Raw genomic sequence first — 144,179 nt, forward strand, 5'->3', positions numbered from 1 at the left:
TGTCTTTCCAAAGTAAATGAGATCTGTTCTGTGGCTTCCAGACCCATCTTCTGATACAACTGCCACTAGAAGTATTTAATTTTGCTTTCAGAAGCCCAGTTTCACAAGTAAAAGGCAATTTTAATTAAAATCAGACCCCCGCAATATCAGACAATATTTGTTTCTCCCTTTTCAGCATTTTTAACCTTCAAGTTATTAATGGGTAAGATGTCAATACTCTTAAAATTGCAAGATGGTAAAATTTCAGTTTGGTGCATGATTAGATTCTGTGGGCTCCAATCATGAAATAATGAGGCCAAATGTAATGGAGCAATAATGTATCTAATGCACGGGATTCCATGTTACAACCCTCAACACCAGTCAATCATTAATTCCTTTCCTTTGATTATTTTTTTGTTTAGCATCATTCATATTAAGTATTACTTTTCCAAAGGAAAAAATTTAAACAGTATCAACCCAAATATATTTTAACAGCCCTGACACAGCAATATTAAATCCACAACCTTTAAGAAGATGTATGACCTTCAAGAACAAGCCTCCCCAGTCCAGTCAGTAAAAATATTCCCCACAAACCTGTGTTAATGGCCATATAACAGTTTCTTGATCAGGCAGTAGAGTCCCACGCCAGCTTATCTTGATTAAGAAAGACATTGCAAGCTGTTGTAGCTGTAATTCCCTACATTGTTTCAATAACAATTTCTGTATAGTAGGAATCCCAAAAGAAACTCACTGGATAAATATACTAATAGCTATAAACCCAAATAATAGGTCCTCCTCCATCAGTATGATACTGGAGTAAGTGAACTTTAAAATCATAGATTAATTTTGGTTGGAAAAGGCTTCTAAGATCATCAGGTCCAACAAGTTACTGAAATGTCTGAAAACCAGTATTTTCATCAATTACATATTGTTGCTGCTAAGCTAAACATAAACATTTTAAAATCAAGTGATGTGGTAGGTGTAAAGATGACAAAATATTTCAGTCTTGAATTTGGCAGTCCAGAAGTATAATGAGAATATTATTAAATTGTGTCTGAGTAGAAATAAAGTAAGAGCAGTACAATCAGAATTTTATCTTGTTTTTAACATGGACAGTACTAGCAGTTTTGTTAGCAGAGCCACATGAAATAAATGGGGCCATCTGCAGGAATGAAAAAGTCCAAAATTTACAGGTGAACACGAACCCTTCTGATTTAAACACTGATAAAAGCATAAACAGAATAATTTCACAGGGTTCCATTCTGTCCTGCTACTGAGTTTTCATCATTTGTTTCATCTAAGCACCATTCTGAGATTTATCATTAAGATGTTAAAGGAAGCTGCTACAGAAATAAAGGACACTGAGTTACAGATTAAAAGCAGAAACACACAGGCAAATACTGAGTCAAAGAAGATGCATCTTCAGAATGTAAGCTGAGTTTGCCTTCTTTCAGTACTGAGTTTCTGACTTTAAGAGAAAAGAGCATAAAGGGCAGGTATGCATCTTTGAACTGCTTGTCCCTGAAAGACATTACAAATGTCTGAAAAATTAAGAAGGCAAATTAGCTGTATAACATTTTTATTTTACTATATTGACATTTTATCCACAAATACTTTATCTGAGTAAAAATAGAAAATAATTGTTTCATGGAAAATTACAAAAAAAGAAAAGCAAAACACAAAAGAAATTTGTAATAATTAGCAGAGTATAAGTGTCTTTATTTAAAGAGTAAAAAGTATGCAAAACCCTTTCTGTTTTACAAAAATTGGGAATATTCTATGTTTTCCTTCTGGCAGCAACAGAAAATCCTTTGACAATATATTCTACATCTTTTGTTTTACTGAAGACATCAAGTTAGTCACAGATTTCTCCCTCAACTACAGACAGTGTGATAATAATTTTATACCACTTGAAAGGTTCTTTCTTTACGAATTGGAACATGGTGGAAAAGCAGATGGAGCCACAACAAAGAACCCCAGGGACCATTACTCCTACTGAAAGGCTGCAGAGCAACAACAGGATGTAATCACAAAGGATGGGAGCAGAAGTTTCCCCCACTGGACTTACCATGTAACAAGAAGAGGCAGGGGGATGAAGTATTGACACTACTTTTCAATTTTGCTGTGTGTTTACCCACAGTCCAGTTTGATACAGAAAGCTGGTATTTTAAGCTTCTTTCCTTTTTATCCTGTATTTTAACTAAAAAGGCTTCTCAAGAACTCTGCTAACTAGAACTAGTGACTTGTACTGGACTTGTGTTTAGTCACGGAATGTTGTTACAAGCAGAGCTGCTGCCCTCAAACATCAGCTTCACATAATTCTTGGTAAAGCAAACCTGCATCTCCTGCACAAGACACCTCCAACACTTGACATCAACTCTAACAGCAAGAAAAGGGGTGATGTTGACCTTTCATGACAGATACATTTACATTTTTTGCTCAGGGCTTACAATTTTTTTAAAAAGCAAAATGATATCAGCATGCTCAGCAGATGGAGTGCTGTAAGAACTCAAGGATGAAAACAAAAGTAAGAGCTACCGAAAGAATCCAGCAAAAAACCTTTGATTTTACAATCATGTCGATGAAAAAAACACAAGTTAGAACTATATGCAAACCTTCTAGTCAAGCAAAAACTATCTGCAGATGAGCATCCACCTACAAAAAACCCTTGTCTTCAACACATCTTTAGGATACAAACAAGTTTTTGTATTCTCTGCCTTCTGCCTGCAAGTGTAACCATTTCTGCTTGGCTCAAGAGCAGCAAGCCAGTGCTCTCACTGCTCAGCACAAACACACTTTGTTCAGAATCTCATTGTTCAAGGACTTCAGATTTAAGGTTTAAGAATAGCTCGATCCCTAACAGAGTTAAAGGTCTTCCATTGTAATTATTAAGTGTAACCAGAGGGGGTTTAATTTATAAAAAGTTGGTGAACATCAATGCTGACATAGTAATTATGCTGTTTATTAGCAGGAAGAGGCAAAAGCAACCCCCAATTCATACCGTTCTCAGACATCAAAAGAAGCAGTCTAACAGCTGTCAGTGTGGAAACTCAAAAGCTGAAGCCAACTTTTTACTGCATGTGTAAGTTTGCAAGAAGCACCAAGTAGCTCAGAATTCAGGATATGTCCCAACTATTTCTGACTCATCATCCAGACTTCAAATTGCACCCAGCTCTGGAGCATGCATTTGGCTTAAGTAGCTTTAAAAATATCACTTGAAGTTCAAAGAGAATTTAATTTTAAATAAAAAGTACCTCTTTGTAGTTAATATACGTTAGACTGTACAATGATTGGGAAATTAAACCACAGTTCTCTGTAAAACTATTTTCAATTTGCTTTCTGTTCCTAACCAGGGACTACTGACTGTGATTAACTTAAGTCTTTGGATACTAAGGTTGACTACCATGCAGGTATAAGCACCTTGCAGAACACAGCATTAATACTCCCCACCAAAACAATCTACTCTTTGGGTGAGGGCTGTTTTTTCAAGTTTTTGAATTACCTGATGGGGAATGGCATGAGGGGAAGAAGTTCACCTTTGCTTTCTGAGAAATGGCCAATATCAAGTATGTATTCCAAAACAGGTATTTGCCCTCATATATTATGTGCATGCTACAATGAAATACTCATAATTGGCTTTTCACCTAAGCCATATCTAAACCTGGATCTTCTTTTTCAGCACTGATCTCCAGTTAAGTCTCAACTTAAGTTTCCTTTGCTTTTAAACACAGAAACTATTTTAAGAACTTGATGCTTTGTAACATTTAACATGTCTTTCAGCTCCACTTGATTAACAGAATAACGAATATATTGTAAACTTTGAAAGCATCAAATGCCATTTGGTAGTTCAGCAGAGAACAAAAGACTGGAAAAGGCTGCATTCACAGAACTGATCAGCCTGGGGACTACAGGGACTTAATTTTTGTTAAAAGTGTTGCAGAAATTACTTTGCACAGCTGTGGTCACGGGCTCCACCTCTCACTAGCTGCAGAAGTTGGGGTGATCCCTTAACTTACATTAAAATATATGCTGTTAAAAGATCCAAATTTATGCACGTCTGAGTTCTTTATAGAAATTCATGCTCTATATTGTACAATCAAGAAACAAAAGACGTTTCCAATTCTGATCAAGGTAAGAGCTTGATCCAACTGCTCTGGTTATAGAGGAAAGGCCTCAGGTTCCCACTTACAGGTCCCAGTGCTCAATTATCTTTCTCTGCTTGCAGGGATGCTGTAGCCAGTGCCACTGCTGTAACTGGCTGTGCAATGCCATGGAGCTGCATCTTGGCCAGCTTCTTCTGCTCGCACTCTGTGACCAAGCGGTTCAGCTCTGCCGCGCTGTACCCAATCAGAGTCTTCAGGTCACACACAAATTTGTACACAAACCTCTTGCCTTGCACCTTGCAGATCATGTCTCCATCATAGTAATACCTGCAAAATAGAAATCAGCAAGAGACTTTTAGCATCTGTAATTTTCATACGCATCCATTACTTACTTAGGGTCACCAGAGGCTAAAATATTACTCTTTTTCTCATGGAGATTCTCATAATTTCATATTCCAAGATACTGCTTATATGAGAAAAGGGAAGTGTTGAAAACTGTCTCTGCACCTTGGTATATTAAGGAGAAATAAAACACAGTAATTATTTTACAGGCTACTGGAAGCACCAGTTCAGAAATAAGTCCTAGAGCAGTTTAAGAACAGCTTGGCAGGGAAGATGTCTTATATATAGTGCTTTGCCTTAATAACAAAATACTGTCTTTCTCCTGATTATGGTCCTTTGCTTTTCTTTTCTGAAGAAAAAAATTAATGCCAGAAACAGGTTGAAAATTACCAAGCAGTTTGTATTGTATGAAAGCAGCTATTCTCTCCATACTGTCTTCAAAGATGGAAATAAAACTATAAAGGCATGGGTGGGATTTGTTGGTTTAGTTTTTTTTTTTGTTGTTTTCTTTGTTTTTTGTTGGGTTGGGGTTATTTTGTTATACAAGGCATACGCTGTCAAAACAACAGCAAATGAAAACACTTTGATGAATGTGAATTCTGTAATTCTGTGACTAAAATATAAATGTGAAACCTTTCTAATAGTAATTTATGCAAACTGGTGTTTAATATCCCACTGATAAGAACATTATTCCAAAGTTCTTCAGCTGCCTTTGGGATCTTCTGTGGAGCTTGTTGACGAAACCCAAAAACATCAGCATGGTTTACATAATTCTTATGTATCAGAAGGTTTTCACATATGTCTTCAGTACTCAGACTCACAGGTACACAGGTTGGAAACATGGGAATGGCATTGGAACAATACAGGCTGGGGAAGAGCTGTACTGGAAAGGTCCTGCTTTGGGCAGATTAGACCAGCAACTTCCTCCAGCCCTCCAACCCAAGAGAGTCTGTGATTCTATGAAAACAATTAACATTCTCATTAATATACAAATAATGCAAGACCAGACTAAAGATCCATCTAGAACAGGAATAGACTCCGAGACTGAAACAAGACTCCAAGAGACCTAAGGAAAAGCATGAGAGTAAGCATCTACCAATGCTCCTCCTCGCTTTTAGTGACCTGAGGCTCAAGAACTCTCGTAAGTTGCATCCTTCAAAACCTAATATTGTTCAAAATATTTGCTTTTCATTATTTTTTCCTCTAGTCTGTCAAACACAAAATAATTCTGGCACCCACAGTACTGTGCCTAAAGAAGTTCTAAGACAAACAAAAGGGTATAGTTTAGCTGTGTATCTCACGTCTGTCAAATGCGAATTAAACACTCCCTATAAAGGGTAAAGAAAGCCAGGATATGATACTTTACCATCATTTCTTACAGAGGTATTTTCAAATAGAAGTTGATATTTTTATGTAATGCTAGAGGAGTTTACTTCAAAAAAAAAAAAACCAATCAAGCAAACAACAAATATCCAAAAGTGAAAATGCTACTAAGTAAAACACAGACCTCAGTCAAAATGCAACTTCACTCATGCCAAAAGAATTTCTAAACCTGCCTGAATAATTTGCAGGATTAGGCAAAAAACATCTTTCTTGAAAACAAATCAAGAGAAATACATCTAACAATATCAGAATAAGAAATCAGAAGTTCACTCTCAATGACTTCAAAGAACGTGGATGAAATTTTCAAATTATTCCAGAGACTAAAATAATCAGGGAAAAGTAGTTTAAAATTCAGGTACTTGCACTTTTTCCCTTCCTCAAGTACCTCACCCAAAGTGAATCAATAATAAAAGTCCCTTTTATCAACGTCAAACTAAAAATCTCAATGAAATGAAGATACTGAAACACTTTCATTTCTTCAGATCACTGTGATGTTGGAATTGCAACTGTTGGAACACGGCTGTCAACTGTATTTTTCAATTTAAGATCCACACAATAAGAACAATGACATGAAACAATGAATATTTGAAATTAGAAAAGGTTTTTACATACAGAAAATTACTAACAATTAGAGAGAAGTATCTGCTTTGATCCATAACAAGAGCAAGGAGAACACGGACAGTAGAACATAAAAATAAGTTAATAGTTCACATATTTTCCTATCTTTCATCAATAATCAAAATTGTTTGGCATGCTATTAAAAGCATAAATATTGACGATAAATAAAAACCAGGTATATTTCTGGAAGCGAGTAACCCAAATTAATGATCTTGAAAAAAGAAAATCTATTTTCAAGAAGTTATTTTACTAGCTTCTTTAAAAATGAAAAAAAACCCAACAAAACAAATGCAAAAGCCCAAGGACCAGCTTCACAAGATTTGCCTTTACTAAAAAAGGCAAGTTTTGCATTATGTTAATTAGAAATGAGGTAGCCAAATGCAAGCCATTCATACCCCATGAGTTCCTTCATTTTCTTACCTCAAAGCCCGACTAAGCTTCTCGTAGTTCATTGTGGGCTTGTTCTTGCGCTGTCCCCATTTCTGTGCAACCAGCTCAGGTTGATTCAATTTAAACTCTCCTTCATCACCAACCCAAGAAATACAGTCCCGAGCATCTTTGTCTGTGAGAAGTTCTAACAAAAACTGCCACAGCTGGATCTGGCCGTTGTTCCCTGTTCAAACAGGAATAACAAATTTCACTTCAACTTGTCCTTTTCATGTTCCGCTCATGGCTAAAAACTTGCAACCAACATAATAAAGCAGACCAGCATAGACTATATGATGGAAGGCAAACTTTCACTTAATTAATCCCTTCTAATGATCCTTTCGCAAGTATTTTCCTGCAAAGTCATCAGTACCCATTTTTATTAAAAAAATTATCAATACAGGAAAAAGTTAATCAAGATTTCACATAAATCTTCCCCTAGTACTTTAAAAAACACAACTCCCCCAACATAATCATTTAGAAGCATATCTGTCTTTAAAACAGAACAGATTTATCAAGAGCTGCTAATTCCTCTTCACAGATACACACATATATGTGTAATAGCTGTTTTTTTTTAAAAAAAATTGGTCTCAAATTTTCAACATGAAATACAAGAAACACAAAAGAAACCCTCAAATTTCAGTTTATATCAATGTTGCATCTTTCACATCCAATCATTAAGATTTTTTTTCTAACTCAAGTACCCACAGTAGAATTCCTAAATTCTCAACGAGATAAAGAGAACAGACCTGATGACTACAGAGAGAAACACACAGTATTCCTCACTAAACAAAGATGCTGGCAAGAAAAAATAAAGAAATTAATAATCAAAGAGTATGTACAAATAACAGTAATTCCACAATTAAACTACAAATTTAGTGTGCAGTTTTCCAGGCATGCATTCATTCAACTTAAAAAGAAATATAAAACTTTATAAATTTTGAAGTCACCAGACTGGGGATAAACAGAGGAGGAGCACAATAGATTGTTCAAGTAGCAGCTAGGCCAGATTTTATGACCTAGAGTTTATTTTCTTCCCTTTTTAAGAACAGAAAGAAGTTAAAAGCTCAAATAAATGCTTTGCAGTGGTTTGAGAGGACAAATTACTAAGTGATGGGGAAATATATCCATTTTATTTGCTTCAGAATGGAAAAACTGCAGCATCATGTTGACATGGTGCCTGTGTGAGCTGACCAACCTGCCAGGGCTGCCTGTGCTTACACAGATTTTTGTACCTTTTTGGTCCTTTCACACCCCTTCCTTCACACAGACCCCTACAAACCTCAAATTTGGAGCTACAAAGACACATCTCACCCAACAGCAGTTCAAATGAATGGGTCAGTGTTCAGTGCATTAGCATGTAAAAATAGTGGAGGCAATACCTGTTCTGTTCCCAGGAGAACTCCTATCTTCCCCGGAGATCCTTGGAGCTCTCTGTACTTTAGCTGCTTTTGCACTGCTGTTTATCACTTTGATGGTGGTTGGGGTAGCAGGCTGTACAGATGCTGGTATAATCTGCACAGCTGTAGAGCAGAGAATGTTGCAGAACATCAACTATAAATTGCTCGCACAGAAATAGGCGTATTTTATTATTACCTGTATTATCATAACATCTAGAAGCTAGTTTTATCCTTTGCTAAAAAGGCAAATTGCATTAAGTCATAATGCTAAGTATAATTTAAAGACCTTTTTACCTCTTATATGAAAATTGCAGTTTTAGACTCATTGCAGAAGTGTCACATTACAGATAAAACACCAGTTTTAGTTTATCATCATGTGTATTACATGCTTCCACAAAAAGAACACAAACTCTCTCAAGCCCTTGTTTTATCTTCATGCTGTTCCCACATGATCTGCCCTAATGTCCTTTTCTCTAGTCACCTGAAAGCCTCCATACCTGACATTCAAACAGCAAATACCCTCTATTGCAATGGTGTAGGAGGATGCAGATGCCCCACATAAGCTGGCTTTAACTAGACACAACCACAGGATGTAATAAACAGTACGTCTATTTAACATATAAGATACTTATAAATCATCTGAAAATTGATTCATTTTAATAATTGATGACACTGCTTAGCTGAAAGAATGAGTTTCAAATAACTGGAAAGTTAGTTTAATGTATTATTTCTAATATTGGTTTCTAAGCAAGTCATCTCTTCCACAGAACCTTTCCGTTTTTGGAAGCACTTTTTATTTTAAATTAATATTTAAATAGATCCATTCATTAATGCAATATATAACCTTAAGCCCTGAAACAACTAAAAACCTCAAATATGTATCCTAGACAGCTTATTTCAAGGAAGCAAAAAATCTACCATCCACAATGTAAGTTATAAACTTCCATAACTCACGTCAAACACTACCTTTCAGCTAGTAAGAAAATATAGAGAAACTCAATGTCATGTTTTGAAGTTTAAAATATGTCCTCCTCCCTTTCCCTAGGGAAAATACTCTCTCAAGTGATTTTCTAAATGTTGTACTATCATAGTTCTGAACCACAGTACAGTGCTAAACCTGCACACAGTGAATTGTGTGAATTAATGCTGACAGAAGTACTTACGCTGATCAATTGTAACAGTTGCTATTTCTCCAGAGTGTTCTTGGCTAGCCAACACATCTACAAATTGGAAAAAAAAACCCAACAGGTTTATATTTAACCCACACATAATAAGTCACCTGAAGATCAAAAACTTTCTTATTTCATAGAGGAAAAATAAAAATTTGGCATCCATTTGCAAGAGATATGTACAGTTCATGGTCTTATAAGTGGAGACATTTAACATCTGCCACTCATTTTTAGAATGGTGTTCATGGCAAATTTCCACTAGCTCCATCCCCAAAAACCTTCTGCTATATTATGTAAATGAAGACACAATTAGTTATTAGTCTGGCAAGTTACCTCCAAGCATGGTATGTCTGAAATGCACATATATTTATTATGTTACTGTATTAGGCACATACAATGCATCACTTAGCAGCTGTGCTGTGTACCATCTAAGGATTTCACTTCCTGTGCTTAAAAATCTCCACTTCAATATGACACAGAAATGTATATTTAATAACTCAAAATCAGTATTTAATTATAGAACTAACAAATTCAGTGCATGCACAAACTTTGAAGCTTTATAAAAAACAAAGTTGGAATAATCATTCACTACCTTCTAACAGTTGTGAGGTTTGATAAAAGACAGGCAGTGTTTAGTATGCAGGCAATGTTTCATGGCAGCAGACATTCTCTTATCTTGTACTGATACCCTCCTTTTTACCATCAACATCAAGTAAAGGAAAAATGACTGCTCATAATTGGTTTCATAGTTCAAGAAAAAAGTCTAAATAAAAAACCAAACTGCCATACACTTTCGAAGAAGTTCCAGGTGGCTCCAGAGGATTTCTCCCCGTGGGACACGCTGGAAGAAATCTTCTTGGCTGAGGTTGCAGAGGTCCCGCCCAGGAATGCTGAGTGCATTGAGGTCGATGTCAGTCATGCTGAACTCCTTCATCACCCACACCACCCAGTGGAGCACCTGGTCTGTCGACCACTGAACTGGGTCTGGAAAAGATGGATGAAACTGCAAATCACCTCATCATACACTGCAAGGTTATTAAATAATAACTTCCATAAGAGTAAAAGCACAACATCAAGAAGCAGAGTTACTGAGACCAAATCTACCTGGAAAGTTGGTGACTGCACTTAAAATGGTGATGGAATGGTGTGGGTTGGTGGGGTGATGGAAAGGGTGAAAGAACAATTTTCTTTAGAGAAAGTTTTTACATCAGATCAATGCCTGACATATCTCAAACACACAAAAAAAGAATTTTCTTCTTCCAGTGGTCTTCAGCTTCAAGAAAAGAGTACCCCCTCTCACAGAACGACACTCTCCTTCAAAGATGTTGATCAGTTTGTGATTATGACAAAATACTACATTCTAAACTCATTCACATAATCTCAGTTTCTGCTGACAAAAACCACCACTGGGTATGTCTGGGATGGATTAAATTTCTTCCCAGAAGCCCCTATTGTTTTGTACTTTAGGCTGGTGACAAAACCACTATTAATAACACTGAGATGTTTTGTCCACTGCTGAGCAGCACTTGCAGAGGCCATGAAGGTGTGGCTTAGCCCAACACAGAGAATTAAACCACAAAACTAGCAAGAGAATTTTGAAGAGAACAATGGGCTTGAGTTGGCTGTAACCCATGTTCTCCTTCCTGGCCATTAGGAACACTTAACCTTGTGATGGTGAATATATTATAGACACCTGTACCAGGAATCCTGTTGGGATAGGGATTGGGATTGTGCAGTGTTCTGAAACTGCTGTATTCATTCAAGTATATCTTACCTCTGTGCTGGGTTTTAATGTACCTTGTATCACTCTGCTAAACCAGAATTCCCACGTAATATCAATGACTCTCAAGTTAATCTGATATTCAATATTACACCCTCCACACATGGAATATCTAGAAGAACAGACTATCTTGTCAGGCTCTTGGACTCCAATGCAAGGACTTCTCTGTTTCTCATTCAGCCACCCCAGTGAGTAGACAGGAAACTGAGGAGGGACAGCTGACCTCAACTGACAAAGGCATATTCCACACTACAGTGAATACTGGGCAATAAAACTGAGGACCAGTTTTTTTTCAAGTATCCCTTGTAGTGTGTTTGCAGGGTTCCCAGACGAAGGAAGGAAATGATGAATCTGACTCCATGTCCTTAGAAGGCTAATTTATTATTTTATGATCTATGTTATATTAAAGAATACTAAACTAAACTATACTAAAGAATACAGAAAGGATACAGACAGAAGGCTAAAAGATACTAATGAAACTCGTGACTCTCCCTCCAGAATCCAACACAGCTTGACCTTGACTGGCCATTAAGTCAAAACAATTCACATGAATCCGTTGAAACAATCACCTGTTGGATAAACAATTTCCCACCACATTCCGAAGCAGCAAAACACAGGAGAAGCAAATGAGATAATATTGTTTTCTTTTTTCTCTGATGCTTCTCATCTTCCCAGGAGATAAATCCTGGGTGAAGGGATTTTTCCAGAAAATATGACTACCACACCCTTGCATGGAGCCTATCTGAGCATTGGCCTACTGAAGGTGAGTGATTGCTTCTGCATGACCTTTTTAGCCAGACCATCAAGTTTTGGGATGTTAACATTGTATACAGACTATTAAAATATGCTAACATGTAAGAACAAGAAACTAAAGTAGGGACATCTACTTTTCACTGGAGCAGAGTGATTACGTATTTTTAAATTCTGATATCCCAAGCAGATGTCACCTTGACAATTTTTTATTTTAAGATTTAAAACAAATAAAATTAAGCATTTAGAAAAATTAATAAAATTAAGATTTAGAGAAAGCAAAGTATCCTAAGTCTATCAACACTTATCTAGGAGCTACAATTTAATTCTGGTTAACAAGGAACAGCCACATGGTATAATTTTTCACTAATGCTACCTAAAACAGAGTAATGTAATCCTGTGGCAAAAGACACGCAAGAAGGCTGATCTACCAATCAGCAGCAGCGAGCTTCCATCAAAAAGCTGCTAATTTGCTCTCATTGAGAGAACACAATCTGCATGGAAACAAAAATCATTACTTTCTCTAACCACTTCTGTGGTTTCCAAGCTTTCTGCTGCTCTGCTTTCGGCATTTATTTCTCAAAACAATTAATATTTTCCTTCCTTCTTACGTACCAAATATTTGGATTCTAATAGCAGAAATACTGGTAACAGAAAAATATTTATACTCTAATAAAATCTACCCAAAACATAACATAAAACAACATTTTAAAGACTTGCTAAATGCTAGTTTTCTATTTGCAGCAAACCAAAGAAGCCTGTAAGAGTGAAAACAATGAACCCTACCTTTCTGGATGATTGTTTATTGACTAGCCTTGACTCTTACCATCAACACATCCTGTCTTCTGAAAAGATTCAATAAATAATTTTGGATTATAATGTAGAACTTAGGGGTACCTTATTTCAGCCCAAGTCCTTATAACGTCTACTCACAAAACATTTAAAATGTTATTCTTTTTAGAAGTCTAATTTATCCCATTTTTTTGATATCAAGAGAACACTATTTTTTATAATCTATGGATCTCTGTCATAATGAACTAATATGAATTTCCTGAAAAATCTGCACTTCTATGGCCCAAAAATCATTGAACTTTTGAAGCCACAGTTGTGGTTATAGGGTTTTCTTAAAGCATCAACATTATTAAAGTTTATTAAAAATATTATTCAACATAACAACTTTGGTTTAAGTAATTTTATTCTAATATTAATGTGACAGCATGATGAAAAGTATTAGTCTGTTTCTGATAATCCCTCACTTTTTTTTCAAACATTACACATCAAATCCCTGATTATCAACAGACATGAGGAAAACTATTTCTGAAGTGCTTGCCAATGAGAAAACTAAAAAAGCCATGAAAAAGCCTTTTCTTTAGTTATTTATCAAAAATATGCTCAAAATATTGGCAAGCTGCATGTCCTGCAAAGACAAAGACTTGACTGGAATTCTTAAATCCTTCCAAACTTCCCCCTAGCCAAATATATTCCAGTTTTACAGGTCTGCTCATGTAGAACAGCTTCCTGATATGTCTTGACAGTACATTTCTGCCAGTCATAAGAAGCAATTCAGCTGGATCATCTCCCAAACATGATATAGGTCTACATCCCACAGCTTCAGTTCAATCTTAAACAGACATTCAGAGACGTTCTTTAAGCTAACATTAAAAGAGCAACCTGCTAAGTAACATTAACTCAAAAAAAATTATGATAACCTAGAAGAATATTTATTTTCAGTTCTGAATCATCTTCCTCCAGTATGAAGAAGTCCAGCACAGCTTCTCATACAAAATCTAATTTAACAGAATATTCAGCATCCTCCAAACCATGAACAATTTGTTTCAGCAAATATACAGGCAATGCCCCAATACTGAGTCTGTTCAATTCCACATGCACTTGAAGAACTTTATCACTAACACATGCATTTTTAAGGAGAGCAGGAAGACAACTGCTTTCTAAAAACTGCATTGACAAGGTAAGTTTGGCACAAAAGCACTCATTTAATGAAACTATTATGAGCATTCATTTTACTTTTCCTTGGTTTTTAGATTAGGTATTAGGAAAAAAATCTTCCCTGTGAGAGGGGTGAGGCCCTGGCACAGTGCCTAGAGAAGCTGTGGCTGCCCCATTCCTGGATGTGGTCAAGGCTAAGCTAGACGGTGCCTGGAGCAACCTCATCTAGTGGAAGCTGGTCCTTGCCAATGGCAGGGGATTGGAACCAGATGGTCTTTAAGGTCCCTTCCAAGCCAAACCATTCCATGATTCTAGAAGTCCCTTGTGCAGATTATTTGCACTGTACTAACCCATACCACAGGTTTCCTCCCCTGAGGTCCTTGAGCCCAGCCCCCAGCTGAGTGCACCCATAGCTGTGCACTATTACCGTAAGGTATCCCAAGGCGCTCCTGCTCCTTCCGGTAGCCTTCCAGTGCTGCAGCCCATCGCGTCACCTGCTCAGACGTTTCATCTGAAATTGTTGCAATATGTTTTGTTCCATCCAAGGTTATCACTTGAGCCTCCTCAACAAGGTGAGCTTCAGCCTCTGCATGATGAGCATCCGGATCAATCACAACCTCCACGGTCTCTACAGGCTTCACGATTTCCAGGATGTTCAACTTGGGCTCCATCCCTAAGCATGGAAACACAACAAAACTTAAAAGATAGTAATGCAAATATGACAAAAACATTGTTTTAAAGCTTTCTGATTAGTAGGGTTACCAAACTCAGGAAAGAAGGAGGACACAGGAGTGTCATCAAATTTCTGTGTGTCCTAAATTAAAATTACATACTCTATTATAGAGCATGTACTTTGGTAAGGTGAATAACAAAGCTGTTCCTCCTTCTTCCCCCAGCTTCCTGTCTTATTTAAGTGATCTATTTCACAGATCTTGAACAGAATGGTCAGCATGTGAGCATAAAGTATTTTGGTCTGTAAGAAATACACCATATAAAAAACCTCAAAACAAATAGAAAAAGCAACCTCCAAAAGGACCCAGAACAAGTATCCACAGCTGAGTATATGAGCCATGTCAAATCATGGGGTATTGTTTTAAAGATGAGCTGTTCAAAGGCAAAAGTTCTTATTATCTATCTCTAAAGTCATCCTCTTCTCTGGGAACAGAGGTCTTCTCCTGGGGGTATAGGACCATTCTTCTCTCCTCTGTTCAAACTTCTCATAGGATCACAGCTACTTTAACATCTGCTTACTTCAGCATGGAAGCCTTTGCTCGATATCAAATTGCACCCTTCATCTCCCCATGATTTTCATGTGTTACAGGGAAACAGAGTCTTTTCTCCACAGCTTTACAAAAGTATTTCATCTCCAAGACCAAGGCATCTCCTCATCCTCCCATCTGGGACTTGACTTCTTCTTTGCTGACCTTGGTGTCTTCATGTCGCTCCTTTACATGCTTGCATCTTGTTCCTTTGTCTCACTCAAGGGAGGATTGGAAGCACTGAAAGAGTTAACAGGGCCTGCAGATGGTCATTCAGTGCCAGAGGTGGGAACTGAGGCTGGGCTGTGTCAGGATCGGCTGCATGGCTGGTCTTTGGTTTTCTCTGATTCAATTCCAGCTGCAGGGCCACTCTGCCCAAGCTGCAGGGCTGCCCCTGGTCTCAGCCACTTGATCTCATGCGGTGGCCGCGCTGTGGGGAGAGGACCTGGTGGCAAGATGTTAACAGCCATGGCCCTGCTTCAGCCAGGGCTCTGCAGCCTTCCCTGCCTTCCTGCCTGGCAGCTGCAGGGGCCCAGCCCGGGCAGGAAGGGGCTCAGTGAGCCCCCCGGAGAGGGGCCTGGCCCACGGCACAGTCTGCCTGGCCCGGCCTACGGCACTCCCTGCCCTGCCTCTTTGCAGACCAGAAGAGAAAGAGGAAGTTCCTGAACTTCTTTCCTCTTCAACATGTGTTTTTCACAGAGGCACGTCCAGCTTTCCAGTGGCTGGAAGCTTTGTATCACTTCTCTAAATATCTCCCATGCAAAACCATGACAAACATGAAGATGATAGTAAAGATATTCATCATTCACAGCCTTCTGAAAATGGAACTCTGAGCACTGAATACCAGAAGTTACTGGGCATGAATTAAAGAGCAGTTATTCCAGTTCTCTGAAGGCTATTTCCATTCTATTTTATAAGTAGAAAGGTAGTATACTTCCCATTACCTATGGGGAACTAAGGACTCAGCCTAGCACTAGTCACCTGACACTCAGCATTAAATGCAAATTGTGTCTTACTGAATTATTAATACAAATATAAAGAAGTTATTAATACAAATATTATTAATACAAAGGAGAAAAGTTATCTTCTGTTTCATCTACAATGAAGCCAAAAGTAAACAAAAAGTGCACCCCAATGTTGCTCATTAGCTTTGCTGATGTAACTCAAAACAGATAACTAATCTACTCCTGTATGAACTTGTCTCTGTTTAAAAATACAGAAATAAACACCTGTAGCTGCTCCCACAGCCCAGTATGTACATTGTCTATAAAGAGTAGTGGCTGTCTGGCTGTCCTTCCATTCAAGACATATGGAGGGGGCAAAGCAGAAAGCTAGGTTAAAAAGTAAAAAAATGAAGCTGCTAGTTCCTGAGTATTTGACAAGGGGAAATCCTGTCACATCAGATAATACAAATAAAAACTACACTTTAACGAATCCGTATCCAACTGGTTAATGCTCCTCTTACACAATGGCTTATTCTGACTTCTCATCCAAAGAAAACAGACAATAGACAGTGATCATGGACCTTGATAAGGATTTTCAGTTAGCTACATTTACTTTCAAAACGTAATTGTTCCTAAAGCACACAAGCTTGCTCACCTCACAGGGATGAAACTGACACCTACCTACACAAAAATCTTTTTCCTGCATCGATATTTGGTCTGATATGAATAACTACTCAACCTTGAGGAAAACCTCATACTGTAACCTGATACTACTTGACTGAAAGTTGTTTGGGTTCTGGATTTGTTTTTAATTTTGTTACTTACAAAAATGATATGAAATTCCTTTTAAAAACATTTCAAATACCATTAGTGCATGACATTTATTTTAATTTTACTTCTTAGAACTACAGTACACAACGAAAAAGACATTCTGAAACTCTGTGACCATTCATTGATTTTCTCAATTTTACAGCTAGGAATAGGAGATTAGGTTTGCTCACAAGTATTTGTGTAGACAAATGTAACTGCTTACCTTGCCTAGATATTACTTGTACACTGAGTTGCACTGTTCCATCTGTTTTCACTCCTTGATCAAAAAGGCTTCGATCTGGGTCCAGCTTGATGAAAGCATTAAAAATTAAAAAAATTAAAATATTAGTCTCATAGATACAAGAAACTAACTTTCCTTTAAATTTTAGAAACATTGGGTGCCTGCAGCAAATCTTCTGAATAAGCATGCAAATATTTTTAGTACTGTCTAGACATAGTACATAACAGAAAAAAATTGATTGTATTTGAAACTTGCCACTCTGTTCTGTTTAAGATATTTTTGCCTACAGGAACATTTTTTGACCTAAAAGAAGTAATGCAATAGGAGGAGGTACCTTCACTACCTGAAAATTATCTACAGTTCCTTCTCTGAGTTTTTAGCACCATCATCAAAATTCTTATCTTTATAACAATATTTGCCTGTTATTTCTGGAAAAGCCACAGATATCTGACTGTAACTTCAAATAAAACACAAACCAGTTACACTGTCCAACATGTGCCAATGCCTGTAAAAATGGGAGAGAATTTCTTGAGTAATGCTTTGCTACCTCTATACCTCAATAACACAGAAACCTTCTCATTTAGATCAAAAACAAGATTAGAATTAAGGAAGTTCTGGCAGCAACAAATGATGTGGGCTACCTCAAGAGAAAGTAGTATGGTCATTGCCCTCATTCTTCTTGCACTTGCAAGGTGGTTTCTTAACCTCACACCAGGAACTCCAAGAATATTTTTATTGTATTCACACGGAATTAGTGTGCATATATTAAAAGGTCTGATGATAATGAACCTGACATGAAATTAAACTCTTAACTGTAGTTAATATTCCACATGAAGCATGAATTCCACAGGCAATGGAAAAAAGGGAAAAAGTATGTAAAACACTTCTCTATTACAAAGTTAAATCTTTCATAACCTTTCAATTTACCTGGATATCTTGCAGACAAATCTCGTGTGCATCCAAGGAACACTGCAGTCTGGGTTCCAGCAACTTCTTAAGGTTTCCAATGGGTTCACTGATGTCAATAGCCTGACTAACAAATTCTGCGGTGGTGTAGCTTTGCTCGACAATGCTTAAATACCAAATTAATACAATAAATCATTACTTGCATGTTAATAGAGTAATATAGGAAACCTTAATAAAATTTGGAAGTAAACTAGATAAAAAGTAATACTGACTCTCAAATGTTAATATACTTAATAATACTTAATAGTACTTGCATATAGAGTAAACTAATTTTATTTGGTTTGCCTGGACTGTATTTAAAATATATTCAAGTTAAAAGCAAGCACAGAAACACAGACAGGGAAAGCAGAAGGAAAAAAATGCTCATACATAGCAACTTTCCATGTCTTTTCACCCGTCAGTACAAGAATAATAAGCTTAGCACATAAAAGGGACAGCCAGAAGGAAGTACAGCAGCATGGAACCTTGAAGGAACTATGAGCCACATGACATGGTTGTCCTGCACAACAGTGACAGTATTGGCACAAGCATTTGGAAATGTCATTGTTATGGGACACGTTACAACAATGACCTTCCACACTCTCTTCATATACACAGAAGAAAACCAGAATCTACATAGACAGTCTGTAAAGTCTGTTTAAGTGGTAAAAATACACAAGGAACTTAGAACAGTAAGAAACTAGTAAGTGGCTTTGAATCAGTTCTCCAGAATAGGTTCTTAAAGTGTAGTCAACCTAACCAGCCGCAGTTCTTTCTGCCTGTTGGAGACTGAAATGCTATGGTACATGCCTTAAACATCTTTATGAAGGAGTTTTGCCTATTATAGCAAAAATGGCTAACAAGAACTGCACCCTGAATGGGCCTCCTCACTTGAGGCCCTCAACTGCAAGTTAAGAGAGATAAGCTAAAGTGACCTAGGTCTGGGCTGGCGAAAAGAATACATTCACAAGAGTGCGGTAAATTATACTCACTTTTAAAAATTTTAAAAGGTTTATTAAAACCTTGTAAAAAATACAACAGAAGACTGAATAGAGAAAATAGTGCAGCGCCAGGAGCAAAGGATTCTTCCTACCACATGCTCATCTACACAATGGATGTTTCACCTTTTAACCCTTTAGCCCGTCCCAAAGGTTTGTCCATTGATTCCTTTTTCACTTTCCAGTGGTGGAGTTCACTTGTCTACATCTTGATTGGAAGTCAGGTGCTGCCATAATAACAAGCTGGCCCTCCCAAATGTCCTGACTACTCAGGTCACCCCGTGATAACAATGCAAGGGGGAGGTAAAACGTAACTATAAAACTTCTCTTAACGTACACTTAACATCTGCCTTTTAATTGTGAGAGTCAACCATCTAATTACTTATTTATCACAAGAGGATTAAGCCCAGCACCTTTGGGGCAGAAGCCACAGCCCCAGGTTTTTCTGCTGCCAGGCTCCCACAGATCCCTACACCAAAGCAGGGAAGGAGGAGAGGGTTTGGGCACAGCCTCTGGCTGGATGCAGTGAACACCCATCCTCCACCAGGCAGACTGGCCCAGCTCTGGGATCTTCCACCCCTGGAAGGCCACATCTGTGTGAGGGACAACCATGTCAGGGACAGCTGAGGGGGTGTCATGGCTCAACAAAGGCCCCCCAAAGGGGTCCCCACACCCTGCACTGCACGTGGTGCAACAGATCTGCAATCTTGCAAGGGACAGTGCCAAACCCGCCGGGAGGTACCCGTGTGTTCCCACCTGCCAAAATGTTTATTAATCCATTGGATTATACGCTTTTCAGCAGGGACCCTCACTGGTAAGAAGACCAGAGGGAGGGAAGCACTGAGACGTCACTGGGGACCTTGGAAGGGCTGATATGCTTCTACTTAATCTGTCGCTCTCCGTGACCCTGACTATTTTTCTTTTTTTTTCTTTCTCTTTACCTCTTTTAGTATTAAATAAAATATATCATATTTTTTTTGTATCAACATCTAACCTAATTTGGTTTTAATCAAGTTTTGGGTTATATATCATACCTTTCTGTGTTTGATCTGTTTTAGTCACAGAGAATTAGTTTTCTTTACTCTTCTGTGCTTAGACTGGATTGCAGCACTATCCTACACATTAACTGATGCTCTGAGCTTCCAAACACAGTAGTGAAAATTAGAAGGGAAGCATTTGAAACTAAAAATCCAAGTTGAAGTAATTAAAACAGAGAGTATCCTATTTCAGTATGTATGGTTTCAATGGCCCTAACAAGAGTATAGTTGATAGCAAGCATTGTTTCTGCTCTGTTTAAAACAAATCATCCTGTACAAATCCTGTATAACAGTAAAGCAAAGGACTGGAGATATAGAAAGTCCATCTCAATTACAAAAGGATCCACTGAAGCTGAAAGGTTTGCAGCACACACACAGACATACACTACTATAGACATGAAAATAGGAAAAGTAAAGTACTTATAGCATAGCAAGAGATAACCAAAACAGTTTGGGATTTGGATAATTAAAGTTGAGGAACATGACAGCACTACAGTGATTTCCTATAGTGGCTACATCTCAACTTCTGGAAAACTGCCATTTAATTAGACAGGAAACAAACAAAAACAAATTAGTCAATTAATTGCTGCCTAAGGATCCCAGAAAGCAAAGACAGTACATTACATACCTTTCTTCAGTGCATTCCTGTTTCTCAGTTCCATCAATCTCAATTTCTATCAGCTCCTCTGCCTCTCTCTTAGTCATGGCTGCAATGTCTTAAGACCAGAGCTATGAACAGAAAATAATTTTTTGTGTAAGTCACAGACCAACAAGACTAGACAATATTTTGTGTCCTATCACACATTTTTTAAAATCAAATACCAGAATAGCCTTTTAAAGCCAAAAAACAAATCCAAAAGTGAATACATGTTTCACAAAATATATTACTATACCTGTTCTCAAATAAATGTTCTAGAAGCAAACATGGCACTATTAAGACATCTGCACAGAGCACAAAGCCTGATTCTGTTGGAGGCACCCAAATTTATAGATTTTTTTTGTTGTTGCTACAGGCCACCTACAGCAAAGCACATCTGAAAATCCAAACTACCTTCCTAGCATGGCTGAAAGATGCTTATAAATTTAAGCAGCATTTTACATGAAATGCTGCAGGAGGCAGTTAGGGAGAAGATGCATGATTTCTTCATAGGCAAATAAAGTCAACCACAAAGTGTTTGTTGACTATCTCATCTTTCCACCCATGCCTCCCACAGGTGAACAGTTGATGAAATGAGCACAACGAATGTATCTTGTGAAGTCCCAAACTAAAGCAGGATCTTAGTAATGAAATGAAGAGCTATTCTGTGATGACATTCTCACTGACACTGCAGATTTTCATGCCCTGTAGAACACTGGAATCTGTTGGGAATATAAGTGGGAAACAAAGAATTACAGCACTTGGTCTGTAAAAACATAGTTAGTCTGGTATTGCTGTTTTTCACTAACCAGCACATATACCATAACTATGAAATATATATGACAAAAACAGGCCAAATTATATTAACAGTTTACAATAAATAACATAATGAATTCATAGCAAAAGAAGTAGGAATTAGAAGTACAGAGGAAGAAAAAAAAAACACTGGAGAAAAAGTAAAACATTACTACTATTTAAATATTCAAAACTGAAGAGGTCACCAAGATTTCCATCCTGGAACCATCCTTTCCCAGGTACTAGTTTATCACAAACCCAACTGTTAGCAAGAGTATCTTCTAAAGACAAGATAATGAGGATATGCATTAATCTTTAAAACTTCTCAGAAGCCATAGTACCAACTATGTTTTACAGCTGCTACGTAAACTGTCTAAAGAAATTCAAACTACTCATCATCTCCTTCAAAAACTATTTTGAAAGATCAGCTGTCAAGAAATGAATGGTTCCATGTGGTTCATTCTGTAAGAAACTACCAAGGTTAGGAAGTAAAAAACCACCTTACCAACATCTCACCACTAGAAGCAAACCCAGAACCTCTTTGCTGGCTGGGTGAAAATCTCCAAAGGGCCAATGTAGTGTCCACTGAACAGGGCCCCAGGAATCCAATTCCTGTATCACTTCATCTTGTGTATTATTTTCAGGATAAATGGGACAGACTGGAATACAGCTTCTGAAGAATGCAGACAGGCTTAAGTATCACCCCCTTGATAGACTTCTGGCACAAATTATTCAATACAGTTAAATGCAGAGTGATGGAGAGTAAGAAAATATTACTGCCCACAGCAGCAGTACAGAATTAGTTAAGGCATTTAGAAGTCCCTGTGGATTGGACTCCAAAATAGTAACTGTTCCCTCCCTCTTCAAAGGCAGTTCATGGCTGAATCTCTCAGGCTTTGCTATATTTCCAGATCCCTGGAGGGGCAGGAAAGAGGAACCCAGGCACAAAAAGCAGGTGCACAAAGAGCAGGTACACAAAGAGGAAGAAAGATGGTTCCGCTGAGCACAGATACAAAGAAGGGAGATGGGTATAAAGAATAACAGCATAATGTAAACACATAAACTCATTAAAGTTCATAGAAGCCTAAAGGGGAAAATTACTCAGTCTTCCCTATACCAGCATAAAGAAATTTCCTACAATATAAACATTTCACATGAGGTCAAGCAGTTTGTTCCTGCAGGATGATGCAGTTTGAAAGTGAATACAGGTTCAGATGGGACTGAACTGCCTGCCCCTTCCCTGAAGGCTACTGAGAGACAAGACGGCTCAAGGAGCCTGGCTTGCCTGGAGGGTTCATGTGGCAGGAAAACTTCAACAGCAGCATTTGTCCAAAGGAACATAAAACCTGTGGTTGATTCCTGGAAAATTCAGCCCACCGATTTCTGCTTGTTTGTACTTTTTCCTTCAACCTAACAAGCCCTTAGACATACCTATCAGCCAAGAAGAAAGCCGACCTCCACTAACATACAAGAAGGCATCTGCCAACAGAGCCTTTTTCCCATGTGACAGCCCAGTGCTATTCCAGTATCTTTTACAGTAAGGAGAGTAGTCCCCCTGCTCTAAGATCTACCTTTTCTCTAGAACACAAGGAGTTAAGCAAAGAATGAGCCCACTGTGAAATGGGCACAAACTCTATGAGTAGAATTGTTTGCTATTCCACCAGGTAATCGTGAGATGGGGTCCCCAGTTCTGAAGCTCCTACACATAATCAGCTGACACTGAAGCCCAGTCACTGGCGTTATCTGTGCCCCAGAGAAGCTCTGGTGTGGGCAGCACATGGTTCCTACCTATCCATATTATAGATACCAACACAAAGCAGGTCACAAAGCAGACAGCCTGTCCTTTACAGATCAGCTTTTACAACTCATGAGCCAGTTCAGTTTTATGATGGAGACAGAGGAGCACTGAATAGGGCAGGGGAAAATCACACCAGATTTGATGTGTTTAACTTTCCTATCAACAGCCTGAAGTGAAAAAATAAAGCCCAACTGGGAGCTGTGGCTGTGCACCACGTACCTGGCCAAACATTAGGAAGCAAACTATACAAGATCATGGGATCAATTAGCTTGGAAAGGACCTTCAAAATCATCATTACTGAACACCATGTCAACTAGACCATGCCACTAAGTGCCCCATCCAGTCTTTTAACACCTCCAGGGATGGTGATTCCAACGCCTCCCTGGGCTGCCTGTTCCAATGTCTAATCACCCCTTCAGTGAAGAAATTCCTCTTACTGTCCAACCTAAGCCTCCCCTGGCACAGCTTAAGACTCTTTATTTATTACTGGTGTGCTGAGGAGCAGAGCCCGACCCCCACCTGGCTGCAGTCTCCTCTCTGGGAATTGTGCAAAGACAGAGGATCCTTCCCGGGCCTCCTTTTCCCCGAGGTGAGTCCCCCCAGCTCCTCCTCCCCAGCCCTGCCCTCCAGACCCTCTCCCAACTCCGTGCCTTTCTCTCGACCCCCCCCGCTGCCCCTCTAATGTCCTTCTCGGCGCAGAACTGCACACACCACTCGAGGGGCCCCTCACCGCTGCAAGGGGAGAGCCCCGAGACGCCACACATCCAGTCACGCTTCCAGCCAAGGTTTTTACGAGCGGGGATGAGTTTCCCCGCGCCGGGGAGGCCTCCCGAGCCCCGCGGCGGGAGCACTCCCATTCCCGACCCCACGAGCCCTGCCCCGCCGCCGCCGCCTGCCCGCGGGCCCCGCTTCCCGCGGCGCCTCCATGGCGTTGTTTGAACCCGAAACGGAAATGGGGCCGCGGAGCCGCCGGGAGAGAAACGGAAACAAAACACGGGCCGGGCCGGGCCGCGCTCACCCGCCGCCGCCGCCACCGTCCGTCCGTCCGCTCGCCCGCCGCGCCGACACGTTCCGCCGTCCGTCCGCGCCCGGGGTCTCGCCCAGCTCCGGGTCAGGACCGGCTGCGGGAGCGGGTCCGGGAGCGGGCTGCGCCGGAGTCGGGGCGGCGCGCAGGCCCAGCGCGGGGAAGCGCGCGACGCCGCCGCGCCCCCGCAGGAACTACAACTCCCGGCGGCCGCCGCGGCCCCGGAAGGCCCTGAGGCTCCTTCCCTCGCTCGGGAGCGGCTCGGTGCGGCCACGGTGCGTGCTGGGCTCTTCCCGGGGCTCTTCCCGGGGCTCTTCCCGGGGCTCTTCCCGGGGCTCTTCCCGCGCTGCCGCCGGTCCCGGGGCCGGGCTGTGTGTGCGGGAGCCCCGGCGGGGCGGGGGGCGGTGGTTCCCGGCCGTTCCCGGTGTTTCCCGGCGCGCACCGCGAGGGCGGCGGGGCCGGGCGGAGGCAGTGGCTCGGCCAAGGTGACTCTGGGGTGGAAGCTGTCACCTTTTCTCCTGCTCAGACAGCGCGGGGAGCGGAACTCACGGTTTGTCTGGGTTCAGTCGCGGTTCCGCAGCGAGCGGGCCGCGGAGCTGCTGCCGCGGGATCGCGGTGCCCTCGGGCTCGGTGAATTTGCTGGAATTTCCCCTCCCCGCCATGCTGTTTTAAATAACCTTTGACTACCTCTCTGCTTTAAAGTTCAGCTCCAAAGCACATTTTTCTTTCTTCTTACGCATTTATCTTAAATATCATAATATCTTAAATCGCTTTGAAATACTTTTCTGGTTTCAGCCCCAAGCCATTTTTTTCCTGCTTTTTAAATGCGTTTATTATATCGCTGTGACTAATCCTTTATTCCTTCTTTCGTGTTTTGTTAATGGTTAAAGTAGCGGTGCCATCATGATCCTGCGACAGATCTTGCGGCTTTCCTCCCTCTTCCACTCCGCTGTGTCCATTCAGCTGCGCAGGAACATCGGGCTCTCTGCCATTGTCTTCAACAAGGCAAAAGAACTCGACCCCGTCCAGAAGCTCTTCTTGGACAAGATCAGAGAGTACAACACCAAGAGCAAGTAAGTAAAGGAGATTGTCTTAAGAAGGGGGCTAATGGCAAAAGGGGAAAATCTGTTGATTTTGGCATAAAAACCATCAGACCTGAAGTATTTGACTTTTCACAGCTTGATACTTCTGTAGGATGGTCTGTGAATATTTGTGGTGTGTTTTCCTGCAACACTTATGGTTTCACTAGTGGGAAAGGTTGTTCTTGCATAGCTAATATAAAATACCATTTTTTTTTCCCTTAAAAAGAAAAAATCCGATGCCATTTTTCTTGGGCAGTTAAGCCACACAGTTAAGGTCTGCATGAATGTACTGCTATGTTAATTTTTACCCGTCTACACACTCTGTAAATAGGGGGAAGAAAGCTAAACAAACCCTTTCTTTTTTTTTTTTTCTTTTTTTTTTTTTTTGGCTGGGAAAGACAGTTTTTCTGTAGTCTTGTTTCCAGAAGCTGAATGGAAATAGCCTCCAAAACCAATTGAGAATTAATGGAATTGTCAGGATTGTCCATTTAACATCTTAAGTTAATAAGCAGTTCCTTCAAGTGGAATTTAGATTATTGTAATGTTTGAATGAACTGCTGACCAGGAAATGAAAACCACAGTAATCCTGTGTAATTTATTCTTGGGAAGTATTCCTGGAAAGGAATTAAGATGCTTTTTAGCTCTACTGGTAGAAGATGTGTCTGTCCCTACCTACAAACCCATCTGTGTAGGGAGGCAGATATTTGGTGGTTTTACCAGTTCTAAGCATGGATCCTGTGCTGGTACAACTGAGTGCTGGCAATCTAAAGAATTTAGTTATTTTAGTTTATCTGATGCTTGAATCCCAAGAAGCTCCTGTTGTGGAGGGGATTTTTGCTTCTTTAGCATTCAAAATGCATTCTCTTGGCGAGAAAGGTTAAGCTTTACTAACTGAGAGACAGAAGAGGTGCAAATCCAGTTTTGTTAGGAATTCACACCTGGAACAAACCAAACTAAAATCCTGAGAGCCTCCATACTCATCAGTGGTTTTGCCTCATAAAACCACCTTTTGTCTCAAAAGGCTTGGATTTTGATCCCTGCTAGTTGGATTTTCATCACTGACAGCAGAAAACCTTTACCCTGAGAATCTTGTTTGTGTGTAAGGTAAGGAGGCCCTAAGATGTCATATCTTGAGTTTTGGAAATATTTTAAATTATTTCCTTTGGCTGGCTGTTAGAAAGGTTTTAATTTATAAATGGCCTTGAAAATGTAGAATTTTCCATGTGAAATATTAGAACTGAGTTGTTAATCACAACTTTTAATATTTATTAGGCAAGCTGGAGGGCCTGTTGATGCAGGACCTGAGTTTCAAAAAGATATGACTGAATCCCTTGCAAGACTCCAGCGGGCGTATGGTGAGGGAGATCTCACCAAGTTTCCAGAATTTAAATTTGAGGGTGAGTTAACAATCTTACTGAATTCTAATTGCAAGTAGAGACACGTTCACTCACAGGTTTCTTAAATTCCCCTTTAGTTTATATTTGTACCATTAATTTTCTGTAAAATGCCTTCTGGGAATCTTACGCTTTTGCACAGTTCACATCTGTTTCCATGTGACTCCTGCTTTGATTATTTGCCTTTTCTAGCAGAGGTGTGGTCTTCATTATACTAATGATTAACAAAACTTGCAGTCAGATCAGGCTGTCTTAATTGTCCTTCAGACACCCTAAAGAAAGAGCTCAAATAGAAATAGCCTAGGTTCTCATCTTGCCACAAAGATCAGCAGACTATAATGTGAATATCAGTTAGTCTTAGCATCATCCAAACTGTGACTTTTTTGATTTTGTAAGCTCCTCTGGAAAGCCACTGATTTCAGAAAATGAACATAGGACTTAATTTCCTTACTAATATTTTGTGGCTAAATTATATTAATCCTTTTTCTTCAGCTATTTGGATATGACTTCTGTTTAACTGCTCTAAGTTTGTTTTAGCGTAGAAGGGAAAGGGCAGACAGCATGAGCCTTGGTGGGTATCTGGCAGCCAGCCAAGGCCAAGCAACCATAGTCAGCAGATTGTAGTTCTGATCAGACTGTCTGGGAATTCTAATTTAGACTTGGAACACACCTGAAAATGTTTTGGGTTTTGGTGGTATTTCAGTCAGGTAAAGTTTGTGTCAGGTTCAGATAAAACAGAGTACCTGTAAAGTAGGATCTATGGCTTTTCTGTTTTACTTTTCCACAATTTTAGGGATGTAGTTTCTCTACATCAGTTTTATTTCAGTTTTATTCAGTTTTATTTCTGTGTCATATGTGAAACTATGCATATTAAAATTTTACTTGCTTTTGTAAGGAAAATGAATTTGTGTGACCATAGGAACAGAGACAAACACAGACACAACATGACTCTTCTTTTGCCACTGTTGCCTATCCTCAATTATCTAATCTCAATTAGGTTTCAGATTGTAGTTGTATGAGTAGGAACATCAATTTTTTTACCTTAGGAATGCTTACTATAGACTTGCCTCTAAGACTTCGTATTAACGACAGCAGGCATTGGCAGCCCAAGTGCCCAAAGCCCTGACCTTTGTGAGCCTGTACCTTTGACATCAGGAACTCCTGGGTCAGTGTTTGCATGTGGAAAGTATCTTGCTGAGTTGAGTTGAAGTTGTGTGCTCCTCTCTGTTAGTATACACTGATGATAACTAATGAAAGGGAGAGAAAAGAGATTACTTGTTCTTAGAGCTATGTTGGAAATACTCGTCCAGTAACGTTCTGGTTGACTTCTTCAGTTTCTCTGCTGTCTTCTCCCCTATCCCAGGTGTCACTAAAAGCTGTTTAGGCAGAATATTACTGAGGCTTAGCCTTTATACACAACTCCCACAAGGTGAAAAAGACCTGTCTCCAGCCTTGTTCTGTTTACTGCTGCCCTCATTCAATCAGTCAGTGGGGGTGTAGACTGCAATGTACTGCTTTAGCTTGCCAATGTAATGGTTAGTTTTCTTTGAATTACATATTAATTGTGGTGTTTGAAGATGGAATAAAAAGAGACTAATAAGAATTTTCTCTCTCCCATTCCTCCTGTAGAGCCCAAGTTTGAGGAGGCTCCAAAGTGATCTCGGCAGCTTGTGCACCAAACAGGAATGTACAGCCATGGAGTTGCTGAACATGGCACCAGTTGTAATTTAATAAATGTAATGCTTCAGTTTGATTTCAGTGGTGTGAAGAAGCTCTTAACTGCATGGTGGGTGTAGCTGGCTGTCATCATCAACTCTTACATGACAGAGGCAACTGAGTAGTGCTGCTCAGTGTTAACTGCAAAATACCTTTGTGTGCTGTGTTTTGATGCTTAGGTATTGTAACACTTGTAATGGTATACCAGGAAGGAACTATTTGTTCTGTTGAGTTTATCCAAAAAGCTTCTGCAGAAAAAAAATCTCCATGAACCTTAAGTCCCTTGCAAAACCCTACACTAGTGATGGAGGTGCACAGTCAAAAGCATAGGCACAAATGCCCTAATTCTACACTGCATCAATGAACACAAAGGTGATGAAGTTAATCTTCCAGAAGAAAATGAAATCTGCTAAAGAGATTGTAAGATGTGAATTTCTGTGATTGAACTATTGACACAAACACTTCAGCTTCTGAGGAGCTATTTATTTATAATTACTATATCTGAGAAACTACATAAACACTTTGACAGAGTTTTCATACTACAGTTTGAATTGTATTGACATGATTTTTCTTCAGAATGAAACTACATACGCAGTCTACAGAGAAACTTCCACATTGAACACTGAAACACTGCTTGAGCTTTTATTACAGGAAGATTTATTTTGTCAGCATAGTGAGGTTATGTCTACACACTTTGAAATTGTATCAGATTTGCCAAAATAATCTCTAAGTCCTAGTAAATCAGAATTGCAGGAGAAATTGAGCCCTGACAATGGCTGACACACAAGTAGTGAGGTCATCTATGAAAGTTATTTGAATAGATTGTTCCAAGCTGCAAGAGTGAATCTTGTATTGCTGCATGTACATAGGAACAAAATGAGAAGCTTTCACACAGAACTAAATAGAATATACGAGTTAATTTGTCTTTAAGTTTATTTGGGGGTTGTTTTTTTTTGAAATGCCATCACAGCTAGGTTGACTATTGGCAGTTTCTATTGTCAGCATGTAAGACATGGAAACAATATTTACAGAGCAGAGGTCAAAAGATCCCTTGATGTTGTGGTTTAACCCCAGCTAAGCATCCCATAGCTTCTGGCTCACTCCCCATCCCCTCCCCCTACTGTAGGGAAGGGAATTGGAAACAAAATTACTGGGTTGAGATAAAGCACTTAAATAATTGAACCAAAGTAAAAATACGAGAAAAAGAGAGAGAAAGAAAACCTGAGAAGCACAAGTGATGCAGAGCACAAGTGCTCATCACCACTCACTGACTGATGCCCAGCCTGTTCCCCAGCAGCAAAGGCCCCTCCCAGCCAACTTCCCCCCAGTTTAAATACTGGGCATCATGTTTTATCCCTTTGCCCAGTTCAGGTCAGGGTCCTGGCCCTGTTCCCTCATGGCTTGAGCATCTTCTCACTGGCAGAGCATCAGACACTGAAAAGTCTTGGATTTGGGATAAGTACTGCTGAGCAACAACTGAAACATTACTGTGTTGTTGACATTACTGTAATAGTAATTAAAAAAATCCAGCTCTGTACCAGCTACTAGGAAGAAAATTAACTCCCAGCTGAAACCAGAAAAGTATCAGCTGCTTACTCCATACCATTTCTGTCATGCAGGATCCCACACTTCCCAATATACCAGCACCTTCCCATCTTTTTATAGATGCACACACAGATACCATTTCCTTAATCTACAGACAGTCCCCGTAGAAATCTTTTGGATTCATTCAGTCCATGACTTTTGGCTTATGACAGTCGCAGGAAAGAGGGTGTCTGGTGTTGGATTGTTGCACATTGAAGCCAGTTCTGATTGCGTCACTGCTCTGCTTGTCCAGAACAGCAAAGTTCATTCTTAATATGGCAGTTAAGGGGAGCTGGGTTCAGCCCCCAAAGCTGGAGGGGTGGAAACAGGCACCATGAGGTGCCCAGTGCAATCGTCGGCATGCAGCTGTTTTAATGCTAAGTACTAATACACACCATTACACAGCAATTAACATCACACAATGCACTGGCTATTCAATGAAATCCACTCAATGCACAAACCAGACTTGCCCATCCTCCTGTCTTAACAAGTGTGCCCAAGTCCTTCAGCAAAAACTATCCCACAGAAAAGTTTGTCCAAGGTAGGAACAACTCAGACTGTCTTCTGCAGGACAGTTTTCACATGCACTACAGGAACTTTATTCTCTTCTACAGTAAAAGTTTTGATTGGGCAGAGCCAGCCCACTTGGCAGACCTTCTAGTGCTGACTCACCAAGGTGGCCTTTGCTGATGTGCATCCCAATGTTTGAAGGTTCCCCCTGGCCGTTGCTCTCAGTGTAGTCTCACAGTCCATTGGATCCATGTGGTTTTCTCAGCTGGTTCATGATACAATATACCCACTAAATGCCACGTTCTTGGCCCAAGTGTCTGTGAGTGTTTTCCAAGTATTTCTAGTTTATTCTGGTCAAAAGCTTGGTGTTGTTCAGGGCCCCATGTGAAATCATTCTTCTGAATCACTTGATAAAGAGGGCTTACAATCAGACTAGTTTGGAATATGCATTTTCAAAAATCCCACATCTAAACCTGCATTCTTACTTTTTGAAGAAATGGATTAGAATTTCTTTCCATAGGCTCAGGAGTAAATTCAGCCCTTCCACTCTGCCTGGGAAACCATCCACTGGAGATGGGAGTAGCAGCTTTCCTGGAAGAACCCCCATTTGGGATTGTTTTCCTTACAATTCATGTCTCTAGGGTCAAGGTAGGTCTCCCATCACAATTCATGCCTTCTCTGTGGTCTCTCAGCTAAACTCACAGAGTATCCCATGGTGTGTACCTTCCATATCCTCCCTCTTGAGCCAACACTTACTGTCATTAGCATGGGTCTGTAGAGATGAGGAACAGAACATAACCTCTTGAACTGCTGAAACTCCTGGGACAGTTTATCTGATAGTTTCTCCACAGATGAGAGGAAAAGAGGTTGTCTTCAAATTCCCAGAGATGGCAAGCCACTGTATCCACAGATGGTGGAGTGATGTCTTTTCAGATTAACATCAGTGGGTTGGTGTGTACTCTTGGTAGACTCTACAAACTTCCACCACATGAGTCATGTGCAGAGGAATTGGTCTGGATCTGTGGGGACCTTGTATTGTCCAGGTCAAAATAAATCTCTAGCATGGCCAATTCCCTCAAGTATTGGATATCTTTCCACTTGCATGGTGACATGTAGTATCCTTCTTGTAAGGATACCTTTCCTTCAGGCTTGACAGGACTCATTCCAGAGGCTGGGGACTTGTGTCTCTCTTGCAATCACCTTGTCAATGCTTGTTTTCTTACAAAGTGATTCCTACCTTCTAATTCCAGTCCATTAGTCCCATTATCCCAGCATTGGAACAGCTAGGTGGTAGTATGCTCATCAGGACAACAGCTGAAATATTTGTGTATATCCTTCAGCTCACTCAGGAATAAGGATCGAATGGTTGCCTCTTGTTGGCTTATTACTGAAGTTTGTGTAGGTACAGTACATGTTGGTGGGGTTTCGGTTGCCACAGATCTTTTCTTAACCCTAAAGAAGGCCTGAACCATATGCAACAACATACTGATTGTTACCAAAAGGACCAGGTTGGTTTCAAGGGTAGTCACAGGATATGCGAAGTCTTTAAAATTCTCAAATGCTATTGTAATCATCCTGGAGGGGAAGGAAGGTGTTTTTGCCATGGGTTGGCTCTCTGAGGGTAAAAGGCAGTAGATGTAACTGTGGATAGTTTCCACCAGATGGCTCCCAAAGGACAGTGGGGACACACACCAGGCAGGCTCATGACCAGCCAATCTATCATTTCACAAGCCAGTACAACACAGAACACCACAGTGATAACCTTAGCCCAGGCCTAGAGCAAATGAATCAATATGGTGGCCAGCAAACTATTAAACCAATACAATGAAGGCTTGTAACAAACTTCTTCTAACATGCTCTAGTCAGATCTGCTTTTATCTCAACCTTTCAAGTCACATCTTTCCACGTCTTCCAGTTACACAAAAAGAACTGCCAGCAGCTCAGCCCCATGTGGCTGCTTGCTCACTGTCCCCACCCCAGCCCAGTGGGTGAACTGGGGAAAAAAAAGGTAAAACTGGTGGGTTGAGAGGACAACAGTTTAATAATTGAAACAAAGTAAAATAAAATACTAATAATACTAATGACAATAGTAACAACAATAATATGAATTGTAGTGAAAAGGAGAGAGAGGAGTAAAGCCCAAGAAAGGCAAGTGATGCACAACAGTTTCTCACCACTCACTGCCTGATGACCAGCCTGTCCCCAGCAGCAGTTGGCTCCTCCTGGCCAACTTCCCCAGTTCAAATACTGGTGTGATGTTCTGGCACGGAGGCAGTCAGCAAGCACCAAGCCTGTTTGAGTTCCAGAAGTGTTTGGACAATGTGACAGGCACATGACGTGATTCTTGGGGTGTCCTGTGCAGGGCCAGGAGTTGGACTTCATGATCCTGATGGGCCCTTCCAACTCAGCTTATTTTGATGATTCTGTGATTCTATGCATATCCCTTTGGACAACTCAGATCAGCTGTCCCAGCTGTGCTCTGTCCCTGCTTCTTTTGCACCTCCTCACTGGAAGACCATGGGAATCTGAGGACTCCTTGACTTGGAGTAAGCACTACTCAGCAGCAACTAAAACATCAGTGTGTTATCAACTTTATTCTCATATTAAATCCAAAACACAGCTACTATGAAGAAAATTATCCCAGCTGAAACCAGGACATTGATACTTTTGTATAACAAGTAGTAATTTGATGTCCCTCACAGAGGCTGAAATCTTCTAAATGACAAAGGACTTGGTATGCTTGAAATCCTAAATGAAGGAAACAAGGTTACAATAAATAATAGTTCAAAGATTTTAAGCAGGTTAATATTTAGTGTACATTTCAGAAGAAACTAAGGCACTGAGCTTGACAAGAAATGTGTCTCATGTACTGTTAGTAAATGTTCTTTTCTGAGACAGGAGGTCTACAAAATGCACTCTACACAGAAGTAGCAACCTGTATTCATATTTATTCATAAATACAGGTATCAAACAGCTCTGTTCAGAGCATCTGATTTTTAAGTGTATTAACAATGATAAACAGATACCATAGCTTTTCAAAGCTCTATCTTTCTCACTTAGAGCAAACAGATATCTGGTTTCAGGAAATTTCTTATATACATACTCGGTCAAGGATTAAGCTTATGCAATTTAGTATGTTTTGTTTTGATTAAGAAAATGGGTGGTGTTCAGGGATCTTTTAAAGTTACATCAGTATTGCTCATGCTACTTTAACTCCTCTTGTCCTTAAACTGTAGATAGTGATATTAAGTCACTCCTAGTTGAAGTTTTATTCCTTTTGCACCAATGTGAAAAGCTGAAATGATGTGTTGCACTTAAGACCATGCAATAGGAAGCTGTAAATGAAGACAGATAAAGTGTCGCCAGGTACGGGCACAGCAGGAGTGAGGAGTTTGTGTATATATGGAAAGACATTACAGATCTAAGGAACTTTGAAGATATTTAAAGCTTTTAAAACACACTAGTGAACACAAAAGCCTTGCCTTTTCACTTGTAGATTGATAGTTCGTCTTCTTTCTGTTAACAGAGCAGGAAAGGAATATCAGTTAAATAGCGACTTTTCTGGTGCTGGGTTTACCCCTTTGGGAGCCTGATATATGAATACATTTTTCCAGATTTCCAGCAATCCTCAGGGATTTTTTTCCCCTCCTCTTAGAAAAAAACTTAAAATAACAAATCCATTGAATGCTTTTAGATATCAGTCATTATCTCATAAACCACTGCCAAACACCTTCTCTAGCTCGTCTTTCCACGTCTTCCAGTTACACTTTTTGTCTAGCTCATGGCCAGAACTAAAATAGCTTGAGGGATTCTGACTAACTATTACGAAATTTGAGTGAAATAAATCCATATCAAAGTAATAGACCAGGCACTGTCAGAAAGTTTCTACCAGTTATATTTTTACAGAACACTTTCTGAAATGACTTGTAGATATGGATATGAGAGCTGTTCAGTTTGGTTCTGATTGTCTTTTGTCCAGTTTGAAGAGGAGACACATGAACAGCTGAGTTAGAAGTGTAAGCTGTAACTGTGTAAAAAGACACATCTCTGTGTATTTACCACAGTAATGTAATGATTCACTTTCTGACCAGCACACTGGTTTCTATTAAGGAAACCAGATAGTGTGTAGAATCAGGTTTATCTCAGTGTCAAGAAAGCTATTGCACAAAAATCATGTTAGAAAGGCTGTAAAAATCATTATAGTTACTAAATCATCTGAAATGTAAATGAGGTTTGCAGTGATTTATGTACTACTTGCATACTTACTGGGAAGAACTTTCCTCTGAAAAAGAAAGAAAAAAAAAGAATTAGCACAAGAACAGTTTCCTTAGCTGTTTTAAAGCTCTTTAAAATAGTTATTCCTAGAATATTCAGCTCTTCAGTTTCTAGAAGGAGTTTCTGAACCAAATGTCTCTTTTTGGTGTAGTGAGTGTAGTGAGTGAAGAAAGATTAGGTTTCAAGTGTAAATGAAACTCCAAGTGAACTCTAACAAGCAGCTCTGTAGCCTCCAGTAATTTCAGGCAGCTGACCTTTCAGACCCCAATGTTTGGCAACTGTTTTTGCTGTGTTTAAGCCTATAGGTAACCAATGTAAACGCTACAGAGAGGGTTGCTGGATGTCAAGCTCTGTGCAACAATCCCTAAAAGCAAACTTTTTCCATGACCCAGAGGAAGAAGACAGTTAATCTAGTTTCCCTTTCATCTGAACTTAGTTGGTCAGGCACTGTTGACTAAAACAGGTATTTTGCCTTTCTTAGGGATTCTTTATCAAAACCAGGGTGGAGAGGTTCCAAGAACCAGAGTCAAGCTCATTGCTTTCCCTAGGTTGTTGTTTGGCAGCCTTAAGCAACTGCGCAAACATCTCCACGTCATTTTAAAAGTACCTTTTGCAGTTGATGTTGGCACAATAAAAATGTCTGCACAAAATGTTGCTGTTTTAATGCTCTCCAGCTTTAGTACAAGGAGTTAGAACCTTCATGGAAAGGAGGACATCATCAGAATCATAAAATCATGGAACAGTTTGGGTAGGAAGGGACCTTAAAGATCATCTGGTTCCAACTCCCTGCCATAAGCAGGGACACCTTCCACTAGATCCAATTGCTCAGGACTCCCTCCAACCTGTCCTTGAACACTTCTAGGGATGGGGCATCCACAGCTTCTCTGGGCAAGAGAGAGTGTCATGGAAACACTGCTAAATAAAGACATTTTTTGACTTGAGGAAGGAATGATTTTATTCTACTTACTTGCAAAGTAGCCCTTTTTTTGGGCATAGAATACTCCAAGGCCACACAGCACCATCACCAGAGCCACAATTACTACAGCCACAATGATACCGCTTACATTGAGGTCATCTGTAATTATAAAGCAGAAGTCCTATGTTCTAAATTGTAAAAATTTCCACTGGCTGGATTTTTCCCTAATTACCACAGGCATTTTTGTATCTATAGTTGGGCTTTGGCCCAAGATGCATAAGTTACTTAGTGACAATTAGATGTATTTAAGTAGTAAAAAAGCACTTGTGTGCCACAGCTACTTTAACAGAAGTGCTTGGTACACATCAACTGCTTAGTTTGAGTCAAAAGTAAGGAAAGAATAAGAAGGACCAAGGGATACATATTCATTATCATATCTACCCCAGATAAGTATTACCCAAGTCATATGTCTCTGAGGAAAAATATCTTGAAATCTTTCTAAGTGTTAAAGCAAGTTTTTTCATATAGTTAATTTGCTTAACACAACTGAAACAGCTGATGGCAATTGAGTTCCATTTCTAAAGAACTCTTCAAATGAGATTTTTGAAATGCAGTGATTTAAAAAATTTTAAATGGCAAGGCTTTTAAAATACAACACAATAAAGTTGAGATGCCTGAAATTAAACTCTACACCACGCTGCTAAAACATCTGGCCATTTTTATTTTGAAGGTGATGGTTTGACTTCAACCATGACAAAGACCACACCCATAACCTGATATACTCACTAAGAGCTTCAGACTATCATTCATTTTAGGGAAACCAAAATTATCAAGAAGCAGAAACATTTTCATAGTTTTTTTTAATGTTTCCAATTATTTGGTTCCCAACTTTAAGCATATTTTAATATATGGTAGAGATTTTTACCCCAAAACCTAACACATTTTTGTACAACTTAGGCTGACAGCAATTTAGGACTTAGTGCATGTTTTCACAAAGTGATTCTATCTCAGTAGCTTGAGGAACATGTGCTCATAATCCACCAAGAATGCATTAAAACCCATGACACAGTGATTTTCAGCTAAGTTCCATGAAAGCACTATATGGAACTTTGCAGTTCCATGTGCTGCTTTATGGAACACTTGGACAGGATCTTCCTTGCAGTATTTATTAGGATTTGTTACCATTTGCTTTCCTATGATATCTGCAAGAACCAGTTGTATATTTTGCAAAAAAAACCTTCACACATTTTGGGTTATTACAGACTGTTAAGATTTCCCATGAATGAATCCCAAAAGGGAGGCTTTATGTAAAGAAAACACCCCAGTGGACTGGCACACTCTTCTGTAAGCCTTCCACAACAGCATTTGGAAATATTAAAGTTCTCTTATGGCTGATGCTTTTCTGTAAAGTTCAGGGTTTAGCAATTGAAAAGCTAATTACTGCGATAAGGAACTTATTTCTCATTCCCCCAAATGCCATAATCGAATAAAAAGATTTCATTCAATCTGGTCTTAGATTCTTAGTTATACCAGCAATTACATAAATCCTGCTGCAAGACTGTTTTCCACCATACTTTTCTTTAACACATACCAACTTGCATTCGCTTCACTGAGCATTTCTGAGATAATCCAATCCCATTGGAGGCTTCACAGAAATACTCTCCAGTGTCATTCTTTGTAACTGTATTAAAGAGCTGTTAAGAAAGAGTCCAAAACCATTATCAGAATGAGGGGAAAAAATCCTGTAGGATAGAAATTTTGACATGTCAATTTGTTTTAAACAAAGGAAACCCAAAAAACCCTGATGGCAAGTAAGAAATTCTGGTCCATTACAACCCTGTAACAGCTCCCTAGTCACATTCCCTGGTCCTTCAACTTCTGCTTGTTGCCTAAGAGGTTCCTTTAGATGGACATTTAACTCAGTGGAGCATATCTACAAGGAAATCAATTTTCAGTGGACCAGAACTTTCCAATAATATCCACTTTTTTAGATATGCTCTAATTTCAGAATACCTGAAATCAGTTTCTTCATTTTGTGAAAGCAACAACCCCATTAACAGATCCTTCAAAAAACTTGACACATATTACTTCCGATGCATTATCAACTAAAATTTTTCAGAAGTAAAGAGTTGTTTGGGTGGTTCTCAACCCTCCAAAAATGCACTCTGTCTTCTTCCAACAGAGAAATGCTAAGCCATACTATTTATCAAATACTACTACTGTAAAAATGAAAATGAAATGAAAATGAGAGGGTAGCAGGACATCTCCCCCCAACACAGAAGAGCTTATCTGTTGCTTCTTGGTGCAATAACTAAGAGCATCTTGCCCTCACATGAGCCTTGGTGAAGTAACTCAATCAGGACAGTTTATCTTGTAGTGAATTATTTCATTGCCATGGGATTGATGTTTTCAGCTGACAGTAAACATCTTGCTGTGGAAGCAGATATGGAAAGAGATATTGGAATTTCTGACTGGAATTTCTGACTGACATACACTTCACTTTACAAATTATAAAAGCTACACCATATTTTCACAAAGCAGAAATCTGCATATTCCCTGGAAATGTGTGGGGTATCCCCCTCAAAGTCAGGGCCCCACTTTGTGGTTACTCTCCTGGGGGCTGAGTGTAAGGACTCTGTGTATGCTATCAGCAATTTCGTGGTAAGTTATATTGACTCCTAACCTATACTATTCCCTTGCTAGCTGTAATATAAGGTACCTTAATTTCATGCACTGTTTTATGTAATCTACTAGTAGTTCTTATATTTTACACTGTGTAATCAGTAACTGTTTAAGGCCTCTTGTCTGTTACTTTCTGCCAATTCAATAAGTAACTCATTTTATAACAGACCTAACTGTCCACTCTTAAGAACTTGTGAGCCAGAGCGATTTAGGTGCAGGTCACCTAAGTAGAGCTGCTGCAAAAAAATCTAAGCCTAAGGCAGGGCTTTTCTAAAGCTCTCACTTGATCTGTAACAAAGAGATGGATAGAAACTGACCTCATGACAATTCCAGTATTTTTATTTTCTTAATTATTAGACTTGTTAACGGTTTATTTTTAATGTATGCCATACTTCGATATTTTCAGAAGTGACCTGATTTCTATGATGAGCATTCAGAACATCTGAATGCTTAGTCATACTTCAGTTTCCATGTTTAGTTTTGCACAAGAGTAGTGCTCTTAGAACAACTCTTTACTTCTGAAAAATCTCAGCTCCCTAAGTAGCATCAAGTTCTTTTGAAGGATCAGCTAATGGGGGAAGAATGAGAGAGACAGCCAGCTCTGAAGGAAAATAAAACCCAACACCACAACCCACAAAACAAACTACAACTAAAATGAAGAACTAAGCTTACTTACAGTCCCAACTCATCCCCTCTGACTTCACAGGTCCTGGATGGGAACTTGTGAATTGCACTGGATTTCAGAGATCCTGTACTGCCCTGAGTGCTGCACTCCCCTTGAAGTGTATGAAGCTACTATTCCAAATTTTAAGGTTCTGTCAAATAGATCTCTGCTGCCATACTGAAACCTCATTCTCACCTGGCACTAGTTTACCAACTGACAAGGTAAAATTTGTCATATATTTCTAGATTCTCAGTTATCGCTACTGCAGCCTTGTACCTCACCCAGTTGGTGTATCATTCAATGTCTATGGATTGTCACTGGTTTGAGACAGAAACCACCTTCTACATTTCTCAGCACATTGCAGCATGACACTGACCTCCAACAAAGACCCTGTGAATTTTTGGATTTAGACCCCCATGCATCACTTCACTGAACAGTAAATTTGGTCTCCTTGATAGTTATCTATGACAGAGTTGGTTATTAGACTTACCAGAGTGCCAGACTTTCTATTCATGGTGTAAGTTATGTTTGCTGCTCTAGCACTGCCTGTTCCTGTCTTCTCCAGCAAGGCAACACCATTCTTGTACCACTGGTACTCAGATGGAGGGGAGCCCTCAGTTTCCTTACAACTCATCTGCACGACCGTTCCTGTCATTGCGGAGCTGGGTACCTCACACACTGGAGTAGTCGGAGCAACTGGACAGTGAAATTGAACTTGTTACACATGTACTTATATTGTCCACATGTGTCAGAGTCTGAAATAGTTCATGCCTCAAACATTGATCTAAAATTTTGCCCATTATAACAAAAACTGTATAAAGAAGCTACAACCAAAGAAGACTCCCTGAAGATACCTGACTTGGACTTTGGACTGGAAGTCAAAGTGTTGAGATTAAATAAAGTGAAAACTCATTCTTCAATACCCTGAAACAAGCAAATAAACAAGGAAAAGAATGTGAGCCAAACCCAGCAGCCGTGCTAAGAATGATCTCCGGCTTGCTTTGGGATGAGGAAGGCCGTAGCCTGTCACTGAAGGGGGAGACAGGAATGCAACATACACACACTGAGGTTCATGCAGCAACAGCCAGAGTTTATTGATGTGTGCCCTCTTTGTGCAGGCTTTGAATTTTCCTGCGCTTACAGATATTATTGGTCAAAGGTCTTAACTCTGCTCACTGGCCAATGATATGGATGCATTCCTGGTTCAGAGGCATTGGCTGGGATCCCCTTGTTTGAACTTGAATTCAGCCTGTCAGCTTCAAACCTGGGCACTTGTTACTCCTTATTCTCTAGCGAGCTAGGCTGGTCAAATTGGTGTCTCTTATGGCCTAATGATCGGTGCAGCTGGAGACCAGCTATAGCTGTCACTGGCCCATTTGCTGGGAGCGGGTTTGCACAGATTTCCCCCCCAGCCAAGGTGGGGGAGGAGGTTTTGGCGTGTTGTAACCTCTGCACAGGGGCAGGGAACCCATCCTCCCTTACACAACCTGGCTATGGAACCCCCTACCTTGGGAAGGCCACATCCACAGGACATTCACGTGGGAGGCAGCTGAGGGGGTGCCTTAATCCATCAAAGGCCCCCTAAAGTGCTCCCCAGAGTCATTCCTGAAGGCTTGTGCCACAGCACTGCACGTGATGCAACAAACCCAGTCTGCTGTAAGAGGCAGTGGCAAACTCCCCCTGCCCCCCAAGGGAGAAGCCTGGATTTTCCTACCTAGCCTGAGTGTATATTAACCAATCAGATTCTGTGCTTTCAGGGGGGACCTTCACCACCAAGAAGACCAGCTGGAGAGGATCAGTGAAACATCACTGAGATCCCTGGAGTGGTGGTAAAAAAGAATAATTTTCCTTATTCTGTCCCTGTTACTCTCTGTCCCTCCCACCTATTTCTTATTTCTCTCTCTCTCCTTCTCTCATATATTTACTATTAAATGAACCCATACTACTGTCACTGATATATGGTCTCATTTGCGCCTTGATTTGGGCAGAGGCATTTCTAAGAACTTTACTAATGGGATCATGACAACATGAGAGCAGTCTGACAGTCATTGTGAGGAGATGAGTACTTGTGCACGTTTGATAACTACCACATCAATGAAATGAAGTGGAGGAGAAGGGCTGTAAGGCACAATCCTGCTACTGAGAGCACAGTAAAATTTATGAGTTGCTAAAAATGAAAGAGGTGCTTACTGCCAGCCTTCCCCCACCATATGCTGTGTCATCCTGTCTCCAATCTGCTCATTTTCATCCAACCCCAGAGAGTTTGTTTCACTTTCTTTCTTGTGTGCAACCTCTTGTTCACAGACAGAGATGGGATAACTTGGAATCTGTAGTCCAGCAATTGGCCCCTTCCCTACCCTAGTATTTAAAAACGGAAGTGAGGAAGAGCAAAAAGAGGTTTTGTATTAAAAGGAGTAAATGTTTGAGAAGTGAATGTCAGAAACATTCACCGAGACATCAGCAGTCATCATAGGCACTTTATAAACCCCAGTCTGAGGACCAAAACTAATTGTTTACTACATTCCAGTTTAAATTAAAAATTAACATTACCCCACACATATGCAGGAGAACTGTTTGTTCCTTCTCCTATGAAGATGAACATCTCTTTGATTTTTAATATGTGAACAAAAAAGAAACGTATTTTTTAAATTTTTTGGTACTTAACATTATATAGAGGAAAAATAATGGTGAAGAGGAATCCATGGAACATTTAAAGAACAACTGACACCTTAACTAGTATTGATAATTTTTCCTTGGTTGATTTTAAGATAAAAAGCAGAAATAAAGAAAACCAAATAAAATACTAATTCATATTAACTTTCAAAAAGGTTAGTAAGCAACACATGCCCTCCCCCCACCCTTTCTCCTTGGCCCTTGAAGACTTCAACTTTAAATTAAGAAGGCACATTTAAAACAGGAAAGCTGTTGAGAAAGTAGAAGAAAGTGGGGTTACCTCATTGTTGATGCTAATCAGAAGTTCATGCATTTATCATCTTTTATGAAGAACTTATAAACTTTATGTATAATTTTGAATGATCAATTATTATTAGTTTTAATAGGACAAATATAGAATCTACAAAAGCAAGTATTTTCTTTTGTCCCTGTACAGCTAAAAAAGGAAAACTATTGGCCTCTACCACTCATCCAGTGCAACAAATTCCAAACCCAATGTGAGAACAATGTGTTCAGCATTCACTTTTCCATCAATTCCTTAACTGGGAAAGAAAACAAAGACCCACAAAGAAAACTGCTCCCCAGCAGGCACCACCATCTCTCCTCTAAATAAAGTCCACTGATTGTCAGTTCTCTGGCTGTCATTGCACAAAAACTCTCTCCTTCCAAAACCAGGACAAGACTCTAGCATATTGGAACGAACTTCTGCTTATGAATATTTGATAAGTGTTGACAGATGCTGACTTTCCAGTGCCAAACACCATGATCATCTTATCCAGATTCTCAGTCACTGAGCGACTTCAGTTTTGAGAACTGAAACTCACTTTGATTTAATAAAACCCTAGTTATGTCCCTTTCTAATGCAAGTGTGACTTTTGCCAAGCTGTTTTGTGATGTTGTAGAATGTTCATGTGCAAGTGTGTTTACAAACCCAGCCTGAAGAAGACCCAAAAACCCAGCAGCCACACACTGTGTGGGCAACCCTACCTTCAACATCCCAACACCCCACCATCCAGTTTCTTTAAAAAGCCTAAGTAATAAAGTTTGTACCCAATACTGTGAGAGTAATAGTAGCCTCTCCCAGGCGTTGCCCCTCTTCACTCTTGGCACTGACTTCACAGCGGTAGGTCCCGGAATCCCTTCTAGTCACGTTCCTAATTCGGATTCCTGTATTCAGCATCTCTGCTCGGCCTTGAAGATCACCTTTAGGGAGAACAGACAGAGAGGTTTCTGCTCTTTGCTTACAGATTCATAGAATCACAGGATGATTTGGATTGGAAGAAACCTTGAAGATCATCTGGTTCTATCCTCATTGCCATGGGCAGGGACACCTTCCACTAGACCAGGTTGTTCCAAGCCCCATCCAACCTAGGCTGGAACTTCCAGGGATGGAGCAGCCACAGCTTCTCTGGGCAACCTGTGCCAGTTCCTCACCATCCTCACAGGGAAGATTTCCCTTTGCATATTTCCTCTACATATCTAACCTGAATTTCCCCTCTTTCAGTCTGAAGCAAATATCTGTGGCTCATTGGCTTATTCTGAAATCATATACAATTTATTGATATTTTACATGAAACTATTGCTCATTTGTTCAGTGTTAGTTACCTATCAGAAAAGAGCAATATGTAATCCCCTTCTCAAAACAGTATGAACCTTCCATTTAGTCCAGAAAACCACCCTCAATTCAAAAAAGCTCCACCTGCCATACATTATCCACTTGGAAGATGGAATGCATTTTTCTGCAGGTGTTTCCAGAAAATATGTATAGCAGTAGTAATGTGACTGAAAGACATCCCTTTTCACTAGAGACATGGCAATCACTAACTTAATTACCTTAAAGAAAAAGTTGCGAGTGAGACCACAGCAGAGTATTTGACATTTTAACTTGGCAAGAAAAAACTTGATGGATTTAGCAACAATACTGCCATCAGACTTCTAACAATGAAGAAGTTTTTTTAATTCTACAGCTTATTATGAAAGTTACATGCACACACAGAAGCATGAGTTCTAGTGTTTCTCTAAATTAAATACATGCAGGAAAAAACCAAGTTCATCAAGGTCAACATATCTGCAAGTTCTACAAATTAACAAAATTTCTTTTATTTTACTTCTCAACCTTAATTTATTGCGTACAGTGTGACAGAGACCCATATGTTCTCCAACACACAAAGCTTAAGTAAGTCCTTTTCAAAACATGCAAAGAGAAATTCTACTTCTGAAAAGAATACAAATAATTTATAATATACAGCTGAGTTTATATTTTATGTATATAAAAAATGCTGCATTATTAATATCTAAGCCTCCTGCTTTACAGGAGGCTTCAGAAACCTCTTTTTAGGATAAGAGTGCAGAGCCTGCAGTAGTTTAGGGGAGTTTACATCCACATGTAATTTCATTGTTGAAAAATCCCAAGGAATCTGCAGTACCATTTTTCTTAGTCTTTAATTTTATTATATTTAACTTAAAAGGTAACTAATAATTGATGATTTTATAAAGAAATGCCCTTTTTTTTCCCCAGAGAAGAATTCTCTTTCTCAAAATGACAGCTCTTCTATATGAACAGTCAAGAGCCTTCTTGTTCAGTCTTATTCTTGATGTTGTTCCCCAAGAAAGAGCCAATAGCTATGCTAGAGAATGACATGTTAAACCATCTGATTGCAGTACTGTACCTGTAAATTCACTATTGTAGTAGACAAATGAGACTCCTTGAGGTTGGATTTTCTTCCACTCTATTCTTAAACTCATCCCTTTTGAAAATTTGTGCTTGCAACTAAGAATAGCCTCTAGAGGGAAGAAAAAAAATGAAGACAAAAGGGAAAATTAGAGATTTTAGTACTGTGTTGGTATACATTCAGGCTCCATGAAATTCATGTTCATCCTTCAAAAGAACTTGTACAGTCAGCAATGGCCAGATCTACTTCTCAAAGTGATGCTTCTCCAGATTTACAAACACAGTGGGGAAAAAGAAAACAGTAATTTTCTTATACTTCAGTGGCTTTTGGGTCAAACTTCAGATGCTGGGGATTCCCATGCTGGATAGGGTTTATTACTTTCCCCATCTAACATGGGAATATCTACTTTGATTTTTTATTACTACCTTCATTTTAGTTTAAACATTTCTGAGCAGATCACCCCTAAAATAAGGGACTCTGACCTTGTTATAAACATATTTTTTGAATTACCATTCTGAGTTCAGTATCAATAGCTTTTCTGTTTAAATGTATAACTTAATGGAGATGAAAAATATTCTAGTAAGATGGTTAAAGAAACAAATGCAATATAGACCTTGCTACCTGTAAGCCACTAATTTTCCAATACAGGCCACAATATCCTGAGCAAAAGCCTTTATAGTTTTGACAAGGCCTGTCTAGCTTCCATAATGCAAACATGCACTGCTCAAACACAATCAACCATCGTCCTCCTTTCCAGCCTAAACAAATGAGGCTGGAAGGTAATTAAGAGCTACAGACAGATCTACTCCCTTGCCCTTCAGAGTCTGATTTCCTAGGTCTGCTCTGAAAAGAAACAAAAACCCAGACTGGTAGCCTTGGTGATACCTCACAGGGGAAAAAAATATCCAGACTTGAAAGAAAAATAGAGGCAGGGGGACATTCCTTGCCAGAAACATGTTACACGTGCACTGGCTGTTTTGAAAAACATACTGTGCACTCAGGAAGTCTGAGGTTCCTGACTTCAGGTTGAATGTATGGGTGGAGGCTTCCTGAATCTTAAGATTTGCTAGTTTCCTTCCCATTTTGTTTTTGTATCCTTCCAACAAAGAAAAACCATCATTCAAGCTCAGCTTGCTTTTGCTACTGGCCTTGTGACAGCTGGCTTGTCAGATGAGCTGGTCTCTTATTAGCTGACACAGAGACAGCTCAGCTGAAGTGTTCTCAGCTGAACAAGTCACCTCTGTCTCAAATGAGCTGCCCCTTTCTTGCATGCCACATGTTTTTGTTTCAGAAAAAAAACCCAGCACTGATGCCCACCCACTAATCTTATTCAGAGAAAAGGAATGGATGGAAGAAAGGGAGTGTGCACAGAACAGAGACAACATAAAATAAAATTATCCTGCTTTTTCCCATAGTAATGGAGTCAGGGAGAGGTATTTTCCAGACTTGCATTAAGGTTGGTCCACAGGATACTGTGCATCAGCACTGGTACTGCTAGGCCTGCAAAAGCCCTCTGGAATCTTGGAGAGATCTGCACAATATTTAATTTGGATTTACATCTGGTCTGGAGGCTATCATTGGTGATAGAATATCTCAAGTTGGAAGGAATGCTAAGAACCAGTGAGCCCAACTCCCTGCTCCTTGCAGAACTACCTAAAACAAAACCATGACTAGGAGTGTCACCCAGATGCTCCTTGAGCTCTCTCAGGCTTGGTACCATGACAACTCCCCCGGGGAGCCTGTCCCAGTGCCTGACCATCCTCCTCTACAGTAAGAGGAGTTAGAGGAGGAAAGGAAAATGCATTTCAGACCAGCTGCACTCAGTGGAATAACTGTCTATGGGCCCCACCATCCCTTAGTGCTGCTACACAGGGAGAATTTGGCCTGGCATCTGGGCTGTGCTAAACTGATTCCATTCAACGTACAAATAGCAAAAGAAAAAATGCAAGCCATATACCATATAAAAAGACAGAACTTAATCAAGTTTTAATATTAGCTGAAGCATTTCTCTCTGCTTTTGCCTGTCTTGAGCTCTAAATGCATTCTGTCAAGAGAAGAATACCTAACAGAAGTCCAGATGGCAGTTTTAGAGATTATTATTATTATTATTATTATTACCTCAAGAAGTTGAATAAGGTTTAAAGCTCAGAGAACATGTTTTTTTTAATCCCAAATTCCCACCTCTCTCCACTCCAATCAAATGGAAAAAAACCAAACCCAAACCCACATAACCCACAAACCTCACACAACAGTACTCCCCTTTCTCATCTATCCAGCAAACAGGTTTTCCTCTTTGCCTCTGTAAGCTCTCCACCCCATTATTGGAAGTAATTTGCTATTTTATACATGACATGTATATATATATACACATATATAACTATGTAAACAGCCATTACAGCTACTGACAAGTAAAAATAGCTATTATTATTATTACTACCTACAATTAACTAACTTATATCTGTTCTCTATATTCCCTCACTTTTCTGTCTTGTAAGATATTTAATGTTTCTCCTTTCCATCAGCTCTCATAATATTGTGTGGAAGGAAACCAGGCAGAAGTTACAGGACTGACAAGCAAGTCATAGAACCACAGAACAGGGGAGGTGGAAAAGGATCTCTGGAGAGGAAGAAAACCTCAATAGCCACCCAGCTTCTGTATACATAGTTTGCATGTATTGTGTGTATATAAAAAATTATCACAACAATGCCCATACTGCACCTTTAAACTCCTCTGCTTTTACATTTTTGTTATCTGTTTCAATGGAGATTCCAGACACACCAGGATCTGCAAGGGGACAGCAAAAAAAGACAATTTAGCAATAAACATTTGTGACTTCACATGTGCTTTGGCAGCTTCAAGCAATATTTTTGAGACCTCCTCACACTGTACAAGTTAGACATTGCCTATGAGAAAGAGTACAAACTAAGAGCTAGACCAGGGCTGGCCTTGAACAGTTGATCTTTTTTCTCCAGGTTCTGGCATCTGTAAAAAATAAGTAATATTTCTTTTTTTACAGTGGCATAATATTTGCAGGTAACAAGATCTATATAAACAGTAAACATTTTATACTATGGCAATGTCTGTTTATAACTGGGGAGGCATCTATGAATCCATAAGTGTATTGTCCATAACATTCTTATTATCAAGGCATGCATATTTCTGAAGAATACCACTTAGAGATTCTACAGGGTAAAAATATGTACAGTAATTGGCAATTATCCCAAATTCTTCTTGAAATGGGAAGGAAGACAATCAAGATTTATCTAGTTTTAACTCAAAGAAAGAAAAAAAATCCCCATACACTCTTGGACATCTCATTATTGCCTTCCACTAAGGGGGAACTGCAGGGGGTGGTTCTAAAACAGATGGCTGAGGATGGAATTACGTGAAACGAGGCAGGTATTATATCTGAGAACCATTTATTGGTAGTGAAAAGTGTTGCAGTTCGTTTGAGGGGGCTCCCGGGGGAGTCCCTGGAGGGACCCCTAGGCTGTGAGTTCGCTGGCAGCAGCAGGCAGGCAAGGAGACTCCACACGGCTTCTGAGGGTGCTGATTAGATGAGTTTATTGGGGTTCCATTCCCGGGAACAGCATGGTTTCTGAAGGAAAAGGAGGGGAACGGGGAGAGAGGGAGAGCTTAGGGAGAAAAGGGGCCAAGAGAGAGTCTGGTCTCCCTCGCATAGCTTAACAGGGAGATTCAAAGTGGGTGCGGAATAAGATTTGGGCCAATGGGATTACAGACACATGAGACTTCAGGGCAGGACCACAGGCTTGGAATGAACCGTACATTTTCAATGAGTGAGACAGAGCATACCATTTAACTAAATGTAACACCACAATTCACCCTTTTTTTTGTTAGAAAGAAAAGATAAAAAGAAATACGACAATTAACAATTTAAAAATGAAGCAGTAATTACACAGTTTCACAGCATAAAAATAAATACAATTGCAGTGAGGATTATGTTTTAAACAGTCCATCTGACTTGATGTTTGCTTTCGGTGGTAGGCAGCAAAGATAAAATGGGCATTTAATTGTAATAAACGGGTTATGTGGGTCCATATTGCAGATTTTTAAACTATTTTAAAGCATAGGCGAGTGAGAACCATTTATTGGTAGTGAAAAGCATGTTGCCCTACTAAGGAAGACTAGAAAAGACAGAAAATGAACACGGAGAAGGAAAAAGAATGGGGAGAGAAAGAGAGGGGGCTGACTGAGAGAAAAAATGGGTTTTACCACCAAAACCTCAGAGTGGGCCATTGACATCCCGCTGGCAGGTGGCGTGGGCACGTTCCCTGCCGTGGGGAGCCTTTGGCGCTCCCGGAGCAAAGGCACAGCTCCTGCATAAACAGGCAGCCAGACATGAGGTGAGAGGGCTCGGGCAGGAGGTGCAGAACCCTGGGCAGGGTCATGGTGGAGACGGTGGCGACAGGCTGGATCAGCAATGCAGAGTTGGAAGCAGGGACAAGGCAGGGACAAGGCAGGCAGGGAGATGAAGCAAAGAGAGCATCGGGCAGGAACACAGGCAGGATGGGCGACAGCTTGAGCACGGGAGGGAGATGAAGTGGGAGGAAGTGGTCAGCAAGTGCCCAGCCCGGACAGCAAGAGAGCGAGGGCAAGCAAGGGTCAGTGAAGGCAAAAATGGGGGCAAAATAACCAGCTAGTCAGGGCAAAATGAAAAAAGCTCCAAAGCTTTTCACACAGTTCCTTTTATACCCCCCTGGCTCCTCCCAAGGTCTGCAATGCTGAAGGGAGGTCATTGGCCCAGCCCAACATTCCACTGCAGCCCATTGCCCTTTCACCATCTGACTGGAGAACCTCTCTGGAGGTCAGTGTCCTTAGTGGTCTCCTGCTGACTGCCTATTTTATGTGAGATGTGAGATGGCTGCCAGGAAAAGTCTCCTGGGAGACGGGGCTTTCCATCTTCTTCTAGCTGCCTCCTGCACTTGTACAGCCCCTCCCCCCACACCTTTGGTAATTTCAAATAATATTAAGACAGAGCTCAAAATTAAATTGGTTCCTCACACTCATGTATTGGGAACACTGAAATTCCAGAAAGAACAAGTGAAATAACCACTAGATCCACATCAACCTCCACCCAGCTACCAGGAGTTGGGCACAGGTATTACAATTAACCCACATCAGGCTAGCAAGTGCTTAACAACAACTGAACACAGTTCTTTACACTGGTGTACTTTTTTTTTTTTTTTCCTAAAAGCATCTCAAGTTCTCTTGGCTTAGTACCAGTTTTGAAGACAGCACAGACACTTCTAATGCATTCTATTTCCTCCATCTGCATCAGCCAACTGAACAATTGCTATAGAAGATATGGACAAGAACTGAGAATTTGTTTCCATGAATGTTTAGAAACTTGGCTTGGTTAAAAACAATCTTATTTTGACTGATAGAAACTAGGAAAATAGCAAGATTAGATGTTCTTAACCACACAGACCTCCTTCGTCCATCCATAAATTATTAATTTCCCTTTCCCCTGCTTAATGGGGAAAGAGTTGCACACCCCCTAGCAGATGAATATCTAGTCTTGACCTGTGGACAGAAACAAATTAACAATCTCTTGATTCTTATGGCTTTCTTTTAAGAGTCGATTACTTTTGTTGAAGTTAGTGCCTCACTTCTGCCTTGAGTGAGTCCATTTGGGCTTTCAGTGCTCAAAGTTTTGATTGTTTGAAGGTATCATCATAGAATCTCAGAATGGTTTGTGTCGGAAGGGATCTTTAAAGGTCATCTAGTTCAAGCTCCCTACAAATGAGCAGGAACTTCTTCAACATGAGTAGGTTGCTCAGAGCCCTATAGAGCCTGACCTCAAATGTTTCCAGGGATGGGGCATCCACTCAATATTTGGGTAATGTGTGTCAGTGTTTCACCACTCTGTAAAAACTTTCTTCCTTATAGCTAGTCTGAATCAACTCTCTTTTGGCTTAAGCCATTACCCCTTGTTCTAACCAATAACAGGCCCTACTAAAAAGTTTGTCCACTTCTTTCTTATAAATCCCCTGTAAGTACAGAAAGGCTGCAAGAAGGTGTTCCCAGAGCCTTCTCTTTCATAGGGTGAACAGCCCAAATTTTCTCAGGCTGTTTTCACAGGAGGCATGCCATATCCCCATGATCATTTTAGTGGCCCTCTGGACTTGCTCCAACAGGTCTATGTGCTTTTTATGCTGGGAGCCCAGAGCTGGATGCAGCACTTCAGATGGGGTCTCACCAGAGTCAGGCAGAGGGACAGAATCCCCTCTTCCCTGCTGCCCACGGGGCTTTGGATGAGCCCAGCACACGGGGGGTTCCTGGGCTCCCAGTGCACACAGCTGGGGCCTGTCCAGCCTCTCACCCACCAGCACCCCCAAGTCCTTCTTGTAGGGCTGCTCTGTTCATCCCCCAGCCTAGACTAATACCAGGCGTTTGCCTCACCCAGGTGGAGCACCTTGAATTCAGTCTTTTTAAATCTCATGACATTCCCAGGGGCCATTTCTTGAGCTAGTCCAGGTCCTTCTGGATGACAATCAAATCTTCAAGTGCGGCAACAGCACCACTCATCTTGATCTTGGTGTCAACAGCAAATCTGCCGAGAGTGCACTCGATCCCTTTGTCTGTGTCAATAATGAAGATATTAAACAGCACTGATCCCATACACCATAGTGCCCTATCACAGTTTTCTTCTCAGTTAAAGATCATTCCTTATAGTTTAAGTCCAACACAACAGAAGGAATTCTTCATTCATTCTGTTCCTATGGCCTTTTCCCTCCTTAATTTTCTAGAGTTTTTTTTCAGCATCCTTTAGAAATACAAATTACAGTTCTACAGATGTCTATAACCACTGCCTCTGAGTCATGAAGCAACACTCAGAAATGGTATCTGAGGCCCTGGCACTGTAGCAAGAGTTCAGTTATTCATTCACTGTAAATTGTGGTGCATTGACCTTGGGTGGCTGCTGGACACCCACACGGCTGCTCTCTCACTCCTTCTCTTCAACATGACCAGGGAGAAAACAAGATTAAAACCTCGTGGGTCAAGAGAAAGACAGGAAAGAGAAAGTCAGGGAGTTTAGTTAGCAGTTACCATCACAGGCAAAACAGACCAAATTTAGGAAAAAATAATTAAATTTACTGCCAGCTTAAAACAGTAGTTGTGTGAATGTGCTCTTCTCTGCTGCTCCTTCCTCTGCATGCTCTCCCCTACTCCAGCATGGGCTGCTTTCTATAGGTCACAGTTACTGCCAGGAGCCTGCTCCAACATGGATTCTCTGTGGTTCTTTCTTGCTATCTCATGTTCCCTTCCAAATACATGTCCAACAATTCTTGTGTCTAAAGGAACACAGACTCACTTGACAGTGTAAAGTGAATTTTCAAGTGTGCATATTACCAAAAGATCCAAATTGTGTATAGCTATCCTCTCTGTAATGTTTCAATTTTATCCACTTTATGTTACCCCAAAAGTTATAATCAGAAGTTTATAATATGAAATATATAAGACATGAAGAATTCTAACAATGACATTTACGTACTCTGAGAATACTGAAATAGCAAAAAGATATTTGCATTACAAATAGAACTTAGAAATTTTTTCCATCCCTTCAAGAAAGAAAACTTTCCTACTGAACTGTATAGAAAGAAATTTTTAAAATCCTCTGTATAAGCCGCCTTACACCCTATTGAAACCAGAGAAGGAAACCATTTCTCCAGCTCCTCCCAAAGCAATCATTTCTCCTGCAAGTCCATACACAGCCCAGCTCCTTTATTTTTTGCTCAGGCTAGGTCTAGAATAGCCTGGAATTAGTTAGTATTTTTCTTTTTAACCTATTAGGTCCTATTTAGATTTATGGGGAAAAAATTAACATGTGACTTCTACCCAAACCATATTTCTAGAACAATACCCCTCTTGCCCCCTCTTCCTCCATATTCTAGATGCCAATAGTTAACAAATCACATTTATCTATTGAAATAGCATCTTCCTTCATGATAGGGAGGAGCATTTTATTCTGAGACTATTAGCAGTTAACAATTGATAACATTTCAAAAGCAAACCTTTCTAGGTGTCCAACATGTAGAAAAAAAATTTATAAATTATTGTCTCATCAGCCTTTTCTGTTTGGACACAAAACAGCTCTAGTACATGCAATTCACCACTGTATCACATTCTCTGTTTCATGGCCTGGAAATTTCTCTCCTCCTCATTAATACAGGTGTCATGCAGCTCATTGTCATGATGAAAATACTCACAGAATATGAAGCCACAAAAGGAAAACACATTTTATGACTTCTGTGGCAGGACCATGGTATTTACTTTCCACTGCGGAAGTCATTACAGAATTACTTTGCATGTTTTTTATTGGGAGCTTGCAAGTGCACAAAGTCTCCATATTTACCCTTACATCAAGGGATTCATAGAATACATGAAGATTCTATTGTACAATACAGTTAAGTGGAAAATATGAGAAAGAGGGGGAGAAAGGGAGAGAAAGGAATTCAACATACACACAGCCCTCCTCCTCACACACACAAACCACACAGATACATGACCCTTTTCAAGAAGATTAAGAGTTCAAACAGTAATGTAAGGTGGTGCAGAGACAGCTGACTATATTAAAACCATTATATATTCTGATGAGGCAGAAAGATAGGAGAAATCCTTAAAGCTAGAGCATCTCTTCCCTTAGACATCCTTCAAGAAATGTCTGTGCCAAATATTCAGAATCCAAGTCTTCAGCTTTGGATTTTAATTCACCATATAAAGAGCAATAGCAAAAAGATAACGTATTACTGTACCAGTAAACCTTTTATTCAGGCTACTTTTTAAAGACCATGAAAAAAGAAAAGAAAAAAAAGAGTTGCTTTTACATGTCAGTAGCTATGTTTGCTGAGTAAACTCCAAAAAAACACACTTTCCATTTGATAAATACTCACAGCTGTAAACTGAAACTACTAGCTAGATGAATCATTAAGGAAAAACATATTAGTCAAATCAAATCAAAAGAAACAGTGTGCCTGGAAGAAATTACATGAGAACAGAACCAAAACAAAGTTATAAGTACAAGAGAAAAAACAGTCTTGCATTTGTTTTGCCAAGTTCTAAACAACAGGTGGTCTAAAACAAAGTTTAACAAAGGGTTTCTGAGGATACTGTAAATTTAGGAAGTCCACTATCTCAAGAATAAAGCCAATTCTCTTACTGAAGTCCCTGAAAGAGAATAGGAAACCAGACATCTGTTTGGTGTTAGCATCCTTCAGACGTGACCTCTTCAGGGTAAAGCCTCAGCTACACGATTAGGTGCTGATGCAAACTTCTGAGCCATGGAACTACCCACCACACGGCACTCAAATGACACCCGGAGTTTTGTCATTGTCATGTCATTTAAGCACACCTGTTTTGGCTCCCTTTTTGCCATACTTCACATAATTCATAGAATCACGAGGTTGGAAGAGACCTTCAAGATCATCGAGAACAACCCATGCCCCAACACCTCAACTAAACCACGGCACTGAGTGCCACATCCAGTCTTTTTTTAAAAACTCATCTAGGGATGGTGACTCCACCATCTCCCCAGGCAGGCTGTTCCAGCACTTTATCACTCTTTCTGTGAAAAACTTTTTCCTAATATCCAACCTATATTTCCCTTGATGCAGCTTAAGACTGTGTCCTCTGGTTCTGTCAGTTGCTGCCTGGAGAGAGAGACCAACCCCACCTGGCTACAGCCACCTTTCATGTAGTTGTAGAGAGCAATAAGGTCACCTCTGAGTCTCCTTTTCTGCAGGCTAAACACCCCCAGCTCCCTCAGTCATTCCACACAGGGCTTGTGTTCCAAGCCCCTCACCAGCCTCGTTCCCTCCCCTGGATGTGCTCAAGTGTCTCAATGTCCTTCCCAAACTCAAGGGCCAGAACTGGACACAGCACTCAAGGTGTGGCCTCACCAGTGCCAAGTGCAGGGGAAGAATGACCTCCCTGCTCCTGCTGGCCACACTGCTCCTGACACAGGCCAGGATGCCCTTGGCCTTCTTGGCCACCAGGGCACACTGCTGGCTCATGTTCCTGTCAACCCCCAGGTCCCTTTCTGCCTGGGCACTGTCCAGCCACAGTGTCCCCAGCCTACAACACTGCAGGGGGTTATTGTGGCCAAAATGCAGAACTCAGCACTTGGATTTATTAAACGTCATCCTATTGGACTTTGCCCATCCATCCAACTGATCCAGGTCTCTCTGCAGAGCCCTCCTACCTTCCAACAGATTGACACATGATCCCAGCTTAGTGTCATCTGCAAATTTACCAGGTACTGAGGTCAGGCTAACTGGCCTTTAATTAACAGGATCCTCCTTCTCTTCCTTCTGAATGGGTGTCACACTGGCCAGCTTCCAGTCATCTGGAACCTCACAAGTGAGCCAGAACTGTTGGTAAATGATGGAGAGCAGCTTTGCAGGCTCATCTGCCAGCTCCCTCATCACTCTGGGATGGATTCTGTCTGGTCCCATAGATAATGAATATCCAAGTGTCTCAGCAGTTCTCTAGGAAAAGTAGCCTACAGACTACATAGTCCATAAAAGGGAAAGGGGAAGGAAAAGCTGCCTACCTTTGGACAGGATTAGTTATGAATTATCAAAAAACACCCAGACTAGTAACTCCCATTCTTTTTAGGAGTTCAGGATGTGGCAACTACAACCCAAAGGCTACCAACCCTGCTTAGAGTGGCATCAGCAGGCTGGACCATGTTAACTTTGACAGTTGTTGACAGGCACTCAGGGCTCAGGCGCACCACTCTTCCCCACCCACACACCTGTCAGGGTCTGTGTTAAGCAGCCTTCCCCTTTCCTAAGTTCTGCTTGGTGAATGCCAACCTCCAGCAGGCATGCTGGAGAGAGACTGGGAGTATTCACAGCTGGAGTATTCTGCTGGAGTCTCCTGAGCTACCCAAAGCCCTTAACCCATCTCTGAAACTGGTGGTTTAGGCATCAAAATATAACCTGAAATAACTGGAATAAACTCAGCTTCATTATGTGAAGCCAATCACATGTCAGTATGGTCAACCATGTCCTTCCCTGCTTTTGGTGTAGGGATCTGTGGGAGCATGGCAGCAGAAAAACCTGGGGCTGTGGCCTCCACCCCAAAGGTGCTGGGGTGGGCCCTGTTGTGGGTGCTTTTCCAGATGCTTCACACAATAGTGTCATTTTATCTCAATTTGCCTTAGGTGGTTTAACCCACAGTTTGGGGTTTGCAGTCAGGAAGCCCATCCAGGGTGGGCTTTGCTGGTGCAGTGTTGTTATACACCTTTGCTATAATAGGCAAAAGTCTTTCATAAAGATGTTTAAGCCATAAACCGTAGCATTTCAGTCTCCAACAAGGTCCCTTCAATCCAAACCATTCTGTGACCCTGTGATTAAGTTAAAAACATAAACACAGCATCAAGACCTCAAATTTTGAACAACAGCTAGAGGAAGTTATCCCACATCACTGGGGGGAAAATAGGCAAAAGAAACTCAATTTCAGTCACTCAGTTACCTTAATCCTCAGCTTTGTGGGAACTGTTAAGTGAAATCTGGAAAGCCAGCACATTCGTCATGGTGTTTTTAGTCTTAGTTTTCAAGTTAAGAAAAAGAAAAGGAAAAAAACTCCTTTAAAGTAAAAGTAACAAAAGACTTTTGTTAAGACTTTTGAAGTTTTCAGAGCCAATTATCTAAAGTTATCAGTGGGAGTCCTAAGAATTTAAGGTCATGTTAATAGTTAATTTAATTTCAGAGCCCCAAGGACAGCTGGCTCTAGAAACACAAAACTTGAAGTGCTTGTAGAGAAGAAAGTGGAAGGGAAAAAAAGTCAAGTGGCACAGGGCAAGAAAGCAACAGATTATTTAGGTCAGCCTTTCTGAAAAACTGAACACAGAAGTACAATTCTAGATAAACTCAACAGTCTCCTAAGTTTTTCTTTCAGTAGTCGCCAACACTGAAAGAGTACTGCATGAGAAGGGGAAATACAGAGGAAAAAATGATAATTTAATGTTTTATAATCAATGATCAAAATGTAAAAATTAATTCCCTTCAATGTTTATATTGCTTCCTTCTTTTCTACTCACACAGAAGAGAGGAAGGGCTTGAATGCACAGAATGTGCAACTTGCAAAGGTTCAATGTAGCATGGAGTTTATTCCAACAGAGAGACATCACAGAAAGCATATGCCGTTAGCCAAATAAATATTTATAGCTCACACTTTTACAAGTCTCCAAACACCAGTACTCCTCTTGTCTCCATGGCAATTCGGAGGGAGCTTCTGCAAATGGGGGATGGGGGTTTAAACTAGTCAGGCTCTCAAAAAAAGGCTATTTTCCAGCCACCTCCTGGTCCTGCTCAGCAATGGTTTCCACAGCAACTCATTGGCAGCTCAAAGACAGCTTGCAAATGCAGTGAGAGCCTATAGCTGCTTCAGCTGTTGCTTATTTAAAGATGCATCAAGATGCTGAGAACATGTGTCTAGTGCCACCATTTTTCAAAAGACAATGTGAATAGGCCATTGGTGTAGAAGCCCCTTACCACTGCTGTCCCACCCCCCTCATGTCATACAATGAAAAGCTGAAGCTGAAAAAACAGATCTCCCTTTGCATTTCTAGGGGTAACAATCCAGCAGAAACACTTCCCTGTGCAAACACCTTGTGAAACTGCACAATGTTACTAAATTTGCAAAATAAAGCTTGGTACCCAGTGCAAACCAGCGTGTTCCTCTGAAGTCAATAGCACCAAGATTGATTTACATCAACTGTAAAATCAGCTCTGAAACTCAAGAGAGTTGGAAAACCAGAAGAAACAAACAATACCCCACCACTCCCCAGATGAGCACAACCATTCTGGCCCCCAATTTGTGATAAAGATCTCTGAAGTCTCCTACAAACTTTAAGTGACTTTTGCTGGAATTGCCAAACAATTTGGACAGAATAAACACTTTCATGAAGTCACCTAATTTATAAACCTATAAATACACCCACTATTTACCCTAAAATCCTGAAAACAGATTTTGTTTACTTTCAAACTGTATCAACCAGTATTATTTACAATTCCAGTATACTCCTTATGAAACTGGAGTCCTTGCTCATTCAGAACCAGTGAAGTCAGACAAGTTCCCTTACTGGAGGAGCATGTTTCCAGATGTTTAGGAGGAACACCTTGACAGTATAATTTAAAATTGTTCTAAGTAAATACATTAGTAAAGTGAGGAGGTGTCTCATGCTGTAGTTAGTCCTATTAATTTAAGCTGGAACCAAATATCTTGTGCATCATAGAATCATATAATGATTTGGGTTGGAAAAAACCTTAAAGATCATCCAGTTTCAACCTGTCTGCCATCCTCAGTTCCTCTCAAATGGATCTTCTCAACACTTTTTTGATTAACCTCAATATTTCTACAAAACACACTGCAGAGGATGAGTACATACAACACTGTATTAAGTTCTGGCTTCTAAAGGTATAGGAGTAGCTAACTAACCAGAATTGTGCACAGCAAACATCTCAAATAGCAGGCAGGATAGCTAATTTGGCCAACTACAGACAAATGCCTCATTTGAAGCAAAGTATAATGACCAAGTCAGCATTGCCACTTTATATCCCATTATGTTTCACCAATGAAGGAGATAAAACATCTGAAATAGTTTAAATTTTTTAAACCCCCTTCTCTCTGAAGCAAATATTGACCTAGAATATACTTCTATGTGCAATGTGTGTAACTCCTTGAGGTGATTTTTTAAAATGGCGTTACATATGCTTTTTCTCATTCAAATTTTGATGACTTTGGGACACAACACTATGACTTCATTCTATTTAGCATGCCCATTAAAAAAAACAAACAAACAGGTCCTTCCAACATGGGTAGGCTGCTCTGTAAATATTCAGCAAGGGTCTTGTGCGATGAATTTAGGATTTCTGAGATGTTTCCAGTAACTGGGGGTGGGAGTGGTAGTTTCATTTGTATAAATGTCACTTGAACCATGAATTTTAGGACTGCATCCTATCAGGCAGCACTGAACTTAGTTTTTAAGCTTTTGTCCTCCAGACAAAAGACCAGGTGCTTTGCCAGTATAAGCAGGGAACATGATTACCAGCTCTCACAGCTAAAAGAATATGGTGAACCCTTCCTAAAATCCAAATGAATGGCCAAATCACTCATCCCATTTTCATTCACAAGTTCTTTTACATTGCCAAGGTTGCTCAATAGTCCCTTCCTGGCAGAAGCAAATAAAGCCATGTTTGATGACCAATACCTTTAATTGACTTTGTAGTTTACAGTATGAATGCATATTTTTAACTTTAATTCTACAGGCCTTTAATACATAATTTAGTTTTTTAATGCCAAATTTCATAGAAACATCTTCTGGCATATTTGAACAAGACAAGCTATTCTAATTCCATTAAGGCTAACACATACCAAGAGAAGCTACAGCAAACAGATGTTTTTCACACTCAAAGGAGAAGGTTGATTAGAAGAAATCCTCCGGAAGGTAGAGCTAGGAACAATAGGTCACAGTATAAGAGATGCCAAGTTTTCCTTAAAGGGGACAAAGAAAATTAAAAAACCCAAGTACAAAACACTACAGTCTTCATCACAGTAAAAGCTACACAAGCAAAGCAACATACAGGTATTCAGACTAGAAAACCTTAGAACAACACTGGAAAGTTACACAGGAAACAGGAATAAACAAACTCTATGCCTCATCTATTTTAAAATCAAGCATAAATTTTAACTCGGTGATCATCACAGCTTTCCACAGGAAAGATGTTTTAGGAGCCACATCCTCTGAAGTATTTCCTCGATGAAACACTTTGCAGCTTTGCATCAGAAGAAGGGAAAGCTCAGTATATGAGCCAATAGTCACAATTCAGTGGTTTGCTCCTTCATGTAATGGGATTTGATGATCTTGTCTGCAGGTACTTAGACTAAGCTGTTTCACTGTCTCAAAAATTGTCCTAGAGTGATTTATTGTGATAGTGTATTCCACCATCTTCATCTCTGTGCCCAAGAACGGGTATTGTATTTTTAAGACCCTGTAGCCCAAGACCTGGTGTGTGGGGGACCAGGGGGATGAAGAGTTTTGCTTTTGCATGAGTATTTTTAAAAGCTGCCTGTCCAGCATTTTCATGGCTCTGCGCAGTATGGGTTTTGCTGGGCTGGTTTGGTTTTTGGCCCAGGCAAAAGCCTTTTCATTTCCTTGGCTCAGAGACGCTGCAGTAGCAGTCTTTGGGCTGCCTTGAGGTGAACTGAGCAGCTCCTTGTCAGAGACCAGGGACATTGTGTCAGCAGGAGTAGAGCTGCCCTACTCCAATGCAAGCCATACTCCATGAACCAAGCCAAGCTGGGAAGAAAACACACTGAGAGGCTCCAGCCCAGCTGCTTTACCTGCCGTGATCTGCTGTACTTTGTCCTGGGGAGAAGGCTGATGCCAGATGAGCCACTGGGCCTCCATCTGCTGCTGGAACTGCTCTGTTAAAGCTTCTGCCTTCCCAAGATGGAAGCTGACACCCTCTTGCATTGCAGGTTGAGAGCAGGTAATCTCTGGCATTTTGGGTCTTTGTTCCAGTGTGTGGGGAGTGAAATCTAACAGTTTGATATCTAGCAGTTATTTACTTTTTTTTCCTGCCTTGTGGGCATTCTGTTTGTTAGTAAACTGTTGTGCAGTTTTGTTATTTTCATCTATTAGTATTCTTTTCCTATAGCTGGAAAGGAACTGTTGGAACATTTTAGAGGAGGCAACTCATTCCAGAGTTTTCTCCTTTAAATCATCTCAAACTGAGACAAAAATAAAACAAAGATGTCAGCAATCCTGCAATTCTGTAAAAACACAATAAAATATTTTTAAAGCCATGTTGTTTTTTTTTTAGAGTAAACCACACGTAATTAAGGATTCTGCCCCCTCCGTCACTACTAGCTCCAGCACAACTTCCATGCTTAAAAGTCTGGTGGTTAAAGTGGCTGTCTGCAATACCTTAATAACATATATAATATCATCAATTTAGTTGTTTAATACCAAATTTTACAGAAACATCTTCTGGCGCATTTGAACAAGATTGAAGCCACTCTACTTCCATTAAGGCTAACACATGCCTAGAGAAGCTAGAACAAACAGAAAATGTTTTTCATACTCAAAGGAGAAGGTTGATTAGAAGAAATCAACATTCCATTTCTAGAATACCTGTTGGAGTCAATATATCAACATATTTTATTAAGCCATGCCTGCCATATAAACATATATGCTGCTTTAAGCTAATGCTGTCATATACTTTGCCTACTTCTGCCTGTATTCCCTTTATAACCAACTGCTTGTGGAATATTGATGCTTTAGAAACTTGGGTGACACAATTATTGTTAAAGTTTCCTTTAGAAGTCACAGTATCATTAAGGTTGGAAAAGACCTCCAGGACCATCAAGTCCATCCTGTGACCAATCCCTATCTTGTCTCTCAGACCAGAGCACTGAGTGCCATGTCCAGTCATCCACTGGACACCTCCAGGGGTGGGGACTCCACCACCTCCCTGGGCACCCCATTCCAATGCTTGAGATCACTTCTCAAGAAGAGTTTCTTCCCAATGTCCAACCTGAATGTTCCCTGACACAACTTGAGGCCATTTCCTGTTGTCCTGTCACTTGTTCCCTGGGAGAAGAGCATGGCCCCACCAGGCTACACCTTCCTTTCAGGGAGCTGTAGAGAGTGAGAAGGTGCCCCCTGAGCCTCCTTTTCTCCAGGCTGAAAATTCCCAGCTCCCTCAGCTGCTCCTCATCAGACTTGTGCTCCAGACCCTTCCCAAGCTCTGTTGCCCTTCTCTGGACATGCTCCAGCACTTCCATGTCTTTCTTGCAGTGAAGGCCCAGAAATGGACACAGGTTTTGAGGGGTGGCCTCACCAGTGCCCAGGACAGGAGGATAATCATTGCCCTGGTCCTGATTACATTAAGACAAAATAATACCACTTTGACTGAAGAACAGTCCAAGGACTATACTGGGAAACATTCAGGCAGATGCACATCAGCATAAACACTGTGATCACAAAATAAGGTCTTCAGAGTTCAGCTCTAAATTCACAGAAGAGTTTTGTATTCATAACAGGATCTAGGTACATTTACAGATTTATTCCCACTGTTGTTGCAGGGCTGAACTTATTGCAATGAGTCTGGATGGTACAGGGCATCAGCAGTTCTATGAGTGGCCAAGAAATCAAAAAAGGGAACAAGATGGCTTGTTGAATAATACATTGCTACCAGCATTTCTCTTCCCAAAGAGAAACTCATTGCCAATTCAGTCAAAGTTCAACAGTTTTGCAGGAAGAACCTTTGAAAAATAAGCCCGTAAGTTTTTATTGTTTATGTTTATGAGCATGAGGTGTTGTTTTAGAGCAGAAATGGAATAGGTTCTTTACAGGACAAAAGTAATTACTCTTATACAGGAAAGATTATCCACTTGAGAGTTTACAGATACGTAATGCAACTCTGTATGCAACTCTTCACAGCCAAGTCTATACATATCTTCTACTTAAACAGTCTAATTTTACAACAAAGCCTCTTGTCCCATTTAGCCATAAAACTTCCTTGGAGATTATGTGTCCACCCAGCACATGTATCCCATCCCACAGCAGAGGCAGCTTAAGAATGAATTGTCTACCCTTCAGTTAACACAACTGGCAAACAGCTTAGGTGGCCCAACAGTCTAAAGTGCAAAGAATCAAAATTTACTATTAAGACCATTTTATGGAAAGAATAAGGGTACTAGAGCACAAAAGTAACCCAGAGCATGCACCTAAACACACCAATACATTCTATAGATATAGTTTTAGAGATGTTTTTTGTCTTGGTTTGAAAGACAGGTGCCCGCCAAGCAAGGTAGGAACCTCCCCTGGAATGGAAAATATGGCACCCTTCCATCCAAATTATTATAACTTCGAAATTACAGGGCTTTCAGGTAAAGATATGGGAAAAGGAATAACAGTTCTTCACTGGAAAGTGTATATATATATATATATATATATATATATATATATATATAACAACATGTTGTAGATTAATAATGAGGTGGTTGGCTCTCGAAATTAAGGGGTGAGCATTATATGTATGTAAAAATAAGTTTTATAAATGTATAGTTATGTTACTTCAATGTGTTGTCCCCCTCAGCATGTGTTATCATGGGATGGTCTTGGCAATCCGGGCATTTGGGAAGGCTTGTTACACCTGATCTCCTATCAGAATGTAAGAAAGTGACCTCCACCACTGAACAGCAAGGAGTTGACTGACAAGGCTCTAGGAAGGGCTAGAGATATAAAAGACAAAGCACTCATCTTGAAGATGAGCCAGCCACGTGGTAGCCAGCCATGGGCAGACTTCCAGCGCTGTTTTTCCTTATTTAGTCCTCTTGTTGCATTTTTTGTTTAGGTTGAAATAAACCTTTAAAAATTTTTGAAGTGAGCAGTCGTCTCTCAGAAATGTAAACAAACGACAACAAAGAGAGAAAAGCCCTGGAGACCCAGTAACAGCGCACTCTCCCCTGCGGTGCAGTTCCGCTCGCGGCCAGCAGGGGCGCTGGTGGCTCCCGGCCGGGCAGGGCCGGGGCGGTGATTCCTCCACGCCGGCAGGGGGCGCTGTGGCGCGCACTCGGTTGCCTCAGTGCGCGGCAATGGCGGGTGGGCTGGCGGGAGAGAGAGAAAAGGGGATTCCTTTAAAAACTCATGCTGCCCCTCCAGATGGCAATATGGTCTATAGCAGGGACTTCGGAGCAGGAGGCTGGAACAGCACAGGCGAGCACAACTGGGGTGACAAAGCAAGGTGTAGCAAAAACTCTGGAGCAGCAGCATGTCTGGGTGGGCACGGCTGTTAGGTTAAACTGTAACAAAAAGCTGCAGAAGACAGCAGAGCTGCACAGCAACAGCTGGGAGATGCTTCCTCAGCAATGGGCCAGGGTCCCAGGTTTTCTCCTGAGGCACCCGGGCTGATGGTGAGGAGGGTCCTTTCCGGCGAGGTCGGGTGTTGAAAAGGCACCAGTACAATGGCCCCTCTTACCATCAGAGGCTCACGCACAGTGAGAGAAGCAGTGAAGGACAGAACTCTGTGGAGGCAGCGAATTCTCCCTGCAGCAGTACCAGCCTGACCATTCTTCTCTGTCCTGAGAGCGAGCAAGGAGCTGAGCCCAGCTCCAGTGACCAGCCCCCCTCCCCCAGCCAAAATCACACGGAATCTCTGCACTTCCCAAGAGAAAGCCCCCCAGCTAAGAGGGTGGGCCACCCTTCCCCCTCCTCCTCCTCCTCCTCCTCCTCTCAACCACATCTTTTGTCTCATAAGTATCATCATTATCATCTCTTAGGCAACAAATGGAAGAAAATTCCCTGAGAGAAAGAAAAAAAAAGGAAAAATCCTAACTTCCAACATTTTTTATGCATTTTTGCTAGCTACTAGAAGGCTTCAGTTATGTGACAGGGCCTCCAGAGGCAAATATTGTCTATACATCGTAGTGGCAAACTGCTGTCTGCCTCACATAATAAGCATTAAAATGCTGTTTTTCTGCATGTTATAGATGAGTAGTGCAATGGTTGGCTCTCACAATTAAGGGATTAATATTATATGTATGTTAAGAAGTTTTATTAATATACAGTTATGTTATTGTGATATGTTCTCCCCATAGTCATCTTTCTCCTCCCATTTTATTGTTGTCATGGGATGTCCTTGGTAGTCAGGGCATTTAGGGGGAGGGCAGGCTTGTTGCAGGGGGGGGCACGGATGGCAACACCTGACCTTCAATCACATTGCAAGAAAGGAATCTCCTCCAATGGGCAATGAAGAAGAGTTGACTGACGGACTTTGGGAGGGGTTAGGGTTATCTGATGCAACACCAGGAGTATAAAAGGTGGAGCAGCCATTTTGTGGGTTAGCACCTGGCGGTTTAGTCCCACGCTCCCAGTGCTGCTATTTCTCCTTATTCAGTCATTTGTTGTATTTGTTAAGGTTTAGTAAACCTCTGAAATTTTAAAGTGAGAAGTTGTTTCTCACACTGCATATGTTTTTCTCATATTTTTACAAGTATGCCAAACACAAACGCTTGTCCAACTCTAACAAACATACACAAGTCCACAAAACACCCGCAAGACTGTCTCCCAATTCATACTGGGCATTTTCTGCAGGCTGAAATACAATAATTTTGGTTTGTTTATTATATTAATTTGAGCTAATGTAATTTTTCAGGAATTTTCCATCATTACCTCCAAGTAGTATATTAGAAGTTTGTGAACAACAAATATAGCCTGTTTTGTTAAAATTATTTAGTATCAAAAAAACTTATAATACATAATTTTTCCATCCAGACAATAATATGTTTTGAATCTGATCTGATCTTTGAATCTGAACCAGTGGCTTGGATGGGGTCAAAAGCATTTTCAATCCTTAAGATTGAATCCACCTTAGAGCTATGAAATACATCTACTGAAACTTCATACTTGCAGGGTCTGTTCTTTCCAGCTCAAATCTCACCATTTTGTACCTCTTTAAACAATCAGAATCAAATTGTAGCTATTTGAATTCAAGTTTTATTTTCCCATCTCTTACTTTAAAAACTGCTAAGTTTTGAACTTCTAAAAAGGAATAGCTCAAAAGGTTCAGTACCAGATTTTTTTTTCATGTTTTCCCCTGCAAATAATCTTTGGGAGAAACTGGATGCCTGCTTTAATTTTTACTAACCAGAAAGGTTTACTAGTGGTTCAACAACTATGACTGTTATGACTTGCTCTTTTCAGAAATTGCCATTTCCCCCTTCTTCTTTCTCCAAAAGCTCCTCCACCTCCCACTGTGTTATAAAACAACAAGTGAACAGGACCAGATGTTCAGCTGCCAAGCTTACTATCTTCCTGATTTAAGAAATTTTATGTAAGTACTTGAGTTCTTGATGATATATTGTGAGCATAAAGGTCACAAAATGAGTTGGAGTCCTCCAGGAAAAAAAGTGACTTTGGAAATACAGGTGAGCTCAAGCAATGGCAATAATCCAGATGCTTCTCCAGCCTCATCTGCTGTCTCATTCTTTGAAATACATATTCCATTCTCTAAAAAAAAACCCATTTAGATGAAGGAAACAAATAATTTGTCTTGATTACAAGACACCATAATATTTGCTTTAAGTTCCTGAAGTTGAATTACAGAACAATCACAGTGCTTTGAGGAAGATGTGACAGGCTTTTCTGCAGAAATATTTGCTGAAACTGATGGCTCTTTCAAAAGTACTGGGGATGGGAGAAGACATGCTAGAAAGTAAAACTGTAACAAAGTTAGCTTAACAAAAGTGGGACAGGAGAGGGGGTGAGCTAACCGGAATAGAATGAATGACTTGAAACAATATAAACAGCTTCTACATAACATTTCCCTCAGTTTCCATTAAAGTGCTCTCCCCGTGGTACTGAACTAGAACTAAACTAGCCCCTGAACTAGACAGTAAGAACTTGTAAACCATCTCTTTTCCCACATATATGCAAAACTGCCACAAAGTTAATATGGTGGAGAAAAAAAACCCAGCAAAACAAGAAAAAACAGCAGTAAGACAGCTCATTGTACACATCCACAAGGACACTATTTTATGCAAATTTTGTTTTGCTTGATACCGTTATATAACTTCAAGGGAGTTTAGTCATTCCATATGGCCCTGGCAAACAGTCTGCAAGGACAAATACATATGTCTGCCTTGTGCTTCAATTGCTTTAATAGACAAGATATTTATTTTCTAAGTAACCTTCCTTTACATAAGCATTTGTACTGGAGTCACCTCTAGCATTTCTAAGGGAAAGTATGACACTAAGCCTTACTTTAAGAAAAGTGTTCCTAAAAGGGTTCACCATGTGCAAGGAGCAAGTGTCCTCAGAAGTGGTCCAACACGAGGATTACATTTTGAGAGTTGATGGATTCTAAGTAGATCATACCAGATGGAAACGTTTACGTCCCAGCTGCAGAACTACATTGCTAGTTGTTCCTGGCTCTCTAAAAGCACCACCAACCCAAATCTATTCCACCTTGAACAAAGGAAGCTTGCTTACTGCTAGTGCAGAAGGTTCACGTGCATGTCGCTGTCTATCTTCAGTGAAGAAGCACTACTGCTATTTACTCACGTGAATTTATGAGGAAACTGAATTTTCCTAATATCAGATGTACAAGAAGATTGTCCCATACTTCACAAGAGGACTTCTCCCGAGTGACCACCAGCACTTGAGAAGAAATTAAAGCACCTGGGGTACCCTTGGAGGAGGGGAGTAAGTGTCTGCTGTAATGTTTTTAGTTCACTTCTTTAAAAACAGGTCTGTACACACCCCAAATAACATTTGAGGTTAGTCAGTGAACACAGACAAGTTTGGTAGCTCTAGGTCATGAAAGATGAAACCAGGTGTTCTGTTAAATCAATCAACTGAAAAGATGATGCCAAAAATTCAACTACTTCTGTATTCTCACCAAATCATTTGCGCTGGCATCAGCCAGTTTCTGAGGCAGAGTCTGGCAGCTACCAAAACAGGCTGCAGGAATTACAGGTGTAATACAGGAAGTAATCACATAAATGTCTTTGTATAATTCAGTTAAATAACCCATGGGAAGATCTCATCCAGGCTCAATTAGATCTGCAAATCACAGTGGTAGTTTAACTGTCATTATTAATGCCAGACGCCCTATGATATTCACATGAGATGCCAGAAATATGTATCCTACAACATGAACAAAGACTTGTTGCAACTTTAAAGCTGAGAAAACAAGATCTCAGAGGCCAAGCAATAACAAAAGCAAGTCCTCCTCTTGCAAATGTCCACCTTAAAAAAGAAACAAGGAATTGCAACTGCCTTGATGTAACATTTCCAGGCATGTTTCTTGTCTCCTCTATACAGTGAGGGAAGACAGCCACCCTCATTTGCTCTTTTGCACATCCAAGAGTAGTCTGTGGGGCCAGCAACCTAGAAGAATGATACCATGGGGCCAACCAAGGAAGATGTCTCTGCCTCCTCTCTGCTGGAGAGAGACAGGAGAGAGACTGAGCAGCAACACTTGTGGCTGAGCCCTGTCAGGAATACAGAGCCCGTTCTAAGCAGCATGCCCAGGTTTAAGGAAAACAGCATGACTTGCTGAAATGCAGCAAAAGCCATGATTTCTGAGAGACGTGCCAGTAACTCACAGCCAGTTTCTTCTGAGGCGAGAGGATCTAAGCAAGAGGGCGAAATTGTAAAGGTTATTAAATAAGCTACAGAGAAGCACGTAACCCTTTTAGAGACAGAAGTAGTCTTGCCTATCATGTCAATTTGTGTCAGTTTTAGAAGCATATGGGTATCTTGTGCAGTCTCACCACAGTCATAAATGGAAAACGCTTCTTTGGTCTAGAATCTCTGTATCTGAGTGAAAGATTTCTGAGAAATAAGGAGTGGGGTTTTCTTGAGCCAAAACAAACAAAAAAAATATCACCTTACTTACTGCTCAAACTACCCCAGTGAGCTTCATCAAATATTTAGTAAGACTACTATTTATTGCCTCTGCATTGTCGTCACATACACATATTGTACTGCATTTGCTTCCAGCATCACCACCTGAAGTCTAATTTCAATGTGCACTAATATTAAGAAAAATCACACCTAGATGCTTCTCAGAAAGGCCATTTGGTCAGTATATACTATCTCCTCCCATGAAGCCATGATGATTAATAACAATTTCTGTACATATTCTGTCTTGCCAACAGAGCTCATAAGTCTTATGTTGTGGCACCTTTTACAACTTTGAGGTGTCAATTCCAGAAGCTTGTGCTGAGAGAGAACATGATTAAAGACTCCCAGCTCCCTTACTTTCCCTAAATTAAAGGTGGAAGGTAAGATCAGCTCACAGAAAATACAGTCTCTGAAGGTCATGAATACTTCTTAGCAAGTTCTCAATTAAAAGCAATTCAAATATCATCTGCCTTGGCTATGCTGATGCCCTGTGACCAACTTACACAGCTTTTGATTTCTGCAGCTCAGCTACCAAGAAAGTTCTTTATATCTCCTCCACAATTTAACCACAGAATTGCAGAATCATTTAGGCTGGAAAAGATCTCTAAGTTCATTGAGTCCAACCTTTGACCAATCACCACCTTCACAACTAGACTAGGGCACTGAGTGCCACATCCAGCTGTTTCTTGAGCACTTCCAGGGATGGTGACCTTACCACCTCTCTGAGTGCCCATTCCAATGCTTAACAACCCTTTCCATGTTCTTCTGATGTCCTCCTCCTGACTCAGCCTGAGGCTGTGTCCTCCCTCCTGGTTGCCTGGGAGAAGAGGCCAACCCCTATGCTGCTTGTGAGGTATCAACCACTACTTCCTTTTCCTCACCAGTTTCTGCCCATTCCCTACCATCCAGAGCACATAAGGAACAGCTCAGCCCATATGTCTGACTTGGACACCTGAATTACTCAGCCTTACTGTTCACGTAAACACACTCCAGCCACAGGAGCAGCAGCAGACTTCTGGTTGCCTAGATTTCTTCCTGGGTTTCCTCTGGCTCCCACAAACAATAGGCATTTGCACACCCATGCACCTACAATCAATTTCTTAATGAAAATACTTCTTATCAGCACCTTGCTTGTAAACTTGCTTTCCATCTAGTATTTCTTTGGAATTGGGACAGGAAGGGGAAAAAAGCCCACCAAGAAGAAACCTCCAAGTCTGATAACAATGTAGGCACCAGACTCTGATGCACTGTATTGCACATTCTGTCATTTCTTTAGCAGTCAAAGGCAGCACTGCCAACAGACGACTAACCAGAAGGCTGAGCAGCCTGAACACACCGAAACCTGTCGCCAAAAAAATTCACAGCAGTTTCACCTACTCAGATATATCATGCAATTAAGAAGAAATGAAGATTAAAAAAAAGAGAGAAAACCATGTTTTTTATTATTATTAATATTAGTTACTATGTGAAAGAAAATTTCTGCACTAGCTGTTCATTTAACAGCCCAACATTTCCATAAGATCTTGTAGGAGAAAAAAGAGAGGAAAAAAAAATTCTAAGCCAAAGATCTATCAGACATGCATAACTTCAAGTATCTCCACTGCAGAACTCCAGAAAAAAAAAAAAAAAAAAAAAAAAAGGAGTTTACACACACAGAGCTTTCTGTTGGGTAACATTCTCTTAAGAGAAATGAAAGGTAAACCTCAAAATATACCCAGCATCAGTACCGTGGATGTTCCACATCTACAATGGATTGAAAACCCTTCCTGGGCTGGTCCTAGGTGGTCATTTCATTGGAAGACAGTGCGACATAAGTCTTTTCAAAACAATATTTTCATGTACAGCCCTCTCCCCAAACATCAGTAAGACAAACAACCGTAGAACAGAAGCACTGTAAGACATGATCTGAAAGTGACAGCCTTAGTGACAACTGGCACTACTAACAGTAGTGTTAATTCAATGGTACTCTCAAATCTCCTTTCTCCTATTATTTATGTGTGCTTTCCGGCTGGGGAATCTTTGCTCAACTTATTCTAACCTTACCCTTTTGGGGTACTAACTATGGTACTAACTCCCTAAGGAGTTAGGACCACAAAGATACTGGAAACTCAAGTCTGTTCCGAAGATGCAGCAGCCAGTGCTGGCAACAGAAAACACGCTCCCGCCCCTCGTTCATTCACCTTGCAAAGGCCATCAGAAAAACAAACTATGCAGCCCGCATCCTAAAGTTTGCACGGCCGCCGACTTGCACTCAACCAGGCCGGCCTTAAACAGGTTACATCTGCGCGAAAACATGGAAAGACACATGGAAAGAATCAGCGCACACCGCCCCGGCCGTGGCGGGGGACGCGCTGGTTTGCTTTTCGCTCTTGGAGACGCGCCTTGGCTCCTCTCGCTCCGGGATGAGGGAGGGGAGGCGACACCTCCGGGAGCCATCCCCCTCAACATCCCCACGGGGATTTCGCGGGGACCGTCCCCCCCAGCCCAGCGCCGCAGCGGGTCGGGAGGCCCGGGGAGCTGCCCGGGGCGGCGGTTCGCCATGGCCCCGCGGGACGGGGACGCGGCCACTTACAGCTCAGGAGCCCCAGGACAAGGAGCAGCAGACGGCGGCTCGCCATCTTCCCGCGGCGGCGGCGTGGGGCGGTGCCCGGGGCCGGGGGCTCAGCGCCCGCCGAGCTGCCACAGCAACCCGCCGTGCTCCGCCGCCTCCGGAGCCGGAGCCGCCCCAAACTTTTAACGTGTCCGAGGAGGCGGCTCCTCAGAAGGCAGGAGCCGGGGCTTGAGGCGGGGATGTGCCCTGGCCGCCCGCCCGCTCCAGAGCGGGGAGCCGCGGCTCCGAGAGCATCCCTCTCCTCTGCCGCCCCCGCAATGCCCCCGCGCATCCCGGGGACTGTGCTGTGTTGAGTCCAGAAGTTCTCCTCTCCGTTTTGTTAATTAATTTATTTTTAAGCTGGGATATCTTCATAGACTCAAGGACATTTGTTGCAACAGAATAAACTTTTCGTTAGGAAAGGATTCGGTTTCTCAAAGAAGAGCGTTGTCCCTGTTGGTGCGTTTCCCTCAGGCAAATCCCCCCAGGGAGGAAGTAGGGATAACGGGCTGGAATCACGGAACAAACATTTGGATATTCCGGCTAATAAAAAAAGCCATGTGAGGGCGAGGCGCTGTTTTAAGGCGAAAGAAGTCACAGTGACTCCTTGTGCCTCTCTGTACAGCTGAATTGGACAGAATCCCACCTACAGCAGGAGATGGGTCACACGGTGACCTTCAAAACATTTTTATTATGTTATTATTTTATACCAGACTAGGAGAGTTTTTTGTTAAATATACAGGTGGTGTAACGGTTCTTTAAATTTATGAATCAAGGAAAATTACTAATCTTGACAGTTAATAGTGTATCCGAGTAGTTTCCAGTGACATCTTAAAAATGCATTACCACTGATGTAATGCAGTTCTATAACAAGAAAAGTATCACAAGTATTTTTTTTTTTGGTTAATCAGAACAGCAATGTCGGCTATATTTTGTTAGAGAGCAACAAAATGAAGCAAGATAATTTATAAATAAAATCTCTAACAGCTATTTTAACAGAGAGCAAAGAAGTAGGATGCCATGATGCTCTTCATGGCAAAATCTTCTTAGTTTATTTCGAACATGGAAAAAAATCTATACAGAACACAAGTAATATTTCTTTTAAAAAATCTGCATACATATATGTATGTATGTATGTTCAGTATATGTTACTGGCATTATGACATGCATTTAATAAAATCAAAACTGTTCCATTGAAAACAGAAAAGTTTTTGGTGTGTCCCAGCCCATCATAGCTTTAGGCAAGTACAAAGGGTCATTGATTTCAGGAGGGCTGTTTTACTATTTAGTCAGACAATGATGGAAATGTTTTCTTGATATAGCATTTAAATATGCCAAGAGTCTGGTGGAAAAGTTATAAACATGGGGAATGTTAGGAAATGGCAGTATGGAATTAAAGGATAGGCGATAGGATGTTATTAATACTGATGGTTGATGAAATATTAACATGTCCTGGCTGTGTGTACTGGGAGCCCAAAAACCCCCCGTGTGCTGGGTTCATCCAAAGCCCCGTGGGCAGCAGGGCAGGGAGGGGATTCTGCCCCTCTGCCCCGCTCTGCTGAGACCCCACCTGCAGGGCTGCATCCAGCTCTGGGCTCCCAGCACAGCAAGGACAGGGACCTGCTGGAGCCAGGCCAGAGCAGGCACCAAGGGGATGGGGGGCTGGAACACCTCCTGGATTAAGGCAGGCTAAGAGATCTGGGGCTGTTCAGCCTGGAAAAGAGAAGGTTGCATGGATAACTCCCAGCAGCTTTCAAGTATCTGATGGGAGGCAGGAGAGGGATTCTTCATCAGAAAATGTAGTCATAGGACAAGGAATAATGGGTTCAAACTGAAAGAGGGAAAACTTAGGTTTACACATGTGGAAGAAATACTTTACAGTGAGCATGATGCATGGATTGCCCAGAGCAGCTGTGGCTGCCTCATCCCTGGAAGTGTTCAAGGCTGGGTTGGCTCTGAGTGACCTGGTCTAGTGCAAGGTGTCCCTGCCCATGGCAGGGGGTGGAATGAGATGGACTTTAAGGTTCCTTCCAACCTAAAGCTTTCTGTGATTCTGTGAGTCATTAACACAGCTCTTATACTATAGTAAATCCATTTAAATGAAAAGGTTTTATACAAGCATGAGGTCAGACTAAAGTTCCTTTCTTCTGTTCACTATTTCGTTTCTCTTGCAAGCGAAGCAAATTCCTAGTGTTTCCCCCACATTTCTCTGACTTTTTCTAGTACAGCTAATATTTTCTTTCCATTCCCTTCTTTTATTTCAGCAATGACTTGATCATAGTTTCTCTGCTTGCTTTATACAACTACAGGAAACACCAGCAATTAAATGTTAGTATTTTGAAGGCATTTACAGGATTACTGGAAAAGTGGTTGCAATACATATAGTTAATTTAATACATACAGCTTTTATCTATGTCCTTTGCTCAACAATTGTATTCTTAAAAATCCTGTTAAGTATTTATTAGAAGGGCACAAGACTGCTATCCATATTTTTTACCTTTTAAAGTTGGAGTAGAAATGTTTTCATTAAATAACACATAGAGCCCAAAATGGAAGGATTTGTTTGAGATGCAAAGTTTAACAGTTATTCTTGGAGAACTTTCCATAGACACTCCTTTTTAGAATAATAAAAATAGTCTATCATTAACATCTGCACACAAAATGCTAGTCAAGAATAGCTATCTTATTTTGAGATAGCTGTGCTAGTATATCTAGTATGTCAAGTACTTTGTATAGAAAAGCCTTGAAAAATATAGTGTAACTGCAACATGATTTCAAGATTTGGATGTTCTGTAACAATCCCAGGAATTAATAAATTGAAAGACTGCCCTCATTTTATTAAGCAATATTTTAGATAAATCTACATTCTTACATTGCAATGGAATTCTTCCTTTTTTAAATGAAAATTTCTATTGCAAATGTGAAGTGCTAATGATAATCTCTTTTAATAATGAGTTTACCTTTTATTATTGCAGCATCACTCTGTTACGGTCCAAAAATTAAAATTACTAGAAATGCCTCTGCTTGAATTAAGGTGCAAACAAGACCATATGCCAATGTCAATAATATGGGTTTTATTTAATTATAAATATGAGAGAGACAGAGAGAGAGAGAGAGAGAGAGAGAGAGAAGGAGAGAGAGAAAGAAAGGAATAGAAAAGAGGTGGCGGGACAGAGAGTGACAGAGACAGACCAAAGAAAGTATCACTACTTTGTGAATTCCAGTGTTCTGTTGATCCTCTCCAGCAGGTTGCCTTGGTGGTGAGGGTCCCCCCTGAAAAGCATAGAATCCAATGGATTAATATACACTCAGGCCAGGCCAGCTGAGAATGCCCAGGTACCTCCCCTGGAAGGAGGCAGTCTCTTGCAGCAGGCTCTGGATCTGTTGCATCATTTTACATCCATGCAGTCCTGTGGTGCAAGGTCTCTGGAGCACACTTTCAGGATCTTTGATGGATTATGCACCCCCCCCCAGCTGCCTCCCATGTGAATGTCCCATGGATGTGGCCTGTTGGGGGTTCCACAGCTGGGCTGGTTTGTGTAAGGGAGGATGGGTGTTCACTGCTTCTGACCAGAGGTTACACCACACATCTGAAACCTCCTCCTCAGCCCTTGGTTGTGGGGAGTCTGTGCAAACCTAGCCTCTGTGGGCTGTGGTCTTCCCCACCCCAAAGCCAGACGGGGTTGGTTCTCTGCTGGGTTTGGCTTTCTTATGGATGTATTCATTTCCCTCAGCCTTGTTTGTTTCCCCCCAGACTTGAGATGATTGAATATAATGTTGCATTTTTCTTGTCTGGGCAGCTTAACTCACAGTGTAAAGTTCCAGTCAGGCATCTTGAAGGAGGGATGGGCTTCTGAGGTTGTCGCTTCTTTATGCAGTTTTTGCTATAATGGGCAAAACTCCTTCATAACAATGTTCAAGGCATGAACCACTTCAGTCCGTGACACACTGTCGAAGAATTCTGTTCTCCTCACCTAACAGAAAAACTGTTTTGAAAAATAATTTGTAAAAATTCTGTGAAAGACCATAAGCCTCTGGCTCTTCACTTGGGAAACATTTTATCTTTCCTAGCTGTAGGATGCTAAAAATTAATCAAGAGAAATTAAGTTATGAGAATTCTCCTTTTGATGATTTCTCCACTCAAAATATATTTTATTTTTCAGGAGGAACAAAATCTCTCTAGATTTATTCTTCTACAATTTGCATGTTGATTTCTAGAATAGCTTTGATGTAAAATAACAATAACAAAAAATCAGTACAACAAATTAGAACTGCTAAATTTGGTTGCAAAGGTGTTGCAATGTAGATACTCAAACACCTATCACAGATAGATTAGCAAGGAAGATGACTGATTCCTCTTCTCAAACACCTGCATAGAAGAGGGGCAAAAGCAGTGCAGTACATGAAGAAAACTGGTTGTTTAATTAGCACCTTGAAGAGTAAGATGCTAATTTCTATGGAATCTCTTCTTTGTTATGGCTTACATATGCCAGACTAGAAGATAGTTGCAGGAGAGATAATGAATGTTCATCCCTGCACTGTCATTAAAAATAACTTTAGAAAAAAAATTTAATGAAAGACAGTGTTTCCCCAGTCAGTCACATTCAGGCATATCTCAAGTTTACTCATTGAATTTAAGTAGATTAAATAATGCAACCCTCATTCCATGTAAGAAAGCACATATTTTTATCCTGTTGATAAGCAGGTAGTATAGATGTCTGATGATCTGGGAGTAGCTGTTCTTTTGTCTGCAGAGTGAAATGCCAGTCAAAGCATAAAGGATTACAGTTCTGTGCTGCTTTTCCTTTTTCTTCCTGTGCTTTCCTACCACGATTGTGCTTTAAATGTTTTAGTGTCTCTTGGTTCATCTATAATAAAAGATAACCCAGCAAGTTTGCTGATAACTGTGCCTGATAATTGTAATAGTAGCAGTGGGGAAGATGTAGAATATGGAGCCCCAAAGGGAGAAAATGAAAGACACAGGAAAAAAAAGTAATTCTGTGCATAAGCATGCCTATCATTCTTTATATGGACAGTTGAGAGCTTACTGTTGTTGGAACTCACAAGGTTCAGGCTTTGATCAAGAAGATACCTTTGAATATTTTACCATATTTTTAATGAAGAGGAAACAGATTTTTTCATATTTTCTAAAAAGAGAAATGTTATGTTTGAGATGGTCAGAGATGCCATTTGAGATTTGGTGCCATAGCCTGTGCATAAGATCTCTGTACACATCTTTTTTCTAAGCACACTACATTGTTGTCACATATATTTGCTTTAATAAATGCTGAATACAGTAGCACACAGCTGTGAAGTGACCATTCTGATGTGACTCCAGGCATAGCTAAGGAACAAATTGATGGAATAGTATTTTGTAAAACTGCTAAAACAGACTCCATTTAATTTAGCTCAATTGCCAATATGTCTTTTTTACAATCCATATCATAATTTTTTTTTCTAAAATCCATTGACTGATGCACTATGCACTTTTTGTGCAGCTTTGACTGCCAGCCTGCAGTACACTGAATCTATCAGCTTGAAAACCTTGTCCTTTAGTGTAAAGAATAATCAGCAGCCATATGTAAGTGTGTAGACAGGCTGATATTTCCAATTTAAGGGACACTTCTTTTCTTTTGCAATTTTAGTTATCACCACACCTGTTTTGTTACAATGTCCTGGGGTATTGCTTTAATGCCTGTCCACTCCCCTGGTTACAGAAGGCCTTGTCTCCTTTTCAGTTCTGTGGCTTTTTATTATTTTTTATAGCTGCTTCATGTGAATTATTTTAACTCACATCTGGGGGAAAAAACCCTGATTTATCTGACAAATTATCTGCTTGTTTTGTAATTTGAAACTAAAAACTAAGTGAGCAAGTATATTTTTGAGAAAAGAAGCAAAAAAATATTTTCAGATACTTTTTTTTTTTTCTCCCAGCTGTCATTGATGGCTGTTTAAAGACACAGCATGCCATGGATTAGTTGCCAGGCTGTAATGCAATGGACTAGAGTAGTGATAGAACACTGTATTGCTATTAAACTGTTAAAATATTTAATATCTACTGGGACTGCCAAACCTGAACCAAGAAGGACAGAAAATGTGAGGGTAGAACAAGTAAAGAGCAATACAAATTACTTGTTCTCAGTCGTGTTTTTCAGTGTAACCCCCTACAGCCCACCTTCATTTTCTGGAATGTTTTGTATGAGTTTATATTTGATTTGCAAAGTACAGAATCAATGCCTTTTACTTTTTTTTTTTTTAACTGAACTTTCAAGATTACTGCCACTGAGTAGGCAGCTCAGTAGCAATTAAAGGTACATTTCCAAAAATGATCCATCACATAGGATGGCATTGTGGGACAGAATTCAGCTTAAGCAACAGTGGACAGTGCATTAGCCACAATGCTGCTGGTGGAGAATTCAGAATTATTTTGCCACAGTGTTCATAATGCTTTACTGCTCACTAGGTAAAAGCATGCCTGGATGGCAGAGCTCAAATTTTTCACAGAAGGGTTGTAAAGTATTGAAATGGGATGCACAGAGAAGTGGTGGTAGTGTTTAGAAAATAAGTAGATGTGGTACTTTGTCATATGATTTAGTCAATGTAGTGGTATTCAGTTAAAGATTGGACTTGATGGTCTTGGAGGTCTTTTCCAACTTCAATGATTCCATGATTCTATAATTCTATGGTGTTATGAAGAATACACCTCATAAGATGTAGTTACACTGCATGTTGTCTTACAAGGCTTTTTCTGCTTCTGGCCATGGATTACTGCTCTCACTTTGCTCGTGCAGGAAGAGTAGTAAAAGAAATAATGTTAATCATATGAATAAAACATTATCTTTCAGCAGTACTCATCCTGCAAACGGTATCACTTTAGCAACCTTGCATTCAGTGCCACAACCTCTGTCTCAGGCACATGGTGGTGGGATTCTTGGGGTTGTCCTGTGCAGGGCCAGGAGCTGGACTGCAATCACAGTCATAGATTCACAGAATAGTTTGGGTTGGAAGGGGCCTTGAAGGTCATCTAGTTTCACGGACAGGGACACCATTCAGTAAACCAGGTTGCTCCAAGCCCCATCCACCCTGGCTATGAACAATTCCAGGGATGAGGCAGCCACAGTTCTCTGAACAACCTGTACCAGGGCCTCACCACCCTCACAGGAAAGAATGTTTTCCTTATATCTCATGTGAACCTACTCTCTTTCAATTCAGGCCATTTTTCCTTCTTCTGTCACTACAGAATTGTAGTGACAATTGCTTATCTTTTCTGCAAGTTTTCTGCAGGTGCCGGAAGGCCACAATTAGGACACCCTAAAGCTTTCTCTTTTCCAGCGGAACAGCCCCAGATCTCTTAGCCTGCCTTAATCCAGGAGGTGTTCCAGCCCCCCATCCCCTCGGTGCCTGCTCTGGCCTGGCTCCAGCAGGTCCCTGTCCTTGCTGTGCTGGGAGCCCAGAGCTGGATGCAGCCCTGCAGGTGGGGTCTGAGCAGAGCGGGGCAGAGGGGCAGAATCCCCTCCCTGCCCTGCTGCCCACGGGGCTTTGCATGAGCACAGGGCCGAGGAATGTCCAGCCTGTCACCCAGCGGGGTGAGACTGTCACAAGAGTGTCATAAGCGGGTCCCGTCCAAGGCAGGGCCCGTTCCGTGCCTCGGCGCTGACAGCGGCACCAGGGCGCGCCCGGCGGCCGCGCGCGGCACGGCGGCGGAACGGCGCGGCCGCGGCCGGTGTTGCGGGCGGAGCGCGGGGAGGAGGCACCGCGGCTGCGAGAGCATGGCCGCGCCCTGGGCCGCCCGCGGGCTGCGGGCCGCCAGACGTGAGTGAGGGAGGGAGGGGGCCGGGAGTGCGGGAGGGAGCCGGGAGCCGGGAGCCGGGAGTGCGGGGCGGGGCCGGGCTCGGGCTCGTACTGCCGCGGTGCTTTCAGGGGCTGAGGTGCCCTTATTAGGCCGCGGGGGAGCTGGCCTGTCTGAGGGAAGGGCCTTTGCAGCCAGGGAGCGACATTAACCTTTGCAAAAGACCAACTACCCAGAGTAGTTAGGGTTGGAAGAGACTTCTGGAGATCATCCAGTCCTGCCAGGGCAGGGTCACCACGAGCAGGTGACACATATCCAGGTGGATTTGGAATGTCTCCAGGGAGATACTCCACACCCTGCCAGGGCAGCTTATTCCAGTGCTCTGCCCCTCTCCACGGAAAGAATTTCTTCTTCGTGTTGAAGCGAAACTTCTCGTGTTTTAGTTTATGGCCATTGTTTCTCATCCTGTTGCTGGTCACTACTGAAAGGAGTCTGGCACCAACCTCTTGGCACCCACCTTTGAGATATTTATATGCATTATTTCAGATATTTATATGCGTTAATGAGATTCCCTTTCAGTCGTTTCCTCTCCAAACTAAACAGGCCCAGCTCCTGCGGTCCCTCCTCACAAGAGAGGTGCTTGAGACCCCTCATCATCTTTTTGACCCCTTTTCTTGCCTCAGTGTCCTGTTGTGACTTTGGGCAGGCAGTGCAGGGGCCCAGCGTGGCCACTTGCTGGAGCTGCAAAAGTGCTACCTTGTACATATTGAGACAATAATATAAAATATAATAAAAAATATAATAAAAAACATGGTGGGTGATCGGTAGTGCTGTAGAAACCAAAACCTTATAAAGAGGCTTTGAAAACTCAGGATGGGTCACAGAATGGTTGAGATTGGAAGGGACCACAGTGGGCCAGCTGGTCCAACCTCTCTGCTCAAGTAGGATCATCCCAGAGCACATGGCACAGGATTGCATCCAGATGGTTCTGGAATATCTTCAGTTAGGGAGACTCCACACCCTCTCTGGGCGATCTGTTCCAGTGCTTGGTTACTACAGGAAAATTCTTCATGTTCATGTGGAACTTCTGTGCAACTGTTTCTGTCCCTTGTCCCATTGCTGGGCACCACTGAGCAGAGCCTGGTCCCTGCTCTGGCCCCTCCCTGCAGGCGCTGACAGACACTGATGAGGTCCCCTGTCAGTCATCTCCTCTTGAGGCTGAGCAGCCCCGGCTCCCTCAGGCTTTCCTCCTGAGGGGGATGCTCTGCTGGGCTCACCCCAGGATTGCTTTCTCCAGGATTATTGCTTACTCAGTGTCTCTGCTGTCACAGGGTACATCTCCACACCAGCCTGCTCTCAGCTGACACCTGATGAGGTGGTTCGGATGCGTAATGAGCTCTTCACCAAAGAGAAGGAGAGACAATTGTCTCTTCACCCACGGATTGAGAAAATTGAAGTGAAATACACCGGGAAGCAGCACACTGGCAGTGTGTTTGTCATGAACAAGGCTCTGTCTACCCCGTATAACTGTGCCATGCGTAAGTGGATGGACTTCTGACCTAGCCCCTCAGGGTGGATGTAGTGCTGCCAATTGAAATAGAAACAGTTAAATTGTTTGGAGGCTTGTTTCACAGTTCACCCTTCCAGGTCATCTACAAATAGGAGACTTGCAGTTGTTAGAAATGCAGCAGTCTGAACTGCAGATCCTGAAAAATGTGGTCAATAACTAACTAATACTTCAGATTACTTTTTTTCTAAAATTTTCTTTAGATTTAAGTGAATGGCATTGCAAGAACTCTGTTCTGGCTTTTGTGGATGGTGAAATCTGGGACATGTACAGACCCCTGACCAAATCATGTGAAATTCAGTTCCTTACCTTCAAAGATGAAGATCCAGAGGAAGTAAACAAGGTAAATTATTACCTTGTCCTGTTGTAGGTGACCCTGGTTCTCTGTACCTTGTCTCATTGCAGGTGGCCCTAATTATGACCTCTTGATTCTGTGTGCACCTTCCAGTTCCATGCCTGTCTGCTTTCTTGAACTTTGTTGTCATTAAAGTTCATTTTAAAGACATTTTTAATCTCTTTTTAATGGTGCGCCATGGCTATCATTAGCTGCACTAGTGTGTGGGCTGGGTGAATTGTTGGCTTTCCTTTCAACTGTTGTATTATTCTGGGATTTCAGATTTAAATATCTCTAGGGTTACATCTGGCTTGCATTCTAAGTGCAGTTTTGATTTTTTAATTTTATTCTGTTTGGAGAATCATCTCTGAATAGAAGTTTAAGAAAGTAATCATAGAAAGAAAGTAATCATAGAATCATGGAAAAGCTTGGGTTGGAAGGGGCATTAGAAGCTCATCCAGTTCCACCTCATGCCATGGGCAGGGATGCCTTCCACTAGCCCAGGTCACTCATAGCCCTGTCCAGCCTGGCCTTGAACACTTCCAGGGGTGGAATGCTTGGGTTGACAACTAGGTTTGTGCATCATCCAGTTAAGTTTTTGGGGGATTTTTTTGGAATTAAAAAATCTTCTAGGCATTAAATTCCTGTTCTGAAATTCTCTTTGCAGGCGTACTGGCGTTCCTGTGCCATGATCATGGCGTGTGTGCTAAAGCGAGCGTTCAAGGATGAGTACTCTGTCAACCTCGTTAAAGCTCCAGAAGTGCCAGGTGACAAAAGTGTTCTATATTGATTGTCTTCTGCTGCTTCTCAAACTAGTGTTTAATAACCAAACTTAGAAAAACATTATTTCCAATGACTGATGGTACTTAGCATTGGAATGTGTATTACATGCTGTTGTAGTTGCCTTTAATTTATAATAACCACACTTAAAACAATTTTGTTATTAACGTTCAGAAAACTGGGTTTCAGACCACTTAGTATTTCAGCTGAAATTAGTAACTAAAAATCTGTATTGTGAAGTGACATGAGCAAGGTTTCTAGATGTGATGAGACGTGTTTCTGTGGAATTTGATCTAATAACTGCATAACCTTGTCCATCACTTGAGTTTCTAAAAATGACAATGTCTACACCAAATTGGAAGATTATTGAGGTACAAACAAGCTTAGTAACAACTTCTGCTCATCCATGATCTGATTTAAGATTTCGAAAAGTGAGAAAATACTCAAGGGAAGAGGTTGTTTCAGTAACAAAACCTGCTTAATTATACATTTAATATATGAGAAGGTTGGTTGCTGGTTATGTGGAGTGCTATAACTGCTACTCTTTTTAGCAATTTTAGCATTTGTTGTGATTGATAAGAACAGGTAAATATTTCAGTTCTACCAGAATTTGGAATAATCTTGGATATACTTAGCTATATCATTATACTGCATGTATAGAAATAGTGTGATCTTACTGGGTTCATAGATGTGATTTCTAAATAGCCATTACTCAATATCCACAAAAGAGTGTACTAACAACTGCCAGATAAACTTGTGTTGTCTTTACCAGAAATTTGTGCATTGCTTGTGTCATGGATAAACAGCTGTAATATTGTCTGATTTCTCTATGCAAAAAAATCCTCTTTATAATTTAATATCTCTCATTTATTGTATGTGGCATATGATGGAAAAACAGTGAAGTATTTTTGAAGTGAGTGGTTTTATTTTTTTTCTGCAGTGTTAGATGCAGTTTTTAGAAGCAGTTTATTTTTTCCCCTCTTTATTGGGATTCTGTTACACTGACATTGCATTAAAACTCCTTTCTAATTACTTTCTAATTCAGTGAAATGAAATTAAAACAACACAAGTTCAATCTGTCATTTTACAGTATAATCAGAGCTGAAAACTTGTTTTATGATGAATTTCTAGAAGTAATTCTGGTTTTCTTTTTCTTCTAATTTATTTTGTTGTAAGAATATGGTATGATTGTGAAATGCATACTTTGTTACAAACATGAATCTTTTTATCTTTGGATTGGAATTGCAGTGATCTCTGGAGCTTTCTGTTACGATGTGGTTTTGGACAGTAAACTGAATGACTGGAAACCAACAAACGTAAGCGCTTTTCACGCATAAACCCAAAAAGTTCTATATCTTGTGTCCTTGTCCAGTTGTTCTTTTTTGATTGGGGAGAAGAGACAGAGCTTTTTTCCCAAAGAGTAGTCTTTGGGAGCTGATCTCTGCATTTACCACACACTGGTGCTCTGACAGAGTGCTCTCACATTTCCTTTCAGACAAAAATAAACCTTGTGCTGTCTTCCACATGCTTTCAGGCTTTAGGTTTCTGGAGCTAGAGAAAAATTCTAGTCTGGGGTACAAGTTCAGAAACATAGATAGAGCTGTTGGGGCCGCAGTGCCATATTTGTTACTGTACAGATCTGTTCCTCCTCAGCTACTCTTGCCTGGTAATGTAGATGCAGCCACAGTCTTTGTGTGAGTAGAGTCTCTGAAAATAAAAGTGTGTATAAAGCATATTTTCTGGGGGTTTGCAGCACAATCAGTTTGCTGTTGAATCTAATTTGCGAGCACATTCAGCTGCAGCTCTCCTTAATAGCTTGGTTATGTTTCATGCTCTGCAATAAATCTTATAATCTGAATGCTCTAAATCTCAGAACCATTTGTGATCACAAATGTTTTACCCATCTGGGGCCCATTCTTGTTCTTGTGCCCAAAAACCAGCAGAGAGGTGTATGGCCAGCAAAGCAAATTGGTACAATGCAGAATTTTTCTTCAATATGATCTTGTAGCTGAAGTAATTTAATTAGAAATATTTTCTACATGACATTTTAAATGTAATTCCACCTCATAACAATTTCTTATTTACGAGTAAATCTGAATTACGCAGCACCTCAGACTCTGGTTCAAGGTGACAAATTTTTATTTATTAAATGTTTAGTACCTTTTTTTAGCTTTGATCTATCATAATAGAGCTTATTTATAAGTGAAGACACTACTCTGGGAAACAAGATTTGTAGATGAGTATTCAACAGTAGCAAGACTGTGTATGTAGTACCATGTAGTGAAAACCTTGTATTAAACTGCCTACGTGGGCAGTTTAATTAATCTATATTGTTTTTGATTGAAAAATGCCTATTTCTCATTGAAATGACTGGACATTGATTCTGTCCATTAAAACAGTGATGATCTGTAGTGCTCTTAAGATAATAGTAAGACACTCTTGCAGTAAAATTACTGTATTTAGGGTTTATAGTAGATGATCTGTGTTGCTTCGACTAATATTTAGTGTTTGCCGTGCTTTATCTGCTCACTACAGCTGTGAGAAGGTGGTTACAGTTTTTGTGTTCTTTTATTAGGACAACTTCCGTTCTCTTACAAGGGATGCCAAAAAGCTGATCCATCAAGACCTGCCCTTTGAAACACTGCATGTTGAAGCAAAAGTAGCACGTGAAATGTTTCAGCATAATAAGTGAGTGTCTGAATTTGCCTGTCTCTCAAGGGGACAATTCCAAATCAAGTCAAATCTCTGCTTGGTTTTATAAATCTAAAATAAGATGTGATGGGTGAAGTAAGAATGTACTTCTCCCCCTGCTCTGAATGAGCCTGTCTCCATTCTCTTCCCACCAACTTACTCACACCAACTTAGTTCTTGTTCTCTTCAGAGGCCAACACCAGGCACCTCTACTGGATGTAGTTTTGTGACAAACTGAAAGACTGAGGCTTCTTTTGTTCACTAGTGAGCTTCAAGATTCAACTACTATTAAATTGAAACTTTGGTGGTTAGCCTTTTCTGAAAGGCTTCCATATTTAAAGAAATGTATATTTTTCATGTCCTGGTATCTTCAAATGAAGATTTAATGAAATGCAGTTTTTGAATTGTGCAGGGGAAAATAGATAAAATACTTTGGTCTGTGCTATGAAAAAAAGGTTTGTTCAAAACCTCCTGTCTTCTTTGTGGAGAAAACTACCTCAGCCATGTTTCTGGTCCACAGCTTTTTGGCATTTGGAGAGATGCAGGAGAAAATGAGAAATAATTTATCATTTTGTGAACCAAAATTAAACTACAATGAAGCTAAAGTTGGAAAATAGCAAATTTTTTATCTTAATGCTGAAAGTAATTTTAATGTGACATAGGTATCATCATCTCCACTTTGTTGGCTGCACTGACAGTAGGTGGGAGCTGACTTTTGATGGTACTTTTATATTGTGTATAGAAACCACAGAGAATGCTTACTTCCCTGTATTACTGTTAAGGGCTACACATTGCATCAGGTCAGTTTAGGTGGTGTCATGGTGACTTCTAGTCTTACAGGTGACCTGAAAAACTCTTATTTGTAGTAGTAGTAGGTCCATTGTAGCTTTCTGAATAAAACTGCTGTGGGAGCATAGCCCTCCTATAAAATATGCACAGAATAGACTGGAGTAGATGTTTCAGTGGGAAGGGACCTACAACAACCACCTAGTTCAGCTGCCTGACTGATGTGGGGCTGACAAGTTACAGCAAGTTATTAAAGGCATTGTCCAGATGTCTCTTAATCAGTGACAGGTTTGGGGCATCGACTGCCTCTCCAAGAAGCCTGTTCAGTGTTTGAGCACCATCTCCTAAGGAAATGCTTCCTGGTGTCCAGTTTGAGCTGCCTCCCAGCACAGCATTAAATCATTCCCAAACATCCTGTCTCGGGATCCCATGTTGACTGTGCCTGATGATTGCACTATTTTTAAAGTGCCTTTCAGTAGTGCTCAGTAAAATCTCTGTAATTTTTCCATGAACTGAGGTTAACTAACGGGTCTGTTAATGAAGCACATCAGTATGTGTTCTCATTAGGAATTTAAACTAATCTCAAAGCTCACATAAATACAAGCAGGATTTTTAGGCATTTTAAATGAATTAAATTAGTTTCTGAAGTGCTCTTATAAGAGCAAGGTGTTAAAGGTGAGGATTTTTAAATTTTTTTTTCCTCGTCCAGATACAAAATGGAGATGATAGAAAGAAAAGCTGCACAGAATATGGAAGGAATTGTACCATTACATAGGTAAGCAAAACTGCCCTCCCATTCTGTAATGATTCACTGGGACATTTGGGTATATTGCATGTACTCTCTGCAAGTGAGAAAAGCCAGTTACTTGGGATGGTTTTAAATTTAAAGATCACTTGTATTCATTACTGTCTGTGGTGTGTCTAAAGTTGCTAGTGTGGTTTCTTTGCTTGTTTTTTTAAATATAACCATTATTTTGTGATACTTTGTGATCCAATGTTTCTATTTCTTGTTATGTTAAGGGTGGTAAGTGCCAGAGAAGTCTTACTGTTTTCAGTGCTTTTACATGAAAACAAAATAAATCTCTAGAGCTTGACAGGCTAAATAAAACACAAACCAAATACTGGTTTGAAAGCAAGAGTTAGCATTATATAACGGATTTTTCTTTCAAAGTTGTCAAGATCTTCCTAACTTGCAATCTGCTGCTTTGTAGTGGTGGAGATGAGAACAGAACAGCATCCTGGGGATACAGTGTAAGATGCAGAGTTCTTAGTCTGGAGGCAGGATAATTGCCTGTATCTTAGGCAATTCTCTGTCTTAGGCTATTGTAGGATATTTGGTTGTGAAGATGTCTAAAGAGTTCCTAATTTGTTTTTGCTCCACCTTAAGGAGCATCATCTATCTAAAGGAACGATGTTTTTACAGTGGTGGTCCTTGAAATTTTAGAACAATGTTGTGTCATTCTTTCCTTCCTCCCACTCTGATCTGCTCAGTAAAGGGGAAAATGGGCTTACCTATTGCTTTTGGGAGAGGTTCATTCTCAGTATTTCTTTGCTGTACTATGCTGTCTCTCTTTTCTTAATTGATTTGCATTTTTCCAAGAACTGGGAAGGGAAATACCTGTGCAGGTTGTAAACACTGTACTGTGGAAAACAGGTGATCTTGGAGACAAATCTTTTTCTGGTGAATGACAGTTATCCCAATTGTAGAGCCAACATGGCATCAAAGACTTTTTAAACCTAAGATCCTTTCCTAGACTTGAGGTTTAAATTTTCTAAGTTCATTTAAGGAAATTGTGTGACCTGTACTTTTGGTTTAGGAAACTTAAAAATGCTGAGCTGGAGATTTGTTTAGATTTGGTTTGGGATTTATGTGGACTTTCTTTCTGTTAATTGGAATTTGCTAATCAAAAATAAAACCTAATCTCCTTGTATTTCGCTCCAAATGTATTTGGCATGTAAACTGGGTTTTTTTCATCTCCCCAGGTTTGGTGACTTTGTAGATGTTAGTGAAGGTCCTCATATTCCAAGGACAAGTTTCTGTTTCCAGTATGAGATAACAGCAGCCCATAATCTTCAGACTGACCAGTCTGAATTGATAAGGAGATTCCAGGGTGTGTCCTTGCCAGTCCATTTGAGGGTAAGCAATCCATTTTGCACAGTTTTTCCTTCTTTAAATTAGAGCATTTTACCGTTGTTTCCATTTTGGTTAGGTGCTCTGTTGGTAGCTAAATGGAATTCATAGTTGAGAGCCGTAGAAAGGGAGGGCCCGTAATGGTGACTGTGTTGGATATTTGGGGTTCATTTTCCTGAAACAGTTGTGGATGTGCAGTCAGAAATAGAAAAGTTTGAGAGGGCCCACGATGTTATTTTTCAGTATGGAAGGTGTTGTTTTGGTTGTATAATTCCTGCATGGATATTTCATTCTGCTTGCCTAAGTTGTGCATGCCAGTCTTTTGATATCTAGGCTACTGACAGTGCTTAAAAGAGCAGAACTTTGTATTTATACACCTAATAAATACCCCATTCAAAGAATTTCATGACATCAAAGTAAAAGGCAGCAACAATGAAAAATGTCCTAGCTCTAATGAGTCTTGAACAAAGAACTGAAGGTGGAGGCAGAAGTCTTTATTCCCATTTGTGTTGACTTTCATGATTTTGACCTTATGATCTAGCACTATTGTCTTAGCTGGGGAAGTTTTCAAGGGTTCCTCAGCTGATCTCTGTGTTCCCTTCCTAAGCATATTTCCCTTTTTTGCCAATTAATTCCTCAAGGATTCCACGCAGTGGGTGAATCATAGAACCATAAAATGGTGGGACCTTAAAGTTCATACAGTTCCAATTCCCCTTCCATGGGGAGGGCACCTTCCACTGGACCAGGCTGCTCAAGGCTCCCTTCAACCTGGCCATGAACACTTCAGGGATGGGGCATGTGGTGGGTAGACATTTATTCAAGTCTCCCACATGAATATGGGCAAATTGGACACCAAAATTATAAGTTGTTAGAACATTTAAACTGGGCATTATTGTGGTTTTGTGCCATCATTTCTATACATTTGTCAAATCTATTCTATGATAAGATTATTCTTTACCTCTGCTAACATAATTTAATCACATTTCACACAGGCTCACCACACCGTGTGGCACAAACTGCTGGAAAGATCAAAGAGGCTGGTAAGTCTCACTAGAGGTGAAGTACAGGTTACCAAATACAAAAGTATGCTCTGATAGAGGACACTTTGAATGATTAGAGGTAGGTAGTATACTCAAGAACATATCTTTAAGAATGGAAACATTCACAGGTGAATGGAAATCAGAAATCTATTACAGGACGTGCTAGCACCTTTTTTGAGGTCTGTTATTATAAAGCATTGCACCATTTAAAAAACATACACTATTTCATTGATATGATTTGTGCAATTAAAAGATACTTCAAGGTAAATGGAACTGTAAGATATTATAACCCACATATAACCAAATAACCACTATCAAGACATATTTAAACATAGGAAGTCTTTGTAAGAATTAAAGACCAGCTGTTGTAGAGCCTTTCGATCAATAATTTTACTTGTTTGGCAAGAGACAGAAAAAAATGTACTTCATGTCTTCTGAAACTTGTTAGCCATGATATGTTCTGAGCCTTCCCCATGGCATCTTCCCTGAACTTAGTTTGAATATTCTTGTTCTTCAGGTTGTTTAATTTTGGAGAAGATAATAGTCTTTGTAGATTGTCCTTTCTTGTTACAGTGACAGTATGAGGGGAGTATTTTCAGGATAAAGGAGAGTGAAATAATTTAAAAAAATATAACAAAATTGATATCTTTCTGCAGGTAACTGAAGAAGATTATTTGGAAACAGCAGAACAATGTCTTGAGGCAAAAGATGGAACTGAAGAAGCAAAACCTGTATCAGTTTAAATTAAGTTGAACCTCTAAATGTACATAATAAAATGTGTCTTTTTACATGACTTGTTGCTGCCTCTTACAAAAATGTCTTGGGTAATTAATTTGAATTCTGTGACGTAAATCATAGACAAGTATAAACACAGGTATATTCAAAATATTTCAGTCCACTTTAAAGGTTTCCCTAAAGAAAAAAAGGGCGGGTGGAAGGAAGTTAATTTTTAATCTGCAGTAACTTGCAAGTTGCCCCTGACCTTACCTTGACAACAGTAATTGCATGTGTCCATCCATACGTTGGTGCCTACTGCAACCAAAAGTTGAGACAAATAGTATCTTAAAAAGATACCCTTAAAAGTATGTAAAAGTATAATTGCCATTGCTTTACCAATACAAAAATAGTAGAATGTAAAAGCCAGGAAGTTCTTGGAGTTTAATGATTTCTTTCTACTGCACAAGTGCTGTTAAAGATAATTTTCCAGAATAATACCAAGAATTTAGTTCATTACTTTGATCCCTAGTGTACTAAGATTTATTATGCATTTTCTTTGTTTGATATTTGAATATGGTGATTTCAATTAAATTTTGCAAGGGGGTTTTGTTAGATGATGTTTTCTGATGTTTTGTATTTTCATCCCTAACTCATTAGAACTGTTCTCATTATACCAGAGGAAATTTTGATTACTTTTTGAAGTGAAAATATTTTCTCTGAATTTCATCCCAATTATTATTTTTACCATTAACTGCATCACATTAACTATTCCTAATCAGTTGACACCGCAGTTTTGTGAGAGCAGGGTAAAGTGAGTTCAGTAAAATACATTTAGGTATAACCCATGTCTTCTCAGGATACTTGGAAAAGGGATGGGTTTTTTTCCTCTTGAGTAATGTTGCAGAGGACAGTCTATAATGGTACCAGATGCTTATTTTTTAAATAAGATTATTGATTCAAAGTTTACCTTCAATGCACGCATATGCATTTACACATTCTGTATATTTTCATTGAATTGAACTTGCTGGAGTGTACTTGGGCTTTGAACCTGTTGTTCTGGTGCTGTTGAAGAAGAAACACAGAAGTTTGCTGTTTTTGTTGTTTGGGTTTTGTTGTGGTTTTCTTTTAGTTTTGCTTGGTTGGTTATTGTTTGTTGTTTAATGCAGTACTTGCCATCTTTGACTGGTGAAATATTGCCATCTGAATTTTGGGATCCAGTCCAGGTGGTCTGTTTTGATTCTTAAGCTTGCTCTATTACAACCCAGAAAGACTCCTGATGTCTGCTTGCTATTTTGGGTATCCAGAATTCCTCCAGGATTCCACCAGCTGCAGAGGAAGGTGAGATGGCTGCTATCACTTAGGAATATACGTTTTTTAACCCTGTCTGGAATTTCACAGTTTTGCTGGTATGTTCCTTTTTTGGGGGCTGGGGAGAGGGGTTTTTTGTTTGTTATATTTGGGGTTTGAGTTTTGTTGGTTGGAGCAACAGGAAAGTCACCCAACAGGTGAATCCCCACAAAAGGGACTTTTGCAAGTGTGCAATTACAATACTGAAAATATTAAGTCTGTAGCAGACCCTTCCCTGGAGGCTGTGCATAAAATGGTGAAAGCTCAAACTTCTGTAGAGCTCTGTGCTATCTCACACCTTGACTTCCATGGGGTCCAGAAGACAGGTCTTCCTTAGGGAGAGGTGTAGCTGGAGGATGCCTTTGAAAAGCACCAGGATCCTTGCAGGGCACAGCAACAGTTAAGAGAACTGGGCAGTAGTGTTCATTTCCTTCTCACCATAGTGCATTTGGAAATAGGAATGTAGATTGAAGTCTGTTCTGCAAATATGGGATTCAGAGCCACATGTGCAGAGAAGAACATCTGTGGTTTTTGGGGGGATGCCTCATACGGTACTTTGAGTACTCCCTGCCTGATCTGTATTAAGAGATGGCACTGCTGGAAAAGTCCTGAACATTTCTTGAATAAGTGTGAGAACAGATGGAAGTTCTGAAGCAGTGCTCAGTTCCCCCGGCAGCCAGACAGCAGCCGGGAGATACGACCCTGGGCTCAAGGCCATCTCTTTTACCATTGACTGTTGGTGCATAAAATGCTGAAATTGTCTGCTGAGAAGGCTGTTGCAGCAGCTGAGCTAGAGTGATGCTTCCTTTCTCTTTTTGACTTAGTTTTTTGGAACTTCAGCTGAGCTGCAGGGTGGTTCCAGCCTGGCTGGCTCTTTGGGGCTGTGCTCAGAGACATACCTGCACCTATCACTGTATACCAAACTTAAAGATGTGGGGTTATATAAAATACCAAAATGGGTATGGTGAAGCTCTGACTGAGTGTGGATTCTGGATGTTTGTGCACTCTCCTGCCCTCCCTCGGGCCTGGCCCAATCTCCATTGGAAGTAGTCAGAAGACACCATCATTGATCAGTTCAAAAAGAGACAAGAAAGTAGATGTTATTTTCTGTACTGAACGCTATAGGAAACTGCAAAGATTAGAGGTGGATAGATTGGCAAAAGTGATTGCAGAATTTAGCCAAGTTCCCTTCTTGGCTATTTCTTTTTATTAAATTTCTGTGTGTAAAGAGGCAAATTTTCCTCAGCAAAACAACTGCAGAACCAGCTAAAAGTAAGGAAGTATCTAGGAGGACATGATGCTGCAAAGTGGAGAAAGGGGAGGGCAGGGTCACTTAGGCCAACATACATGAGCAGAAGCTGATACTGGCCAGATTCTGATAAGGAATAAATAAGAATTTTTTTTATGGTGAAAGTGGTGTGACACTGGAATATGTTGTTCAAAGAACTTATGAGCACCTCAGCCTTGGAAATGTTCGAGGTCAGATTGGATGGAGCTTGGTGCATCCTTGTCTAGTGGAAAATGTCCCTGTCTGTGCCAGGGGTGCTGGAACAGGATTATCTTTAAGGTCTCTTTGAACCCAACTCATTCCAGGATTCTGTAGTGACAGGGGAAAAGGCCTGAATCCTTCTTCCTTGTTGCAGATCTCAGCAGTAGTTTCATGGCTTCTCCTATTCAAGTTGTTGAATAGGAGAAGCCTTCTGCATCTTGTTTGAAAGAGTTGAACCTTTCAATTTTTCCCTTTTCTTTACTGGTTTTATCCAAAAAAAGAAAACCCTATATTAAGGTTAAAGCTACGTGGTATCTTAATCCTAAGAGGTGGCAGTAGGAAGGTTGAGCAGTATCAGCTGACACATATAACTGAGAATTTTTTTTCCAAAGAAATATTCTGTATTTCATGTTATTACGGATTTTGGAGATAGAAGAGGCAACTGGGAGATAGTATGACTTATTTCATAACAGAGGGAATTCAATGCTAAGAAAGAGTTTTTTGGGTTTTTTTTTCATAATATTATTAATAATATTAACCAGGCAGTAAAGGTCTTCCCTGAGAAATTGAACACATGCAAGTGATGAAAACAATTATCAGTAGACATGAAGTCCATTCATGGTAGCAGCCAGAACAAGTTTCCCTTTCAATTTTAACTTCTGTCAAGGAGTAATCTACTGCTTTTTGGTAACTTATTTAGCACTATTCCACTCAGCACAGTACTTTGTTATGTTTGAAGCCAGTGAACTTGCTACATTTATTTTATTAGTTTTTACAGACACAGGAACTTGGCAGCATAAAGGTGTTTGATGGGAAGAGTTGACAGTGGGTATTTCTTGAAGAACACCAACCATCTGAAAATGGTAATGCTATCATGCTGTGGTTTTTTCACAAGACTTAACCCCAGTCATGGACAGCATTAACATTTTTTCAGAGTGAAAAGAAAACCTATTATTTTAGTATCTGCTAATATAATATCTATAACCTAACCATATCCACTTTTCTGGGGAACCAGCTATGCAGAAAGAATACACATAATTGTTCTAACATTTGACCGTATTTATAATAGGTATCTATTTCTTAAGTTTGCAAGTTACTCACATTTTAAAGAAATAAAATGTGAGGGAACAAATACTTTATTTTTATGGCATGACCATGAATCAGGATGGTGAGGGGAAAGATCTGTTTTCTTCCTTAAGACACCTTCTATTGACATGTGTCTATACAGGATAGACACTCTGGGATCACCTTTGCTTCAGCAAACCAATGCTGCTGAATGTGGCCTCAAATGGACAGGGAAATCAAACTGAGCTTCAGTGTCACCCAAGAAATGAGATTGTCTCTGGACTCTCCTCTCTTTTGCCGCAATTTTCTTCCTGGTTTTAAAGCCATTTTCTCTGGAAGTTTAATAGGAATATGCTGTTCTTTACCAAAATATGCTGCACCACTTTGGGAATTCCCTCTCAGAGGTACGGCTATGACTTTGGAAGGGATAAAAGTGGCTTTTCCTTTTCGGTGGTTATGGCTTCCCAACTGTATGCATCCTGGGGGAGCCACTTAACCTACAGCCTGATTTGGAAAACATTTATGCCCTGCAGCAGTTCTGTCTGAGTGTGAAAATCACTTTCGGTGAGACTCTTTGTATGGGACATTTATTTATGAGGCCATTGATTTGTAAGTTTCTGTGGTCTTGAGTGCTCTGTGATCATTCCTTGTTCTGGGGATTTACAGGCAGAACATTGCTGACAGAAAGGTTTTCATATTGATACATCACAAACATTAACCATATTTCTTAATTTATGATGAGTACTTTGAGTTTTTTAGTTTTCCCTTTGTTCTCCCATCAAATTAATGTTTCATAGCTAAACTACTCCCTAAGTAGATTTAAGTAGAGATAAGAGAGAGTTTCAAGGACTGACTGTGTCACTCAGGTTTTGTGACTGTGAATATTCAGGAACTATTTTGACCTTCCACAAAATAAATATAACAATACTTTCCTGTTTCTCTACAATTTTCTAAGACTTCTTGAAATTTATAATGCATAGGTAATCCTAAAGTAAACTAAAGATACTTTCATTTTCTCCTAATGACCCATTGACCCATTTCTCCTAAAGAACTGACAATGGAATATCAAAGAAACATTTTCTGTCAGTTTTTCTCATACGTATAATTAAATTCTATAGAAATTAATAGAAGTTGCACACGCCAAGAGTTTAATTTGTAATTTTTCTTTCCTAAATAAAAATGAAGAAATGAAATATTTGTGTAGGAAGTAAAACCAAAAGAGCTAAAAAGTGATAAAGTAAACCCAGGGTTGTTGCATTCAAAATGTTACACATTTGACATCCTAGTAAGGACCTGCTAATACACAGAGCTGCTATTTTTTCCACTGCTTTTCCAGGCTATACCTAGCAAGCATTCTTGCAAGCATGCCTGTATGCAGAACAACTTGGCTTTTTACATGTAGAGCAGAGGTTTTTCCCAGCATAGCACTGACTGATTCATGATTTCTGTTCTCCTCCCACAGCAACAGTTTGTTCCGTGTGAATTCTGGTAAGAGGCATGGTACAGTGTTAATGCTAACATGTAGGAGTCAGTCATAGGTAAAAACCCCTATCACGATTAGCATTAACAACATACAGCCAACAGAACTCCAGAGACTGGAGTATGAGACATAAAGAACTCAAAGCACTGGGTTTTCCCCTTGACATACCTAAAGAAAGAAAAAAGAAAAAAAAAAAAGAAAAAAATACATATCAAGAAATTATGGCAGAGGATGGAGAAATATCAGAGAGGGAATTATTGCAGTTAAATACACAGGAACGATCTGCTGTACATTTAAACCCAGTCAAACTTGCCATTGTTTTAGCTAGAGAGAGAGAACCAGAGTGCATTGAGCAGTGAGTGCATTGAGCTTGCTGTGAGCAGGCAGAATACAGACTGCAGCATGGTCTTGCTTAATTTTGTATCCCTTTAGATATCAGTTAATGAAGACTTCTAATATAACCCTTGTTCCTCAAAATGTTTTAAACTCCCCCAAAAAACAAAACCAAAAATGACTTGATTATTCTGATTTAACAAAGAAAAAATGCCTCTCAGGAGAGCTGACTCTTTAACAGGATGTGTGAAACAGAGCTAAAACACAATCATAGTTTCTTCAGTATACAAGGTTGATGATTAGGCAACAAATATTCCTTTGGATTCTGGTATAAATAAGCGGAAAGAAAACCTTTTGGACCGTGTTATTTGCTGGTCTAGAATCCAGATGCAGAGCTCCTACACCCTCACACCTACCTCTAAACAGTACGTTAGAATTAGATGAATTAATATAATTGTCTGCATTGAACCGTTTGCTAATTGCTTAATAATATTAACCAGTCCATTAACTGATGATTTGACCATAAAATTAATTTGCTGAATCTTTTTGACAAAAGTTGAATGCTTTTTTACTTCTTTCAGCCTATTATCAGTTCTCCTCTGGAAACAAACAAGGAGATACAGTTTTAGAAAACAGCAATTTCAAAAATCTGCAAAGAAATCACATAATGAAATAGAAAAACACTCAGTAAAAGCAAGGGTAGAGAATCATCATTATATATTAAAGTACCTGATTTATTTTTAGGATTTTCAGTTACTTACATCAGTAATAAGGGTTGAATTGTTGAGACAGTCTTTCCAAGCAGTTTTAAAAAGGCCTAAGTAGTGCCCATTTAGTTCTCTGCTAAATATGTCTTGATTGAAATATATTTTTCTTTATCTATCCTTCTGAAACAAAATATCAGCTCCTGTGCGGAGTTCATAAATAGTTGAATCTTGTTTGTTTTCTCTTTGGTCTCCCAGTAACCACTTAAAAAAACAACTACCACTTTTTTGTTGTTTAATCAAAAATAACAAGATAGCTTGTATGAGAAACGAGACATTATATATGAGGCAGTTTTGGGGATCTTTTTGTGTATGTAAATTTAAAGAAACTGATGTACTTTTATAACTTCCTTACTGTTACTAACACATGTTTTAAGAGGAAGTTAAAATGTCATAGTAAGAATGTGATCTAATTTAGAGATTTTAGGGAAATTACCTTTCACTTTGTGCTACTCTAAATGAAACCAGCGTCGTTCATGGCTGCAATATGTGAGTGCAAGCAAAAATTCCAAGGTGAATATAAAATTTTAGTAGGCAGAAAAAAAGCGGTTTAGAAATTTCCAAACCTCAAGTTCAAAGTGATGATTCAGAGCTCTGGTGAGTATTCAGAGTAAACTCCCACTGAAGTTGGGCACAGAGAGCTGTGTTGTAAGATTTGCATTTGTGGGCAGTGAAGTGAACAGTTTTTAAACCTGTGCTAAAATGTTGTGTGTCTACTTGTGGTATGTGTTTGTAAGGTGAAGGACAAAGGCCAGGGGAAAAGGATAAAAGATCCAAGTTAAGGTATTAATTTTTGATGACTTTTTGTTTTGTTTTGTTTTTAGGAAGAAAGCAAACGTGTAATTTCTGTCAACAAAAGGTTATTGTCTTACCTAAATTCATTCTACATTGAACCTTCTTTGAGCAGAGCCTTGAATTTGATGATCTTCAGAAAATCTTTTTAACCTAAATTATTCTTCAATTCAATTATTGTGCTTTTAATGTCTCTAAGTCCCTAAGTCCTTATTCACGTGATGTCACCCAGTGAGCAACGGTATGTATGAAGGGCTCAATGCAAAACATGAGTTCCTTCTGTGGAAACACTAAATTTATCATCATTAAGCTTTGGAAAAGGATCACTTTAGGCAATAGGACAAGAGCTTTCATACTAAAAGCTTCTGTCATGTCCAAGTCTACTCCCCTAGAATATTTGTAGAATATGTTTGTTAATTTGCACTCTCTTAAATGTATTCCAGGTTGCTAATCTTTACACCATCCTTCCAAATTCCAATTATTTAATGTCTTAAATGGCTTCTGCTAAAAAGAAAATGTTTTTATCTGTGGTTTACAGCAGCCACTTGTGGTTGGCAATACTTTTCACTTCAGTCTGCCTTCAGACTTGGAGAAGAGATAGTTTTGAAACTGATCACTTAAATAATCTAGTAATTGTTTCTCTAGAAGCTGACTGAGTGCTGTACTTGCCCGTGCCAACTTCCAGCAGTATTGTTGAGCAGTGACAGCAGTGAGAGACTTTGGGCAGCACTTGGTCTCTGCAGCTTTACTCCAAGGCCAGACCTTCCTGGCAAAAGCACAGGGCCATAACCACAGATGAGAATTTACTTTGGGGCTTTTCAACTCCCCTGATCTTGGATTTATATAATGGAATAGTTTTGCCTAGGCTGCTATACTTGCATTTCAGTTTTGGATTTAAAAGCTGCATAGCACCTCCAACACTACAAACTGTTTGGCTTCTGTGTGCTGAAGGCAGAAATACAAATCATGTTATCAGGAAGTGGTGAGAAATGACACGTGTTTCCTCTTGCTGAACCTTTGTAACAGCCTTTTGTACAGCTGTCAGGTTTCCTTTACATGAACAAATACCTGTATTGCTCCCTGCTGTCTTCTCAAACAGCTCTAAAATATGGCCTTGACATCAGTGGAAACAGTGACTATCTCCTCAGGTTTAAATATAATGAAATAAAATCCCCTGTTATTTCCCTTGCAACATTAATAAAGAAAAAACTCATAAGATCTGGTGTGACTTTCCTCTTCCCCTTTCCAGCACTGTCTTTCTTCCCCTGTAATCAGAATAAAACATGTATCCTTCCTATCTTATCTGCTGAGCTCTGGTCATTAGGTCCCATCCTCTCATCTGCTTCTCTGTTCCTTCATCTGTTGCAGTGACCTCAGATAGGTGTGTGTTTCATTTTCAGACTTCATATCTGCTTTCACTGCTACTGCCTCCATGGAAGCTGTCCAATTAAAGTCAGATTCCCTCCAGAAGTATCATCAAAAGTATAGTTCAAAGTACTTAAACTGTGACTTCCTTTCCCACCTGTACATTTGGACATTTCTGCATGGTACCTGAAGGTCCTGAGGGGACATATGGCAGTCCACTGAAGGATTAGAAGCATCTAGCTCATTAATCAGGTTATGTGGATTTAGCCAGTTTTGCCTCTCCAGTTCCAATGACCAAATTCTTATTTACTTATTGCCCAACTGGATGGGTTTCTTTGTCACAAGTCTGGAATAAAATTCAACTTTTTGTCACTGGGTTGATAGGAAGAAGACATGCAAGCTTTGGTAGTACTTCCCAATATAATTTTTCTTTTTAATGAAAAGCATGTGCAGCTTAGGAAAGTAATGCCAACTCTGCAAAATTTAGAAAGATAAAAGTTGTTCACCAAACAGCAAAAAAGATTTAGAGCTAGCCTTTTGGGAAGCCTGATCTGCTGATGCTTAGGGTTGTGCTGTCACATCTACCAAGTCCTTTTCTGTTGGGAGGAAAGACAGTTCACAAAGGCTAGAAATCTGCAGTGCTCATGTATAAGCATGTAAACTCACAGTCATGTTGGAAGAATCGGACTGTGATAGACCCCAAGCCTGGTGCTTTGGTAGTGTGAGACTGTCTTTTGAATCTGTATTGTTCTGCAATCATGGAAAAAACCATTTTTTGGTAAAAAAAATAAGACCAAAATGGAATGTACCAGTTTCAGAGGTGTTTTTAGCTTTGAATAGCAGAAATCTAATTTTGACTGAAAGAGAATTAGAGTTAATACAATTAACAATTCTATGAATGTTTTAATCACCTACAAAATGCTGTTGCATATGAACAGTAAACAACCATCCATTTTCAGATACCCTGTTTACATTTTCAGGAGGTTTTTAAGTCTTTTTATCTAATTTCCCAGAAAGTAAAACTATTCTTTAAAAAACATTAAAAAATATTGAATTCAGGTTTTTAAGATACTGGAAGAGCTCCAAAGATGTGCATGGTGATAGAAAAAGCTTTTCTCTTCCAACAATATTCCCGTATAATAAAACATGCCTCTACTTTGTGGCTCAGTAGCTGGATAATCTGTTTTTTAATTACTAACTTTCAGCTACTTTGCTCACTCCTTTGTAAATTAAGAATTGCCATATTGAAAAACCAGTAGAATAAATTATTGATCCTTGATATTTTCTGCCAAAATTTGAATCCAGAAAGAATTTTTATCATCAAATAAAACCTCAGAGTTTTCACCAGACAGGTATTAATGATGAGCATGGAGATCCTGTTTTGTTGATATGATTAGAGATTTCAAGAAAGCCATGTTGAATTCTCATATAGGCATTTGAATAAGGTTAATTTTAAAAGGAATTAAAACAAACCATAGTAAATGATGCAAGTCTAATGGGTATATTTTAAAGAAGGTATTTCTCTGCTGATTATTTATGAAATAAGGACAAAAAACTTGACACATTATCCAAAACTGCTTCTTTGGTCAAAATTTAAAAAGTCACACAGTTAGTTTTCCACACCTCAATATGCCTCTGGCAAGCTGCAGGCAAGACAGTAACTGCAGATGCATCATCATGAAACTCTTCCAAGCAGGCAATTGAAATGCTGTAGAAATTCTGTTCCATGTTGTATGGTCTTCTAAACTATTGACCTCGGAACAGAAGGAGCAGTGCACGAGCTAGCAAGCAGCATGTGGGCACCTTTCCTGTGTGTGCTGTCCCACCAGATAAATGAGGTCACCATGAAGGAGAATTCAAAGCCAGCAAGGGAGATGCCTTTGCCTTCTCTTGAGGCTGTGTGAGTCTGGATGGCTGGAGGCATATTCCGTAAGGATGCCTGCTAGAGTATTTCTGCATGTGTGTAAAAGTTTGAAGTTCAGCCTCCCTGTTTCTTGAGCCCTCTAAGCCCTGCCCTGGAGGCCCCTCCCTTGGTCTGGTCCCGTCTCCTTTAGCACACCAGCTTCTCATTTTTAAAAAAGAGTGCATGCAAAAATAAACAAACACCAAAGAACCAAGCTGAAAAACCTACCTGCTATGAGGCAGTGTACACAGAGATACAAGCAAAACCAATGCAGCAAGAAGGCCACAGACTTCCTTTGTTCCATCTCACAGGTTAACCATGATCACTCAGCTTGGCTTTTTTTTTTTTTTTTTCCTTTTAAGGAAAGAAAGAGTAAAAGAGAGAGACAGAGAAAGAAGGTAAATGAAAAATGAGGCAGGAATATTTGCCACAGAGATGTGTTGGTCTGGCTGGTCTCCTGATATTCCTTCAGCATGAGTTAGGTGAAGAAAGCCTGCTCCAACAACTTGAGACCCTTTATAAGTCATGAAGGTGACTCATAACTAACCGACTTGCCTTGCTTTTAGTAAATCCCCCGCTTTCCTTTTCTTAGAACACAGCTTAAAAAAAAAGAAGAAAAAAAGTAGAGAAACCCCAAGGAAAACAGAAAACTCCAATCAAACTGAGGACTTTTTAAAAATGCACCATGTACTTTCCTTGCCTCAGACATCTTGACATCAGCCTTTGAATTGAGTAATAATAATAATAAATGCAAATTATTGTTTAGTGGTGCTGGTACACTTAAACAGTTTGCGGGTATGTTGTGAGAGAGAGAGAGTTCATGCCAGTATCTTCTGACTGAAGAGGGAGTTCACTGTGGTGAGGTGTTTCCTACTTTTCTCTGTATTCCTTTTACATCCAGGGCTGTCCTGCATGGAATTTTTGTGTAACAATTAACCCTGGCAAATCTAGGCAAAAAAACCCCAAACCTCAAGAAATGTTCAGAGACACTGGACAGCTGTAGGTGGAACAGTTGCAAAACCTCTAAAACCAGGGATACTTTAGTGAAGTTAGGGTGTATATGGAGGACTGTAAACCAGTGGGTTGCAGAAACCTGTTACTGAAATTATATAGTATTTTTTAACACCATTGAAAGACCACTGCAAATGACTGGAAAGACAGGTTGGTCTAAATGGACAGGAGATAGAGTATTATACAGTCCTTAGGCTCTGAACATATTCCCTGAAAAATTCAGTTTATTTTAATTTCTAGCAGCAAAAATGGTGGCTGCTACTGCCTGATTTTTCTCAGACACTGAGGTTTGTATCTTTTCAAAATTAATACATTTTCACTGTGAATACAGGATCTTTTTGCCTTGAGCTTTGGAAGTTCTATGATGCTTTTAATAATATTTTCTTTCAGATCTCATTAAGATGGCTGAAATACAATAGTTCCATTTACCAACCATTGATACATAAGGAAAAAATTCCATCAAATCCCATCTTAAACATACTGTTGTTCTCTTTGTTTTAGTGTTGTGGTGTGTGATTATAAACGTCTTAATTTTCCACAGTAAACCCACATAAGTTTCTGGTTTGTCCTCTGGTCTGCACTTCCACAGTTCCATCAGAACCTCATTGCTCAGTAACAATGGGATAGGGTTTGACTTCCATGGTTACATAGACGAGTTTGAAGCTGTGGCTGGAGCAGTGATGTTTCCCTGACACATCCCAGGCAAAGCAGCTCTTGGAAACACAAACAATTTTGTCTCCCAGGGCCCTGCTTTGGGAGCACTGCTGGAGGAGAGGAGGGCAGTGAGCTGGGCTGAGCTCTAGTGCTCATGCCCCTGGACAGCTAGGGAGGCTGTGGCAGACACCTCTCTGTGTTCTTCCTGCACCTGTGGCTTGAAACAAGGCTGGATTTCTCTTGGGCACTTACTGAGGAAAAAAAAATCCCGAGCTACTTGGTCCTCTTCCCCAGTGATCTTCCCCTGTGTGATACTTGCTGTAGGGCCAAAACTTGGGGCCAGATTTTATGGGAAGGAAGTGTGAGATTAGACACCAAGATTGTCTCCAACCTGATGATATTACAAGACAATTTATTAATTTTTATAACATATTCTTTTTTTTTAAACTTGCTTGATTCTCTTGATTTCAGTAAAAATTGAAAACCTGTATTCCTAAGGAGATGAGACTTAAGGAATTATTTTGTATGTCTGTGAGCCTATCTGTTGGTCTCCTCTCTAATAACTTGAAATAAGGGATTAATTTGAATGCATTTGATGATGAAGGGGTATTTCAAGGACATGAAGCTCCTATAATTTCTTTTAAAACAAATGTGGGGATTATAAAAGACATTATTAAAATTCCCTTTTGTGGCAAGGATGGTAATTGGAGTTCAACTCTTATTAAATATCACAATTTTGCAATTCTATACGCAATGAGATTTTGTTCATTTTGCCACTCAAAAAAATGACCAGGTTTGTAAGGGATTGTTTTAAATGCATGAAAACACCACTTGATACATTGATTGATACATAATTTAGGATTAAACAGCATGTAAAATCCTAATGTTGCTAAGAACAATATGCACAGGTAATTTAGTAGGATAACTTAGGGTTAGACTGTTTAGGGTTCTGTATGTGCATTTGTGTGAAGGCAGGTAGAAAAGCAGCTCCAAATGCTCAGGGCACAGATGCTGTGAGGTGGTCTGGTGGCATTCCTATTCCTATTCCTATTCCTATTCCTATTCCTATTCCTATTCCTATTCCTATTCCTATTCCTATTCCTATTCCTATTCCTATTCCTATTCCTATTCCTGTGGTCTGGGGTGCTGCTGAGGCTGTCCCAAGCTCGCTTCCTGCTCCTCTGGGTTTCACTCCCTAAACTTTATTTTGCACCTTTCAGCAATTACCAACATGGTTCTGCACTTGAGTGTGGTGCAGCATAATTTCCAGGGAGAGAATAAACACTGTTTGTATTTTCAGGTGTGTTCATATGATTCCAGTAGCTACTCTGAGGCCCAAAGCAATATCATCACCTTGCAGGAATAAAAAGTAAAAGAGCCCTGGAGTCTTTCTAGTTGTCCAGTTTACACAGAAGCGTAAATCTCCTGGATGACAGGGCAAAGATGCTTAAGTTTCCTGTCTTCTATGAGCAATACATTCATACAAGGAATAGACTCCAGTCCAAAACTTATGGGATTCAAGGTGAGTTTGAGCTGAGTATGGCACTGGTCAGACCCATAACACTCAGCACTAGCTTCACTAGACGCTCAAAATAACTTACCAGAGACAGGAGCAAATCATAACTTAGGCTCAATTAGAAAATAGACAATGAAGGAGGTGGAAATGTTAGGTTTAATTTAAGTTGCTTAATGACAGAAGTACCATTTTCAAACAGAGTTTCTTCATGAGTAACTGCAAAGCTTTAAAATACGGATCACTAGGAAAGGTAATAAAAATCTACATATAGCAAGCTTCTCTTTTAATTAGCTGCAATTTTTTTCAGGCTGTCCAGATTTATCTTCTCCCTTTTGAAATAAGTTTTGTTCCTTAATGAGGCTTTTTCCATTGAAAATTTAAAAATTGCTAAAACTTGTCTTTGCAATAAAAACTGCCTGTAAATTTTTATTTTCAGTACCCTTTTAATATTTTCATGGAAATTTTGATATTTATTAGACAAGATATTTTTGAACAAAAGTTCCTTAAATGTTACCATTTCAATTAGCCAAAAAGTATTCTATATGGTTTAATCAGTTCTTGTCACAGTGTGTAGTCTAAGACATTTGAGATGGATGTTTGAAGCTTTTAAAAATCATCTCTCCCCATTCTCCTGTATTCCTTTGCCACAGTTTCTGGCACTTCAAGTTGTGCAGTCCTGGGTCTTAAAGTAAAATTAAATACTTTTATAGGGAAATATGTTTTTCTGTGGACATCAAAATTCTGCCCAAGTTACTCTTTAAGTGCCTACTAATGTGACAATGAAATTGTACTGATGAGCCAAAGAGAAGACAGATTGTGATTGCCCAGCTCTATCTTCCTTTTCTGGTTTAGCTTTGCAACTGATGAACAGTGCCTTCTCTTTCTTGTCCATCTTCTTGTCCTTGCAATGGAGATGCTACTTTCTAAATCTGCCACAAAAGGAAGATGCACTTCAGGACCTAATTGGAACTTGTCTTTTCTGAGGACCTAGAGCTAGAGCCAGTGCCCCAGGGGATGTGCAGGCTCAGGAAAACCTTGTGGTCCTCCTCCATTCATGTCAAAATGGACAGTGAGGATTCCAGGAGCACGTACCAGAACAATAAGTAGGTGGTGCAGATGGTGGAGTGCAGCTTGGAGGGTGTTCCAGTGAAAAAACTGGGCATCAGAACTTGAACATTGACTCCAAAATCCCCATGCCCAAGCCCTGGAAAGACACAGCAGTGATGGAGAAAACTGCTGGAAAAGCTGGATCCTAGGGAAAATAGATTTCTTCTACTTCTTTAAAAGAAAGACTCAGTCCCAGAAAGCAATGAAAACTGGAACTAGTAAGCAGTTTTTAATACAAGAAGGAAATGGATGTTAATGTGAATTGCTTTTGAGATTAACTTTACATGGCAGAATTGGCTATGGTCATAAAATACACATTTTAATGCATCCTGGATAAGTCTAAGTGTGACTGAATAGTATTCAGATATAATTTAAAAGATGGTTTTTAATGCCTAAATATTCTGTGTAATTTTTAAGTGCTTTGAATTGTATCCAGACTTCAAAGAATAATGTTTTCATTTATATCCTAATGTCATTTTTCCTAACAGAGTCCTCAGCTTACAGTCGGAGCTTGCATAGTTTCTGAATGTTTTCTTTATAACAGCCTTTCATTCTTAAAGGAGAACCAGGCTTTCAGTAATTTTAATTTCTAGCAGACTGTGACACAGTCCTTTATTTTTCGTTATGTTTATCTTCCATGCTTTTTCCACTTTGTTTCTAGGAAGGAAGGGACAGTATAGGACAGGTAGAAGAGAAATCCCTGCTGGGCTTGGCAGGAGAAAAAAAGGAGTGAGGAGAGGGAAGCGCTGCCTGTGTAATGAAATAGCGAAAGGTGTTTTTGTAGCAGAGTTCAGAAAAGTTGAATTTCCATGTGTCTCCTCATGAAGAACTTATTGGAACTTTCCTGTTCAGCTGTATAATATAGTCTACAATTGCATTAGGCATTGAAAATATGACTGAGGAATTTAATCACCCCAAAATGTGTTTAGTCCAAGCTGCGACCACAAAAATATGTATGTAACCTTAAGCAGGGATGTGTTATGTTTCTATTGCTTTTTTCACCCTTGGTGTTGGTAGGCTTGGGACACCAGCTTGGAGAAATGACCTTCACAACCCCTTAGATCCCTCACTAAGCTAAAACATCTGGTATGTGTCCTAGTAGGGATCACATCTAATCTTCAACCCAAAACTAAGAGAGAATTTTTTCTCTCCTCCTAGCCCAACTGTTGCACTTGTATTTTCACAGAGAAGGGGAAACCAGAAAACTCTGACTGCCTTCACTGCTGTGGAACTTCCTTCCATCTGTAGGCCATTTACTACTGTATACCTTCCCTGTGTGGCATTTGAGAATAAGTATCCTGAGTAGTCAGAACAGTAGTTGTTTGATTTTTATACAAGTTACACAGAAAAATGTGTCGGTCGCAGGTAAATGCCCCCAAGGGCAGACCAGGTATCAAATCCTCCAGCTCTCATTTCCTTCTGAAAGGTCAGAATTAAATTTTTGGGAATCAGAAGAACATTTCTATAGATTATTGATCATTGAAGCTGAAGAAAACTGCAAGTCTGTGGAATTTATTTTCTCAGAAGTTTTATTGTATTTCTGAAGGTTTTAATTTTGGGTTTTTTTTTGCATAAACCGGGTTAGTGCTGTGAAAGAAATGCTGGATTCTCTTGTTCCCACTTTTCCCCAGATAAGTAGTTTTAGATGTGAAATTGGACCAAGGGACACTTGTCTTCAAAAATAATCACTAACTGTTTGAATCTAATGAAAAAATATTATTAAATTCCAAAAGTACATGGTCACATATCCTCAGGAAAAGAGCGGGAAGTAGAACTGCAGTTCAGAAGTTATGAGAATGTAAGACTGAATACAAAGCAAAAGAATGGCAAGCCTCTTGTTTCCTCACAAGAGAAGAGTTGGCAATGTTTTAGGGGCTATCTGCAGCTTTTTCTGAGTGCTACTGGAAAGTCAAAAATCCTTTCCCTGAAATAGTTTTGCCTATTTTGCCTTTAAAGATGATTTGCATGCTGTTCTTTCCTGAGCTGCATCTGTGTTCTCTTTGGTTGTGTTTACTCACTTTGCCCCATGGTCAGATGCAGTGAGATGAGGTTGATCTTGTAATTGAATCTCCTTCCAGCCTGGTGTTATTCAGTGGTTCCAACAGGAGAATTAAGGTAGAATATAGCACAGATTTCTTGGAAAAGAATGCAAAACTTATAGGTAGTAGACAAAACATTCTGATAGAAGAGGAAGTTAATGGTACATATTTTTGGTACATATTTTTGTTTTGAATCTTGAATTTATGATCACTGCTTACCTCTTGTTATGGTGTAAGCTAAGGACCTCTGCCATGCCCTCTCCCCTATATACTGCAAATTTTTTCCATATGGAACATTAGGATACTTCTAAGTGAGTGCCTAATTTGATAAGCTGTTATCTGCAGAACATTAATAATCTTTAAGAATTCCACAGTGCAAGGTATCTTTACAGCTCCAGAATTTCTCTTTGTCTAGATGTCTAGGAAAATTTAGATATGGATTATGAATTTGTATTGTTTTATTCACAGCTCCTTAACTCTTGCAGTCTGCTCATCTCTAATCATCCAGCAAAAGACTTCAGCAAGAACTAAATCAGAAATATCTACCATGATATTTCTAGTTAGAAATATCTACCATGATAGTTTAGAGCTGGGTCTGAGCTCCTGGCACAGCTCTGTTTCATCAACACACTAGAACATACTAGGCTGCCAAATCAAGTAGAAAAACAGATGCTAATTTTCTAGGCTGAGAGAGTGTGCTAAAGTTTTGTATGACAAAAATATTTTGTAGCTGTTAGAAAAAACAATGTTGTAAAGAACATCAAAACACCCACAAATATTTTGTGTGCATAAATAAATTACCCAATGGGTAGAACAAAAAGTTCTTAAAAAAACCCCTCCCCACAGCCTCTGCTGTTTCCCACTGAGACTGTTTTTCTTTGTCGTAAGACATGCAAGATTACAAGTGTGTAAATATAACATGTACTGAAAGGGTTAATGGAGTTTATTTCCTTCTTTTATACTCACAGGAAAATGACTTAGGTCAATTTCCTGTACGATAGAGAGCTGTATCACACCATGAAACACTCAGCTGACAGTTTTATGGCAAGAAATGGAAGGAGAAGCTCTGTGAGATCTTCAAAGACAATAATGTGGGTGGGGAATTTTTACAAGCTATACAAAAGTTCAAAAATTTCTGAAGAAGTCAGTCTTCAATCAATGATTTTTCTTTCTGTAAAGTACCTGGGATTTTGTGCTTTTTTCTTCATGATGAATATTTCCTTCTCAGGATACCCTTAATGACAACATTGGTTGGTACTACAGAGACATGAGATTAATGAAAGAAAAAAGATTGTCTAGTAATATGGTAGTAAGTATTTTTGTGTCAGAGAGAGAGAGGGATGTTGAACAAAAAATTACATGTTTAGATGTATTCTATGCTTTTCTGTGTTCCTAGGAAAGTGGAATAACTTTATAAATCGTTCCACAATTGTATTTTCTCTTTAAATGTTAGTAAGGTGTATTAATAAACATCAGTAAAGTTTATTAAAAAAGCATTAGCAATAGAGTAAGAACAACAACACATAATTTAAAAACTCATTTGCTGAATCACAGTCATAAAAAATTTTCATTAGATACAAGCACTCTGCATTCAAGAAATGGGTGAATAGATAAGTAAAACACATAAACAAGTGGAGAGGGCTTTCAGGGAGGTAACACACCTCTGAGAAAGATTTTTAGGCATGAGAGTGTCACAAAGTTGTAGCTGGTAGCAGATACTCACTGGGTAGGAAAGATGTCGCTTTAACCAATATCACTATAACTTCATTTCCATTTAGGTTTTTAGAAGAAAGGAAAAATGGGGTCTGCCTTTCCTGAGCTGGCATCCTGGAAGCTCATGGCTGCAGGGAGGACAGGGTGTTTCAATGCCATGAGGAGCTCTAGGGCTCCCAATCACAGCCTTCTCTAAGTGGCAGTGGCAGAATAATCAAGCCTTGAGGGTGTAACAGCATGTGGTGCCAGCATCAGGTTGTCTTGGGAAACCAACTAGTAATTATGTACCTAAAAATCATGTTATTACATCAGATCTAACATGGCCTTCAAAGGAGATGCAGTGGTCTTCAGTGGGGCCATCACTTTTATTTTGAGTCACAGCCTCAACAGATTTCTTCTCTTTTGGAGTGAGGGATGAAGTAACACGTCTGTCTTGTTAGAAAGAGAGCAACAAAACCCTTCACTGAGAAAAGTTACAGCTTCATCTCCCAGCATGATCTCTTTAAAAAAGGACATGGTAGCACTGAGGACTGTGAGATGAGAGTCCTTCCTCACACAGCCAGTCATGTGTTGGGTTGTTAATGGTAGGATCTGGATCATTTCTGGAATGAGAGAAATTTCTGGAACAAGTGAAAGACAAATTAAAATGCTACAGACCAGAGCTGTCCTCAACACATATGAGCAAACACATATGAGCAGAGAAGTAGCATTATACCTAATAAACTGGCTGACAGTGTGACAGTATAGCAGAGTATATCTATCTATCTATCTATCTATCTATCTATCTATCTATCTATCTATCTATCTATCTATCATTTCCATGTAGGTTGTAGTTCTATGAATATTCCAGTATTTCAATCTACCTCAGCCTAAGAATGGCTAACCTGGACACATAGGTCACTGCATGAAAGTGAAGTGGAAGTGAAATTCCTCAAATGTGATGCAGTTGGAGGTCTGGGCAAATCAGTGGCTGCTAGAAGCAGGCATCAAATTGTGGGCAGATATTTCAATCCAGAGAATCTCTGGCACACAGGAGTGGTTGATCCCTGGTGTGAAGTGCAAAGCCCAGGAGAATGGCTGGCTTCAGAAGAGACTCCATAAAACCCTGCACAGTGGGCACAGCAGGGACCAAGGTTCCAGCTCCTCCAGAATTGCTGGAGTTTTTGCTAAGGCATCTTAAAAGTCCAATTTTAACTCAGGGCAGTTTGGTCCTGAGGCTTTAATTTAGGGCAGTTTGGTCCTGAGGCAGTCCTAGTGGAAGGGAAGTAATAGTCTGGGGCCAGAAGCCTCAGGGAGCAGAGCTCACTGGGAGAGATGAGGTGGCAGGAAACCACGGTAAATGCTGCTCCCTACTTAGTAAAAGTCTTTTGAAACAGAAATGTTTCCACAAGGCCTATGGTTATAACAAAATTGCATTCTGTTGCTGGATTCTTGACCAACTCTATGTGATGTCTCCAAATGCAAAAGGTTTGGTCAGAAGCAAAATGCCAGCATATTCACTTAGAAGTGGTAAACAATTTTTTCCCCTGTTCCTTCATGTATTCTCCATTTTAAGATATTTTTTCACTTTCTTTGTGTGCAGCCATGAGAGCTTGCAAGCTTCCCTGAATGAAAACTGGAACTATGATGTTACTATAGAATTATTGAGTCCAAATTTGCTGAGGAAAACACCAAATAACCCAACACTTCAGTGTTGTGCTCTGCCCAATGAAATGTAGCCACAGCAGAACCTCATTCTTTTAGCTTGTGCTCCTTTACCCTGCATGCTCCTATCCTGCAGGAAGAACAGGTGGCAGAATAGAACAAGGAAGATCTGGTACCAGATCAGAACATTTACCTCTGTCATTTCAGCTCCATGCAGTAGCTATCAGCTACTATGCACAAGTGAAACTTTGTGGGACATAGTCCCTTCTAATAATCTAAACCATCAGACAGCTGTGTTGCTGTGCATTGGATGGTACAAAGAGATAATTTGGTATGAATTTCCAGTTTTCAACATGGAAAAAAGCATTTATTTGGCCAGAAAGTTTGCTGCCAAGGCAGAGCTGACGAGATGGAAAGGGGTGATCTAGTTGGGAGAGATCAGTTGCTGTAAAACCCCTTAAACCGAGGGAAGATAGTTTGAGATGAAGAAACTGGTTGTAAGCAAAGTCCATTCCTCCTAGGACACGTAAAGACCTTGCTCAGTCTGCCCTTGGAGATTGAATGTAATCATTGTAAGTTTGTACATCAACATGGATTTATCTCTTTCTTCTCCACCCCAGCCCATGGTGGTCTTTGCTGTAGGTCCTCGGATGACTGTGGGCATTTCTCTCAGAATGTTAAATGTGTTGATGAATGATTTTCAGAAAAAATAACATATCAGATGGAGGATCAGTAGAACTGTAAATTAATTTATGATTCCAGAAAATGTACAAGGTTACAACTCACTGATATGCACATACACTTCTTGCCCAAGATCCTAAAATCCCTTTCTATAGGGTGTACCTGCATTCTAGCATAAAAAGAAAATGTTCATGTATTAAATGTTATTAAATGTTACTAAATGTTACATATTCTCTGAAATTTCAGCCTTTGAAAGATCAACATTTATAAAGGACAACCCAAAACTAATAACAAGAAGTGTGTCTAGTATTTTCTTGCCCTCCACATAGATATCCTCTTTTCAAAGTGACATAGCCTCATGCACAAAATTTGAATTTCTGAAGTGACTCATGAAATGCATGCAGTCTCTGTTTATGACTTCTTCACCTTCTTAAACAAAGAATGCCAAACCACTGAACGTTAGGAAGCATTCCTACTTCATTTCTTAGAAGTTTTTGCTGTTCCCCTTTCTAACGAAGGCTGCCGTTACAGTCATATGTCAAGAATGATTCATATAACACAAGATAAGTTTACATATGCCTAACTTTGTGTACTTTCACTTATTCATAAACTTACACACTCATTCTTTTAGATTTTATTTTAATCCTGTATAAGGATGTGTGTTCATTTACTTACAGACACACCATTTATCATATTAAATGGACTTTTATGCATAACATATATTGCCTGGGCACTTGGTTGCTTTATTTTTGAAAAAGCCAGACATTTAAAAATGAACTCTAAAAACTAGCTTGTCCAGATACATGTATTTTTGTCTCCTGTATGTCATAGTAGAGGTACAAGGCTTTATTTTACATTTACTGTCCTAATTTTACTGGTTTAAGCAATTGATAGTCATTTGTATAGTAATTCATTTGCCCTATTGCAGCACATGGTGACCTCACAAAGTTCCAGATGATTTCCAGCACAGGCTACTGGATATTTCAAAATCCCAGTAAGAGATGCCTAGGGCAGAGTTTAACTATTTCATATGAAAACTAGAACTGAGTAGGTCTGGATGCATGGAAAAGGTCAGTTCTTGCTCAATATTTACTGCATATGCAGGTGAAAAGTAGGTTAATGGAGTCCTTTGTTGCCAGCAATGTTCTAGGGACAATAATTTTAATGGACTTGGGACTTTGTACAGGAGCAGGGTGATTCTGAAGTCCCTTTGGGCTTGAATGCAAGCAGGTTTAGGTCGTTGACAAGGGATTAATGTCATGAGATGAACTTTAATGATATTGATGTCTGTGTCCCTGTTAGATTCTCTGTACAGTCTGTAAGTGGGAAGAAACGTACTTTTTTGGACACAGTTCATCTGGCCTGGTTTAGATTTCTACTTTAGATGGAGATAACTTGTAATCTAGAAGACATATTTATCTCCATGACTATGCAGAAAACCTATACATTTACCTCAGATGCTCAAGTCTGCTTATGCTGGACACTACATTTTTTCTGACAAATCCTATTCCTGGAGCCCAGGCTAAGTCATAGATTGATCAGAAGAGCCCAAGGAAGTGCACTAATCTCAGCATTGTCCTGAAGCAGGGGATTATATAGGTATAGTAATTGAGATCCAGTGTTGATTACCAACTTTAGCGACATGAACACAATTCAAAGTTTTTGTAGAGTCATTCTAAAATATTTCAGGTGTGTATTAACAAAATTGATTTATTTTAAACATATGGCATTGCAGATGAATATATGAATTTGCTGTAACATGATCCAAATAAGTCTCTAAGATTCCACAGTTTCCAAAGTAAAGAAAATGTCTGAAATCCATTTATGAGAGCTACTACGTGGACTTTATTAATTTGCGGTTTTATCTACAGGTGGCTCAAAAAAACCATCTGAGTAAATGTACCTGTAATGACCTCTATTTGCCAAAGGCTGTAAATAAGGAGAGAGGCTGGACATCTTCTGGCACAGTGAGGGCTTTCTTGACAGGCAGTGATTGCAGTTAAGTGATTAGTTTCTTATTTACAGAGTGCAATGCAAGAACATTTATCTTGATCTAAACATCAAAACTTTCTGTGAATGTTTATATGCAGAAGTCCAAATTATGACACCCATATCTGAGCCCTTAAAGGCTTGTCATATTCAGATGATCAGATTTGTTTGGTGTTAGTAGACTGGATCCATAATCTGGATCTAATCTAATCTAGATCATAACCTATGGCATTGCCATAATGTAGCAATGCCACAGACATATAAAGGTGGATAGGGAAGGAATTTACTCACAGCTTTGCAGAAGTACACATTATACCTTTATTTAGGTGTGCCACTAAGGACGTCCTCTGATGTTTCATTCCTACCACCTGGTAAAATAGGGAAAACAATACACATGGGTATTGAGTGCAGGGAATACTTTTCCTTACATTCTGAGCTGTAAACAAAGGTTACTCCATATCCCACAGCTCAGAGCACTGTGCTATGGAAGCAGTTGCACCACTTGAGTGTTTCTGGCATTGCATGCTCCTGAAAGACTCTGTTGCTCCCCTCTTTCAAACAGGAAATGCCACTCAGTTGCATCAGATTTTTAAAAACAGGACTGTGTTTTAGCCACAACATTTTTTTCTATGAAACAAAATTACTGTATTCTGACTGACTTCTGAGATATGCACAGGGAAAAAAAAAAGTAATTATTTTTAAAGAAGAATCTAACTTGGATTTCAGCAAAAGTTAGAATTAAAGAATCACAGAATATTCTGAGTTAGAAGGGACCCATGAAGGTCATCGAGTCTGACTCCTGGCTCTGCACAGGTTACCCCAGGCATCCCACCATGTGCCCAACAGTCCAAACACTTCTGGAACTTTGTCAGGTTTGGTGCTGTGACTATTTCCCTGAGGAGCTAGTTCCAGTGCCAACCACCCTCTGGGTGAAGAACCTTTTCCTCATATTCAACCTAAACCTTCCCTGACTCAGCTCCAACCATTTCTTTGAGTCCTGCCACTGGTCACGAGAGTGAAGAGATTAACTTGTGGAGTAGGGTGACCTAGAAGGACTAGAAAAGAAAAGATGTTTCATTCCAATCAATTACATCAATGGAAATCTGGGATTCTCAGTTCCTTCTGGGGGATAGGCTGCTAAGAAAGGTAGTTTGTCCATTAAATATCAAACACATGAGTGATATTTAATTTAAAACCACAACAATAAAACTTTTGCATTGGCATACATGTTCCTACTTATTTTTTTAAAGCAGTATGAGTTTTCCAGACTTTTCCTTTGGAACAGATTTGCTAAGAAACTATAAAATGTAGCTAAATAGAAAGAAATGCATTATCATCTGGAATATATAATTAAATTTAACAGTGATGGAGTAGGAAGCCAATTTTCTTGCAGGGTATAACATGGCATTAACAACGAACAGTGGTTACTCATTAGTTGAATGGATTCCTAAAAATAGTTGGTTATTCAAACCCATATTGACTAGTGTCTTGTGATCTTAACACTGAAGCCCATGGGACATATACCATAAGAATAGCAGGTTTTATTTTGTCTGAATATTATGTAAAGTTAAGAAAGATTGACTGGAGAGAATGAATGGATTTATTCATGCTGTTCCTACATATATATCATAATGTTGTATCTGTTGAAGCCTCTCACTTGCTTCACTGTGACTTTGGAAAAAGCTGGATCCAAATATATGAGGACAGAAAATATGAACAATTTCTAAGAACAAAGAGTTTATATATATACATGTATATATATATATATAAATATATATATATATATATATATATAAAGTATATATACACCTTAGTATGATACAGGCACTTACTCAGAGACACTGTGGAAACATACTGTTAAATTAAATAGAAAATCTTGTGTAATCTTATTTTTTGTCATATGCAACTGTTGCTTTTTTTTAATTTTCCAATATCTCAACAGCTCAAAAAATTATGTGAAGACAGATTTCTCTATCTGAAGTGGAAAATCTCATCTGGGATTTTTTTTAAAATTTTAATTAAATTTGGAACTCAAGTAATATCTTTTATTCAAAATTAAAAATCAGGTCCCAGAATGATAAAACTTGTTGAAACTGAAAGAACATGGAGTTTTACACAATTGTCACTTCTTCATGTTTCTGTTCAAGAAATGAATCTGATTTTTATAGTGCCCTGCGGTCATTTTAAGCTGAGAATCTCACTGGTGTGGGGATGGTTTGACAGTTCTTTTAGGAATGTTACAAGGAAAATCTAAAACCTCTCGCTTTTACACCTTTCATGCTGAAACTTTGTGTTTTAATATGAAATTACTCAGGGTTCTTACCAGCCATAGGGGAAGAGTGTACTCCCAAACCTGTCTTCTGCTCTCAGAGAGGATGAAGCAATGCCTTCCCTTCATTTCTGCTGGTCCACAGGCCCACTGTAGTGGTTGTGCACACAGACGTGAGAACTGCTCTGTTCAATATGTCAGAAGACAGTGCATCTGTTATCTTTTTGTGAAGCATTAACTGTAGTAAAAGTAACTATACTTGTTCTTGCTGCCTTTTTTTTTTATTAGTTCACTATTAATTTCTTGAATGCACTTCAAATTATTTCATTCCAGGAGCATGTCCAGATAAAATATGCTCACCTATTTTCAGATATTTCAGCAATATTCATGTCCTTAACATGACATCTCACTTTCACTCCTAGTGGCCTACTCAGCAACCTGTTTCTTTGAAAATATTATAATGAGCTTTGGAAACATTCCTGTAGTCATAGAAATCCCGATAACAGCGCTTGGCTTCATGTGAAAGAGGAATTTCAGCAAACCTAATGGGACTCTTCAAAAGCTTAAGGTAGAGTAAATCTGTAGGATCAGAACCTGAATTTCTGCAGGATCCATGGAGATCACCATGATGCACATGAGAAGAGAGTGAAATGATTTTTTAGATCCCTTGCAACAAACCCTTAAGAAAGGCTATTACCTAAAGAACGTCTAAATCTCCTTTTTGGCTGGTAATCTGTTTCCTTCTTGGGACCTGCACCTGCAATGAGTCATTTTCTTTTTGTATTTTAAAGCCTCTAAATCACAGAGAGAGAAGCTGTGAGACAACTATTATTTCCTTTGGATAAATACGTGCCATTAACTTCCCTTAAAATTTCAGCTGTTTCTTACATCCCAGGGTGGAGTTGTTTTACTCTGTGATATATATGAATACTGTTCATTGATGATTCTGACTCTAAATATTTTCATCTCTTGAAATCTGCTTATGTTAAGTAATATCTTTTATTCAAAATTAAAAATCCGTTTTTGCAGATCTTCATGCTTTTGCCACAAAGAGAAACAAACAAACTAAATCAAGTTTGCCACCAAACTACAGGCAACAATTTAAAAAGAATTATTAATTTTGTATATATTTATGAATAAGTGAATCCCTTTGCTATTACTACACTCTTAGAGCTATGATGAAGCAACATAGCTTATGCAGAGAGGACTTAAAATACATACAGAAATAATGGCAAATGAAAGCTTTTACTTAAAAAAGCAACATATTTTTTAGTGATTTTAAGCCCAAGGTGTCTGGAACAACATCTCTGGTTTTGACTAGGGTAGGTTGAACCACTGCTATGATTCATCCTGGCAATTCTCAGTTGATTTTATACATTGAATGGGGATTCCCACTGAACAAGGGTAATTCTAAAAGAGTGCTTGAAAGTGAATTTCTGCATCTCAGCAGATTTCTGATCTCAGCCCTGTTGTGAGGATCAGGACTTTATCATCCTACATGTGCATCTGCTGATGTGTTCACTCTGACACTCACTCACGTTCCCTCTACCCAAATCTGGGGGGGAGCACTGAACTGTGCAGTGGAGGGCCACGGTGCTATTTCCATGTAAGAGTTGACTTCTTACTTTCATACTGTTTTCCTCATTGTCCGTACCTTCTTTTCGTTTTAAAAAAATCTTCATCAGAAACAATAAAGAAAAACTCTTTTCCATCTCACCCTCTTGCCTTCCTGAGTTTTTTAGTTTTTTATCCAAGACACTTTCAGTCATTTACCAGCAGCCCTGGTTAACCCAGAAAGGTCTCAGTTGACTGGAAATTGGCAAATATGTCATTTATCTATAAGAAGGACTGAAAGGTGTACAGGGGCAACTACAGGGTTGTCAGCCTGACCTCAGTGCTGGGGAAGGTCCTGGAGCAGACCATCTTGAGTGCAATCACACAGTGTGTGTAGGACAGCCAGCAGATCAGACCCAGCCAGCACTGTTTGTGAAAGGCAGGTCCTGCCTGACCAATTCACCTATGAGAAGGTGACCTGCTTAGTAAATGAAGGAAAGGATGAGGGTGTTGTCTTACCTGGACTGTAACAAATCCTTTGACACCATTTCCCACAGCATTCTCCTGGAGAAACTGGCTGCTTATGGCTTGGACAGGTGTATTCTTCACTGAGTTAAACACTGGATGGCCAGGCCCAGAGAGTGGTAGTGAAGGGACATAAATCCAATTGGCTGCTGGTCACAATTGGTGTCCCCAGGGCTCAGGAATGGGGAAAACCCTGTTTCACCTCTTTATCAGTGAATTTGGATGAGGGGATTGAGTGCACCCTCAGCCAGTTTGCAGCTGACGCATAGCTGGGCAGGAGTGTTGATCTGCTGGAGGGCAGGAAGGGTCTGCAGAGGGATCAGGCTGGATCAGTGGGCTGAGGCCATTGGTCTGAGGTTCAACCAGGCCAATTGCCAGATCCTGGCCTTAGGTCACAAGAACCCCAGGCAGTGCCACAGGCTGAGGACAGAGTGGCTGGAAAGCAGGAAAAGGACCTGGGGGTGCTGGTTACAGCAGCTGAACATGAGCCCAATTGTGCTTAGGTGGCCAAGGTACCCAATGTCACCCTGGCCTGTATCAGTGATAGTGTGACAGCAGGACCCGGGCACTGATTGTCCCTCTGTGCTGGGCACTGGTGAGGCCACATCTTGAATCCTGTATTCAGTTTTGGCCCCTCGCTACAAGAAAGACATTGAGGGGCTGAAGTGTGTCCAGAGAAGGGCAACAGAGCTGCGGAAGGGTCTGGAGCACGAGTCTGGTGAGGAGCAGCTGAGGGAGCTAAGGGCACTCAGCCTGGAGAAAAGGAGACTCCGGGGAAATCTTCTCACCTCTGCAACCCCCTGGCAGGAGGGTATAGCCATGAGAACATTGGGCTCTTTTCCCAGGAAACAAGTGACAGGACAAGAGTTGTGCCAGGAGAGATTTAGGTTGCATTCTAGGAAAACATTCTTCACTAAAAGAAGAAATCAAGCACTAGAAGAAGTGTTCAAGTCACCATCCCTAGAAGTGTTTGAAAGACACATAAATGTGGCACTTCAGGACAGGGATTAGCAGTGAACATGGTAATCCTGGGTTTACTCAATGATTTTGGAGGTCTTTTCCAACCTAAAGGATTTTATGATTCTATCTATCTAGTTCCCTCTGCTGTCAACATTTCAGTGACTATGAAGATTGTCAAAACTGTCTCTGGAAATTTGGCTTCTGAAGAATTTCCAGAATTTAACAAACACGTGAATACTAGAGGAGATACATTGAGAAGTAGAAAGCAATCAAAATAGTGCTGTTTAAAGCAGCATTTGTGACTGACATTCTAGTGCTTTTAACATAGAGCTGTTCTTTTAGTTCCAAGAAGTAAATTAGGACATTACAGCTAAAAGCTAAAAGCAGATAAAGAAAATGTGTTTCTTAAATGCAGAACAGATGAAATTTCATTGAAAAGCTGAATTAGAGCAGATGAACACGTGTGCTGCAATCTTAAACTATTGATAAACCAAACTGAAAATCTGGATAGTCATGAGTTAACTGAAACATGTTAGAGCACATTTGCTTCCTGTTTTTTCTCTGTGTCTACTTTTCCTCAATGCCGCCCCAAACACTGGGTCTCATCCTGAAGTGCAGCTGAAACACCTCTGAGTGACTCTTTGCATGTGGAAGCTCTTAGTGTAGACATAGCTGATAAACTGGTGAAGAGAACGTTTGTCCTGGGAAAATATTCCAGGCACAATTCAACTCAGCATTTTCTTCAAGGTGACTGTTTAAACCTGGAGATGGAAATCTGTTGATGACATTCCAGGTTATAGGAGAAAGATTAGCATCAAGTTTCTCAGTTTGTCTTGAGAAGTTTTTTACTTTATTCCATCTGGAGCATGTTAACCTCTCTTCTGGGAATGAAAAAACAATGAAAATAATTGTGTGTCCTTGGCTTTCAAAAGGCTTTTGCATAGGTGATAACAATAATATATAGGTGATAATACTTTGCTTTAGATTGTTGTTGCTTGCTACAGATGTATTTGCTTTATTTTGCTCCTCCAAAGGACCAAATATTTGGCTAAAAAATGGACATCTAAAACTATGACATATGGGTTTAACGTATGCTACCTCAGGGCAGGCTGTTTTCATTCCCTGCAGAGACTGCGTTTCTTTCAGGAAGGAAAGTATTTCAGTGACCTCAGTGAATGCAATAAAAAAGATGACTGACTTCCTTTAACTTTTTCATGAAGACAGTGAATGAGATACTTCTGACAGCAGCTGCTAGGTCTGCCACATGCAATTGTGTTGGAAAAGTGTCAAAAAGGAATGAGGCAATAACACACAAAATACTTTGCTTTTGAAAGAACAAACATAACTGCTTTAATGGCCCTGTTCTTTAGGAAGCGCTGCCTTCATCTTCTGCCAACTATCCATGGGATTTAGTATCTGGGAAAATATCAGCATGTGGTCTACAGGACAGTCATGCAGGGGGTCACCTCCTACTCCACACCCCTGGAAGTGCAAATGGTGGCAAAAGGGAGTGATGGGGTCTACAGGCAGGTTTTGTTGGAGCTGATTTGTGCCTGGGGCAGCTATTTGAAATGAGACAGCAAACTTGATACGGGCTTAAAATCATTCACCGTTCTCTTTGTAAACCTTTAGAAAACAGATGATACTAAAAAAGTCTGCAGGAGGGTAGGCACATCACAAAGGGAGTCTAGGGAGTTATAGCCACTTATCTTTTATTACCAAAAAATACGGAGACAAATAATGAAACAAGGAATTTATAAACCCTTACAAGTATAGATTAATTAAAGACAAATTGAGTCAAGCAGTTTTTTTTATGAAGATGAACTTGGTCTTGTGCTAGGAAAGATTCTTGATTTTACATATTTTTACACTTTCTTACATGACATTGCCATAAATAAACTGTAGAAAAATTATCTAGATGAAACTGCTGTAGAGTGTAAAACTGGTTGGAAAACTGTTCTTACAGAGTATCAATTAGTGATTATTCACCAAAAGAGAATATTAAATTTTCATTAGTGTCCATGATGACGAAATAGGGAGCATGACTTATATTTACAGATGACACGAATGACACTAGAAGATAGCGTTAAAATACAAAGTGTTCCTGGTAAACTTGTGAAAAAAATTTTGAAATGGGTGCTATACAATAAAGACAAATGCCAGGTTGTGCCTTGAAGGTCAACTTTCTGGTATATTTACCATGTGTTCATCAACCAGAGTATTTCTTTCAATCCTCATGCTACTTGAGCGATACAGAACAATTGGAGAAGATTTAAAAACGAACAGCAAGAATAGTTGACCTCCTAAAACGTGTGACCTACAAGGAAATCTTGAAGGATCTGGAGTTGTTTAGTCAGGAAGGAAATGAGAGAGGTAGCAATTTATCAGTTTTAAAAACCAGAAGAAAGAGGAAAAAAATAATCTGTTCTCTCCGTTCTTGATTGTTAGGATAAGAAATAATAGACTCTGAGGTAGAAGAAATAAATAATAGACTCTGACGTAAAGTCTTTGAATTAAGAAGCCTACACAAAACCCTAAATAATTTCCAGCAGGGCATGTATCTTAGGCTTATGCCTTATATAAAGCCATTACTTGAGATTTTTCAGATCAGCTTTTAGGAACAGCAGCAGTTCTACAGCAATTGGAACAAGTGAATACACTAGATGGTGTTTTTAAACCTATTCCTCCTGGCTTCTGTGGTTCTGTGATACAGCTTTTGATAGACAAATCAAAAGTTGCTGCTTTTAGAAGTATTAGTCTTGAATTTAAGAACAGTTTTTTGTGCTTTCTGTGTCTCTTTGGTAAGAAATGACTGTTTCTGTCTTGCTCTGGTTGGAGACAATCATGCCAATATTTAGGTTGTATTTGTGTACAAGAACCCGTAGCCTGGCATGGCTGTGTTCCTTCTATCTCACCATTATCAGGGCCCTATGTACACTAATAAGCCATAAACCCCTGAACAGCTTCAGCTGGGGCTTCCACCCACACTTGTGGTTCCAGGAGCTCTGTATAAGATCAGCCCCAAACCTTCTCTCCCTGGTTGAGCTGCGATCCTCAGCTCAGGTACAGCCTTGCCTTGGCCTCTCTACAGAGCCCTCTGAGCTGGGGGACCATGTGCTGTGGAAGGCAAATTTTTAATAGCACAAATGAGTACTGTGGATGAATATCAGGACAGTAATAATTTCTGTTTAGACGGGCAATACAGATATGTGGTTTTGATTCACCTCCTCTAAGTGTAAACCTCTGAAGTAATCATTTTTATGTGACAATTTTGACCTTTTGCTTACGCTGAGGCTCCTTATCATGAGGCTCCTGAAGCATTTCACAAAGTGAAGGTGGCAAAAGGGGACACAGAATAAAAATCTTAACATGAAGGATGTATTTTAAATTATAAATTTCCCAATTATGTCAGGACTTCAAAAAAGCATTTTTTTTCCTACAAATGACATCAGCTTGGAAATAACCTATGACTTCTCTGGATAGCAGATATTAGTACAGACTCTTGATCGTAGTATTAATCAGATTTTTCACTTCTGTTATGCATAACCTTGGTAGTACAGGCAAAGTGAAAAACTTTGAACTACAAGATTAAATAACAGGTTACGTATATGAGGGAGACACCTACATTAGCATTTAAAAGCACAGGCATGAAATTCCTGAGGGAGAACAGAAAAACTGCAAACAACAAATGAAGCAATGTAGTTATATTGTGAATTTTAGCGTAGTACTTTCCAAGGTCCTTATTTAACTTGGATGTATATGCTTACTATTTTTTCACTCTTTAAATCTTGTTTGTGCTGAAACTAAAACAATTAACACTGACATTTAATAGACATGTAATTTTTATGTACTTATTTTTTTAAAGAAGGCTTGAAGAAATTAGGAACAGAAATTATGAAAAAACCCTAACCCTTTCTATACCCAACTGTTGCCTTTCCACATCAGTCTTGGAAAATATTACTTCAGTTGTTTTCCTCCTCTTTATAAGTTTTGGTTTTTTCACTTATAACCTCCTGACTGTAAAAGAAACCAAATACTCATAGGAATTGAAAAAAACCCAAACCCTTTGAGATTTACCAGCTCTACTTCAAAGAATGAGGAAACAATGGAGAAACCAGGAAAAAACTGTCTTTAAGGGTTTTCCAAGGAAAGTTATATCAATCTTTATCAAGACAGAAAGTGGCACTGTTTGGATTTTCAGGTACACTTTAGTGCTGAACTACTTATTAGTGTTTGTTGAATTTTTGATGATCCTGAAATGACTATAAGTGCAGAATTAAGCAGCAGCTGACACTTGTCAGAGCTCTGCCTCTCATAGCAAACTGTTCATTTAAAATCCATTTATAGTAAAAGTTTATAGATACTTTTTTGATGTTACAAAAAGAATAAAATTGTAAAATGTTCTATAAAATTTCAATACAGCAGTAGAAATGATGTTCGAGAAGATGACACTGACCTCTGAGGAACAGTAACAAAAAAATGGGAAGGTTCTGATCAGTGAAGAAATAGGTTTCATCAAGTGTGGCTGTTTAACAGATATCTGGTTGCAGTAAGACTTTTTTTAACCTAATTTATTAATGTGGGTTTTTTTTCTAAAAATAATAGCTAAAGATAGTTCCTACCAGTTGTTGATTCAGCCTTACTTTCTTACAGACCTATATTAAGATGCAATTAATTACCCTGTGGGTGTGACTGTATGACACAAATTTTCTATCAATAAATGCTCATCGGGCTCTTGGACAACTATTACTGCATAACTTTTAATTTGTATTTCTTCCTGTCTCTTTAAAGAGAATTAGAAAAGAAACTTGGTCCTACTATGCATTTCCATTAGGGAAGTTGAGTAAGATGCCAGGTCCTGCTGAGTGCCCAACGTTATAACTGTGGACAGGGATGCCACACATATAATATCCACATTTCTGCAGTAACTCTTGGCTGAAGGAGGCACAGGAAGGTCTCTTGAATCTGAAAAATGAACTGCTTCCACTGGGGATTTCCAAGCACCTTGCATCTCATATTACAAGGTGTGAGCAATGCATTCAGATCTAGTAACCACAGTGAATCTATTTCCTGCACAGTCTAATCAGTAATGCTGTAGCCTGATACCTAATATTCAGTATTCCTATATTCTCTAAACCAAAAGGATTTGTTTTTCTTCCTGTACTGATACCACCAGTGTTTTTCAACTGTACATATTACTGATATTTTTTCAAATACCATTAGCTAAATTGCTTTAAAACATTTTTGAGTATAAACCTCCCCTGCAGTACTACACATATGCTCATAGCTCTGCTCCATACATTAAAGAAGAATAATTTGGGGGAAGCTCGGATTAATTTTTTGGGGAGAACAGCCCTGTACCAAAATGTCAGAAGGATTGCTCATAAATTATAGTTTTTAAAAAGCAGAAGCTGCTGCTTCTTGCTTGTGAAGGGTCACTTTACAGCCCTCTTAGGATTGTCCTTTCTACATACTGTGATTTATCTTCTTCATTATCTTTAATAATTCCACAGTACCTTTTCTTTCCAAGCTTAGCATTCTATAGTGTCTGGATATTGAACAGAATTTTGATGCTCAGGTGATTCTCTGTTTATAGTCACTAGTATATCCTCTCCCCAGAATTTTTAAATGGATTCTGTTTTGCTGATTTTTCTTCCTAAGAAATCCCTCAAGTAGAAAAAGATTGATTTTTTACAATTTAAAATTGGGACCACCCTTTTAGCAAAAACTTTTTGTGTTGGCAGACTTGTTCTGTATATTAAGTCATCACCTATTATCAAAAAAATCCTCACAATTTTAGTCATAAAACCTCAGTTTATTTTCTTATAATTTTGCCAGTCTATGATCAGTAACACCAAAATTTTGTAAGTTGGTCACCTTCCATCCAAAAGTTTTGGTTTAGTTAATTATGGTTATAAGTGGCTATGAAGATGCATCAGTTGTATTTGAGGACAGCTTTAAGAGCTGAACCTCTGATAGCTGGTCTGAAAGTTTACATTTGGATCATAGGGCCAGATTAACTCTGGAATGAGATGGGTATTTCTGGTTAGTCCTCCACTGTTCTTTTGAATGTTCAGTAATCAGTGCAGGAAGGATTTCCCCTATAGTAATTAGTAATTTGGAAAAAGAAAAAAGTGTCTCGACCACAGGAGCAACATTTTCAATAAAATTTCCTTTTAAATGCTAAACAGTCTGTACAAGAAGTGAGTAAAGACTTAATCATAAGTAAAGTATCACTAAAAGGCAGTTTGGGGAGCTGGATTGAAGCCAATCTGCCACAAAAAGAGCACACCACATATAGTTCTGGTATATGAATATATTTTTGAACTTGACAGTCTTTTGCCTGTTTCATAGGCTGATGAAAATTCAGTCTCAAAAAAATCAACTTCTAGTATTATTAGTACACAGAAGTTCCCTTTACCACAAAGCTGCAGTCCTTCATAGAGCTGCAGTACTCAACGTAGACACAGTCATGTAAATACAAATTTCTGCCTCTGGTTTACCTGCTGCAATTATCTTTGCATTGGAGTGATTACTTTTGTCTGCTTAAATACACACTAGCAACAGCCAAGTTTCTATGACAATAAAGCCATACACTTCTTTTTTTTTTTTTTTTTTTTTTTTGCTGATTAATGTCTGTAGTCTGTCCCAGTGATAGGAACTTTAAAATGTAACAATTTGTGAGACAAAAAATGCTGAGTCAAGTGAAGTGATTTATTTGGAACTCTTGTAGTTATGAGGTGTTACTGATAAGCTGCAATTGTGAGTTTGCCTTTTCTAGAGCTGAAGAAAAAGGGGTTCCAATTTGATGGCAATATCACCATATAAATATGCTGATTCTTGCAAAGCTGTCAAAATTAACCTATATTTGTAATTCAGTCAGTGACTAGATTGAAGGGGATTACCTGAAATTTAAATACTGCAAATCTAATCTATTTTACTTAAAAAGGAACCTGTTGCAAGATCAAGTATCTTGAGCATAAAAGAAGCAAAAATTAAGGTTTTCTCTGTGTGTGAAACCCTACTGCTGAGCAAGACCCTTATGCATATATTCCTTGAGGTATTTTGTTTATTTTGTATTGTTTCAAATTTATGCTTACTTAGTGAGAAGCTATTTAATATTTTATTAATATCACAGTGTGATTCACTGCAATATTTACTCTAATTTTCCTTCTTTGAAGAAAAAATAATAACTTGTGGTCTTGATTATTGAACTACGATAAATTTGTTTTGTATACTACATGTCTAAAGATGTAAAAATATCAGCTTTTTTTACAAGGAAACTGTAAAGGGTTTCAATTTTGGTTGCTGACTTCAGGTTGTCCAGAGCTTGATTTTTCTCCAGGGATTTAATGAGAAACTTACGATTAGTAGACACCTGAGAAAATAATTTTAAAACTTTTCTGATCAGCTGGTGAGTCTCTGTGACAGAAGCAGGGATAAAATGTGATTCAGTGGGATAAATTTCAGCTGTCTTCTCAGAAGGCATCTTGATTCTAATTTCAGTTTACATCTCCCAGTGTCAATGACAAATCAAACCAAGGTGTTATGAGCAAGTGCTTATTTTGCTGCAAAGCAGTGATGTGTTCCAAGAAATGATTTGTAATCCATACTGAGAGAGGTAGAAATCTGCACAACATGTGATAGTATAATTTAGACCTTTACAATGCATTCAACCAGGAGTATGAAATAAGTGTGATAGACACCACTTTAATCTGAACATTTCTTAATTTTAGTGTAATATATTTTGCAGCAGTCACTTAAAAATACGCAATTATGCATAATTCTAAAGGTCTTAAATCAGAAGACAAAGATCTAAGAAAGAAAATTAGGGCCTATAGCAACATGCAACTATAAGGCCAGTTGCTACTCTTAAATCAATAACTCATACTTCTGACATTTAAATTAAAAGCAACTGATAAAACTGACACTTATTCTCTGTGTACTGCTACTAAAGTGGTGCTAAAACCTCCCTTTGGCCAGTGGATTTCACGCTTTCTCTCTAATATCAGAGGAACTTGATGCTGGAAATTTTAGCCACTGATAGAGGACGTAGGGTATTTTAACATGTTACTCATTTTGGAATTTTTTTCATGTTGATGTTCTCGGAAATTGTGTAGCGTTTCTCTCTGTTTTCTCTTGTCCTAGTCCTAGATACTATTTGCTTGAGGCAGAGACAGTCTTTGTCTTCTGTACTCATCACTACAGGATTCTGGTGATGATGCATGCTGGTGGGGGGCTGCAATCCTGGTATGTGCTATTGCAATACAGTTAAACACATATATTCACTCTTCTTTCTGAAAATTAGGCATGGTCATCCACAATGAAGTATGTGTCATGGAAATCTATCACACTGTAATGTATTATATATTCAGTTTTCAATTTTCATAGCTCATCCAATTCCAGCTCATCTGCAGAATGTATTTGCTCATGCTTAAAGCTTTTTTTTCCTCCAGCATATTTGATCCAAATAAAGTTGAAAAGTATTATAACATTTTATTATTGGCAGCAATATCCTCTCAGTTTTATAATATTTTATTATTATTACTAGTATTATAATTATTTTCTTATAATTGAAGAAGATAATTTATTTTTACCTGTATCTCACTTGATGCTCCTCCAATTTTCTGCAATAATTTATAAACAGGACAAGAGGACACAAGACTTCGGCTGGAAAAAAAGCTGTTCAGAAGAATGAAAATGCCTGCAAACATAATTGTATTGTGGAAAACTCAGTCTGTTTCTCAGAGCACCTGAAAACTCACCCTTTCACTAGAGCTTGTTATTACCTGTCAAATATTTTAGGTGCGCTATTCTTCAGAAACCTAAAGACACCAAATATTAACCTTCTAAATATTTTTGAACAAAGACTTGAAAACTGCATCTTTCTGATAATCATCGGAGTTTTTTCAGTATATGCAAAGAATATTTTACAGTATTAATATCAAGTTTCAAGATATAAATCCTATCTGAACTGATATTCTGGGGACAGAAAGGCTGTACAAAAATTGTTTGTAATCTGGCTCCTCAGCTTCAGGATCCTTAGATACCAACCAGAATCTGCTGTATGCTCTGGTAGTCAGATTGGTGAAATGATGGAGCCCTCATCCAGACGCTGAGTTTCTCACTGTCAAGAAAGGGGTTCACAAGTTGAACATGAATGAGCAAAGTGCAATGAAGGAAAGAACCACCCATATCCACTGTATTAGCAAAAGTGTAGTCAGCAGGCTCAGAGAAGTGATCGTTCTCTTCTGTTTAGCATTTGGGCTGGACTACTGTGGCCTGTTTGGGGCTTCCCCAGTACAAGAAAGTTATAGGCATACTGGAGAAAGTTCCCTGGAGGGCAACTGGAACGAAGAGTGGGCTGGAACATGTGGTGTACCACGTCCTTCTTCTGTGTTGAGACAAAAAGGCTGCATAAAGAGCAGTACAGGAAACTCCAATGAGATACTAGAATTTTTTTTTTTAAATAAGGTTATTCAAGTAATAGAGTGGATGTTCTAAAGAGATTGTGAAATCTCCAGCCTTGGAGATTATGTCCATAATTCCGCTAAGCAACTGGCTCTGAGTTCATCCAGCTTTGAGCAGGTCTCCAGAGGTCTTTTACAAGCTATACAGATCTATTATCTCTAAAAAAGTCTCTTTGCCTGGGCAAGACAAACTTTTAAACTAAGACTCATCAATATTCTTTTTACTAGCAATCACCTGTTGGTGCTTAGGAATACCATACAATAAACATGCTCATCTATCTATGATAAAGTTCTGGATGATCAAAGTGAGAAGCACTTGCACACTGAGCACTTCTGAGTGCAACGCAGTTTGCTGATACCATATGTCACAGTCACTTTTTTGGGATAGCACGCCTTTGAGACACAGTTATGGTGATTATAAAAAGGGAGTGAAGTCTTCCAGTCCCAGGTAGCTGCTTGTTAAAATGATGGTGGAATGGGAGTCTTTGATCTCTATTTTCCAATCATGTGAATCAGTACAGTCCCGTGTTGGGACTGTTTTCACGGCTGGGAAAACACTGTACAGAGTCAAGGAGTCAAATGGGGTTTTCAATTTCCATTTTAACCACTCATCCCAGCTGTGTATGAGAAATTGTCACAGTTGCTAACTATTTGTGCCACTTGGCACCAAAGAATATTCAGTAACCAGCAGCAATATCATCTCAGGGAACACCTGTAATTTCTTTACCATGGTAAAAATTCTTGAATGGTATTATGAGTTATAGTCTCCTGAAGATGGTGATTCAATCTTTTCTCTCCAAATATAGTTTTCCTTTTTCATCAGAAAGAGAAAGGGCTTGATCTTATGTGGTCAGGCTTGGAAGTTCTCAGGACAAAGAAATATTGCTAGTTTCTATGTTTGGGCTCCAAGGTAAAATGAATTGTCATAGGTTTAGTGTTGGCCAATCACTAGTGTAGTCACTAGAATATACTTACTCGTCACCTTCTGTGAGGTAGGATTAGAAGAAAGGCCAAGTAGGCTCAAAACTTTAAAAGGGTATAAAGAAAAATTTGTTAAAAGTAACTAAAAAGCAGAGTAATAAGAATCAGAACAAAACCTTCAGAACACTTCCCCCTACAACTTTTTCTTTCCTATTGACAATGTACAGAGACAAATTTCCAGTCAGTTTACCAGCTCTAGAATAGTCCTTCTTAAGATCATTTAGGGAGAGAAGTCCCTCTTATTAATGTTATGGAGAGTTCTTGTGGATTCAATTTCCACGAATAGCAGCCGCTCAGAAAAATCTGCAATCACAAAGTCCCTCCTATTTTTTCACAGTTTTTCCCACAACGGTGTCTACAGGCCATGTCAGCTTATGGGGTACTATTTTAAAGTTGAGCTGTTCAAGAGCAAAGGTTTTCTTCATCTATTTTCTTCATCCCTGCGGACCCTGTCTCAGCCTGGGCTGGGCAGCAGGGCAGGAATAATGTCAGCACGGTGTTATCAACCATTGCCCATCCCCACCTTGGCTGGAGGCCTCTCCCGACCACCAGGCCAGGACTTGGGGGGAGAACCTCTGTTTCCAGGCACAGGAAGGAAAAAGAGGGAGTTTCCGGGTTTCTTTCATTTTTAACGTGTTTTTCGCAGAGGCATGTACGGCTTTCCAGTGGTTCAACAGATTGTCAATTCCTAAAACCAACCACTGATTGGTTTCCTGTCAGACATGGAGGAAACTGCCAGCAGCTTCTCCCAAAACATCACTTCTGAGGTGCAAAACTAGCACATGAATTAAGCCAGCAGTTTCTGTTCATACTGGATTGATCAGCTGGTGGCTTTTGCTTAGATCTGATTAAGGTTTTCTAATGTAAACCGAGCGTGACCACAATGAGCAGAACAAACCAAAGTCTACAAAATTGGTATTTTCAGTGCTTAGGTTTCAATTTTGTTGCAATGTTTTGCTTTCCAATTGGGAAAAGAAGCTCAATATTTCATTTCAGACTGAATCTATCTGAATGGAAACATGGTGGTTTGTTGGATTGAGTTAAATGGTTTGCATTCAGGTCAGATTGTCTCAGTTGATGCGGTAGCTCCTGAAAGCAGCAGTTGTGGGGAAAGTAATCATATGTCTTGACTTTCTTAGGAAGAAGTGAAATTGAAATAAGTTAGGCTGACCATGTGCTTTATCTTCTGGCATCTTCAGGTCCAACTAAGAATCACAGATATTTAAATACATACATTTTGAATGGTACATATATGTACAAATGTATGTATTTCTAGGAGAAAAATGCATTAAAATACTTTTACATGTAGATTAAAAATCTGTAACATTTATATATAACATATATATTATATATATATATATATATGTGATATAAAATATATATAACATTTAAACTATTATAATGTTATACTTGTGTTTCTATAAATGTAATAAAATGTATTTTTCTTTCCTTTGCAAAAGCATGGCTGGATCCCAGAGGAGAAGTAAAGAGGTCTACAAAGTAAGAATCTCTTTCTCTTTCCAGGTATGATGTCCTGATACATGGTGTTTTGTATTTTGATACACGGCTATGCTTTATCTGAACTGTTCATGTGTACACAACTATTACTGGCAATCCTGTGCCATGCATAGGGATTAGGAGAGCTAATATTGGAACTTAGATGAAGTAGAGAAATGAATGAGTTTATGTTCTTAGGGCTCTGTGCAACACAGCCACAAGATGGCAGGAGCACAATGTCAATCTCTTTTCACAGCACTTCCATCCTATTTTCCTAGTTTTCTGGAATTGCATTGCAATTTACATAGTTTTGATGGTTTTAGAAGCCAACTCAGTTCAACAGCAAGTCACTTTAAAGGTTTCAGGTCTATGTATGCCAGAATCCAGAGTAAATGCAATAGTAACATTAAAAGCTTAAGTGTTGTACTAATGAAAGAATTAGCAATCCAAATCCATAATATTTTCTTTATTTAGAAAATAAATTGTATTTCCATAATATTTTCAACTCCTTAGGAAACTAACTTTTTCTTCTTGATCAAGTTCATGATGTTAAAAAATTTAATGAACTGAAAAAGAACTCTCCCAATCTATTCCTCGCATTTGAATTTTGGAAAAAAAATGCAAACACACAGTCCTTAACCAAGTTAATGAGAGACTACTATAATCTTGTACTACTGGAGGAAAGTGCACAAGGTGCAGCGCTATGAGAGTCTCACACAGAGCTAGTGCAGATATGGAATGTTGCCCACAATTTGACAGGTGTAAAGAGTTTTGGAAGGCTTCAGCAAAGCAAAATTAGCTTTAAACCCCTGCACACTCTTAAAAATATTAAGCAGCTATTTATGAGGCACCTCTAGCATATCTGTGATTTGAAGAACTGTTGAAAATAGGAAGGGATCTTTCAGTATCAACAATTTTCACCATCTCTAGGATATGGGCTCACATTTGATCATATGATTAGCCTAGATGATTATCATTGTGCAAGTACCTAGCAGAACAATATTAAGAGCTTGGAAAATTCAGTATTTGGTGTGTCTTCTTGCCTAAGTGTATTCTAAGTACTTCACAGGTTTTCTCTGTGTATGTGGATACACAACACATCCAACTGAATAATCTGTGCATAAGCCCTCCTGGGCTCCAGGGACTGAGCAGGCTTTCCCGTTCAGTTGTGGATGCTCCTTATCCTTCTTCTCAGTGTGAGACCAAGGTCCTGCAGGACAGACAGCATATGTCCAGTGTGTCATCAGAGACAGCATAGAAAGATTATGTAGGTGGTGCAAAGAAGAACGAAAATTGAAGTAGAAGGAAACCGCACTCGTCTGAAAGAGAAAGGAATAGCATGGGGTTGTTTTTGTTTTGTTTTGTTTTGGTTTTTTTATTAGAAGGATTAGCGAGCAATAAGATGACTTTTAAAAGAGAATGCAGAAAAGGATTACACTGCTTAGTAAAGCAGAGGAAAAAAAAATCATGAGACATTTGCAAGGGTGGACTGATGGAGCCAATGTAGAAATGTCATTGCATGTAGCACCCTAAGAGTCTGTGGGGCCTCACCGCTTTTGTGTAACAGAGCCCATCCACCTTGGATCCTAAGGATACCACTCACAAGTGCAGGTATAAATACAGGTATTTTTATGAGGTTTTTCCCTCAAAAGGTGAAAGTAATTTTACATGCACAAATATGGTTCCTTTACTGCGGACCCCGAATGCGAGAGGCACATTGGCAGCTTTCCATTTGCTGAAACTACTGGACTGAAAGAAATGTCCTTGCCTTCTCCTTCCTCCTCAGTGCTCCTTAGAAGATGTGGACTGGTGGAGGGAGCCTAATGTATCTGCTCCATCAGTCTGTTGGAGATACTGATGTTCTTTACAAAGCCAAAGCCAGGGTGATTTCCCACCCCCCACCATGGCATGTGTAGGCAGGGACTGCATACAAAATCTGACTTTTTTTTGTACTAAGATCTTGTTTTCAGTTTCTTAGAAGATTTCACAGCTTAAAATGTTCTCTGTGAAAATGCCCGTGCAGGGTGTCATTCTTTCATTTGTATAAGAGGTACAACTGCATGGCTAGACAATTTCCCAGAATGTAAATAGGGAGAAGTACATTTGACCTTTAAAAAGATCTTGAATGTTTCACTGAGATGAACTGGCACTTCTGTGTTTGGAAACACCCCTTGTGGGACTTGTTTCTGAATAAGGGCATTGCCTTTTCTTTACAGAAAGGAGATGACAATTAATTAAATTGTGCATAACTAAGAAAACCTTGTAGTACACATGGTGATCCATGTACATAGAAAAAGACCTGGTAAGCCAGGCTGACTACACTGATTTCCTCTTAGTGTTATATAGGCTGGTTTCTTCTGCTACTGGCTGGAAAGGAGGTAGCCCCTTGCTAGCAGCACTCCTCAAGGAGTGACACTGAAGGATCTGTAAATCTTGATTCTAAATTATCTCCTCCGTTGTCTTTCACCCTGCTCTCCTCACCTATTTGTCTGCCTCTATGTCCCTCTGTGTCCTGTTTCTGGGTTGAGAGGGTCAACAAAATTAAACTTGTATTTCTGAGAAGCTGTGAACTAGCTCAGACTAGTCCTCTCATCAGGGGATTGCTTTAACATGAAACATCTCAGGAAGCTCTATTTAAGAGAAGTCTGAGAGAATTTAAAGTGCTAGGATAATCAGTGTAACACCTACAGATAGCACCACTTCCTATGACAAACTCATAACTAATTTGACAGAAAATCTTAACTTTTACATTTATAACTCCTAGAGGCCTCACACGGTAGCTTTTTTTTGACTTTTGATGAAACTAGGGCATGTGCATGTACATAAAATTTTTGTGTTTGTCTACTGCAATCTATTTATCTAGCTACCTAGTTCTCTTGACATGAATTATAATCTATTCTTACACAAACCCACAGCTTTGTATTTCTTCATAAAGTAGAAAATATAAGTAGTAATTTTGCCAGCAGAGAAAATCTACTTGAAGATTTTCTCTTCATGGCAGCTGCTTTTTGAATTTTTATCTTCTTTAACATAATGTGGGATGCTAAAATACAAACCTACCCAGAGGGATCATAATCCATTTTAGCTGTTCAAACAACATTATGCTTTTAAAGGACTTTTGATTTCTGAGCCTTCTCACTGTACTGGACTTTTTTTTTTTTACTGCAGGAGTAAATTTTGTCTCATTCTAGTCCATTTTATATCTGCTGTCTGTTGTAATCTCATATTATTTACTGTGAGTGTTGCATATAATCATCTGCAATTTGTATTGTTGCATTTATTTAACATATTTGAGAACTAAAACCTAGATAAATACTAAAGAAAAAGCAAAAATCGACTTGCTCACTTCTGTCCTCATCTCAATCACTTATACTCTAGTGTTTTAAAAGGAAAAAATAATTTGGAAATTGGGGGATTGACCTTTTCACCTTTATCAGATAAAGGCTCTTGTTTGCAAAACCTGTTGTGTGTGTCAGCTCTTTACTGAAATCTCAGAGCTATTTATGCATTATACACCCGTGATGTAGCTGCTGCAGGCATCTCAATTGTGTTTTGAGTAGGTGGCCTAGAAGGAATCCAATTAGAAACACAAATATCTGTGAACATACTTGAACTTGTTATTTTACTAAGAATTTGAAGGAAGAAAGAGATAGTGTATACTTTTACTGCCTGCAGTGTAGCTATAATCCCAAAATGCCTACAAAAAACTATATAGCATTAACTGTAAAATGGAATTATTTCCATCACTGAACAGGATAATGTACCAGGCATTATTCTTTGCGTCTTCCCTTATGCTTGGCTTGTCATGCCATGCTTTGATAAGCCTCCAGAATTACAAAGTATCTTTTATGTGTGCGTGTGTGAAGAATTTAAAATAATTTGAATTTAGTTTTCTGAAAGATTACAATCTTTTCATGACATTTGACTAAATGGAATAGTAAATACGGAGCTACTGAATAACAACTCCTCTCAGCACATTCTTAAATCCTTATGGAGACTCATGGAAGCTCATGCTAAATACAAGGTTTATTTCTGCTGCCTTTGTTTATGAAACCAGATGAAAATGTTTGTTAAAACATTAAGATATATAGGGAGATAAAATGCAGAGATTTTATGTCTTTTATGAAGCTTGGGAAAGGCAACGTCAACGGTGGTGTCTATCAAGGAAATCTCCAGGAAAAAGAGGACACACTTGTAATCTGTCACACTTAGTGATAACCTTCCCATAACACCCCCTTTATACTGAAAATTGTTCTTTCCATAGAAAGTCTGAAAATACTGCACTCTCCTGGTCTAGCGTGGGCACATCCTCTGGACTGAGGATAGCCAGTGGAAAAAGAGGCTGGAAAGGGTGAATTTAGCTATGGAACAGCCAAAATGCCATCATACCAAACCACTGTTTATGTTGCAAAGAGAGACTATTTTGGGGGACAGTAGGCAGCAACAGTAAGAGTGGTTAATTTTAAAATAATCTCTTAAATATGGGTTTTTTCCAAATAAGAAAAGATGGTTTGTTAGTTGCACTGAAGAATTTGTCCATGTCATAGAAGAGTACTGATGAGTAATTGAATATATAATTTTATTTGTATTTGACCTTTGGGAAGAAAAGACTCCTTCACAAGCTATTAAGAAGATAAGCCCTTGTTTGTTAGGCAAATTAAATGAAATAATACCTGTATTAGTGATCTTCACAGTTACAACTAAATATTAGACATCAACTTATTTATTGTCCCTTTGGTATCTAGCTTGTAAAATATTTTTCATTAAACAACTGGAAACAGTTCATGGGAAAGATCATATTGCAAGAAGCTTCTGTCTCAGTTTTTCATTGAACAAGTCTGTGGCTTTTCATTAAAAATGCTTTTTTCCTAGATATTCATTAAAATATCTCTATTGTTATTACCATAATTTTCCAGGCTTCATTGCTAGAAATAAATATCATGGTGACTCACAAGAAACCATTTTGCCCTTTAACTTTTGCTGAAAAAAATAGAAATCAGGTTTCACAGACGAGTTGGACTCCTTGGCCTAAGGGCATTGTGGAATCCAACACATTGCATGTGCACCCAGTAATTCCATCTGTGCACATCAAGGTGCAGGAGGCTGGGAAGCCAAGCTATTCTGGCACAATTTACCTTTGCCTCTTGTTCCCTCACTTGTGTTTTTTCTCATATATATAGTGAAGTCAACAGAGGATATGGGAGAAGTGCACCTCTCAAAGCTTGCCTGTGGCTGATTATTTTCCTTATAAGACATTCTTCCTTGCACTTATATGTTAGTCACTGCAGGTTCCTGAACATGCCTGCTTTGTCCTCTGAGAGTACCTACAATTACATGTTGTCTAACTGAAATATCATCCTGTAATTTGACATAAACGCCCAGTGGACTCTATGTTAGGATTTACTACTGTGACATAAAACCCCGGTATTTCATAGCTGGAGATATCCAGCAACATGAATGAAAACCTTTGTTCTTGGCTCAGATTCTGGATAATCTGCACAAAGTAACCTCCTGAACTTAAAAGGGTGCTGTTAGGACAGCAGTGATAAATAGCACTGGTGTCTGGAAAATACTTAGTGCTAATTGAAGCTGAATTTGCTTATTTCTGGAAACTTTAGTGGTTTTGTTATTGATTTGTACATGCAGAGATGGTTTAGACAAGGATATTGAATTAGGTTTTATGTCCTCTTAAGACCTTCCACTGACCTATGCAGTAATATATGGAATATTTGGAGTGAGGGAAGTAAAATGACAGTATCTTTAAAATGTCATCTTCTAGAGTCCTTAGTACTAAGTCTATGATACTTTACTGGTTGCTAAGAAGTGACTGAGGTATGCAGGTACTTGATTTCTTAAAAGAACGCAAAATGCTATAGTGACACCCCTGAGAAAGTGCTTCAACACAAAAAGAGCAAAACCCATGCAGGATCCAGGCTTGATGAACAGATCATAAATGCAGAATGTGAGAAACTACATCTCGGTCTCTCTGCTTGCCTAGAAGGAATTAAAATTCAGATGACTTCCTAGAAGTGCAGTCATAGCAACAATCTTCTACCCTTTTTATTGATGGTGTGCCTCAGTATAGGAAATCAAGATTTCTTGGGCCACAGGGAGATGATTACTTGTAGTTTCTGCCAGGTCTTCCTCCCAGGGCAACCTTGAGTGCTATGCTTTGGTGAGTCTGGTCTGCAGAGCTTCAGATGTGTTGGGTGGGATGTGTCCCTGTCCAAAACAGCCATTTTATCATGTATGAATATGCTCTCCTGGCTCATGGGAATCTTCAAAGAGCAGCTCATTGTTCTCCTGCTCAAATGCTCTGCCTGTTAGGGACCTGGATGACCATTGTGTCCCAAATTGCAAGGCAATGTGTATTCTATTTGCTATTTGGTAGAGGTGTGGCAGTTATCTTCTGTTAATTGGGCAGTTTTCTTTATCTCTTCCACAAACCAATCCTCCCTCCAGGGAGACATCTGATGTCTCCCTCCAGGGGTCATTGAGTATCACTCATGACTGATAAAATTACAGCATCACAATGTGAGATGGTCTGCCCAGAGGGAGGAGCCAAGACCTCTGAAATTTGGTACACACATTTACTCAATCATTCTCTGGGTTTATGCATCTCTCATTTAAAGAGTGTCCCACCTGAAGCACACCTAGGGTGAGGTAAGGTGTAATGGTGCCCCTGGTGCTTTTCAAGCTTAAATAATGATTTAGGCTAAATTACAAATGAGATGAAGGACTAAAAAACTTCTTTAATAAGCTTATATGGGTAAGAGTGAATGCACAGATGCATGAAGAGAAAAAAAAACGACTGTCAAAATTTAAAAGAATGTTGCCAATAAGAAGATTCAAGATACAGTATGTATCAAGTTACAGAACTTGTCAATGAAGCAAGGTGTTTAACATGACAGTGGTGGTTGAGTTTGAAAGAAGTTATTCTTACATCTCTTTGACTCTTTGTTCTGCTGACAAACTCAATTTTTTTTTACTTGCTGTTAAGGTCTGATTTTTGGCTAATGGTAAATACTCTGGACCATCATCAAAATCAATCCAGCAGAAAATATTTTTGCATGCACTTGTTGTCTTTGTGCTGCCACTGTGAGACACGAGCAAAATAAGAGTTAATACACATACAGATTTAGTAAGTATGAGCAACAAAAATACATTTACATTTTCACCCTTTTAGGTAGTTGAAAGAAAGACTATGTCTTCTGTTCAGACTTGGAAATGAAGTATCTTTTCACGTTCTCCATGACATTAAAAGAGCGTTAAAAGAGCATTTGGTTTCCTCTCTCTCTGAAACTGTGAAAAGAGCTTTAGCAGCTGACTGAGGACACTGAAGACCACTGAAGGCAGCACATACAGCCACACTCCCTCACACACTTTTCAAAGTCTTTTCAGAAAGTTGTTCAGTCAGATCAGTACAAGATGAGGGATCAGAAGACAAAAGTGAGTGGAAAATCCAAAGGCCCATATGTTATGTAGTTTTGCCTTATTTATCCCATCTCCTCCCTATTTCCTTGCCTCTCCCTCTCTCTTTCTTTGTCCCACCCCACTCTTGATAGGGTCCTTCAGATGGCTTTTCCCACAATTTTTTAAACTTCATTCTTTCTCTCTTCCTTTTTACCTCATTCCTTACCTTTCAACAGTGTCTTAATTTTTGTTTCCCTTTTCTCTATGCATCGCCATAGCTTAATCAATCTTTTAGATTCTACCCTTTGGATCTTCCTTCAGCTTAAATCTGATATTTGCTTTTATGGCACCTTAGGGTCCATAGGTTTCATTTGTTTGTCTCTGTCTCCAGAGCTTGGAATGCATTTTAGGCAAGGATACATGGCTTTCTGTCAAACTGGAAATAAAAGATGTTGGCTTTTAGAGAAAGTCTGATCTAGCCTGTGATGATTTAGAATGGCTTAGCCAAATGCCAGGCTTGTCTTCTTTGTAGCATTAAATGATTGTCTGCTTGGTCTCACTGATTATTGCATAGCTGGAGGAAGGGTGGTGTCCAGATAATTTCTTAGTTTCTCCTTTCTTTTCCCTTTTCCCAGATCATTCTTGGAGACTTTTTCTAACTTCTGTCTAATATATTGTTTATTTGATAGTTCTGGGTATAATTCCTTCTGGACTGTTTCCTTTTTCCTTGCAGCCCTCTTATACAATGGAATAATTCAAAAGGACCTATTGTAACTTATCATCACATGATATGACATGTCACTTTTGACAGTTTTTTCAGTTTGGTTGGAGTGCCTCAACAACTCTTAAAATAAATAGTTAACAGTTAATTATTCAGGCAAAAAGAAATTGACCTCAGTTATAAGTGGTTTTGGCATATGAAGACAAAAATCTCAGGACAACCCATATTACATGTCTTTCTTCTGCCTAGTTTTAAAATTGCACAGTGGGCTAATTACACCTGTCTTTCTGTCTCTCTCTTGATCTCTTTATTGATGCTGTCTGTAGTAACATCATATTTTCAGATTTTTTTCATTTTGTCTTCAAGTTCTGCTATTCTTCTTATTAGAATTGTTAGCAGTAGCAGTAATTCTGTGGCCTGCTTCTATCAAGTATCCTTCAGAGAATGTTACAATTTTCTTTGGCAAGGCAGGCTGTCTGAATCCAGAGACAGTAAATCCACCCTTTAGGAAATAATGTGTTTTTATGATACATAAGGAAACAAGCTTGTCTTGAATTTATGAATTTGTTCTCCTATCCATTATGATATACAATAGTGAATCACAATATCCTCTACTTTCTACCCATAATATACAGCATTTTCTTCTACCTCTGACACTAATTTCTTTTTGCTATGTTTCATATAAATTTTCTTGAGAAACCTTGGAGAAGGATGACTCAAAAAGCCAATAAAGGACAGATAAATTCTATGTGTACAATAAGCATTCTCATTATCTTCTGAGAATATTTCAAAAGAATATAAAAAAATTACTTGAGAACTGTGAAATATGACAAAACAAGCATCTCCAGAAATGAACATTTGTCCTCAATCTCTCTGGGGAGTTGATTGCCTGCCGCAATATCCCTACAAAGAAATATAAACTCTTTAAATTAGCTTCCTGTATTCCCTGTTAGGAGTAAAAACTTGCTTTCTCTAAAAAGGTAGTATTTTACACCTTTGTGAAGAACGTCTGCCATTAGCTTGCTAGATGCATTCCTTATTTAGACAGTATGTTTTTCTTTTTAAGCAGCAAATTTGTTGTGAGTCAATAAACTTTCTCTTCTCTGTAGTCAGCATCCTTGCCCTCTTCCCCTGTACCTTTGGAACACATGTAAAAGGGCTTGTACTTTGGTAAGCAACCTGCTATATAAATGTTTATTCATTGTTAGTTATACAAGAAAATATAACACATCTTTCTTTTGTTTGATCTTAAAATAACCCTTTTTTTTTCCTGTGTCTGCCTCTAACTTTCTGCTAGCCTGGCTTAATACATTGATCTATATAGTGGGATGAGGTAGGAAACATATTTTAAATTAGAAATCTTATATTCTGCTGAATGTAACAGACATCATTAAAAGAGCACCAAATGTTCAGAATATGTCAATTTTAAGCACACGTGGACTGTGAATAGCCCTGCCAGGGATTCAAAAATGGCAGAATGCATATATGAATCATAGGAAAAGTTATCTTTTAGTGTACCGTATGGTCGTTAATGTGACATCCCAGTATAGTAATTATGTACAGCACATTATGTTCCTGGCTTTTTCTGTGATGATATTACATAACACACTCAACCATTTTCGTTGTTATTATCCTATATTTTCTGGAAGTGTGTTTATTATAACATTCAGAATCTATTATTGTATGCTGTAATGTGATTCCTAAAGCCTGGGAACTTCAGACATCCAGTGGTGAGCCAGAACTGTGTAAATGAGTGGTGTGGTTGGAGCATAGAACTTTGGCAGAAAGTAACCCCCCTTCTTTGCAGCTGGTCCTCAGATTTCAGAGGTGCTCACTGCAGCTGGGCTAAATTTCCAATGCCAAACTTGGCACTATAAATATGGTTGCATTTAATAAGATCCCAGAAAAACCAACAGTGTGGGCTACACTCTGTCTGATCTCATTCATGATCACAGATTCACCAATGGTGTGGTTTGGCAACAGATTACAGACTCTCATTATTGCAGTGATAAATTGATCTAGACAATGTGATGAATGCACTAGATCTGCAAAAATATCAGTGAGTAGCTCTCTGTAGAAGTGTCCCCAAGTTAAAAGAGCAGAGATCTTACTGAGGAGGTGTCCCTGTTTTGGGTAAGAGAGAGGAACAAGTAATTTTTTGGTAATTTCATAGTGAATTTACCTTTCTATTCCTTTTGGGTTCACATAGACACAAAGTGTTAATATATAATAAAGGCATATATGAGAAAAGGACATCATTGGACCTAGAATATGCATAGGAAAAAAATCAGAAAAAATATGTGATGAGTACTAGTATGGAGCATTTTAATTTGTTGTTGGTCTTTTGCAGCTTATTTCGAAACACTAAATTTTATCCCATTATTTTACAAATCTGTCCTCTTTTTTTTCTGTCTTTTGTTACTATCTTCTTGCAGTTAGAATAGTGCAACATTTTTAGTTACTTTTTTGTATGTCACAAAGGTGTTTTCTGACTGTTTCTAAGAGGAAAACAGAATAGCAGAAGTACTGAATCTTGGCTTCCAGGGTTTGACTGGGAGACTACAGAGGGCAAGGTCTACAAGGCTGTGGGAAACTGACTCCACTGAGGAACAGCAATTGAGTCAAAAAGACTTTCAGAAATCATTTAAGTCACTTTTCATATATCACAAGGAGGAGCACAGGGTACAAACAGAAACATTTCATTTTACATTGTCAATATGTGTGCCTGGGGTTAACTATTAATTTGGAAGACCATTACCCATCTGTTGGAAGTTTCATAAACAAATATAAGTAATGACAGAATAATTTGTGAGCTTGTGAATCCCTGCTTGAAGTGGCACAGGCGGAAGAAAACAGAGAATAACAGAGAAAGGGCATGACAAATGCTGTTGTCTGTGATGAAATGGGTTGTGTGGGAAGGAAAAAAGGAAGGGCTGAGCATCAAACAGGAGGAAGACTGGAAGGATGGAGGAGTTAGTGGACAAAAACTGTGTGTACAGTGAGGTGTGAAGATTTGCCTCAAAGAGCAGCTCATGTCATGAACTGAGTTCCTGGTGTAAAACTCAAGCATTTTTCAGTGCTTGTAATTTTCTTTGTAGCAACTCTGGATCATGTGGCTAACTTTGGGCTCAAGTTCCCTGTTTTCCTCTGGTGCAATGCAGAAAGGTAACTAGAGCAAGTTCTAGATCCCTTTGGAGAAGGGACATTGGTCTTGCCCCTCACTACTTGACTTTGTTCAGTCTGAGTTTCCTCACTATGTCCAGCATTTCTGTGGCCCCTCAGTGGCCTGGGGTGTTCCTGTGAGGAAAAATAAAAAGTCTTTTGAACATTAAAGCAGGATGAACTCCCTTGGAAAGAGTTAAGAGAATGGGAAGTCTTGGTTGGAAATGTTTAAAAGAGAAAACATGAAAAATGCAAATGAAACCAACCAGCTTTGGTATTTTTAGGTTTTGTCTGTAAAGCACTTGCTTCTTTTCTTGGTGTTTCCTGTACGTAGGAAGCAATAAAAATAATTCTTATTGGTTAGAGAACCAAATGCATGCCGAATTTACTTTGGTGCAGAAATGAAACAGTATTATGGCCGCTGGATCAACAAGACCCATTTGTCAGCGACTTACTGCAAATGTAGGGGGTTGATAACGTAAATAAGTGTCCCTTAAAAAGCCTAGCTGACTTTCTTGAAGTATTTTTTCAAAGGAATATTACAACTATCTTTTTACACTTAGGTACAGTGCTATAATGAGGAAAAGTAGTGGTTTCAATAGTCCCAAGGGCAAAGACAAAACAGGAACTGAATGAGTGAAGCTAAAACTTTAAATAAATTCAAGTGAAGCATTTAAAAAGTGCAATCACACTGGCAGCTTCCATCCTGCTACTAATTAATTCTGATTTTTGCTGCAATCCATGTATAATGTGCATCATCCTTGAATGAATGAAGAAATGCATATAGAATGCTGTCTGCTCAAAATTGATATAAGTAGAAGAAAGAAATTGTGTACCCCAAAGACATCTTTTATTTAAAAAAAAAGGTAATTGCTCAGCTAACAGTTTTGAAGACAGAGCTTTTCAGTTGGCTTATTTAGTCTTACCAGGAAAGAAATGTGAGAGAGATATGAACCATGTTTTGTGAGCATATGAAAGAGCAGTTGTTAAATTAATTCCAAATCTGAATCATTGTGCTTTAAAGATATCGTATAGCAGAATAGAAACATACTTCACTGTTTTTATTTTTCAAACAATTACTTTCAAAATATGTTGTTTTACCACCTTGTGTCTGTATCCTTGCATGTTTCTTTTTAATTTTGAATTAAAACTTTATGAATTGCCAATTCCAAGAATGGCTAGTAAACATGATTTCAATGTGTGTTGAGGGAATTTTATGGAAAAAAGTCATGCTAGAGGATCTAAAGTTTCAGCAAGATGTGAAAGAGCTGATGAAAGTAAATAATTATTTCATCTCATTTATCATAAGGCTTTTGCTCACAAGACATGCAAGCAACCTCAGCATTCTAATGCATGATAGTTTTATGGGCTTGGACCTTAAAATGGAGTGGGCAGATGTGTGGCAATTATAAAAATTAAACAAGTATTACAAAACTGAAGCATTTAAAGATGTCTAAAATCCTTTTATATTTTGATTATGCTAAACAAATTTAAACGTTAATGAAGACATTTATAGTGATATATCATGACATAAGTGCATGCTACCTTGATTATACATTTAGAAATTACCTGATGAGAAAAGTTTACACTCTCAACAAGTGGAAAATCAATCTGCAGTTGATTGAAGGGCTCCATTTAAAGATATCTGGGAAACAGCCACAGAACTGTAGTGTGCAATAGATAATTGTTTTTCCCTGCAAGTCAGAAATTTACATAAGGAAGGTAAAGCTCTAAAAAAAGTTAATGTAAAAGTAATATAGCTGCATATGCACTTTTTCAGAACTGATTCAACTTCCTAGCAGGGGAAGAGGGCTACAGTCTTGAGACCTGAAGCAGCATGTTTTGAGATAGCTTGAATGTCTCTGTAGAAAATTAAAATGCAGATTGAGACCATAAAAATTACTCACTATAAAAATCAGGATTCAGAAGGACAGTAACAAAGAGTGATCAGTCTCACTGATTTTCATCACACCAATGGCTCCTCTTTCATTTGGAGTGTAAATTAAGAACACACCTGAAGAAAAGGGGACCATTCTGAGGGAAGAGAAGGAGGGTGCAGTTTTCTTTCTGAGCAGAGAATCGCAGTTTGAACCAGTTTCAGGATGGACACTGGCAGGGATAAAAACACAACGTGTATGGAGTTAGGAATATGTGTCTCTGTTGGAGACTTAGGGACTGATGAAGAGAACAGGGAACATCCAGCGTGAGAGGTAACAGAAAGAGAAACACATAGGAATCGGCAGGGAGCCTTCTAAACTTGCTGAAACCACCAGAAATATTGAACCACCTGAAAAATAAAAAAAAGATAACAAAGAAAGAAAAGAAAAAAACCAAACACTGAGTTCCTGTTCTAGACTACCAAGTGTTCATTTACATTTATACCACCTGTAGCACAACATTTTCTGGAGCCACTGCTGACCTTCCTGTGTGAAATTTCTCTTTTCTCCCCCTTTTTCAAGGAAAGGAACGTGAGAGTTTCTAATTGTTATTGTTTCTGTTCAGTGTACTTTCAAAAAATTACTAAATTACTTTAAATTGTTTCTCTTTCTCTTCAGCTAGTGTCAATATTTGAGTTCTGGTACAAATCTAGAATGTTAAGAGTGAGACATTGCTCTGGTGTCTTGAGTTTGGACTGTATTCCCAATATCCAGTATCAGAGAATTTCTGTCATTTTCTTTTGGGATGAGCTGATCTATGGATCTGGGAAAAAACCACAAACTCTTCAGACTTTATTTTTTTTTGAGTCTGAGCCTTGTGAGTAAAATGTTCATGTATTCTTTTATAATGGAAAGAGGAAGTAAAACTTCAGCTAACCACAGAGGAGAAATAACTTGTTTCATATCACAAACCTAATGTTTCAGTCTCTGTCTTTTCAGACCTCAACACCTTTTCCCCTCAATGTGTTACTGCCTCCCTCCAACTGACTGCTATTGCCCCCTGTGTCACTGTCAGACCTTCTTTATAATCTGGGACAAAATCTGCTTAGTTGATACTTCTGACTTTTTTCTTTCCTCTTTTTTGTAGTCCATGTGTTTGGAAATGGGGCTGTGTGTGCTGCCCCATTCACCTTCCAGATACAGTGCAGCATTTCTCCATCTCTGTAGAAATGTAAAGGAGAAGAGCACAGCAGGTTCTAGGGAACTCCTGGAATTTGTTTTAACCATTTGAATTGTTTTTGTCTATTTGGATCCTGTTTGATCTGGTTTTAACCTGACTTGTGAGCAGACGCCTATTGACTTTTTTATCTATTTATTGTTTATGAATTTATGAAAAGGATAATGCTCTGAATAGGGGTTTAACATTCTAAATTTTATTCTAGTTCTAATGTATGCTAATCGAACCTAGTAGGGTAATCCAGCTGGTTTCTCAGATGTTATCAAAATGCATTATGTGGGTGAGTGTATATGTATACATACACAGTGTAGAAGAACAAATCAAGAAACTGTTATATCAATTTAAGACCAAATTATGGCTGAAAACTATCCATATTCAACAGGCATTTCAACCACTGTTTTGGAATGCAATATGTTCTAGGATAAAAATTAAATAAATGGCTCTTGGTTATAATGACATTAGAACACCCAGACTTCAGAATTTTCTAGTTCTTCTCCCCACAAGACATAATAAGTCAAGAACTAATCCACTTATACTTTTGTATGCTTTTGTATGTTTTCCTTTCCTTCAAAGTGATGGGAAGGTGTCAGGGAAGGTTTAAGTTTCATGTTAGGAAAGGGTTCTTCCACTAGAAGGTGGTCAGGCACTGGATCTGGCTCCCCAGGGAATGGTCAGAGCCCTAAGGCTGCCAGAGCTCAAGAAGCATTTGGACAATGCTCTCAGGCACATGGTGGGATTGTTGGGGTCTTCTGTGCAGGGCCAGGAACTGGACTTTGATGATCCTTATGGGCCCCTTCCAACTCAGCTTATTCTATGGTTCTGTGACCTCGTGAGGTTGTTCCTCAGGCTGCCCATGGTGGTGGCTTGAACCCCATGGTTGTGGCTGAAGACTTTTGTTGAGTTGGCAAAAGTAGCATCCTGAATAGTCTGTTCAAGGAGGACTTGCCCAGTGAGGTCAATCTGTCACACGGGCTGGTCCCTTCAGATGTGGCTCAGTGCCCTTCTGCAGTCCCTGCTCATTGTAGGGATTCCGAGGACCACAGCAGCTGGGTGTGGGTACAGCAGCCCCGAGGCTGCTGGCAGCCCAGGTGAGCTGGGATCTGAGCCCAAACTGCCTTTGTCTGGCACATCTCTGTCTGCCTATGGCAGACTCTACCACAGCAAGCCAATGCTTCTGATTCAATGGGTAAATAAGT

At 39.5% G+C, this 144,179-nt stretch overlaps 4 protein-coding genes and 2 long non-coding RNA genes across 13 annotated transcripts; 3 read left to right on the forward strand and 3 right to left on the reverse strand.

The window, feature by feature from the left end:
• Positions 1 to 1,541: 1,541 nt before the first annotated feature.
• Positions 1,542 to 24,518, reverse strand: GABPA (GA binding protein transcription factor subunit alpha). 2 transcript variants are annotated; one of them, XM_064410856.1, is made up of 10 exons: positions 24,380 to 24,518; positions 20,760 to 20,860; positions 18,079 to 18,223; positions 17,134 to 17,218; positions 14,325 to 14,570; positions 10,210 to 10,404; positions 9,415 to 9,471; positions 8,234 to 8,374; positions 6,846 to 7,038; positions 1,542 to 4,409 (listed from the first exon to the last, which is right to left on the reverse strand). In XM_064410856.1, the coding sequence occupies exons 2-10, from the start codon at positions 20,834 to 20,836 to the stop codon at positions 4,181 to 4,183; spliced, it is 1,368 nt and encodes a 455-aa protein (XP_064266926.1). In that variant the 5' UTR covers positions 20,837 to 20,860; positions 24,380 to 24,518; the 3' UTR covers positions 1,542 to 4,180. The 2 variants fall into 2 exon arrangements, with proteins under 2 accessions (XP_064266926.1, XP_064266925.1); XM_064410855.1 differs by lacking the exon at positions 24,380 to 24,518 and adding an exon at positions 24,092 to 24,276.
• Positions 24,519 to 24,522: 4 nt separating this feature from the next.
• ATP5PF (ATP synthase peripheral stalk subunit F6) lies at positions 24,523 to 28,614 on the forward strand. 5 transcript variants are annotated; one of them, XM_064410862.1, is made up of 4 exons: positions 24,523 to 24,660; positions 25,279 to 25,458; positions 26,740 to 26,864; positions 28,491 to 28,614. In XM_064410862.1, the coding sequence occupies exons 2-4, from the start codon at positions 25,289 to 25,291 to the stop codon at positions 28,517 to 28,519; spliced, it is 324 nt and encodes a 107-aa protein (XP_064266932.1). In that variant the 5' UTR covers positions 24,523 to 24,660; positions 25,279 to 25,288; the 3' UTR covers positions 28,520 to 28,614. The 5 variants fall into 5 exon arrangements, with proteins under 5 accessions (XP_064266932.1, XP_064266933.1, XP_064266934.1 ...); XM_064410863.1 differs by having other exon boundaries at positions 24,525 to 24,660; positions 25,276 to 25,458; XM_064410864.1 differs by lacking the exon at positions 24,523 to 24,660 and adding an exon at positions 24,719 to 24,870.
• Positions 28,615 to 29,039: 425 nt separating this feature from the next.
• Positions 29,040 to 70,897, reverse strand: JAM2 (junctional adhesion molecule 2). Of its 3 annotated transcripts, XM_064410859.1 has the most exons (10): positions 70,573 to 70,897; positions 47,273 to 47,338; positions 44,551 to 44,664; positions 42,932 to 43,084; positions 39,699 to 39,904; positions 37,454 to 37,556; positions 35,914 to 36,021; positions 34,938 to 34,953; positions 34,154 to 34,187; positions 29,040 to 33,419 (listed from the first exon to the last, which is right to left on the reverse strand). In XM_064410859.1, exons 1-10 carry the CDS (start codon positions 70,880 to 70,882, stop codon positions 33,387 to 33,389), a joined length of 1,143 nt encoding a protein of 380 aa, XP_064266929.1. In that variant the 5' UTR covers positions 70,883 to 70,897; the 3' UTR covers positions 29,040 to 33,386. The 3 variants fall into 3 exon arrangements, with proteins under 3 accessions (XP_064266929.1, XP_064266928.1, XP_064266927.1); XM_064410858.1 differs by lacking the exon at positions 34,938 to 34,953; XM_064410857.1 differs by lacking the exon at positions 29,040 to 33,419 and having other exon boundaries at positions 33,600 to 34,187.
• Positions 33,926 to 34,950, forward strand: LOC135294922 (uncharacterized). The gene is made up of 2 exons (XR_010356901.1): positions 33,926 to 34,061; positions 34,119 to 34,950. It is a non-coding gene; the product is annotated as an uncharacterized LOC135294922 (long non-coding RNA).
• A 2,770-nt stretch (positions 70,898 to 73,667) lies between the features above and the next one.
• On the reverse strand, positions 73,668 to 78,077 carry LOC135294924 (uncharacterized). Its single transcript, XR_010356902.1, has 3 exons — positions 77,788 to 78,077; positions 74,401 to 74,576; positions 73,668 to 73,863 (listed from the first exon to the last, which is right to left on the reverse strand). It is a non-coding gene; the product is annotated as an uncharacterized LOC135294924 (long non-coding RNA).
• Positions 78,078 to 78,137: 60 nt separating this feature from the next.
• MRPL39 (mitochondrial ribosomal protein L39) lies at positions 78,138 to 88,501 on the forward strand. The gene is made up of 10 exons (XM_064410865.1): positions 78,138 to 78,402; positions 79,711 to 79,917; positions 80,150 to 80,289; positions 80,948 to 81,047; positions 82,309 to 82,376; positions 83,636 to 83,748; positions 85,247 to 85,312; positions 86,521 to 86,674; positions 87,661 to 87,708; positions 88,365 to 88,501. Exons 1-10 carry the CDS (start codon positions 78,153 to 78,155, stop codon positions 88,449 to 88,451), a joined length of 1,233 nt encoding a protein of 410 aa, XP_064266935.1. The 5' UTR covers positions 78,138 to 78,152; the 3' UTR covers positions 88,452 to 88,501.
• The last annotated feature ends 55,678 nt before the right edge of the window (positions 88,502 to 144,179 follow it).

Source organism: Passer domesticus, chromosome 2 (genome assembly GCF_036417665.1).
Source record: "Passer domesticus isolate bPasDom1 chromosome 2, bPasDom1.hap1, whole genome shotgun sequence".
Lineage (NCBI taxonomy): Eukaryota > Metazoa > Chordata > Aves > Passeriformes > Passeridae > Passer > Passer domesticus.

What these genes read in the sequence shown, in the direction of transcription:
- GABPA (XM_064410856.1), bottom strand. Translation starts at nt 20,836, where the DNA reads ATGACTAAGAGAGAGGCAGAGGAGCTGATAGAAATTGAGATTGATGGA. An exon ending in GCGCCTTGGGATACCTTACG is followed by an intron (nt 10,405 to 14,324) that starts GTAATAGTGCAC and finishes CATCTTTTCCAG; the next exon opens with ACCCAGTTCAGTGGTCGACA. An exon ending in AACTGTTACAATTGATCAGC is followed by an intron (nt 8,375 to 9,414) that starts GTAAGTACTTCT and finishes TCTGCTCTACAG; the next exon opens with CTGTGCAGATTATACCAGCA.
- ATP5PF (XM_064410862.1), top strand. Translation starts at nt 25,289, where the DNA reads ATGATCCTGCGACAGATCTTGCGGCTTTCCTCCCTCTTCCACTCCGCT. An exon ending in GAGTACAACACCAAGAGCAA is followed by an intron (nt 25,459 to 26,739) that starts GTAAGTAAAGGA and finishes AATATTTATTAG; the next exon opens with GCAAGCTGGAGGGCCTGTTG. An exon ending in TCCAGAATTTAAATTTGAGG is followed by an intron (nt 26,865 to 28,490) that starts GTGAGTTAACAA and finishes TTCCTCCTGTAG; the next exon opens with AGCCCAAGTTTGAGGAGGCT.
- JAM2 (XM_064410857.1), bottom strand. Translation starts at nt 70,882, where the DNA reads ATGCGCGGGGGCATTGCGGGGGCGGCAGAGGAGAGGGATGCTCTCGGA. An exon ending in TATTACTCTCACAGTATTGG is followed by an intron (nt 39,905 to 42,931) that starts GTACAAACTTTA and finishes TTCACTGTCCAG; the next exon opens with TTGCTCCGACTACTCCAGTG. An exon ending in ATAGAAAGTCTGGCACTCTG is followed by an intron (nt 37,557 to 39,698) that starts GTAAGTCTAATA and finishes CTTTCTTAACAG; the next exon opens with CTCTTTAATACAGTTACAAA.
- MRPL39 (XM_064410865.1), top strand. Translation starts at nt 78,153, where the DNA reads ATGTCCAGCCTGTCACCCAGCGGGGTGAGACTGTCACAAGAGTGTCAT. An exon ending in GAAATGTTTCAGCATAATAA is followed by an intron (nt 83,749 to 85,246) that starts GTGAGTGTCTGA and finishes TTCCTCGTCCAG; the next exon opens with ATACAAAATGGAGATGATAG. An exon ending in TGGAAAGATCAAAGAGGCTG is followed by an intron (nt 87,709 to 88,364) that starts GTAAGTCTCACT and finishes ATCTTTCTGCAG; the next exon opens with GTAACTGAAGAAGATTATTT.